Here is a 144,179-nt window from a genome sequence, read left to right as displayed (position 1 = left end):
ACTAACAACAAAGCTAGTGGAGATGACAGTATTCCAGCTGAGTTATTTAAAATACTAAAGGATGATGCTGTTAAAGTGCTGCACTCAATATGCCAGCAAGTTTGGAAAACGCAGTTTATTGGGTTTATTGGATTGGAAAAGGTCAGTTTACGTTCCAATTCCAAAGAAGGGCAATGCCAAAGAATGCTCAAACTATCGCACAATTGCACTCATTTCACATGCTAGCAAGGTTATGCTCAAAATCCTACAAGCTAAGCTTCAGCAGTATGTGAACCGAGAACTACCAGATGTACAAGCTGGGTTTTGAAGAGGCAGAGAAACTAGAGATCAAATTGCCAACATTTGATGGATCATGGAGAAAGCACGAGAGTTCCAGAAAAACATCTACTTCTGCTTCATTGACTATGCAAAAGCCTTCAATTGTGTGGATCACAACAAACTGGCAAATTCTTAAAGAGATGGGGGTACCAGACCACCTTACCTGTCTCCTGAGAAATCTGTATGCAGACCAAAAAGCAACAGTTAGAACCGGTCATGGAACAACCAATTGGTTCAAAATAGGGAAAGGAGTACGACAAGGCTGTATACTGTCACCCTGCTTATTTAACTTATATGCAGAGTACATCATGAGAAATGCCAGGCTGGAAGAATCACAAGCTGGAATTAAGATTGCAGGGAGAAACATCAACAACCTCAGATATGCAGATGATACCACCCTAATGGCAGAAAGTGAAGAAGAACTAAAGAACCTCTTGATGAGGGTGAAAGAGGAGAGTGCAAAAGCTGGATTGAAACTCAACATTAAAAAAACTAAGATCATGGCATCTGGACCCATCAGTTCCTGGCAAATAGAAGGGGTAGAAATGGAAGCAGTAACAGACTTCATTTATTTGGGCTCCAAGACCACCGCAGACGGAGACTGTAGCCATGAAATTAAAAGACGCTTGCTCCTTGGGGGGAAAGCTATGGCAAACCTAGACAGCATATTAAAAAGCAGAGACATCACCTTGCCAACAAAGATCCCCATAATCAAAGCTGTGGTTTTCCCAGTAGTAATATATGGCTGTGAGAGCTGGACCATAAAGAAGGCTGAGCGCCGAAGAATTGATGCCTTTGAACTGTGGTGCTGGGGAAGACTCTTAAGAGTCCCCTGGACTGCCAGGGGGTCAAACCAGTCAATCTTAAAGGAAATCAACCCTGACTGCTCATTGGAAGGATTGATAATGAAGCTCAAGCTCAGATACTTTGGTCACCTAATGCAAAGAGAGGACTGTTTGGAAAAGACCTTGATGCTGGGAAAGATTGAAGGCAAAAGGAGAAGGAGACGGCAGAGGATGAGATGGTTAGATAGCATCACTGAAGTAATGAGCATGAAACTGAGCAAACTCAGGGAGGCAGTGAAGGACAGGAAGGCCTGGCGCAATATGGTTCATGGGATCACGAAGAGTTGGACACGATTTAACGACTGAACAACAACAACAAAGGGAATAGGTGGCTGAAGGAAGGAAGCAAGACAGCATTGTCATTAAATAGTCCCTCACTGGTTCTCTGATACAGATCACTCTGCATCCACTCCACTCGTCTGAGGCCAACTGAAGTAGATAACCACCATCAGGCAATATCACACATAGCTGCAATGGCACAAATATCTTTGGCTTCACTGAGACAGAAAATGAATTGGTGGATCAAAAAAAAAATGGGTCCTTGCTACCCAGCTGATTGGTAGGATATTTCCCAACCCTTTACCAAAATGTTAACAATTTTAAGGACAATTACAGTGCTAGACATTTTTATCATTTACTGAAAAAATTAAGATACAATTCTAAACAAGAACATTTTACAGTAATAATAGATTATAGGATAACAAAGCTGTCTTGCTTTCTTCCCCTCCACTTGATAACTTACAAGTGAAAGAGGTTCTACAGTAGTGGGATTATTATTATGGAAGCAGCCAGTTCCACTGAGGAAAAAGTTTTTCTTATCAAAGAAGTTTTCTGGGGGGGAAAAACCCTAGTTGTTGACTTTAGTAATATATACATGCCTATAGAAGTAATGATCTGGTCTACTGATGCCAGCATATTTCTTGCTAGAGCATAACAATATTATTATTATTGAATTACATTCTTTTTGTGGTAGCAGTGTTGATTATCAAAACAGTGTAGCTGTTACGATTACTTTGTTTTTATACTCTTCAAGTATCTTTTTTCTTGTCTCTTCATTTGACTTGATTCAAATAACATTTAAGATGCCATTTAAAAATCTTGCATGTAGCTGGTTCCCCAAAGTCTAATGAATTTATGAAATTAATAATCAAGATATGTAACTGAGAAATTATGTAGGAAATGATATGATCCTGGGGCTGTAAGCTTAAATGCTACTGTTGTGCTCTGTCTTATCCACTTAACTTTAAATAGTACATTCAAACAAGGCGTAATAGAGGAGAGCTTCAGTTCAAAGCATACTTATGAGCATTCCAAACAGAATTTTTTTATACATATGTGGAGTAACTTAAGCTTCAAGTTCTAGCCAATGCACTGCTACAATTCATTGAGAAATAGTAAAACCTGTCAATGGCAAGCAATAAATATTTAGAATTTCATGCATGCTCACATTATATTTGCCATCTAAAATGTGTCTTCCTTCAGAAACATGTAACGTACAAATCATTTAAATTGGAACTCTTGTTATTAAACCTAATGTTGATTCATATATGGATATTTCACTTTGAAATCAGGGATTGAAAGTGATTTTTTTGTCCCTGATTAAAAGAAAACTTTGAGTGTTCATTAATTAAGATCAGTCCTAAATAATCTTTAATTTTAATTGTACGTTAGAAATAGCAGACATGAACAAAGCATATCTGGTAGTCATTTATTAGACAGTAACATTTCCTCTGAATGGTCTCTTAATTTTATTTGAAAATTGAAATAAAATTGATTTGTTCTTTAGACAAACCTTCTTGATAAAATTCTCAACTTTGGATAAGATTACTCTTCATCTTGACAGTTAAAAAGCTCTTCCATTGTTGACTAAATTTAAATATGTCTTCTTATTTTGGCAAGCACATACTGATTAATACTATAACTACATTCATACCTTTTTTGAGATCTCAGATTTATTTTATACATAACACAATAGACAGAGTATAGCCTTAAAATATGGATTATTTGTCTTGCTTAGAAAAAAAAGGTTGTTATTGCTATTTTCCTGTTTCCACAGATCAGTGAAGGTGCAGAGTGCATATTTATTCCCAAACGACTGTTTCTGGAGGAAGCAACTGCTAAATCCAGGCAGATAGCATTACAGATGCTCAGCAGTTACCCCACAGAGAGTATGATCCAGGAGAGTTACATTATACAGCAAGCATGGAGGAGATGCAAGACCAAACTTATTGGACAACACCTTAAATGGCACGCTAAGCATCAAAAGTAGTAATGACTGGTAAATATATTTTATATCCATTGCAAGCTGAACTGTTGTCCAGATAAGAAAATACCTATTTGTGAAAATGACTATAACTATTAAAAGAACATTTCAGTTTCTTTTCTATAGAGTAAAATGGTTTTATATTCAATGGTGCACTTATATCAGTTCCTGAGATGTTGGTCAAAATATCTTAAAAGAACACCAACACACAAATACCCAAGGAGATGCACTTTGGCATAAGATTTGCAATTACTAATTCATTTTAGAAATAAGAGTTATAAATATTTATAAGATAATGTAAAGAGAAACCTCCTGGAGTCCTTTGGGATTAGGGCAAGTCAGAAACATTGTAAAACACATACATACATACATACATACATACATACATACATACATACCAGTAATTTGTGTACTTGTATAATTTGTTCCCCACATCCTTTCCTCTATTATGGTTTTCTCAACCAGACTTAAAATTTCCATGAATGAGTGTCCTCTATAAAATAGGATACATGTCTGCCCAATATATTTTCAGTGCTATACAAAGAGTTGACCATTACTCAAATACAAGTGAGCTATTACTTAAGCAAAAATCTGGTTTAATCTGTCTAAATTAAGGAGGATAAAACAAATATTAAGGAAAGATAAAATATGTGATTTCTTGACTTATAAAGACAAAATACTTAAATTGTGGTATATACCATGCCATTCTTCTCTTTTGCCTTTGTGCAGACCAATTTCATTTAGAAATGTCCACTGATTAGTCAAATGTGCAAGTTCTGGATTATTCCTCTTGTGCAGAATTACTGAAAAATAAGTCATGATCTGTATTATTATTATTACTACTACTACTACTACTACTACTACTACTACTACTACTACTATTCTAGGACTCTCCTCCCCAGCCCAGAATTTGTTCTCCATTGATTATGATTCTAGTATGACCCATACTAAATTGTTGTAAATCTGTTTCCGTAATTGATGATACTTCCAGCACACATTGACCAACTGACTAATTATTTTCATCTGGAAAGTTACCATTCATAATTTCCCATCCAGGTTTTTTCCCTCTAAAGTAGCAATTTAATAAAAATACAAGTATAAATATAGTTATTGGCAAAATACCAATACCTTTTTTAAATAATACCAATTGGATGCTGTTTTTATTCAACTGGTAAATAAACTGCTATGTATTATAAACATGATTTCCTCTGAATTTATAAAACACATTCCATAATTATTAAGTGAGAAAAAAGGTTTTGCCAAATGAGAAATGTGTTACAAATGGCAAAAATATATTTAGTAAATTAAAAAGTTTATCCCATTTATGGTTTGAAAATTTGGAGAATGAGAAACTATCTATCAATAGAAGAGAATATGTGTAGCTCAGGGTTGAACTGTGGAGTCCCTGGAGTTCTCTGAGCTTGGCTGTTTCCTTGCAAATGTTTCATTACCCGGCTAGGTAACATCTTCAGTGCAACTGAAAACAGCCAAGCTCAGAGAACTCCAGGGACTCCACAAACCTGTCTATTTTCTTCAAGTTATAGACAAGCTCATTCGCCATACTATTGAACGTTTATACTTTATTGAAGATATTGTCAGCTGGAACAGATCCAGCAGCAGATACGGTAGGGTCTGGTAGGTGTGAAAAAAAACAAAGCTCTTGTATCACATTTGAAGCATTGTCTTAAATTCTCATTTGTTGTGTCCATATAATTTGGTCTGTGTCTGGCAGCCCCTCCAGTAGCTTCAGAAATGAAAGAAAAGTAGTTCTCACCAAAGGACCTTCTGTTGCATAATCAGCCATGCAGCAGTGACTTGAAGGGTAACACAATTAATTTCCTTGACTTTTGGCTGGGATTTCATATCATGCTAAATCATAATTTGGGAAGCAGGGTCTTGTCATTCACTATTTTGCTATTGTGCCAGACCTGAAAGGGCCATCGATTGAAAGCACTTGTAATACTGCTGACTGAGCAGTCTAAAACCACTGTGCAATTCTGGTAGAATCAGCATAGCCCTGCTATAGGTTCAAACCTTTAGGAAGACAATATCAGAATGACAGCAGATGAGGCTGATAAGTGGCTGGAGGGGAACAGGCTTGCCCAAAGCAGCTTGAATCAGCCAATAAGGACTACTATGAGCCCACCCACTATTGGTCACCTGACTTCGCCTTGGACATAATAGGTGATGAAGCATAACAGATTTTACACACCTTGTAGCTGCCACTGAATGCTTTTGGCTTCGGGGGAAAACTGTTTTAATGCCAATATAGGTAAGGACAAGTTGAAAGCAAAATTATAGGGACATGGCAGAAAAAATGTTGGGCATATTTGTATCATGGCTGGGTCCAAGTGGGAAAGGCCACAAGATAAACTTATGGAGTAGATATAACTTTTTAAAATTTCATAAGCCAAGTACAGCACAGAACCTTGAAATAAAAGGCGGGGGACAAGATATGAAGAAAAATAATTCTGCACCTGAATCATAACTTTAAAACAAAAAGCAATAAAAATATTATTAACTGTAGGCCTTTTTTTTTTTTTTTTTGGTTTTCCGAAAGTATTCAAGCCCAGTGGGATAGTTCTTGAGATGACCTGACTACGTAGACCAAGGGCAATATCCATGATTCAAACTAGTATCTTGACTGGAGGGTTTTGTTTTGTGTCAGCTGTTCTCTTTAGAGAGATACTCCCAAGTAAAAAATGAAGAACAGGCTTGAATTTGATCCAATATAGTTCTGCACAAGTAATGAGATTTAAACTGTTGGAAATCAATATAACTAAATCCATTTTAATGCAGCACTTCAGGCTAATTGGGTAGTGAGTTTGTATAAAAGTATCAATGGCTTATCACACAGGGGTTCTTATTTGGTAGGAGAACACAAAACATTCTGTTTTTCTGTTGAGTTCTTTAGCAAGATTGTATCAGATATACCCAATTTGTGACCAACCTCACTGAATGTACTGTAATTTGCAAACCAAATTTTCCCACCCACCTCACTCCTTGATTTTGCAGTTTTGTTACCAGCAACTGGTATTCATGAATATGCTTCCTCAGGAGATGGCGTGTAGCCATCATCTTTGTGGCTTTGACATTAGACACATGTTTTGCCTTCAGACTTTTGTTATGGTTAATTCTATAGCTTTTGAACATAGATTTAAGCTATTGCCAATTCTGTAGGCTAGGTTCAAGTCTTAGGAAATGTAAAATATCTTGAAATAACATTATAAATTTAAAAGTGGACCATCATGATTCTGGCACCTATCAGGCTCAGGGAAAATAAGATATCAACATCCATCAATGTTCTTTTTAGATACATTCACAGGAAGAATAAGTCAAATTCCTTTCCCAGTCAATATTGACCTCCAAACTGCCTAGGACCAGTATTTCCATTTTGAACCATGTTTCCAGAAAAGAAGCCATAGGTATTTAATTTATAAAATAATGCTTAAAATAGACTTTCCCAGCCAGGTGCTGTCCAGATACGTGATATGATTAATTCTCAGAATTGCCAACCCACATGCAGTTCCTGATCTTCCTTTTGGGGATCCCAGGATTTCCTCCAACAACTGCCAAAAAAATGGCAGGGTTTTCTACTGTTTTGTGGTGGAAGATGAGGTCCTAAAATAGGCTTTTGGGTGTGGGGGCTTCCTCAGTCTTAACTCCTAGCAGTTGCCTGGACAAGTCCCTGCAGTTTTCTTGGCAAGATTTCAGAAGTGGTTTGCCCTTGCCTTTTTCCTAGGACTGAGAGAGAACAACTGGCCCAAGATCACCCAGCTGATTTTGTACCTAAGGTGGAACTAGAACTCATGGTCTCTTCATTTGTAGCCTGGTGCCTTAACCACTACACCAAACTGGCTCTCAGGCTTAGCATATTTAAAATTCAGATCCAGAAACTAAAAAGAGAGCTGACTTTCTATCACCTCACCTTATTCTTCTTTTCTCCCTGCAAAATAGATTTGATAGGAGCCATTCAAGCTACTGAGTCCACTCTGCTTAGTGCAGAAATCCAAACTAAGCTTAGTTTAGCCATTGTTTGAACACATCCAATGAAGGGGAACTCAACATCTTTCAATGTAATTGCTCCTATCTTAGGTCTTCTTTACATTCAGTCAGAATCTTCTTTCTTTAAATCCATTGTTCTATGTTCCATGATCTGTAATGATGAAAAATAGGTCTTGGCTTATCTTCATGTGTCATCTTCTCAGGTTCTTCAAGAAAGCTATTATAGCCCCCCCCCAACTTCTCAAAGCTAAACATCCCCAGAGTTTTCACTGTTTTTTCATGGGATAGTCCCCTGATTATCCTCACTGCCTTCTCTGAATCTGTACCAATTCTTTTTCAAATGTGGTGCCTGGAAATATATACAATACTTGAGGTGAGTCTGCTCAATGCAACCTAAAGTTGCATTTGCCTTCTTTGTAGTCAAGTTACTGCTGACTTATATTCAGTTTGTAATCAATCACTATTTTGAAATCTTTTTTCACCAAGTATACCGCATCCTATAACTGTGCATTTGACTTCTGTTTCCTAAGAATCTGTCTTTGTTAACTTTTCTTTACTAGGATTGTTCCTTGTGGCATCTCACTTATAATTCTCCCCATTTCCTTTTCATTCAGTCCTCCCTTATTTTAACTCAGATGCCCTCTACAATACTAGCAAATTCATTTATTTGGATTTCTGAGCAGGTGTGGATATTTTTAACAGGATAACCCTTCCTTCCTTGCATTGCTTCTGTTCATTTTCAACAAATTATATCTTCTATTGCTATATTCAGATCACGAGAGTCATCCCACTGTCTCCTTCATACCTTTTACATAATTTTTGCCTTCCTGTGTTACAACTTCAAGATCATTTTGTTTATTTCCCATTCTCTGAGCATTAGACAAGAAAGCCATGAATTCAATGAGCCAGAATTCTTCTGATTTTTCTTCTTGTGATTTAAGAGGCCCCATTTCAGCAACACTTCTACTTTCTACAGGGCATAAGTAATTATCTTGCTCCTTTATTTGTTTTCCTTATGATGAGCTGCTTCCTCTGTCAACTCCTGTTACAGTGCTTCCTTTCTTTCATCTAGTGAGACTTCATCCTCTCTCATAAGCTGAATTGTGGCCACTCATGTCCAATCGGCTGACTCTTTCTTCAACCACTACTACTGTTTGCTCATACTGCAGATAGATGTCTCCAACAGCAGGCCAGTTCATCTTCAGTTTTGGTTTTTAAGGCACCACTGTCAGAAAGGCTGCTATTTCTTCCTGCTCCTTTCTCAGGTTCTCACATTAACCAAGTACACATTGTTAGCTTAGAGGGAACATTGGCTAGGGATTCACCCTTAATCCCCTCTACTAAAGTCCTCTGGCAAACTCCTGTTAGCTGTATCTGTCCATTTATACAGTGAATTGTAGAGGGAGATGTTAAGAACAGCTCCTAGCCCCAAAATGTTATACATCCCTGATCTTTGGAATGAATTTCCCTAATTTAATTACTCTTCAAATGTAATCCACAGAGGTCCACTAGGAAGTCTGCTAGTAGAACTAGCTAGACTTCCCACATTTACTAGCCAGAGATTCCCTGCCTCATCCCTACCTCCCTGCATTCAGTGACAATTGACTGCCAGTATATGTTGGGAAGCAGAGTTGGGGCAGCAGATCATCTGCTGATTGTTGGCACACCTGGGGAGGCAGTGCTGGGGAAGTGGGAGTTAAAGAGCTTTGTTGGCACATGGGCTGTCCTTGTGCTATTTGTGTCCATGGATGAAGCCATATCCCTCTTGCCACTTCAGCCCCAGCCTCCCCACATGCAGTAGCATTCAAGTTGTAAATAAATACTTAATTTTAGATTGCATTTTTGGTCCAACATTTAGTTTAAAAAGGCCTTCTAAAATGAAGAGGGTGGAAAATCATATACAGATGCAACAATAGTCATAGTTTTATTTACAAAAAATGTGAACTCCCATGCTTTTAAAGTCATAAACAAGAGGAAGGGGGTTATATTGTCCCTACATTTTCTTAACATGTATTTGTGGTCCATAACTGACCACTAATATCAGTGGAGTGAGGTGTTTTATACATTTTACAGATACATAAATAAGTATAGAAAGTTTGCCATAATCTCATAGCTCATCCCACTCACTTGGGATCAGCAGAAAAGACGTTGAGGAACAGATGTGTGAAAGCCACCAAGTTACATTCTGACAAGTGTTCTTTACAAATCTGAGTCATTGGACTCTTTCTTTTCCTTGATTTGTAAGCCATGGTCCACAAAATATCACATACTGGTAGCTAAAACTTTCCAAGTGAGACTTCACAATGAAGGTGTCTAGAATTTCTGTTCTTATTAATCATGATTAAGGCAACTTGTGAATAAGCAACTGGTGGCTGAAAGCACTATGCCAAGAAATGAACAATGTGAGTCTGCCACCTAACTGTCATGCAGTCTCTAAAATGCTTTACAATTGGTTAGTAAAAATGACAAAAAACAAGACACTGAACACCAGGGCTTCTGGTGCACAAAGAATCTAGCTTCACACAAACCCTTTATGAGTTTGACAGGGATTTCAAAGGTTAAAACAAACAGTACTTGAGAATTATTAGTTTACCAGCAAATTGCCATCAGACTGAATACTGTAGCATGAAGAAGACAGGGACTTGTATATTGCATTCAACTGTTAAAAGTATTGTTGATGGATGGTAATGTCAGAATAGATGGCACATCTTGCTGTAAGAAACTCACACTAACCTGATTCCACTCTTTTTTTCCTTCATCGGCAATGATCCTGGTAATAGATAGGGTTTTGAGAAGTGGGGAGATGGGTTGCTCTTCTTCCTTTCCATAACAAAGTCAATTATCAATAGTAGAATAAGGAATGAAGTCACGGTTATTAAAAAAGAAATCAAGCTCTGATTTATTTGACCCCACATTGAATGCAGACTGTAGATGGTCAGATTAAAGGTAAGGAATATGCCCCCCATCCTAACTTAGAAAAAGGGATTTCTTTTTTCCATTTGGAATCTGTCTTTTTGTGTAAGGATTGTTGGAGGTGACAGTTTGACATGTCCTCTAAAGTTCTGGAGATGGCTTCAGATCAGGAGAAGAGAGTTGGTCTTCTACTCTTCCACTGTGCTTGTGGGTCTGGATTATTCATATTCAATGCAATGGGCAAGTTCCATTGCAGCAGCTACTCTGTCTCAATATACAGTAATGTTCATTGTAGACATGAATTCTAAATATTATAGTGAGGGATAATAATTGTGATGGAATGGAATTATGAAGGCTAGGCTCAGGGAGAAAAACATTTTCTTTCATCTCCTGAGGCACGTGGGAAATATAAGAGGATGAGACTGACACCTCCCTGAGGAATTCACGATGTTGTGGCTAGCATTACTTGGGAGCTAGGGTTTCAGTCTGGGAAGATTCTTGCTAGAGGTTGTAGCTAATAAACATTGCTGGATTGAATTTACATGGTCTCTTGGAGTTCCTTGGGCTAGGCCTGACAATAATAAATCCTTGTTAACTGAAGCCCCATTGACTTGACTCTGCACCCAACCCATAAGTTTTATTTCTGCATATACGACATCAGCTATAGCTCTCCAAAGTGGCAAACTATGTTCCATGTGGTAATTTAACTGGAGAGACAAATTAATAATAACATTTTGTCCTGAGGTTGATCACTTATGGTGTGGAAAATTGATATTCAATCTCCCAGGAGGTTCTCTTACACAAAGCTCATTGATAAAAAAAAGAAATGGAGCAAGGGTACACTACTGCTCCCACTGAGGCTTACACAGGAATCTTCAATGTGCATTATGCTCAAGGAAAATGAGACTTTCCTAAAAAAGAGGAAAGACCAGCAAAAAAAACCCTCCCAACAAGCTCTGTTTTTCTTCATAATGAGTCAATAATGTGCTACCGCTCATGTAGAATTTTTACTTAAGAAAATAGTATTGCTGCCAAAAGCTATTCCTGCAAAACTATTTTAATGTATTGAAGTATGCATGATGACTAGTGGCCAAGGCAAATTTATTTATTTATTCCCCAAATATTCTCTTAGTGTGCAAAACTGATAACATTTTTATTCAAAGCTGTAAAGAGCTGGGGCAATAAGGAAAGTCAACTTCAAGTTAGTATAGTATTAGTCTCAAGATAAAAATGTCATAGAAGATATAACTATGTGAGCCAAATTATTATTTTCTCCCAAACCCACAAAAGAGTCTTTTGAAGATTGAGCTTACGGAGTTTAATACCTTTTTACATCCAGAAATGAAATATCCTTTGAGATTTCACATAGAATTAACATAAGCACTCCCATTTAATATGTCTGTATAATATGTCCAGAAAACCTTTCTTCTGACTTGCACTGAAAAGAGCAGTGTATTTTTAATGTACAGAATTATCTTTTGCTGTTGTTGTTGGATATATTTTAGTATGCATCATTACAATATGTTATTAACTATATTAAGTCTGTGTGTTAAGGAGCTTGAATATCCAGAGCAGTATGAAACAAACAGGATACCTCAGTACTGAGCCTCTTGTTCTTTAGTTAAATATTTGTTTACATATTCTACTTTTTATCATCTAGCGTACTTTATAACAAATCTAAAGCATAGAAGATGCAAAACAAGATTTCGTATGAGGTTATGCAGGAATAGATAATTCTGAACTGTTTCTCAGAGGTTTTGGCATGACTTAAGATGTCACTGAATTTCTGCAACAGGAACATAAGTAGACTCTTCTTAATGGTTAGACTTTGATAAATTTTTGAATGGAGTGTGTCCTTATTTGCTGTAATTTTGCTAGGCCAAAGGGAGAGAATTAGATCTGATGTAAGGACCTAATTTAACTTCCACTTGCCTGATTGTCAGGCATTGAGTATTAAGGAAAGGAGGTGCTACTCCTGCTTAAAGGCTCTCCTCTCTAGCATCATTCAGTACTTTGTGCAAGAAGAAGGCCAATCTGCAAGGCAAACCTGAGAACTAGCAATAAAATAAAACCCTCAGAAAGTTAGTGGAAAGTACACATAAAAATGCATATAGTCATGAAAATAAGATGCCAAAATATATTAACAGGGACCGTTGCTTGTAAAAATAGACATATACACCAACATTTTGTACAAAAAATGACTCTATTAGGAGAAACATGAATTTTCAGGCATTATTTGCTTTTACAAATACTGTTTGATTTGATGTTGAAATAGGATGGAAGAAAAAGGAAGAAGATCCAGAACTGACAGATTTTATGTTTATTAAAGCTTGACTTAATAGGTTGAGAGATTTTTTTTTAATATACTGGCCCATCATATTGTATTCTATCTGTCAGGATCTACACAAACCAGAATCTTCAATTATTTTAATCTGCTTTTATCACTAACCATACTTTTGCTTTTATTGCTAACCATAGATCAATAGTGAAATGTTGGGAATGTTATTCTAACCGTTTGTTTGACCTACCATAAAAAGGGGGGGAAAGAGGAGGCCAGGTGCCGTTATCTCTATCTTGAGCCAGACAACCAAGGCCAGGAGGTGTGAGAACCGGAGCAAGGCACGAAGAGCTGCAAGCGGGAATAGAAACCTAGAAGGGGGGGAAGTTGGGCTTAAAAAGACAAGGCTTTGCTATGTTGAATCAGACTCAACAAACAAGTCTCCAGAGGATTTACTGAATTTTGGGATTGAGTGTGCAGACTCTGACACTATCAGATTAAAAAGAATGACTCTATTTTGGATCTGTTAAAGGATCATTTTACATAAAAGTTGGGATGTAAGAAATTTTATAAATAAACCCTAGCTGACTTTGAGATCTTTGCATATAAAGTAAGTTTTCTTCTATAGGGTGGCTTAGGAGAAGGCAGTTTTGGACAAAACCTAAAATTTATGGTGTTGTATTCTGCTGTAGTATGTCAATGGGTCTCCAAAAGTAATCCGTCTCTAGGGATGCTTGCTGAAGAGGTTTGAAAAAATGGCCCAAGGCTAATAACAGACAATAGATTTTTCACATAAACATCATAAAACTATTTCCAGAATATATAACTTCAAGTTTAGGCAGGACTGATTGCTTCCTTCAGGGAAGGTGAATATGGCATATGGATATGTCTCTCCTCTGCCACTGGACGGATCATTGATCTGAGTGTTGTGCTGGTTTGGTATTTTATTATTTTGGACCAAACAGGGAAGCATTCAACTAATGAATGCTATGAATGTCCAAAATACCAAGTTTTTTTTTTTTTTAAGTATCCAATTCAAACACTGAATTCCAAGGGAAGCTAGTACCTCTTATTTGGAATAAATGGAGAATAAAGGGGCTGAGAATATTCTGTGCATTCTATGCATAATGTGAACACTTAGATAAATTACCTTGTTACTGATTAATTTTTAGTTTGTGCCACATTTACCAGTTTGCACTTAGTTGATACACAGGTGTATGTTCAGAGATGATTGAAAATAGTTTGATTTTTTTTTTAATTTACAGGATAATACTGGTTCCTAAGTCTAGACTGGAAAATGTGACATTTAAAATGTAATTCATTGTTCAGTCTGTTAGAGTTTGAGGTAAAGAGGGAGAAGAAGGAACCATGTCTGATTTCTTACAGGGAAACACTTTAAACAATTCATTAACTTGAAACAAAACAAAAATGATTATTTGCCTGTCATCATTATGAAAACTGGGCACATTTGTGAGAACAAGCTGCTACAGCTCTTTAGCATATAATAAGTGTAAAAATGTACACTTTCAGCCCTTTATAACTTTTTTACCATTTTTGTACTGCTAGAATATAACATTCAGTAGTATTAATGCTGTACATTATTTGTATTAGTTGCAGCACAGTTGTCCAAAAGTACCATGTAATTCATGGGTACTGTTATTGTCCAAGATTTCAGGGTAATTGGGTCAGAGGAGTAATGGTGGGCTATGTGGGAATAGCTTACAACACTCTTAGAAAAAAAGCCATAATTACTTCCATGCATTCAGCTACTCACATCATAGCACAGGCCACACAGATCTTCCCATCGCCACATCAATAATTTTTGCGCTCCAGCGTTTCTGCTGCCGTGGCATGCCTGTAGATCCATCCTCTGTGGAGATCTGTAAAAAGACAAAATATAAGTCAATAAAATTGGTCAATCCATTCATTGCTGATGGCTGGTACAATGAGTACTACCAATGGGAATCTATTCATTAATGTCTAACACTTCTGACCCTTCTTTGAAAATAAAATTCCTGACAAGATCTTTCCTTGAATTGTACACTAGTGCGCAAAATGAGCACAAATTAAGAAGGAAGGCTAAAAATACTGTATACTAATTCCATTTGCAGTATCTTATTTGTGTAAATCAAGGTTTTCTAGAGTTGCTACTTTAAAAAAGCAGATACTGATATTTAAAAAGTGGAACAAATATAAAACCCAGATTTCAATGAAAAAGTTAGCAAGCTCATCCTTCCCATTAAAATATACAATTTTAATTTTTATTGTTTTTATTTGCAATGGAATAACTTTATTTTATAAAATTATCAGAGTCCAGCATTCTTTTATTTTGGATATAATTGTAATTTATACATTTATTTCTTGCCTAACTTAAGCCCAATTGAGGGAAGGGGCTACATAAATCCATTTATAATTTTAGAGGAGTCATTGCAGAGTTTAAGAAATATTGACCTTGGGGACATTGAATGGGGCACTGTTATTCTATAGCAAAAAATCTGAAAAAAATCTGGTAACACTTTTCTGACTAAGAAATTTTATTAAAAGGCAGAAGCTTTCATGAGCTGTATAGAGTGGCTAGATTAATGCAGGATTTCTTGTTCCTGGGGAAGTCTGCTGGAGAAAGCACATTCAAGCAACCTTAACCCCAGAAAAATATTGCTACATTGGCAATGTGCCAATGTAGTAAATAATAAAATTCTGAATGAATTATAAAAATTACAGTGTCAGAAGATTGTCTCCTACAGTAGGGGTGGGCAACCTTTCAGCCTTGTATGACAAGATATACTTAGTAAGAAGTAGGATATAGACAAAAAGTGAGCATGCCCAAGTCAAAATTATTTGCATTGATTTTCTCAGTACATGGCTTGTTACTTTCCTAATCCCAGTCTTGATACATTAATTCTTAACTCATTGTAATACATTATTCATTGGTTTATACCATTCATTTGGTTAATCAATTCACTCAGTATATTTGGTTTCACTTAAATTGAATTTCAGTAAGATATTTCATATTTCTTTTCTAAATGTAGTCTTAGAAAAAATATAGCCACAGGATTTCTAATCTGAAGGGTAGTCTAGGAGTACATCCAGTTTGATTTGAAAGGATCCAGTTAACTGGAACTGTCAAACTATCATTCTCTGAAATAGAGATATTCAAATTTTGGTCATCCTTTTGAATCAATCCAAGTGGGACAAAATCTAGATAGTGGCTCTAATAAAACCAGATTGTAGAGCATCTGGGGGTATAAATATGAATCTCTCTTTTAAAGAGTGCAAACTGACTACAAGAAGCTCTCGTTCCAACATTTGGCAGTGAACTGTATTACCTCCACATGAAATACTAGTGTTGATTTTTGTTTGTAAAAGAAGAGAGAATTCCAGGGATCAGACCTAAACCTCTGTTTGGGGACAGGGAGGGAATGTTGCCTGCCAGTTCCCCTTCTATCCTGCTTTATAGGGGTATAGGCTGAGGTTTACATTTCACATGTGTGAAATTCAGCAGTATCTACTAGAAAAACTGGGCAGAATCAGGACAAAAACTAAATCAGAAGAACCTGTCCTCCTGTTTAAAAAGACTCCAACTTCAGAGGGCTGTCTATCTAACATTAAGGACTCCTTGGTAAAGATCATGCTTCATGTTGTCCTCTACATGTGAAATGACAGCATCTCCTTCTGCTTTATTCCCAGGCTATGAAATGCATTTCCATTACAATTGTGTTTAACCTTCATTTTTTCCTCTTCCAGGCTTTTTCAGCTAGACCTTTTAAAAGGCTTTGTTAATAACAATTTGAACTATTTTTATTTGGTTTATTTATATTTTATCTTAGTCTGTTAGCTGCCTTGAGTGTCCTGTGAGCAAAAGACAAAATATAAATCCAGATAATAAATATGCCAATAATAAAATTTGATTTAACTTAAATTAATTAAAAATAAATTGAGTTAATCAAATACAGTTAATATATAACTGGTTTTTTTTTTTTAATATGTTCAGTTGTGTCTGATTCCTGGAGACTGCCTGGACAAGTCTCTGCAGTTTTCTTGGCAAGGTTTTTCAGAAGTGGTTTGCCGTTGCCTCCTTCCTAGGGCTGAGAGAGAGTGACTGGCCCAAGGTCACCAGCTGGCTTTGTGCCTAGGCAGGACTAGAACTCATGGTCTTCCAGTTTCTAGCCTGATGCCTTAACCACTACACCAAACTGACTCTCTAATGTATAACTATCCTCCACGTATTTAGCAATTTTCCCCCTCAATCACAGTAAAAATTAAACTGAGCTGCAATTTTTTGATGGGCTTGGAGGGATGTATCCAAGGCTGAATAGGACATGTGTGCTCTTGAAGTCATAGACTATGTATCTCTGCCTTATACGATGTTACTTGAGGCTAATACCGAAAATGAACGAACTTAGATCTAGGTGTGAAAATCCAAGGCCAATCAAGGTAGTCACAGTAAGTCAGGAAAACATGGAAAATCCTGGGAGATGCTGTCATCTCACACACAGAGGACAACATGAAGCAAGATCTTCACCAATGAGTCCTGCTGGGTGATATTTTCCCCTTGTAGCAGAGGCCTCAACAAGATCCAATGCTTTTATCACAGTGATGAAAGCAATGACACAGCACAAGATCTGCCCTTTTCGTACTTATGTATAATATGGTATGCATACAAAAGGGGCAGGACTTACGTCACAACACTTTCATGATTCCTCCCACTCCCCTTCTTCCTGAATACAATCTGAATATGGTTCAGCTTGACACAAGGCACAAACAACATACCTTATTTGTTGGTCGATTGTATTGACCTGTATTCTGTAATACCTCTGACTGCAGTGCATAAATAAGAAGCATTCAAACTTCTGCAAGCTAAAAGAAAATAATATTCTCTCTGAAAAAAAGGAAGAAAAATATGGGGACCACTTGACAGGCAGATTAACTGATATTATTGATATAAATTGGCACAGAAATAGATGCTTCAAGTTGAAGAAGACAAAGCATTCTTTGTAGACTCATCCTTCCACTACTGGAATCTAAAATTAAATCTACGCAATATATTACTGTTTGCTGCCCACTTTCTACATAGGATGAGAGAATGACATCCCTTTCTTAGAGTACACTGTCTGGTATATATGTATGTTTGGGTTGCAGAAGCTTGGCCTACATGATACTCTTTTTGCTGTTTCAAAAATTTAATATAATTCTATATACCCCTTTTTTGCTTTAATTAATTAAGTCTGTTATGGCTGAAATAAAAAAATAATTTATTTTTAGGCCATCTCTCTGGGTCTCTGGATATGACAGCAACCAAGTCCAGTTTCTCCATTACATAATCCCATCATACCCAAGGAAGCTATTCTCTTCCCAAAAGAAAGCCTCCTAATCCATTCCATGCTGAAAAGAAAGGAATATTGTTCACCTTAACAAAGGCAGAATCACATTGGAGAGAGTTAGAAAGATGACCTTGATGGAGTATGCGGGAACGATTACATACAGTAAGCAAAATGGGCTGAAACATTTTTTAAATCCAAAATGAGATAACATTCAGAAGCGGCTCAGTCAGGAAGACCAGACCAGGAAATCAACTCCACAAGAAGCCTGAAATTAGTTTTATTGAGATTGATTATGATAACGAATCTTGCAAGTCTGATTGTATACCTTGATCTCCTACTTATACTTCAGTGTATTAGGGAGGCATCTGCCTGAGCCGCTTCCAAATGTTATCTCGTTCTGGACTTAAAAAATACTTCAGCCCTTGTCTAGGTTCCTGCATATCACAGTCAAGATCATCTTCTTTACCCTCTACAAGCAGTGGAGATACCTGTAATTGTCTGAGACAAATCTAATAAGAAACAAGTCAAAAATGTAACTTATGAAAACCTAGAGTTTCCAACAGATTTTACTTGGATGACCTACAGAATTCTCCCTTCCTATCCTTTCCTTCCAACAGAATCAACTGATTGGAAAACAGTCTGCCTAATGGTCAGCTGGGGGCTTCAGGGATATATTGGCCCTCATTTTGAGATGCTGCTGATCCCCCAGGTACGTGTGCCATCTCTTGGGCAGCCAAGACAAAACAATACTGCCCTGGGACTGGATGCAGAAGGGCTCTTCCCCATATCGGACTTAGGCACAACTAAGGACAGCTGTTGGTTGCCTCAGCACTGATTAGGAATGAAAAAGAAGAGACCTAATGAGGACATGTCCCTCAAAATTATGAATACATAAGATATCTTCCAGCTGCAGCAAGCAGGATGTGAGGATGAGCAGTGTTAATTCCCAATTTTGCCCATGATTTTTCTGCTCCCCTGTGGGGGGGTTTTCAATCCACATTTTACATGGAGTTTGTATCCTACATAGATTGACATTTCCTCCAGCTTTCTTATGTATCCCACATTAAGTAATAACAGCAACATGTTCAACTCGGTGGACTCCTTAATTATCCCTGGTTCCCTGGCTTGGCTTAACTCTAATGATCTATGATGGTGACCATGGTGAATAAAGCTTTAGTGTAAGGGGGAGGTAGGGGAACTTAGGATGTTCTGAACTACAAATTCCAGCAGCCCCAGCTAGCATAATCAGTTAACTGAACTGCATTAGTAGTTCAGCAACAACTGGAAGGCCAAACTTCTGCTTCAGTGGATTACTTCTGTTGTCTAACTATTATCTGTTTTAATTATATATGTCTGTAGAGGGATACAACAAAACCATATCAGAAGCATTACCACCACCACCCCAAAAAAACCCCTACAGATAATTTACAGATTTTTGTAGTTTTGTACACCATCTAACCTAGTGATGCTATTTATTTATATAATCTTGGTCTGCGTGAAGCAGTGGGGAAAGAAAAACAGCTTAAAATAAATCACGTCCATCATTTGCATACCAATCTTCATTTTAAATATCATGTTGTGTGGTTACAATAACAACATTTAAAACAAGAAGTACATCAGCATTAGGAAAACTGCAAAAGCTATTCTGAAGTATATAACAAAATCATTATTGCTTATTTTAGCATGCCAGAACTGATCCTTAAAACATAGAAAGGGCCGCCGGATGATAATTACTCTTATTTTAGAAATAATTTTCTAAAGCAAAATGAAGACTTTAAAAAGTTATATGGATTATTTGTAAATATATGTATGATAATTCTGGACATCCTTATGGCCTCTAAATTGAGAGACAATCAGTAATGCTTCGGAAGCAGCTTAAATGTTTAACCTTTTGTTCAGTCATTCTGATTTTACTCTGCCATGATAATCATGGGCTGCATGGTTTTGTTCATCTCATATTAATGATCTATGTCTTGGTTAACAAAACTGCTTCTATATTTTATTCACAAGGAGAGTTAATTATTTACTGTACTGGGATGCTACAAAAACTGGCATCCCACGTACTGATTTTCTTCCTTTCCCTAGAATGTACAGGATGTTGCCCCCAAGGATTATTTACTCTGGCTGAACTTTGGAGATATCTTCTGCATTGGTGTTAGTCATCCATGTTCAGTAAATTGGGCAACATATCCCTATTTAAAATTCTAATGAGTATTTCCACTTCTTCCCATTGTTGCTCTCTCAAATTCTATTATATTGGTGACACTCTAGAATAGTCAGCATAAACAACTTTCTGCTTCAGTGGATAATAAAAGCAGGAACCTGAACAGGATGTGCTGGAGATTCTACTCCTTCAAGTTTTTTCATTGCAATTGCAAATTATCAGACTTGGTATGGCCAAAGACATCACTGCCTTAGAGAGGACATGGCTTTCTCCTTCTCTCACTTTATGAAATATAAAAGAAGGTTTGCAAAGTGGAAGACATGAGTTCTGCACCTGAACAGCCAGTGGCCATTCACAACAGATAATTGACAGCTCATCAAGTAGGTATTATTTCTATGCAGACTGTATATTATAACAAACTTGGAAAAAGGTAACAACCAGAAGTGCAAGATCCTCATGTTTCTCCTGCCTGCCTCTTCTCCACTCTCACATTTTTATGTTCAAAAATTAGAGTATTTTCAAGAAGGCATATCGTATTCTGTACTTGTATCTGCTCTCCAATGGAAACCAGAAATTCAAAAAATGAAAATTTGTCAGAAGATGGTATTGAAATAGCCCATGTTTGCTTAATAATTTGATTATAAATAGATTGTCATGGGGAAACAGTTACAGAAATCAATAGGGATGATTTTGGAGTAAATGTTATTAGATGTGAGCAGTTTAGCTCATTTCCTGTTAATTTCATTAGATGCATTCTCCCCATACCCTTAATGTCCTATATCCTCCAATTATGGAAGAAGGGGCATTGTTTCTGGTAATACTGAGGGATATTCCTCTACCCCTCCTTAATGGGCTGCACTGAGAGATCTACACTGTTGTCAGTGAAGAATGCAAGCACATAGTGTGGTACATCAAGTTTACAAATAATGAGTTGGGTCTGTACAGACTCTGATATAAACAGACAGAATGTAATTAGTTGTTTTTCTTTTCAAAGTACACAGCTCACTACCCCTCTAGATGCCTCCTGTCTAAGGAAGGAAACAATGACCTTAGCAAAATGTCCATTAGCAATATTTGTCTTGCCAATCATGCAGAAAATATACCATTGCATTTTGTTTCTTGTCTGGGATTATTATTTTGCATATATATTCCTAACCAGTAGACAATCTTCACTGAGTCTCTAACAGTCCACTCATCCAATGGAAGTGATGTTTTATTCCACCAACTGAGTTTTGGTACAGTGCCATGATTTAAATGTATTTCTCTTTTGAATGTTTTGGCAAGACCTCTCAGAGAAAATTTCTGAAAGACTCACAAGTGGATAATTCTTTCTGCTCATCAATGACTGATTATTTTAAGGTCTATTTTTTTCTCATCAGGAGAGGACTTTTACTGTGTTCTGATTAGGATTGTTTAAAATATCTAATTTGGATTAAAGTGTACTTCTTAAAAGAATTCTTTAAATTAGATCACGTATTGAGGACTGTTTCACCTGTGATTTTTTCACATAGAAACTGACACTTTAATTTTGAATTAATTCTGTATCAAGTGTGTGGATCTGTGTGCGTACATGTGTATTGCAAACTTCCTGACTTAAACTCAGCAGAAAATACCCTATCTACTTTGCATGGCTAGTTAAGAAAATTTAAGACACTAAGCAGCAGACTGCTCTCCATCAAAGCAAGAGTGCAGTCCTGTCTTATAATGACTGCAGTTTAAATCTAGTGTTTCTCTTTCTTGTCCTTCCCACCACTTAACAGATCCTTTGTTTTACATTTCTCCAACTTGGTATTAGGTGGCAGCTGACGCTGACATAACCAGCACTCTAACTCCCAATATATACAATTTATAGAGATTCTGCTACTAAAATCCAGAGTTTTTCAGAAACAGAAAACTACCAGATAAAAAATAGTACATCGATTATTTTCTTACACTGGTTATATAGGCCTAAAAATGACTGACTGACTGACTGACTGACTGACTGTCTTTCTTTCTTTCTTTCTTTCTTTCTTTCTTTCTTTCTTTCTTTCTTTCTTTCTTTCTTTCTATCTTTCTTTCGTCTGTCTGTCTATCTATCTATCTATCTATCTATCTATCTATCTATCTATCTATCTATCTATCATTTATATGCTACCCATCTCACAAAATGTGACTCTGGGTGGTATACAATAAAAACCATAAACTAAATAATATTTAAAAACATTCTACAATTAAAAACATTAATATTGTTATTATTGAAAGACTAAAGGGCTAGAAGAGAGCATAGATGTTACAAATAATGTAGCCACCTCATTAAGTCACCATTTCCTTGAAACCCCCAAGCCTGTTGATACAACCAGGTTTTGAGGGACTTCTGGAAGGACATCAAGGATGGGGCCAGTCTCACCTTGGGGGGAATGATGTTCCACAGAGTGGGTGCCACAACAGAAAAGGCCCATCTCTTGGGTCTCACTAGGTGTAGTTCCTCAGCAGACAGGACCCACAACATACCTCTTCTGCCAAACCTGATGAGATGGGCAGAAGTAATCAGGAACAGACGCTCCCTCAAATAACCTGGCCCCATGCCATGAAGGGCTTTAAAGGTCAAAACCAGCACCTTGAATTGGACCTGGAAGCAAACTGGCAACCAATGCAGCTTGTGGAGCAAAGATGTAACATGGGCCATTCTAGGGGCACACACAACTGCCTGCACCTCCACATTTTCTACCAATTGAAGCTTCCAGATACTCTTAAGGGCAGCCCCATGTAGAGTGCATTACAGCAGTCCACTCAGGTGGTGACCAGAGCATGAGTGACCATGATATGATAGTAGACATTTGGCAACAAAAGTATAGTGATGATCTTGGGATGCCATTGCTCATCTTCTGAGTGATATATGGGACATCCAGAAGTGGTTGCCTGTCCACAACATTCCTTTATTTGAAACATAAATATGAAATGGTTACACAACATTATTGTTGCATAATTTGGTCATAATTCTGTTCTTTTTTAAAATACTCTATTTTCCTTATAGTACAATACCCATCATTTTTTTACAAAGCATATTAAGTGTGCAGAGCTGGGTCAGAAGAAACTATTTAATTTGATCATTGGATCCTCTAAAGCATTGGTTCTCAACGGGGGCGGTACCGCCCCCCGGGGGGCGGTGGGAGGATGCTGAGGGGCAGTGAACTTGTTTTGGGCGGTAGGGGGGCGGTGGGCATGTTTTGGGCAGTAGAGGGGCGATGAGCATGTTTTGGCATTCGAACTTAATTTTAAAACTCCCAAAAAATTTTATTAAATCAATTATCCAGTTTACACCATTTGTACCAGCAATAAAACAAACTTATGCGACGGCTGCCCTCACGCACTTCTAAGAATGGTGAGACGAATTTGTATTCTAGGTAGGATGACCTTGAAGAACTCGACACTACGATTCTTCTCCGATCCCAACCAGCAAAGCGCATGCGTCAGCTGTTTTCCCGTGCGATTAATCGCAGCGCGTGCGTCAGCTGTCTTCCCGTGCGATTAATCGCAGTGCATGCGTTGAGCGTCCTTTCAATATGAATGTTTGATTTGACCCGTGTTTCTTGAGTTGCTTTTCATTCGCTTCATTTTTTTTGCATTAGTCATTTTAATTTTAATAAAAGGAATGCAATTACCTTCCAGGGCAAAAGTATCAAGTTAAATCGAACAAATTTGGTGTGTAAGTCTACTGAAAAAAATTACTTAAAATTTTTGCCTTTTATAATTCAGTAACTCCCCCTCCCTTCCCCAAAGGGTGGCGTTGAAAAATTTTCCGCTCCTTAGGGGGGCAGCAGCTTCAAAAAGGTTGAGAATCACTGCTCTAAAGCAAAGTATTTCTTGAAAGATGAAATATCATTTGAGGCACTGCTGCCTATATATTAATAAAGACTTATGCGCAGTTTGGGACCCATAAGGTTGTTTTTGTTATCTTTGTAACTAGTTGCAGACTCAAAGTTCACATTATGCAAGTTGTTTGCAATATGTTTGGGACATTCATAAAAAAAAAAATATATCAAAAGGTTTAACCTTAAGGCTAATCAGATGTTATATACTTTTATGAATTATAGGCCATCTCAACTGCTTCAGACATTAAGAATTGTGTTATGGGGACAGGCTGAAATCCATCCATAGCAGTGGTGGATAATCTATGACCATTGGCTGCACATCTCCATCGAGCTTTTTTTTTGGTAGCTTCCATTGCTCTTGCTCAGAGGTGCAATTTCCTAACTTTTTGAGGTATAATAGAGGATCTGTTCTGTTAATACTAGCAAAATGTGGAACGGGAGAAAAAAAACAAGGGAAAACCTGCTCCAACTCTTGGTTTAGAGATACAGAGTGATATTTGATTTGTGGGCTATGTCTAACAAAGAATCCTTATAAACTCCTTTATTAAATGAATTTCTGCCGATATAAAGACATTCTTCTGTAAAGCATTAGACTTTATTTCTCTTAGTTTACTCCTATTACTATTTCCTCAGTTTAGGAGGTAAAACAAAAACCACTTTTTAATTCCAGAGTTGTCCTTATGAACTTGATAATCCAGGCAAATGTGCATAGAGTTAATTTCTTAGTTTCCATGTTGATAATAATAGTTTGAGGTTAATAATTCCACCACTTGTTACACTTTATGCATATCACATAAATGCCTTCAGCTGGAATTCAGACTAAGAATTCTGTGACTGTATAATGTTTTCTTTTCAGTATAGAAAAGGGAATACTGTCCAAAATTTAGTTAGAAGTGAAGTATTCAGTGGTTTCCCCAAACCTATCAATTTGTAGTATCTGCACTAGCACCCCTATCAAAATATATTCCCATGCTGAATAGTCTTTCTGTAGTTTTTCAAAAAATGGAAAAGCGTATTTGAGAATTTTCCTCATCCCATTCTCTTACACACCCTCCCCATTTTAGTGGCATTTTTTCGTTTCCTAGAAAAGGTCATGGCATTTCAAGGCTTCACTTCCCTGAGAACTACCATGAAACCCGAACTCTTGAAGTAATGAGTTGTGTCTGCCTTGTCAATGGATAGAAACAAATACTGTAGGGCAAAATCAAGGCCAAGAAGCATTTGCCCCCATCGGTGACAGTTCAGTGGGTACTAGAGTTCAGGAAATTAATACAAAGCATCTTTCAAAGGGCAGAGAAACATGATAAGCCAGATGCTGTTGTCATTCATGAAACATCCATGTGGCTTCCCACCTTCAACCTTTATGATTCAATTTTTTTTTAATCCTTATTTATTAAGTTGGAAAGCAAGGCATTGTGCTCTTCATCTAGTACTATGTGTTCATCCTTTAGACCAGTGTTTTTCAACCTTGGCAACTTTAAGATGTGTAGACTTCAACTCCCAGAATTCCCCACCCAGCAACAACAATATAGAGAGTTTTTTCTCCTGAAAAGTGGCCATGGTTTAGCAGTACTGAACACATATCCTTAATGACCTGAGAATCAATGTACAGTAATTAGGCCATGTTGATCATTTATTCTTGATTCAATCTTCTCAGTAATAAAAATATGTGGATGGAAATGCCACCAACTGGACTTTGTGTGGGTTCTACCAGTTCCTTACTCCAGTACCTGGAGTAACTTTATACAAATACAGGGCAAGTTATTATTTTATTTCAGACTATCTCCAGGTACCAGAAAGATTTAACTAACATAGGCAAGTTTAGCCATATGGGCTAGTAAATATTTTATAAACTAGTAAATTTAGGAACTATGTCATGTGAGGTAGGCACAGGGGTAGGGAATGAGAATCTTAGGTAAGTAGGAAATAGGAGTCTTGTAGAAGTATATATGCTTCTACATAAGCATCTACAGAGGGTAGCGTGGGAGGCAGATGCATCAAGAAATTGCCACATAATGTATGTCTGCTGGGTTGTTACATCTCAACTGGGACACAAGAAAAGCCAAGTCTATGTCACATCTTGCAATGTACTGTCTATATTTTGCTTCCCTTAAAGATGAAGCACAGAAAAGCTGCAGCAAACCCCAACCCTGTTGTGTGTCCCCCCGATCCCCCAAGATTATACTACCAATGTTCAGAAGGAAACATAGATCTGAAAACAAGATTAATGTCAGAATCTCCCATGATTATGTCTGTTTAAAGCCACAAAAGATCAGTATTCAAAATGAGCCATCTAAAACTGGAAATATCCTTTTAATAAGGATGTGTTTATTCCTGCAAGATCTGTAAATTAATTGCATGAAGCAATTAAACCCAGCCAGATACAAAAGCACATGCCTTTATCTCCCCCATGGAACGTTAGTGTGGCTGCTAAGCACCAGAGCCATGAACTTGATTGAAACTAGATCTCAAAGGCGAGCAGAGGCACACTGCCTTTACTGAAAAATGGTTGGTATGGGGAATAGGTCTGGTGGCAATAGTTGGAGAAAAGCAGAATATCAGAAATTTAGAAATGCACTTGATTCCAATGTTGTCAGGTTGAAGTTGATAATATGAAATAGCAGCAGAGCGTCAGGCCACAGCATGATTGTTACTTGTTAAGGCCGAGATGTTAACTTATGTTTAAGTGCAGCAAAGTAATTAATATTGGGAATGCATACAGGATGCATACTTGATCAGCACAGTGTTTTATCTTTCTCAGAAAATGATCAATACTGACTAACCAGGTGATGATAAATTGCAATGCCCAAATCTGAGTGAATCAGCCTAAGAACCATGAAGCAGACTGTGGAAACAGCAGAGCAGTATCTGGGCTCTTGAATGATGCAAGCTTGGTCCTGGCCATCTCAGCCTGGGGCTGGCTGTCTCATTCACTGGTCAGGTTCAGGCCCCGTGTTTCTTCAGCACCCCTGTCACCAAACCCTTTCTGCTTGTGTTTACATTGGACTTGGAAGCCATGACAATTCTGAAATGGTGAAATGATGTAATATTGATTCAAACTTTACCTATCTACTTGGAAGAGCTCAAGCAATGATCTTCCATTCTCTACCTTAACTCCTTATTTAGGTGAAATTTACTATGGAAACTGGAACTTTTCTTTTTCTATATGTGTTCTGTGACTAAATGATGGTACTTTCTGTTTTAAAATGATTTCCCTAATACTAGATCGGACATCATAAGATGATTCTTTAGGAGGTATAACAGCAACCATGAGATGGGTCACGAGGAAGCCCAGAATCCCAACATTTTCTCAAGTTACACTCTAGTCTCTTGCCTTCCCAAATATGTTCTTTGTCCCCTTCAGGAAAAATAACAGGCAGGTGAAACTCCATGTTCACTGTTTTTCCTTTCCCCCTCCTCCATTAACATCAGCAAGGGGAGGGTTGCTACATGGATATGGCAGCCTGTGAAGAGCCTCTTAATACTAATAGGAGCCAAGAATTCAGGATCTGTGGTGCCATGAAAAATCCATATACGTTGAATGTGTGAAGGTGCCCCTGACTTCATCCTGTTGATAATATTTTACAATGTCATGGACCAATGGACATATTGTTGCTCACCCTGTGGATGTGGGAATATGGCCAGGAAAATTCAGTCATCTGTTTTCCAATCGTCCCATTGTAGAGGCAATGTCCTTCAGATTATAGAAGACTAACACATTTTTGTGTACCTCATTAAAAAAAGCCATGCAAAGAAAAGAAGTGCATCGAGAAGAGGACCGCTTAGGCCCGTGTTTCTCAACCTTGGCAGCTTTAAGCTGTGTGGACTTCAACTCCCACAACTCCCCAGCCAGCATACTAGATGGCCTAGGATCTCTCTCGTAGAACACTCACTTTTCTGGAAAACCCTGAAGACATTTATCCCCCTCTGCTCAGCTTTTATGCTATGTTAGGGGTAATGTTGTGTTTTTATCTGCTGGAATTGCCTTATACAATTAAAGGTTTGACATGTGATTGCTTTGCTGTTTTCTATGGTATTGGCTATTATAACCCATTCTATGGAAGTGTGTGTAGGGCATGAAATTCACCCTACAGTAATGAATGAATAAATATGAGAGGAAATTACTACAGAGGAATATTCAGCCTGTATCTTACTATACAGTGGCCTGTTTTCTTACTATAATTCTCCCGCTGATCTACAGTTGCTGCAAAATCAGGCAATAACTTCCCGTAACATTGAAGAATGCTGTGAAAGGAAACGGAACATTTTAAACGCTCTCATACGAGAAAGACACCTCCCTGCAAGTAGAAAGCTAGCACAGAACAAAGAACTATTCTCCTTAAGCTTTTTTATTTTTTCTCCTTTCCACGATTTTTTTTTAAAAAATACGGGGAAATCATTACATAAAGGCGCACACTTTCCCTTTCCTAGTGTCACCTTCGGACTCTGCCACCTCTGCCTGTGGAGCAGGAAGATGGAGAAGGGAAGATCCACGGGGCGAGCCCCACGCGCGCGTTTGCACCCACGCCTCGCTCTTCCAAGGTGCCTCGGCAACACGTTCTGCTGGAAGGGTTGCCCTCTTGCGGGGCAACCTGCGGAGCAGCGACCGCCCGCCTCCCGGCCTTGGCTGCTCTCCGAGTCACCCCCAAAGGACGCACGTGGGCGGGCGGCGCAAGGAGGGCTGCGCGGGGCGGGGCGGGGGCTGATCTCGCTCCCCGGAGCCCTCCAGTCACCGCCTTCCCCAGATCCGGGAGATTTAAAAGTGGGAGCGCTCCTGGCCAGCAATTTCAAGCCATCGGAAGCGGCAGAGCGGCGCGGGGAAAGCGCGCGCGGAGGGAGCGAGAAGCCGGCCCGGCGTAAAGCAAGGCACCATGCGAAGGGCCCGCGTTTGCTGGACGCGGCCGCAACAGCGCCCGCCGCCGGCTACAGCATTTGCCCAGGGCGGCGGCGGCAGCAAAGCCTGTCGCCCCAGCCGGAGAAAGCCCGGGCCGGGAACGCCCTGGAGCTTGCTGCTCGCCCTCCTCGCCTTTGGGGTGAGCTCCTGCAAAGGTAAGGGGCAGATCGGGCTCTTTTTAGCCAGAGTCTGGGCGCCCCCCTCAATTTCTTCTCTTTGCATCCTACCTCACTGAGATTCCCCCCAGAACACTTTTGGGGGGGGATCCATGCATGGAAAGCAAAACCCCCAATAATCGGGAGTGTATGGAGAAACCAGAAATGCGCTTTTTTCTTATACTCTCCCGGAGTCGGGCGTTGCTGCTTTGAAGGAAAAACACCGATCATTTCAAATACTAAATTCTTACGTCGGGGTGGCCCACCCGGTGATTCCTCCTTTAAAAAGGCCATAATAAGGGGAAGAGTCTCCATCTTTCAACTATGTTGGAAGCTTCCTATCCAAGCACCTGTTCCTCTCAATCTTATTCAACATTTCCGTTTCTTGATTCAGACGTCTTGGCAATTGTAAAAGTTCGCGCTCTACCCGCCACCGGCACGTGCCAACTTCACCAGAATTTTAATACATGCAGTTTTACTTAGAATTTGGGTTGAGTATCATGCACCATATAATAAGGCAGATGTTGGGTGACTTATTACCTTTTTTCTTGATAGAGGGCTGTTAAGTTCACACACTGGAGTGAACTGCTTTTTTTTTACACTGTAACTTATGAAAAGTTAGGCAAAATTCAAAAGGTGTGTCATGTACATCAATCAAACCTGGTCTTGCTAAATGAAATACCTAAACAAAATATTTCATCTATTTCCAACTCTGTTCTATTTCTTAGGAGTTTCTCATCAGTTGTTAAAAGGTGTGTCCTGCCTTTCTTAGAAAAAGAACTCAGGACAAATCCTGCATATATACATACTGTAATTCCAGAGCTTAAGTCAAATCTGGCAGCTGCTGTCTGCCACAATTACAGTAGCAAGGATGTAATACGTTTTAAAACTCTGTCCCATTCTAATGTACTTCTAGCAACTAATGTCATTTCCAATACAAAGTTACTTATTATCTAAACATAAGCCCCACTAGAGCAATACCTTTTTTAGCCAACTAATAAATAGTCTGCAAAACATGGAATTTTCAAGAAAAAAAGGGTTGACATAATGAAGAATGTGATACCAATGAATACATTTATTCTTAAACAGAAGTCATAGCAGAAGTCTGTGCAGTAGCATAGAATATGATTTCTTCTTCACACCATGCAAACATTACAGCATTGAGATACCAAGTAGGTCAAGCAATTCATACTTAGCTTTTCTAAATATTTTCAGGTCTGTCTTTGCCCATTTAATGAAAAGTCTGAATTTAAAACATAAAGTTAAACTTACTAGTAGATCTTTCAAGCTTGCCACTATTTTACTAAAGTGAGTCACTCCTGGAGATAGTTTTGTAAGACAAGTAGGATAAGAATATTTTAAAAGATCCTGGTTATTTATTTACAAACCCTTCCATGGTTTACAGTCCTTATTACACTGGTAAGTGCCAGAGGAAGCTTCAGCTGATAGCATTAGTGGAAGCACGCAAATACGGAATGCTCATATGTAATGTGATCTAGCCTGATCTGTATGACTGACTTGCTTCATATTCCTAAATGAAATCATATTCATACTTACAACTTCAAAATATGAAAAACTATAATGAAGAGAACATGAATCATGACAGAGTCTTGGGTGTATCTTGTCTATGGCTTTATGCTTCTATGCAAAGCATACGCTTTGCCTCATTAGTAGAATTTTAACGTGGTGCTTAGCCCTGGTCCCACTCTCTGTGTAATACCCTTTCGTTTCTCTGTTGCTTCTTTTGCGACTTTCTTCCCACATTAAAAAAAAAAGAAAAGTGGAATAGCTGCAAAATACTTTTTAATTAGCAGTGCTAGGAGCCTTCCATACGGAAGCATCCGGAGTCCGACTGGCAAGCGTTGCTGCTGTGCATAATGATTTGCTTTACTAACAAGCTGTAAATGGGTATTTTCTTTCTGTCCTCATTTTACACTCATTTATGCCCAATATATAGTTATCTGGTAGTAAAGCCCACTGACTCCAATTTACTTCAAAATAGACTTGTGTAGGTTTATAAAAAATCAGAGCTGATAAATTACATCCTTTTGAGCTAAGTATGGTGTTATTTATTTGTTTTATTTAGGAACAATAATTGTCACATAATTAAACTTGCATATGTACATAACCCATCATGCAACTCCCTTTTGAGGTGAAGCGTGTGATGTAAAGCACAAAAAAGGAGGATAAAATAGTAAGCAAAGGAAATTGGTTGCATGAGATAAGAAAAGGAAATATATCTAAATCTGGTTTGCACTAACACTTTTCACTATATTCTCCATACCTTTATATTCTTGCAAATCATCCTTGCTGCTGTTACATCTGTAGATTATCTTCATATGCTTCAAAAACTCAGCACTCTCTTTCTGAGGATTTTATGAATCCAATTCACACTTCCTTCATATGTATACTTTGTAGTTTGATCCTAATTCATTTTATCCACATGACCAAACCCCCTCACTGTACTTATTTTATACTGGTTGCTCATTTTGTATTCAAATCACATTCCTTTAGGATCAATACATTTTTGACCTGATAACTTCTTTTTTTATCACAATTCGTAAGTGTCCCATTCCAGTGCAAATAATTTTGGTTCTTAGTCAGCAACACAACATCATCTGCATAGCCCAGTACAGGTGCATGTACGTCTCCAACCAACATAATTCAACATCACCATAAGCATTGACTGATAGATTGATTGATTATGTGCCATCAAGTCATTTTTGTCTCCTAGAAAATGCATAGATTTTCTCCATGATGGTCTGTCCCTAACCTGTTCTTTCAAGTCTCCCAATGGTGCACCCATTGCCACTGTAACTGAGTCCATCCACCTTGCTGTTGGTTGTCCTCTTCTCTTTCCTTCCACCTTTCCCACCATTAGAGCCTTTTCCAGAGAGCTGGATCTTCGCGTAATGTGTCTGAAATAGGATAATTCGAGCCTGGTCATGTGTGCCTTGAGTGAGAACTTTGGATTGATTTGTTTGATGATCCATTGGTTTGTTTTCTTGGCTGTCTATGGTATACTTAGGAGTCTTCTCCAACACTAAAGTTCAAAGGTGTCAATACTCTTTCTATCCTGCTTCTTTGAAGTCCAACTTTCGCTTCCATAGAGCATCACAGGGATACCATAGCTTGCATGACTCTGATCTTTATAGGTATAGACACATCATAGCATTTGAATATCTTTTCCAAAACCTTCATGGATGCTCTACCAAGTGCTAGTCTTCTGTGTATTTCGTGACTGCTTGTTCCATAAGTTGACTGCTTGTTCCATATGCTTATAATTCCTTATGAATAAGGAACCATAAGCATTCCTTATTCATAAATAGTTGAAATAATAAGGATATTACACATCTTTGTCTTACTCTGCTCAGTGCTGAACCCATTTGCTAAGAATATTTTTGATTCTCATGCATGTTTTAGTTCTATCATGTACCACATTTACCCCACTGAGCAACCAAACTTTATCTATATGTTTGTACAAAACTTCTCAATATCAAAGCCTATTCACTTTATCATACACTTTCTCTATATTACAATGATGATTGAAGTTTATTTAAAGTCAAAGATCAAAATACTTTCTTTACATCAGTGAATGCTCAATAGACTTTCTTACATTCATACATTTTTCATGCTGAATATTGGTCTGCCCGCCACCTGTGCATAAAGCCACATTGCATTTCCCAAATTTTGTCCATCGTTACGTCTGTATCCTTTCTGTCAGAATTATGCCAAATACTTAACAAACTAATCCCCCCATAGTTTTTGCATTAACTCTTGCTCTCTTTTCCTTTGTATATTGGAACAGTAGCAGCAGCAGCAGCTACAGAGGACATCTTCACAGGCATTAAGCAAGTAGCATAGCTATATCATAAGCAAACCATATTCCGATTTTAACATTTCTCCAGTCACACTCTCCAGACCTACGCTTATCATTTTTCAATGTACTCACAGCATTTATGACTTTTCACCAATTTATTTTTTTATAATAACTTCTATGGCATTTGTTTCAATTCCTCTATCACTCCAACAGAAATCTCTAAAATACTCATTGCAGCATCCCCTCACTTTAATTTCATCCCAAAATACCTTGTTTCTTATATCTGGAATTCCATGTATTCTGCTGGAATCACTTTTTATCCTGAGTGTGTTTTAATACACTACATGTACTAGGTGGAATGCAGGCAAGATGTTGGCTTGAAAGTTAATCTTAGATTAAAGGTCCTAGCTTGCACAAAACAGTGTGAACTCAATAACGTAAGCATGCTTTGTTTCTCTTTGAAGCATATGATCCCAAATGTGCCAAGACTGACATTTTATTAGTGTGTGGCTAATAAGGCTAATAACCTAGTCCGCACTTGTACTAAAATAATGTTTTGTGAATTAAACTTAGGTTTATATGTACAATGACAATAAGAGACCAGGTTGACAATTAAGTCTCAGCTATTTATATTCTGACATTTTTGTCTAAAATACTCTCCTTCTGGGAAGCACCAGGCCATCTTACTAAATATCCTATGCCATATTAACTTATACTGTTCATCAGTTACTTATAAGTATGTGCTATCTTCAGTGTGATTGGTCAGATTTTTTTTCCTTATGCTATATAGAGTTACTTTTATGTTGGCATACATAAACAAATATTCACTTGCATGTGGACAAGTATGCAATGTATTTCATTCAGTTATCTTAGAGAGGAGAAAAATGAACTGCCATTAGGAATCAAGTTTGGGATTCTTGCATTTTAAATTTCTGCATGATAAGTAAGCAAAAGTTGGTTTTTGGATTGAAATGGGGGGGGGGTGACTGAATGCAACTCATTCTGTGTTTTCTTGATGATGCTAATGGAGGGAAAAGGATTTCAGGGGATATTGTGGCCGGCGTGGGGCAATGGGGAGACTTGCTTAAATGTTGTCCCTGCAGTTCACCTCCTAATGCTTTTGTTTAGTTGGCCTCCCGCTGGAGAAAACTGTCCTCGGGAAGCGTTTGCTGGGCAGCGTTACCAATGAAACCCTTTCTGCAGATGCTCTTATTGGCCAGATTTGTATTAGCGAGTGTGCTCTGCCAACAGGCGTTTACTAAAACAACATCTAGTTTCATCTGTGGTTTTATCTGAGGAGATAGTTTTCCAAACGAGTCGGGCATCAGTGTTCTGTAAAGTAACAATTGTTGGCTAAATTTTGTCCTTAAGGAAAAATCCTTTGTATATTGTTGAACGAAAGCCTACATGACGGCAATTAAGTGGAAGTTTAAGTAACAGCCCTGCACTAGAGAAGATGTTCTTTTTAAAATTGTGTCAGACTTGCAGTACAGTCAAGATACATAGTCAGCGCTGGGACCATTTCTCCAATCCTCTGCTAAACATTGGTTTTATCTCTCTAGAATAAAGGTAATCGTCGCCCCATATGGCTTATAAGATCTCTGCTTAGTAGTGTTATAATTCTTAGCTTTCCAGATTTTTATAAATCCTTATAATTTCCTTCTAAAATCAAAACATCTATGGATTTGAATAACCTGATGCAAAAATGAATAGCACTTCTTCAGGTGGTTAGTTGTTGAATGTATTTCATTTTAAAGAAGATATGTTTGTCAGAGAGTGAAAGAGAGAGAAATATGTTTTATTTGGGCGTATTTCCCTAAGGTTTCTGACCATTATTAACATTTCAAAAAATACCTGAGTATGTAGCATTCAGATCTGGACAAATTGGGAACATTGTCTCATCTAGAAGAAAAATAAAGTTCTGCCTTCACATATACAGTATGTAGATAAACGTGGATTTGATGCAACAGTTTTATTTATGGGACAGATAATATTTCAAACTCAATATTGTCCTGTTAGGATCAGGGATCAAATAAAAAGTGTTTGAAAACATGTGTTTCATATAATCCAATGTGTACTGCTGTGTAGCTCGGAATCAGAAGTGCTAAAATTTCAATAAAATTAATCCATTCACTATTTTTTTTTTTTTTTTTTGCACATGCCCCACTGAAATGAATGGGAATCCTAAAAAAGTAATGACATAACCATGTAATGTTTCATTTCACTATATAATTCAGGCCTGTAGTAAACTCTTTTCAGGATCTGAATATCAGCTTCCTAAGTATATTCAATGTCTAGCCTGCTTTTTTGCTATCACGACCGTCACGCTATTTTCTGGTTAACAGTATTTGTTTATTCTCATTGACATATTCAGTCAATGATCTTTGCATAGGTAGTAATATCATAAACAGCAACATAGAATTTAAACACAGATAATTTCTTTTTATTTCCAGGTATACCAGTGGCATCTCATGTTCTCCAAGGAGAAAAAATGTGGAATGAGGTAGAGAGCAATTTTATCATTGCTTCTTTCAGAATTGTTTTATTTATGACATGGTTGTACCAATACCATTTGTACTATAGTTAAAAAAAAAACAGGTTTAATAATTAAGGATTCTAATAGAGAACTGATATACTTTATTTGTAATATACAACAAAAAAATCAGTTTCTTTCCTTTTTGTTCAGCTGAAAACCTTACTATATCTACCTTCTTATCAATCTTTATAGACAGATGATATATGTTCTGCTTACCTGGCCAGAGATACTCTGCCGCAGGTCAGTTGAGTTTAAAACTATTAATAATGCAAATATGTTAATTTTTTTCAAGGAGGATGCTTTCAGTTCATTAATCTAGCCTCTTTTCTTAGCTATCCAATGTACTTGGAGAATTCTGCTTTATGATTCTGGAGTTTCTACAGAAAGATAAGGTAATAGAAGTTATTATTGTACTGTATTTTTGAATATGGTAGCCAGATTCTTCTGTAATGTTTTATAATTACTTTTCAAGCAAATGATAAATGCTGATGGATTCTCAGCTTTGTGGCTCCCTGATATCAGTTGTTGCAAGGCTACTCACAGACTGGTAAATTTAAATTAGGAATATGCAAAACTGGATGGCCTGTTCTTCCTCTGAAGCATGTCACCCTGACTATTTCAGGAGTGACCTAGTGATTTTTCCAGAATGTAATCTTCCAGATTAGAAGTGGCTCACAGAATGTTCAGTTCTGTACATCCGCAGTTTAAATGGTAAGCACAGTCATTGCTCAAACTGTAAGTTAGATATTTTAAAAATCTTATTCTGGAAGTTTTGCAAACTAGCAAACCTGAATAAGCCATTCCTAATTTGCATGTACCTTGAAGTTTGGAATTAATTTAAATTCAGTATTTTCCATATTACATAGCAAGACAAGCTTTAGAAGGAAATTGGGCTATGTTCTTCATGTGATTGAAGGACTTCAACGTTGATAACTTTCTAACATTTTTATTTGAGAAAGTACTGACTTGGATGCAGAATTCAGAGAATCTCAGCCTGCATTATCATAAAATGAAAGTTTCTAGTGTTTAAGATTCTTTCTAGTCTTATTTTGCAATGATGACATTACTTGGAGAAATCCCACATTTTCTGTTGTATGTAGTAAGATTTTGAAGGGCAAGGCTTTAATATTCTTCTAACCTTTAAAGAAGGTGAGATTGGCCCCCTCACTCCTGTCCTTCTGGAGGGATTTGAAGACCTGGCTCTGCCGCTTGGCCCGGGGTGGGGAAGGACGACATTAAGCGTGGGGATGGCTAGCCCCTTAGAGGCCTGTTGTCTGCAGCTCTGGAAACCATCAGCCTCTTGGATTTTCCCTTTTTTCTTTTTTTAGTAATGTTTTCTACAGTTTTTATGTTTTATGTGATTGTATATATATTTATTGTTTTAATGGGTTATGTGAGCCGCCCAGAGTCCCCCATCAGGGGGAGATGGGCGGAGATAAATTTGATAGATAGATAGATAGATAGATAGATAGATAGATAGATAGATAGATAGATAGATAGATAGATAGATAGATAGATAGATAGATCTTTCATACTTGCAAGATTGATGTCAGCCTCGCAGGGTAAACCAGGTAGGAATCACCAGATAAGCTAATTCTACTTTATTGTAAAGCTACATTGACAGAATCTTGCAAGTATAAAAATACAATTCCCCCCCTCCCGTCTCCTTACAGCCCAAGAAACTAGGGAGGGTCTCTTCTGAGCCTTTTGCCTCTCCCACTCTCTATTGGACCCAGAAGCAAACTGGCAACCAGTGCAGCTCTCAGAGTAGAGATGTAACGTGTACCCTTCTAGAGGCACACATAACTGCCTGCACCGCTGCATTTTGCACCAGCTGAAGCTTCTGGGTACTCTTCAAGGGCAGCTCCACGTAGAGCATATTGCAGAAGTCCAAATGGGAGGTGACTAGGGCATGGGTAACTGAGCAGAGCCCCCTGAACCATGAATGGGTGCAACTGGCACACAACATAAAGCTGTGAAAAGGCCCTCCTAGCCATGACTGCCACCTGCTCTTCAAGCAGGAGTCATGAGTCCAGGAGGACCCCCAGATTGCGCACCAGGTCTGTCTAGGACAGTGCCATCCCATCCAGCATCAAAGATGGCATAGTCCTAGAACCAGAAGGCCCTAAAACCCAAAGCCACTCAGTTTTGCCAGGGTTCAGCTGAAGCCTGTTTTTCCCCATCCGGACCCTCACAGCCTCCAGGCACTGGGATAAGATGTTCACAGCATCAATTAATTTGCCAGGGGCAGAGATGTATAATTGGGTGTTATCAGCATACTGATGATACTTCACCCCATAGCGATGGATGAGATCACCAGCAGCTTCATGCAGATGTTAAATAGGAGAGGGAAGAGTACCAAACTCAGCAGCACCCCGCGTAATCAGAGCCAAGGGTGGGATCTCTCCTCCTCAACCACCACTGACTGGAATCAGCCCCAGAGAAAGGAGGTGATCCAACACAGCACTGTGCCACCCACCCCCAATCCCCTGAGCCAGTCCAGAAGGATACCATGGTCGATGGTATTGAAAGCCACAGAGAGGTTAAGTAGGGCAAGGGTGGATACACAACCCTGTCCCGCCCTCACCAGAGATCATCCAAAAGCATGACCAATCCTGTTTCCGTCCCTTACCCAGGCCTGAATCCTGACTGAAAGGGATCCAGATAATCTGCTTCATCCAAGGTCCTCTGAAGCTGCTGTGCAACCACCTTCTCAATCAACTTCCCCCAAAAGAAGAGGTTAGATACTGGATGAAAACTGTCCAGTATAGTGGGGTACAGTGATGGCTTCTTGAGGGGGTGAACCAAAGCCTCCTTAAGAGGCAAAGGAACAACCCCATCATTCAACAAAGAGTTAACCATCACTACAACCCACTCACATGACATCCCCAGGCCACTTCAACCAGCCAGGAGGGGCATGAATCTAAAGAGCAGGTGGCTGAACTCACAGCCCCAAGGATCCTGTCCACTTCCTTAGGTCCAACAGGTTCAAACCGTTCTCAGATAACAGGGCAAGACTCCTCCCTAGGCATCTCCCCCAGCCCTACAGCAAGACTGGTGTCCAACTGAGAACAAATCTGAGTGACTTTGACAGATACTGAGCAAATTCCTCCGCACACCCCTGCAAGAGGTTTTCTGAGCCCCCCTTACCCAGGAGGGCACATGTCACTCAAAACAGGGCTGCCGGGCAGCTATCTGTGGACACAGTAAGAGTGGGGAAGTAATCACAGTTCGCTGCCCTTACTGCCACAAGGTGAAAGCCTTAATAGCAGCTCTAACCCATGTTTAGTCGATTCAATCTCTCTGGGATCCATAAATTAACTTCAGGCAAACTTGGGTGGTAAAACACTCCCCCCACCTCTTTCATCTCGCCAAAATGATCCCTATGAAGAGCTCAGTTAAAGAGTTGGGGAAGAAAAAAAATTCTTCAGGGTCAACCCTCTCTTCCTTTTTAATCTAGCTTTTAAGACCTTGCTGTCTTGTCTTCTGTATATTCTCCTCCGTCTCCTCCTTTCTGGGCAATTTTGGGAATGAGTGGTAGAGAAATCATTGTAACAAAGAACTCAGCAAGCATAAACCTTGGGACCTGTATGTATGGAATCTTCCCTTGGTCTTAGATTCACCTTTCACCACTTGGTGCTTCGGGTCCCCAAGGGGACCAGAATGTACCCATCCAAGCAGCATGGGGGTACATGGACAGGCATGTGTGCAGTCTTGTACTACAACCAGGTGAGCTCATCCTTCTTACCAACCTTTCTTCATATGAAGTTGCCGAGGCTGTTTTTACCTCAGCTTAGTTGAGGAGACAGGAACCACATTTGCTGAAGGAACACACCCCACCTTCACAGGCAGAGAGGGCTGGTCCTGGCCAAAAGCTGAAGAAGGACAAAGTGCTCCTGAATCCCAGCTCTTTGACTTTTGGGGAAGGGACCTCATGACTTCCTTCTCTATCCCAGTGACCTGCTTAGAAGACTTGAGTGAAGTATGAGGTCTGATGGAGTGTAATGAACAAAAGCGGGCTACTCCTGAACGGTGTGGCCTTTGAGACTGAAAGTTTGGGGGTCTCTTGGGCTTTTGGGTGCTGCATGAAGAGCAGGAGGCAGCTGTGGCCAGGAGAGCTTTTGCATACATCCATTTGATATACCACTTGCAATTATTTCTGGATAAGAAGGCCCTGATCACACTCACTCATACCCTGGATACCTCTTATTTGAAATATTGCAATGTGCTCTATATGGAGGTGCTCTTAAAGACCATTGGAAGGTACAACTCGTCCAGAATGCAGTATCACAGATAGTCATGGGTGCATACCATAGTATAACCGTGTAACACCACTGCTTTGTGAGCTACATTGACTTCCAGGTACATTTTGAGGTTCTGGTTACCACCTATCAAACTTTTCATGGCACATGGCTGGGTTATTTGTGAGTTTGTCTATCCCACAAGATTATTTCTGCCTGTCCCACAAAATCCAACCATGTGGGCATCCTCTGGGTCCCCTCCATGAACAATGTCATCTGATTGGACCAGGAAGCCTGCCTGCTCTATGGAGCAGAATACTCCTGAGATTTAAACGACCCCAACATTGCTGGCCTTCCATAAGTCTTTGAAAATCTGGTTCTTCCCCTGTTCATTGTGGCAGAGTGTTAGAAGAGCCTGTTTTGTCATGGTTAAGATTAGGATTGTGGTTGGGGTTGATTGTACTGTATTTTTCTGTTTTGTTTGGTTATTTTCTGCCTTTTTGGTTTTAACCCTATGTTAGCTGCCCAGAGTCACAAATTGCAAGCTGAGTGGTTATATAAATTCATTGATTGACTGATTGACTGAATCAATGAAAATACAGGGAAATGCAGGAGTGAGTTATGGGCATCCACAGCATGACAAAAGAATGATACGTGCCCGGTGATGTCACAGTACGATCCCTTTCATATTTGCATCCCGATATCAGACACAAATATGTAAGTCATGGGTTCATTATGAAAAACATTCATAATGTTGGCATTATGAAATACTTCAGATCATTTATTCTTACTTTGGACATCCATAGAATAAGCCACAATAAGTGAAATTCCCTCAGTCTTCCCTCCCTTCTCCCAAAAAGCAGTGTTCTGAAACTTTTGCCTTCACTTTCCTTTAATATAGTTTTTTGTGTCACGTGTGGTTTCGATTAACTACAGTTACTTTGAATTAAGTTAATTTCAAGCCATGGTTTCCTAAAGTTGTCTTTAGGAACTCACCAAAGTTGATGTCAGCCATGGTTTCTGGTCTGTAAATGAGCACTGTAAACATTATATTAAATTGTAATGTAAGTTAGTATTTATTAAGGCCCCCTCTTTCCCTCTCCCAAAATGGTCCTTGAAACACTTGTTATATAAGTTATGTTATAGATATCTTCATTTCACGTTATCATTATTATGAAAAGTACTACAGCTCCCTCAAAAAAGTGTGACATCTCCCAGCAATTTACCTACCAAAATACAACAATAAATAGAAATTATGGAGAAATATTTATAAGGCAATAGGTAGATTTTTGTTTTCATAGGCATCCTTAAAGTTAACAGTCTGTCAGTCTTTTGCAAAACACGTGATTGAATTCCATTGCTTGACTATTGCCACAGTCTATGTAAATTCAAACTCCTCAACCAATTTTATGAACAACAAATTATTACAGAGTGTAATAAATATATATTTAATATGATGTGGTGACCCTGGAGGCAAAATGAAAGTAGCATAATCTCTATTATGGATATATATTAACAGTACAATTGTACAACAGTACAATTATTCAGAAATAAATCTTGTTCAGTATAATATAGACTATGTATATAATTACATATGTATCTGATTACAGCTGCCAGTCAACATTACAAGAAGTGTAAAATTTAGAGGAGCCCTTCTCTTGATTGACACTTCCTCTGAAATCCCACCCTGGTCCTAAAAATCTATTCTGGGGAGGGGGTCTGACAGCCACATAGAATAGATTTTGAAGGTGATAAGAGAAAGCTGCAAAGTAAACTGGATAGGCAGAAAGAATGCTTATGTGACCCTGGATTTCACTCACACTATTGAACCACGTGGTATAGGGAGGGTGCCAAAGGATAAAATGTCCGTTATTAAAATAATTATTATCATTCTTTTCATAGGAGTTAGTTGAAAGGGGTAATGCTAAAAAGGTAAGTTTTTTAAAAAAAATATCTGTTTGTTTGAATCACATGTTGTCAAGACATTCACCTCATTTCATTCTGTCTGAAAGTAAAATTCACTTTGAATTCTTTGTCCAGTCCTTATTTCATTATTTCAAGATTCATTATACAGAGAGTTCAAATGATCTAGTAAGTTGAACTGTCTTTTCCCTGTGAATAACAGATTCTTATTTCTTAAAAAAAAATACAACTATTAGTTGGATTTTATTCAGTTCCTACCAGGCAAAGGTCAAACGTATAATCCATGGCAGTATTTTCAATGCAGTTAGTAAATGGACAATTTTTGTTGAAGCCTAACTAAAGTAGATGGTACTTAAATCTGAAGGTGAAAAATTAGGAAAATGTGGGTGTGAATTATGAAATACACTAATCCATGTGTTGTAATTCATTGTATTAATACATTAATATACATTATTATAACACCTCTATTACTGACATAAAGTTACATCTGTATAATTTTAATATTTTAACATCAACACTAAGAGTGAATAGGATATCCACATAACACAAATTATTCCTCTTTGTAAGGTTATATTAATTTTTGGGATGGATTTCATCAACAACTATATATTTGATGTTTATACATAAACCTAGAGAGGCAAGAAACCTTTTTGCAGGCAGGAATTACACTTAAAAAACAAAAGTACAAGAACTGCAGAAGGTATGTGATTGTAACATCCCTGGAGGAGGTGGGTTCTCTTTTTTTTTTTTTTTTACTTTTAGTATAGTAGCTGTTTTTCAATTAAAAAGAAAGTTGTGTTAAGCTTATATAGACTTAATTCAGCTACTTACTTTGATTTTTTAAAAAAATGCATAATGAAAGTTCACTATTTTACTAGAAAAAAAAGTTTGGAACTGCATGAACCCTATTAGTCCAGTTGCCCAGCTCTGACCCAGCTATGCGTGATAGGTTTTAAGGAGACCTTGCTTTTAGCGTATTAAAATTGCTCCAAAGCACCATTATGTATTTTAAATAGACATCTACATCTGTCATTCATCAAAACTCTCATAGCAAATGTACTGATTTGTCATTCATTTTATAATATAATTAATGTTCCATATTTGTTGTCATATTGTCAGTCTTTGTAGCAGAAAGCCCTTTGGTCCAAATTTTGGGATAATATCAGAAAATATTACTATTTTGATTACTCTACAAATTATTCTAAAATTATTATCAATCTAGAAAGAAATTGTGTCCTGTTGCCCAATAACCAGTTTATTACAACTCATGCCATGTTGGTTTATCACTGGGAAACGCAAGGATATCAGAAAAGACTGCACCAGTAATACAATGATAGTTCTACAGTGGTATGTTTTGTGAACAGTGTTTATAAGACCTTACATGCTTTTGTTGCATGAATTTTTACAGGCACTGTAACCAAGTAAGAAATAAACTATAACAACAGGAAATGTATTCTGTATTGCAGCATAATTTCATTATGCCAAAAGTCCCAACCATCAACAGCACTGCAGGTGTGCAGAAATACTGGCAGAGAGGCTGTTTTGAGTAGCAGATGAATTCTGCAAGGCGAAATAGATTTAAACAGGAGGTGAACTAAGAAGAAAAGCGATCAAGCAGAATCCAAACAGTTAACAGTGGAGAAAGGAAGAAGTTGGGGAGTTAAAATGTAGAAATTTAGAAATGGATTGAGTCAATTATGGCCAGGAAACATCTGCTTTGCTTTACTCTTGGGTTTTTCCTTGCGGCTTGTATCTTGTACTATGCAGAGTTTGTAGAACGGGTCATACAAATCATCGATCGCTGAGTGGGATCAAGGGAGCCTTCTCCTTGGTGTAAGTGAGAGAGTGATGCCTGGATCTGAAGCTTTATGCCAATAATTCTTCCTGGCAGGGTTTCTGAAATTCTCCCATCTGGAGATCATGGGGTTTGCTATCATCCTGACATTTTCCCCTCTAGCACATGCCTGTGTAAAATGCCATGCCAGCCTACAGTCTGAGGCAGAACAGCAAATGTTGCTCCCGACTCATCTATCCACATGATGCACAGGATTAAAGGCTAAATATGTGAGGCAGAAGATCTCACAAGCATCTCATCCTATGCTTGGAAGAAAAAAATAGAACAATAACAAAGTAAATATGCTAATTTACTCCCATTTCTGACACCTAAAATTTGTGGTCAGCAGCAGTATCCTCAGTCTGCTTGGCAGTCTAGCCAGCCCTGACCTTGATAGACCATGATTTCTAGCCTGGGAGATATTTATTATGGGCATCTCTGCTGCATGCTGTGCTTATGAGTACGTGTCACAAGAGAGGGGATTCCTTCCCAGACTCAGGCTAGAATTTCACTGCCGTTCACGTGTCTGTGCTCCTGTTCTTTCAGCTATCGGTCATGCATCCTTTGCTGCGACTTATTCCCCAACTTCATGAAAGGAGACAGAAGAGATACAACGTGGACGTATGTAAATTCTAAATTATGCACAGTAGCATAACCTCATGGGTCTTATTCATTTCTTTAAGAAAAAAATCTATTTTGTTAGTTTTAATTATTTTATTGGGTTGAATTGTGCTTTGTAGTGCATGCCTATGCCTTTTTATTCAGAACTAAATCCTACATTCATTGGGGATTAGTACATTCATTTAGCACTACAGCCTAAATTAGTCATGATAGTCTTGTACCATTAGTTTCAGTGCGACACTAATGGGACTGCAAGCCATTGAATCTGTTATGATGTATCTTAAGCGTTTATGGATGACTTTTTTTTTCAAAAAAGTTGTGTATATGTTTATACGACACTTAAAAATATACATCAAGACATGAAATTGGTATGTATGACTTTTTATTCATAATGAACGGCATTGCTTTTCAGTGCAAAAGTCTAATCCTATCAGTCATTATCATGTCACCACAAAATCTGTAGCATTCTTCCTGTACCTGGTGCCCTCCAGGATTCTTGACCAACATGATCAATAATTGGTGCCCTTCAGTGCAATATCTATAGAGGTGAATATGTGTAGCTCAGGGTTGAACTGTGGAGTCCTTGAGGTTCTCTGAGCTTGGTTCTTTTCTTGTAAATGTTTCATTACCCGGCTAGGTAACATCTTCAGTGCTAAAATGGGATGGGGTTTGCTCTCTGTTTATGTGCTGTGGCCTGCCTTGCCAGTGCTGGTGGGGGTGGGGGTTTTGTTTTGCTCCTCCGGTAGTTCTTTGATTAGCATATGTTTGCTGCTTGACAAAACCAAAAGACCCAGTAGCCCAAGAAGAAAAAGCAGGAGTCACCTACAACATATAGTGTAAGGACTGTAACAAACACTACGTAGGACAGACAGGCAGAAGACTAGCAGAGCGTATCCACGAGCACCAACTTGCAGTCAGAAGACATGATGAAAATTCCTTAATCTCACAACACATGGACAGACTCAACCATAGTTTTAACTGGGAAACTGTCAGCATTTTAGACCAAGCTAAATCCAAAAATGCAAGAGAATTCTTGGAAGCTTGGTATTCAGACAAGGCAGCAATTAACAGACACATAGAGATTAACAGCATCTACATACTATTCAAAAGAGACAAAAGACCAGAAGATCGCCTCAGGAGCAATCAATTACCAGCAATCATCACCTAGATAAGTAAAGGTTACCACCAGGCACACAATCAAGCAGCAAACATATGCTAATCAAGGAACTACCAGAAGAGCAAAATAGAACCCCCACTCCCACCAGCACTGGCAAGGCAGGCCACAGCACATAAACAGAGAGCAAACCCCATCCCATTGTAGCACTGAAGATGTTACCTAGCCGGGTAATGAAACGTTTGCAAGAAAAGAACCAAGCTCAGAGAACCCCAAGGACTCCACAATCTTGTATCTGGATTCTTAGTCCAAGAGTAGCAGAATCTAAATCAACATTCTTGCACCTAGGAGTGGCACCTGAAAATATGGATAATGGGGAAAGCATTTTAAAGCAGGGTGTTGTGCAAATTCAGCCTGTGCAATTAATTTATAGTTCAGTGTATTGTGGGAAGGAAACTGCAATATGTTTATGAAAATTGGTTTGAATCAACCATAGTTCAATTAACCATTAAGTATTTGTGCCAATAGCCAAAGAGTAATCAAACACAAGGGCTTACTCTGTGTATAATTGAATACTCATTATAACAGTAATATATAACCCTAAAACTGAGTTTACACATAACACTAAGTTGGAGTTCTTTATCCATTTTTGTTGCCATAATGGGCTGATTCACACATAGCAATAAGCCATAATGAATGAGTTTATATCACACTAAGTCTGAAAGAAACAAACTACTTTGTTTAGTATGTGTGAACTATGCCTGAAAGTCCTTGTGCAAACTTTTTACTACTAAGGAAACAAAAAAAAAAATCAGTGAAACCACACCTACAATGCCCTTAACTAAGGTCTATTTAGCAGAATGTTCAGGATGTGGTTTTATAATCCACCTCTCAAGATATCCATAAGAAGTTGATGTAATGTTTCCCATTTATGGCAGGCAGACATATCCATTCATTAGGCTTGATTGTAAACAGTCTTGTGATGTGCAAAAGGATGAAAATATGTCTTTATTTGTCACTGTATTTGGAATTTTAAAATCTATTTTCTTCTTAGGAAGAACTTCGAATACCTGGAGGAGTTCAAAGTAGGGGGTACTTTATGTTCCGAGTACGTCAATTTCTGTTTGTTTCAGGCTCATTGCTATATTACAGGACAATAAATGACACCCATGTTGTGAACTGAAACTATTGGTTGGGAATAGTCTTTTGGCTGGTCCATAAAATAAAATCACCAATAGTGGGATAGTAGATGATGCAGCTGAGTTTATCACCTTCATGACTCTGCTTTAAATTTGTAATACAAACAACTTAAGAGACATAGGAAGCTCCTATTTTGTGACATGCAGCGACAAACCAGTTTAGAGAACAAAGCTGGAATATGGTTGCTCTCCTTCAACTGTGTTATTTCTCCTGCCTTCATTAAATTCTTGGTTGGGCACATTCCAGCTGCGTATATACGCACGAACACAAAATATACATGCAGCTGAGTAGGACAGGAGGATCTTAGTCAAGAAATCTCTTGGGGAAGATCAGCTGAGACATAGTAGAGCACTGATGCGTTTGCTGAAGAGACCAGCAAAAAGCCCTGAGAACGAAGATGTATACAGTAGATGTACCTGCTACGTGCCAACGGCTCAGTTTCTGACTATCTGTCAGAGAGTAATTCTGCAGTCCTCAACTAGAGATGATCACTTTTACCCTCCAGCACTATATGTTCTGCTGTATATATAAATGTAAATTCCCAGGAGGTAAATTAATGAGCTAGGCAGATTCATGGTTTATATAGTTCTGTAGGCCAATTTACAGTCTGAGGGCTAGTTTAAGTAAAACAGGTAAGGATGGCATTTTTGCTAATTTTTGCTGCTTTTCTTTTAGTAAGAAGAAAATCCCAAATCAGTTCTCTAGCATTCAGCTATAATTAAAACATACAAGCAATCTGCTAACATGTTAGGAATCTGCTTCAAATCATCTTTAAATTCTTACAGAGGCATTCCAAAAGATACTATTTATTCATCTTTTCCTTTTCTTTCCTAGCCACGGAATGGGAGGAGATCAGCTACTTTCTATTAAAAAGGTATTTATCTTATTTTTTGTTTCAAAGAAAGAATGCTTTATACAGCTAAAGTGCCTGGAAAAATTATAAACATTATATTTAACCAAATCTTAATCATAATTTTTATATTCTTTTAATACATTTTTTGGGCATTACAGCTGTGTGTGTGTGTGTGTGTACACACACACACACACACTCCTTCCTAACCATTCTATTGAAGAAGTTTAAATAAGTGGGTAAAGGTTAAATTTCAGTATTTTAAGGCAATCCTCCCCCCAGCAAGAAGCCAACAATAAAATATATACATATTCAGACTGAAATGGTTCTGATTTTGTTCTGAGGACAAAACTTAATCTTTTCTATCATGTCCTTCCTAACATACAGTGGAAGAATGTACCGCTTCTATACATTACTCCTTCCATATCTCCTAATTCTGTCTGTTTAGAATTGGGTAACCACCTGGTAATTCAAAAACTATAAATGTAATCTATTTTTATCTGAGCCACATGCAATTTTTTAAGATCTTTTTCGTGGCATCACTTTTGTTGATAGAGCCACTTAGTTCTTTTAAGGAGCTCTCCTTGGTCTTGATCGGTGAGTCTGTAGGCTTGTTCCTGTACCATCACCCCTTGACTTCAGAGCCTTTGGGCCTGCAGACAGACAGTTCCTTGCCTGAATGGGAGAAGTTAGGCAACAAAAGTTGTTAATTCTTTGAAAGACACCACATTGTGGAGAGAGAGAGAGCACTGCTAGGAGCAAACAGATTCTTAAAGAAAGTCCAGGTCAGGTTGAAGACTAAGTCTTGAAACTCTGGATTAGAGCAAACACAGATTTCAGTAATGTAATTTATCAATCAGTATCAGAAATATATTACTGTTCTGCCAGATTTGTAACAGTTTAAGCCATTTAAAAAGAGGTCTGTCATAAAAATGTGATGTAATTGTTTTATATATTATTGTAATTATTTTTTTTCTCTCTTCAGGATTGTTCCTTCTTGGACTAGTTATCATTTTTAGAGCTACAGAAAAAATGGACATCTTACGTGCTATTAAATGTCAAAGTTTTTTTTTTTAAGATATTCTATCCACAGTGCAAAATTCTTATAATTAAAAATGCGGATCTTCTGCATGTTTACTCACAAGAAAGCTATTGTTTAGTGGGGCTTACACTCACATAAGTGTCCACAGGTTTGCAACCTAAAGTGCATTTTTTTAAAAAGCATCTTAAGATAATTCTGTTCCCTCATGTTACAGTTTTTGAAATGGTGTGTAATTAAGCTATAAACAAAACAGTGTTGTAGTTGCATGCATAAGAACTTGTCAGTAGAGTGAATGCTATATATATAGTTTTTCCTCCTTTATGGTAAATAAAAACATTCAGTAGAGAGTTGTTTTTAATGAGAGTATTTTAATGAGAATGTTGCTGATTTTTAGTGTCATGCTTTTCATGCTTTGGGTGTTATGATTTGCAATTAGGCTTAAGTTTTTTGTAATACACATAATGCACTAATATCCAGCATACCTTTAAATGGGCCCTCCTTGCATATTGTGATGTTTCTGCTGTTGAAGCAGGAGAGCAATGGAAGTAGAGTTAACAAAATTGAGAAGAGGAATGTTCAAAATCTGGACTTCGTCTCTTTGTTTTACCATCCACATTTCTTAAATATCCCATCCCCATGGCATTCAACTTTCTTTTATGACCCCCTGCTCCATATACTTTAAACTTTTTTGAAAAAAAATCCTTTGCTGCAAAAGGTTACATCCTGCCCATTCACTATATTTGCAGTTCTTAACATTTTTTCTATCCATTTTCCCATCTATAGTAAACATTTGACTAAAGAACAAATTCATCTACTTGCTCTAATTTTTTGACATTTATATATAACTTGCAATGGTTCACTGCATTTTCCCTGTCAAAGACATCTAAACAAGCAGATTCAACAAACTCTTATGTTCACCTTCCATTCATTCTGTTGGACGGTGTTCTCATTTTTTTTTCATAAGAGATTCTTACATCTTTTTCTGAAGTTATCCTACTTCCACTCTCATTTCTATCACTTTCTTCCATATCCATTTCCCCCAAGATCCATTCTGATACTACCAAAAAATGCCCTACATTCAGAACTCTTGTAGCTGTCACTAATATTCTGTGTTTCATCATAAACAAATAATCATGTTTTTACTTTTAGTTTTGATATGTGTATATGTGAATAGACTTATGCTTAAACCATGTATTCAAACCAGATTTCTTGCTAAGCAGATACTCATCAGTCACCATTTTCCTTCATTTTTGGGTCTCCAGATGGACTGTTCTGGCTTATCTCATTCCTAACCATTCATGCATATTATCTAACAGAATAACTTTTCCCCTGGATTACATTTGTTCAGAATGTTGCAGGCTTTCTTTTCCAGAACTTATATCAGATTCTTCCATTATCACCATTTATTGGATCATAGCATGCAGTTATCACTAATTTATGGATTCCTACTTTCATACACCTCCACAACAACCTAGGTACACTGGTACACTGTCATACTTTCTGACATACCTTTAAATCCTTTTATTCATAATTATATCTATACCTTCACTTTCTTGCATATATTCATAATCTCCACAAGATCATGCTACCAAAATTCATATTTATTACATCCTTCCTCTTTCTCTTGGTTTTGCAGCTACAGGAACTATCTGTTTTTCTTTTATTTCATCTGTTAATTCATGCTCTTGACCATTTACTCCTCTCACATTCCAAGTCTCACTCTTCCATATGGCATGGTCAACATCAGATGGGCTTACAGATAATGATCTCCTTTGCCCATCATGGCTTTGGTATACTGAAGCTTTCACATAATGCTTTGTAGTAAGACAGAAAAGGTGTAGAGTGAGTTACCAGCCTTAATCATATTCATGCCACATTTAGCATTCCTTTGTAATGGTAAGAACAGTACTGGTCAGTCCTCGCATGTTTTGGTCAAAGTACAACTAAAGTCTAGTTTTGCCCAATGTATACCCAGACTATTCTGTGCAAGATATAACTGCTAATCTAGGGCTCCCTTTCAAGACAACATACTCTGGCCCACCTCGCATCATCAGCTAGGAGTTATGTGCAATGTACCGACACACTGAGGCTGCCTAGAACTGTAAAACCTTACAGAAAGTGGAATCGTGAACCATGAGTAAAAAAATACCTTTGGAAAATATAACTAACAATAGACAGTTTTGCAACAAATTAAATCTATTCATGTCAGAAGAGTAGCTGTATTAATTTATCCTTGGAGAAACATCCAAGCCTTTTATACCTTAAACATAACATTTATCATCAAGTAGCGCTTAGTTTGTGCTTGTGATCACCAGGTTAGCCTAGGAGGTTGGTGTCAGTGGGAGGACATAAATGTGGAATCCATGAACTTACAATAAAGTGCCTTTGCTCATGTGTTTTGTGTCTCTCTCACTACTGAGTTTCCATTCCGATTACATCTACCACTTGCAGAGAAGAGACTGATAGGACAGGCTGGAATATCAGCATGCTGAATTCATAAACTATCCATTATTACCCATTTCTTTCGTTGCTTATGCCTGTGCCTATGTCTATTACAGGTAGACATTTTTGATATCTGTGGAAAAAGGTCTTTCAGAATTCATAGAATCATGGAAAGGAAAGGCTGCAGTGGACCTTAGAGATCACGCCCAGTGCAGGAATCCACTGCTATGGCCCTTCTCCTGACTCCTCCCACATTCTGAAGCAGTTGGTGGTTATTCAGTTGAAAGCCCGAGTGGATGTAAGCAGGTGGCATCATTCCCAAACATTGGGCAGTGAGGTGGTAGGAGACCAACTGTGCAGCTCCTAAGCAGGGCACCATGCAGGTCAGCTAGAGCAATATAGTATATCTCCTATGTACTGGGTATATTCATTCCTACCTCTTCAGGTAGCAGTAGTTTACAACTGAAATTAAAATGGGAGTGGAAAAGTACTTTATTTCCAGGCTGTTCACAGTGCCAATTGAGTAGAACATGAAGTACTGATTTTCTTTGCTTTGTCCCAGATTGAGCTCAGAGGAACTTGTTATGAGAAGGTTATGATAGATGTTGTTTGGGAAAGGAAACTGCACTGGAATATTACTGCCTGGGAGAAGAGAACAGTGAGACCATACTAAACAGCAAAGTCTTCTCAGTTGTAATTTAAAATTGCACTACACAAGGGTAATTGCTCCCAGTGATGGAAGCATAGCCAGCAGTAGCTCCAGAAGTAAAATACCAAAGCAAACATTGTTTGGGTTCCTAAAGTGTATTGAATTATAATAGGCATACTATATATATGCTGCCTAAATCCAGACAACCACTAGATGGCAGCAGAAAGATACAGATATTGTATGTGTACTTAATATGGTTCATTTGGATTCAGCTTACAGTGATGCAGGAACTCAACCATGATGGGTTTGTTAACCATGCGTTACAACTTAGTGTACTGTATGAGCTGCACTAATTGTATTTGCGATCAAAGCCAAGATTAAGAAACCATAGCTTAGTCTGATGCAGGAACTCCTCAAAAGAAGCAGTAGGAAGGAAAAGGCTGGCTGGGGAATTCTGGGAGCTGAAGCCCACACATCTTAAGTTGACAAGGTTGAGAAACACTGCTTTAGATGGAGAAGGCAGGCAGAAAATATATATGAACAAGAAAGCAAACACTGTATCAAGCAATAACTAATATTTTAAAACACATCCAGGTTCAAGTTTTTCTGCAAGCCTTTCTCTTAACTCCAACAGATTAAATTCGGTGAGAAATGAAAAATAAAACACTACAGGCATCCTGTATTGAAAACGTTTCATACATTCTGCACCAACCATAACATAGATAAACACTTTCAGAACTGAGCGACACTAGAGTCCGTTGGACAATTGCATAATTCTTAAATGACAGTATATTTAGCTCCATAAACATTCCTGATGAGTCTTAAAACATCTAAACAGATTTAGAACATATAATTTATATTACAAAGCTATCATAGTTTTGTGCTACTGTAGCTCTCAAGGTTCCTGTACCTCAATGTTGGAGTTCCCACTTTAATGAGAATGTTGAAGATCCAGTTGGAGATCTTCCATCTTTCCAAAGAATTACAGATTTAGGATTCTTGAACGAGTGAGAGTTAACAAGATCTAGAATAAGTTTAAAGTTGTACTGCAGGCAAATGCACCTATTATTATAATTGTCCTTTACAAATAATGCGTTGTGATTTTTTCCTAGCCTTATTTATCTCTGTTTACAAAATTATAGTGTTGTAGAAAATTGCATACGTTTCAATATTTCAACAAAATTAAATGGATTATCAATGTTTCACTGTTGCTTTAAATACGGGTTGATACACACTCTGCTTTTATATACCGTATTAAAACCAAGTTCATTTTCCAACTGTTGATCCTCACAATGGCAACATCCGCTAGAGAGAGAGAGAGCGCCATCTGGAAAAACCCCAGGGTTTGCAAAATTAAAAAGAAATTTAAAATCCTCAGGACTGCATAACCTGAGTCAAAACAAAATGCTGAGTCACTCGAGGAGGAGCAATATAATATTGGGGGGGACCCAAAGAAGAATATTTCACATTGCAAGCTATTACAGATTCAGCTTGTATTTAAAATTATCCATACTACTTAAGTGCTCTCATCAGTCAATGAAACATTTAATTTGATAGTGCTAATTCTGTCTCATGTAGTTCTCTGTTGCCTAGTTTACAGTCCATGCTTAGCTGAAACTTATTAACAGTTTCAAAATCCTCTAAGAATCAAATCTTCAGTGACAGGTTTTTCTTTAAAGCCTGCTTCAGTTTGAGTTATGGATAGTCATATTTTTATTTCAAAGTAATCCAATTTCAGCATTCAAGAAAGGATTCATGAATCCTTATTTGAAGAAGGGAAAAACAGGCACTTGCTTCTGATTTAATTTATTGTCTACCTAGAGGTTCAAGAAGCAGAACAATTTCTGCAATCTATCAGAGGTTCGGAATAAGGGCATGGCATATAAACCATGCCTGCTGTTCATAATGGTTTTTAATGGCTTTTTTCACAAATATATTTCTCTGAAGCAGCCACTTGACTGAAATGGGATTACCACAGAAGGAAAGGTTTGTGAATTATATTGGCTCCAAACTTTTGTCTAGTTAAACTCTAAAAAAGAAACTTAAATACTTAATGTTTAAGCAAATCGATCTGGTACTTTGCTCTATTTTGTGCTTTTGCACTCTATAAACCAGCAAACCAAGCCATCATTCCTCCAGCCTGAAGCCCTTCAGATACGGGGGGCCAACTCCTGTGACCCCTAGCCATCACACCCAGTAGAGAACACCAGGCTGAGAAATCTTCTTTAGATGACTAGATATGTTTTAGTCAGGCTGATTTGGAAAGTCTAAGCAGGGCCTGCTTAATACTTGGGGAGACTGGCTAAATTGGGAAATTGGGGGGGGGATCAGAAGGAGGACATGGAAACCACTTCTCTTTTGTTGCTAAAAATGCTGCATGGATGTGTCCCTGAGGCCATGAGCTCCACTTAAGGGCATCTTTAGAGCTATTGAACAATAACACACCTTCAGTAATAACTCAGTAAAATTATGTTTTTCCCATAGAAGAAAATATACATAGCTCAGGGTTGAACTGTGGAGTTCTTGGCACTCTCTGAGCTTGGTTGTTTACTTGCAGATGTCTCATTACCCAACTAGGGTAAGTTGTTACCTAGTTGGGTAATGAAATGTCTGCAAGCAAACAACCAAGCTCAGAGAACGCCAAGAACTCTACAAAATTGTGTCTAGAACAAACCATTATTTTCTTAAATACTTCAAAAGCACTTTGCTGCTAGTATAATATCTATTACACCTGTTGTATCCCAGCCAGTTATTTCAAATTCATCTATCTATTGGGTATTTCTCCTAATGCTGGTTGAGGATTCGTGCCTGAAACTGTTCTTTGCAGTCCCTAATACACAGTTGTGTGATAGCGGTATTATTATTTACACAATCCTTTAAAGCAGAGGCACAGAATGACAATATGTATTTTCCCCAGCTCATTTTTTGCAGTTTCCACTACCCCAAAGTTGAAATTCAGAGGTGAACAAACTGCAGTCATCAACTGCAAATAAACTTCTAAATAACAGCACAATTCTCATACATACTGTACTTTTTTAAAAAGCTGGATCCCACAAATGGAAACAGAAGATCTGAAAAAAAAATCTAGATTTCCCCCCTTTCCATGATGCCCCTGTGTCACTGCTGTGCCACTGTGAGAAAAAGAAATGACAGCCCCATTTGCAACCCCCCCCCACCTGTATTATCATATACATCTAGCAAGATTCAACCAGTGAGAAATGTGGAAATTTTATCTTTTTCTGTGATACAGTATCACAAAAAGATGCAACTTTTTCCTACTCATTTTCTGAATTATTTCAAATTTATTTTAAATATATGTCTACTGCCTTTCTGTAAGAAGGCAATCAAACATAATGAAACCTGTCAGTATAAACTTATATTAGTGAAAATGTAACATCAGTCAAAACTAGAGACGAAAAAGGGGGAAAGCAAATCATTATAATCAACGTCAACCACTCCTGGAAAGCATTGCAGAATAAATATGTTATAATCCTCCTTTAATCATATGAAAACATTTGTGCCTCAATGTTCTATCACTGGAGCACTTCTGCTGAAAAGGTTTTCCTTTCTGGTCACCTATTCTCTGAACTTAATCTCTTGATGGCACAGAATCAATCTGTTAACCCAGGAGCACCTAGGCTCTACATCAAAGACCATACATTCTCTATAGTTAATTTGGCCAAAGATAATCCTTCAAGTACCCAAACCACTGAGGGCTTCAAAACAAAATATTTTGGACCTGCTATCTCTCGCCCAGCTTTAAATCTTTCTATAGTTTTCGAGAGCAGTAATGGTGCTTTGATATATACTGACCTGCTCAGTATTCTTTCAGTAGCAACTCAGATTTAGAATGCTACATCTTGAAAGTCTACTTCTGGATTATAAGTGATTTGTCTAAATAGTCCATGCATGGAATACTCTGAGAAATGAACAAAGAACGTTAAATAACTTACATTAAATGAATAACAGGACGAGCTAACCAAAGTTCAGTTCCCTTTTATTACACTTACAGTATTGTGAATCAAATATGTTTCCTTGGTCCCTCAGTGACTCAGCTATCCTTTGGGAGAAATATATTCTAGGATTCAGGAGTTGTAAGAGAACTGATATTAGAGACTAGAAAGCACCATAAGTAGTGTGTACCAGGACATTGATGTTGATAGACACCATATTGTCTTCTCCTGCTTTTGTAGGTTAAGAACAGTGCCTTGAAAGTTACCTAGAGAATACATGTAACCAATATCTAAGTATATGTAATTAAGTCAGAATGATCCAGTAATGATCAACAACTGAAGTTTCTAAACAAATTTCAAATCAAATTTAGATGTATAGATCAGTGCAGTAAATTAATTTCTGAAGGATAGAAGCAGAAAAGTGTCTAATGAAAGAATTAAAAAACCCAGTTTTTTGGAGCAAAATGCTGCTTTCATCTACTCACCACCTCATATCTGGGTTGCAGAAATCCAGTTGAAACTTTTCTCATCACTGCCTTTTCCCAGGAAAAGCTGTTCCTGTTGTTATCTTTTATAGGAAAGGTTATTTTGCAGTTAAATAGCCATCTTATTTGAAAAGAAAAAAAAAAGGTTAACTTCTTTCACTTTGAAATTCTCCAGAGGACCTCTAGGGAAAGGAGGTGGAGATGGGAAGCCAGGTCTGTCTGTTAAAAAAAATAATGTGGCAATTAATTTCTGACCTTTTGAGCTATGGGCCCTGGACCTTAGGGTAATTTTGCAAGGGTGCTGATGAAGAGGAAGAGGTAAAAAAAAAAAAGTTCTGTTGTACAAGCAGATTCCAAGCCAGATGACTGTATGGTGTAACCTGGTGATATCTGAGACTTCTGTTTCCAAAGGATCCAAATGAAGATACAGAATGGAATGACATATTAAGAGATTTTGGGATTCTGCCTCCAAAAGAAGAGGTGAAGGATGAAATTGAAGAAACTGTTTTACGTTTACAGAAAGAAGCAGAAGGTAAGGCCTGGCTTTTGTCAATTATTAAAATTAACCCCATCTCATCTCTGCAGCAAATTAGACATTTGAATATGGCATATAGATAATATAGACCAGTGTTTCTCAACCTTGGCAACTTTAAGATGTGTGGACTTCAACTCCCAGAATTCCCCAGCCATCACACAGGCTGGGGAATTCTGGGAGTTGAAGTCCACGCATCTTAACCTTGGCAAAGTTGAGAAACACGGACACAGACTCTCTTCAGAAAATAAGGGAAGACTGCTGCCTTGGGACCCACAAGCAAGGGGAGCATGGGGCTCTCCTATGCCACCTGTTCCTTGCCCCATGTCTTTTCAGAAACATGATCACCCTAGGTAGGGCTTCCATTATCTGAGCTGCAAAAACCCAAATGACTGCAACACGGTTCTTTTGTATTTCTTTCCTGCCAAATTTAGTGATCATTCAGATTTTTGGAGGCCAGACATGGTAACCCAGAGCTATTGACATGGCTCCTACCACCTCCTCTTCTACTGCACTCCAGAGTCAGTTGCTGTCTGAGCAGCAGCAGCAGCAGCAACAGCATGCATCTAGATCAGTGTTTCTCAGCCTTAGCAACTTTAAGATATGTGGACTTCAGCTCCTAGAATTCCCTAGCAGCATGGCTGGCTGGGGAATTCTGGGAGCTGAAGTCCACATATCTTAAAGTTGTCAAGGTTGAGAAACACTGATCTAGAAGAAGAGTTCTTGAAGGCTTTAGCCAGTTCCCCAGAAATATTTGGTAGCTGCTGTCTTCCTTTTCTCTCTCCCATCCACTTTCTTGCCTGCCTAGGAATGAAGGGAGAGAGAAAAGCCATAGCTGGGATGTACAGATCTGCACGGCCACTAGTTGGCAGCAAAGGGAACCTTCCAGCTCTTTGCTATCACCTAGTGGCTATCTAGACTCTGCAGTCCAGATACAGTATGCTTTTTCTTCTGCCCTTTCACCCAGCCTGAGAACTCAGCACCTGAGTTTTGCACCATTGAGAATTTTGCTTTGAGGCCCACAGGTTTCAACTTCATTTCCTGTTCCTTCCTGGATTTCAGTGAGAGTTGATCTCTACATTCAGAATAAGGGGGATAGCACAGAACTGAAATACTTGGAAGCCCAAAGGAAGGAACCTGCTCTTTGCATTCACCAATATTTTAAGCAAAGCCCATGAGAAGATTGTCTGCTCCTGAGAAGGTTCTGTGTCAATCTTCTCCTCTCCTGATGTCCTTGTTTCCTGCAAGTGGAGGGCAGGGGGAGTTTATTCCATTTGGGAATATTCAAATAGAAGACATTTTAACAACAATTAAGAGGCAGAAAGATGGAAACCCATTAGGATTTTCAAAAGGTGCTTCAGACCATGCAGGGGGATCTGCAACACCTTGTTGCAGTTGCAAGTGCATCCTGAGGAAGTAAAAAAACAAACAAAAACAAGATGGTGGTATGCCCATGCAATCAGAAGCCCACCCCTTTTTTAATGGGCAGGTGCGTTGTTTCCAAAATGCTGCTTCTTCTGGACTGGAAAGGGCTGAAAGTGTAAAAGCCATGGATGAAATTTCTGTAAATGCTGTGTTTCCATTGAAGGTTCAGTTAGAGATTCTACAGGGGGAAATGAATTGAGACTTGAGTCCTGTAAACAAGAAATCCATATACAAACATATAAATTGCCTAACTCTTACTAGGAAATTACATATATGCCTCTCATTTGCTTTTATTTGTATGCACATATAATCGATATCCTCTTCCAGTGCATTAAATTGTCTTCAGTAACATTAATCATGATTGTTTCAAAATGAATTGTAAATAAGAAGCATGGATCTTGGGCTTTTTATTTTGCCATATATTCAATAAATTTCTTTCTCAGACTTTCCCAAAGGAGCTCAAACAATGCTCTTTCCACCTGATGTTCATAACAACCCCATAGGTAAAGGAAACTTTGAGATGGAGAACATTTGAATCTGAAGCTTCATCTCAGGACTTTCTGCAACAGTTTCATAGAATTGGCTAGCATCTTCAAATTTCACAGAAGAGAGCTGAGATTTAAGACTGGAAAAATAGTAGTTTCACCTGAAGAGGCCATTTCATAAGTTGCTTCTGAAATGAGATTTAAAGGAGAGGTCCTTGGCATTAATTTATCCAATTTTCCTTTTGAATCTCAAGAAAGGAAGGCTTGATTTGTTATCTACTTCTTTCCCAGAAATATTCAAGTGGGGGACTTTCTTCTAGCCTTTGGTTAGATGAAAATTGCTGTTTCTCTCCATTTCTTTTTCTAGTGAAACCTTATGAGAGGATGAATCTCAAACAACTGAAAGAGGCTGAAGATGATTTTGATGAGGAAGACTTAAAAGCTGTTGAAAGGTACAGGTATGTCAAGTTCTAGAGATCAGATGCAAAGTCACCAGTAAGGAGAATGATTCCAAGCTGGGAATTAGATATTTCCCTGTCCATAAACAAATCGTCACCATCATCTCAATCTCTAAATGCATGGAAATAGTTACAGTTAAATACATGGTAACAGTTATTTCTTGGGCTAACAAATATCCATAGGCAAGGAGCGCCATCTACAGCTCCCACATTCAAAAGTTAATTTTCACTGCATTCCCATCATCTGAATAATGTATCTGTTTGTTCAAATTTAGTGAGTACTTCTGAGTACTCTTAACCTGAGTACTTCCTCTTTCTATACTGTTTGCATCACATCTTTTCACTTTTACAAACTTCTGTGATGTTATTCAGGGGAAGTTTTATTTATCTTTAGTATGATCGCTCTAGTAAGAAAAATCAAGTAACTGAAAAGCGTCCTAGCACAATCTGAATCTTGCATATGTCTATTTTGAAACAAGCCCTACACTGTTCTGTGCTTATATAGGGCTGCAGCCTAAGTAGATTTAAGTTATATTACTTTCCCTTTTACTTTAGGATGTAACTACAGAAATACTTATATATTTTATATCTGCTTGAAGTAATACAATAACCAAATACAGGAAGTTCTAATATGCAGACTTTCAAAAAGAAATAATCTCCTACATGAGAGATGAGCAATTTTCTGGATCACAGTTTCTTTTTTTCCAAATTGGCCTGAAAGGGCCACGGGATGTGTTCACTGACATGATGTTGTCATCAAAATGGACAAGCCAAAATGTTCAACTCATTCTGGAGCGCTGTAAGAAAGCTCAAAGGGAAAGATGAATGCAAACACTTAGGGCATTGGGTTTGCCCTAAAAACAGCCCCCCCCAATAAAAATTACCCTATTTTATCAGGAGCAGTTAAAGAGTGCTTTAAATCCCTGCAAAGTTTAATAGGTAGTTTATTCTTTAAAACTGGTTCCAAATGATACCACCCCCCCGCCTGAGTTGAAAGCTGGCTTTTCCCACTTGGTGGTGTTTCGGAGGCCTTGGGGGACATTAAGGACTGGAAAAGGAATGGACAGGCTACATGTGGCCCACTCGGTGGATACAGATTCCCCACCCCTGCCCTATGTGGTTCAATGCCACAGAAGGAATGCCCAAATCACTGCACTTTTGAGTTCTCTTGCATTCCCACCCTTAACTACCTTCATTTCTGAAAATCCCTCAGAAACAAGAGTGATACCTTACCCCCATATTTTCATGGTCTTTCTTCCCACTTTTATTAGCGGTTATGATATGAAAGATTTCCCTTAAATTAGGAAACAACGTTTAGAAGAATTAAAAGCTGTACAAAAGAGGCAAACATTTGGAGAACTGAAAGAAATTTCTGGGGATCAGTATGTGAAAGAAGTCACAAATGCTCCAAAAGATGTGTGGGTTGTCATCCATTTGTATAACTCAAGGTAAGAGATAAATGTGTGCCTTTAGAAAATTTATGCTGTAAATACATCAGGGTAAATTTCACATCCTGATGTCATTCTGCTAATAGAAAGGCATGCAGTGATGGGACACCCTCGTTCCCTGCTCCCCCAATTTCACTTTATGGTGCACCTCCAAATCTTACCTGGGAAGGTGGAAGAGCCTCAAGAGAAGATCTAGAGGCTGCATAGAGGAGATTATAAAGGAAAGAGAGAGATGGAAAATCCTGCGATGGAAAATCCTGCAGTAGGAATGGCTGTCACGGATGTAATATTCGATTAAACCTAATTAAAACAACCTAATACAAGTCACCTGAAAGAAAGAAAAAAGTGCCTGTGTGTCAGTCAAAAGTGGCTGAAGCCATTTCTAACTGGAGGAATAGTTTCTAGGGAAAACTATTTCTGTATATACCAGGTTCATGTGGATAACAGATATATCTGCAGTTCAGTTGGGCACATCAGCATTTCCTTAAACATGCTCCTTCTCCATACGCACAGACTTTTGTGCATAAATTAGGTTCTCGTCACCTAGTCAGTAAGCCCTGGTTCATATTCAGGTTATTACATATGGTGGGAGGACATAACCTAAAGTGTGTTTCCGGATCCTGTTATACCTAGCAGTCTACAGGGGGTGGCTGTGTTGCACAGCATGAAGAGGCCATTTAGATGATTAACGTGTGGCCTGGCTGTCAGGAAGGAGATCCACTGTGGCATCTATGGATATCTTTGCATGTGTGAGCTAGAACGATTGTGAACCAAATTAACTTCCCTTAGTAATAGATCATACATGTGCATGTACACACACTCAAGTATCAGGGAGGTTTGGTAACTGACACAGAAATACAGTGGGGCAAAAAAGTATTTAGTCAGCCACCAATTGTGCAAATTCTCCCACTTAAAAAGATGAGAGAGGCCTGTAATTGTCATCATAGGTATACCTCAACTATGAGAGACAAAATGGGGAAAAAAATCCAGAAAATCACATTGTCTGATTTTTAAAGAATTTATTTGCAAATCATGGTGGAAAATAAGTATTTGGTCACCTACAAACAAGCAAGATGTCTGGCTCTCACAGACCTGTAACTACTTCTTTAAGAGGCTCCTCTGTCCTCCACTCGTTACCTGTAGTAATGGCACCTGTTTGACCTTGTTATCAGTATAAAAGACACCTGTCCACAACCTCAAACAGTCACACTCCAAACTCCACTATGGCCAAGACCAAAGAGCTGTTGAAGGACACCAGAAACAAAATTGTAGACCTGCACCAGGCTGGGAAGACTGAATCTGCAATAGGCAAGCAGCTTGGTGTGAAGAAATCAACTGTGGGAGCAATAATTAGAAAAGGAATAATTCATTTTGTCTCTCATAGTTGAGGTATATCTATGATGAAAATTACAGGCCTCTCTCATCTTTTTAAGTGGGAGAACTTACACAATTGGTGGCTGACTAAATACTTTTTTGCCCCACTGTACATCAGTTCCACTTAGCCAGGGATGCATCCCGCAAGGGTACTTAAACACAGTACTATTTCCAGCAGATCCTGTCTGTGGGCCTGGATTTTGCTTTGGAATAATAAAATGGGATGAGCTTTTACTTGCATGAGACTGAGTCTGTTAAAGCACCGCATACTGTACCATAACTGGACAGAACCCCAGCCTAATGCAGTACAATCTGTTTTAAATGAAATGTAGCATACCTGTTAAAAAGGCGATTGGAACAAAAAAGAAACCTGAAATCAGACTTATAAATGTGACATATAAACTGCAGATATGGACTTATAGGCATTAATTGACAGACTTTCTAGTAATCTAGTATTTTCAGATTCACGCATAACAAAGATTTATTATGTATTTCTGTTGGAGATTAATAATCAAATGATGCTGATGCTGCTTCTTCCTCTCCTCCTCCTCCTCTAGCATTCCAATATGTGTCTTGGTTAATAGGCACCTCACCCTACTGGCCATAAAATTTCCAGAAGCCAAGTTTGTGAAAGCCGTTGCCAAGAGCTGTATTGAAAATTATCACGATAGTTGCTTACCTACAATATTTGTCTATAAGGATGGTAAAATTGAAGGCAAGTTAATTGGAGTTATGGAGTGTGGAGGAACAGCACTTACAGTAGAAGGTAATAGTTTTGTTTTTCTTTTTAATAAACTAGTGAATTAGAGGATTGTACAAAAGAGAGCCAATGTGGTGTAGTGGTTAAAGTGAGACCCAGGTTCAAGTCTACCCACAATCACAGAAGCTTACTGGGTGATCTGGGACCAGTCAGGCTCTCTCGGCTTCATCTACCTCACAGGGCTGCTATTGTGGGAATGAGCACGAAGAGAAATCTTCATGTAAGTTCTTTGAGTTTCTGGAGGAACAGTGGGATATAAATAGTGAGAGCCAGTTTGGTGTGGTGGTTAAGGTTTCCTGGGACAGAAACCAGGAGACTGTGAGTTCTAGGCCTCCCTTAGGCATGAAAGCCGGCTGGGTGACTTTGGGCCAGTCCCTCTCTCTCAGCTCAACCCACCTCGCAGGGTTGTTGTTGTGGGGAAAATAGGAGGCAGGAGTATTAGGTATGTTCATGGTTTGAGTTATATATAAAAAAAGGTGGGATAAAAATATAATAAGAAATCTCACAAACATAAAGTTCACTGAAACTTTTAGACCTGAGAATCTTATGTATTCCATCATGTGCATGAATAAATGTGTGTATAACCAGTGATAAAAGGTTATACTCATTAGTATTACTGTTATAGTTTCTCTTTCAGTTTCTTTGAATAGGCTTTGTTGTTTCAGATCTTGAATGGAAGCTGGCAGAATTTGGTGCTATAAAAACAGATTTAGAAGAAAACCCCAGAAAAGGTGTTATGGACATGATGATGTCTTCACTTAGAAAGGCTTCCATAGATGACAACTAGAGTACTAGCAGGGCTTGTGAAGAGACAAACGCTGCTAATAGAAATTGTTAACTTCTCTACATCTGTATGTAGACAAATTAGTTTGGACTCAAAACCACTTATAAAATAAATATTCATCCCAAATGGCAGTTGTACCCATTTGCTGTACCATCAGCACTCAAACATAAATGCTTTCTGCTCCAGCCCAAAACTTGGTGCCCATCCTCATTCTACTCTTGGATGAACAAAGGTCCCTGTGTTTGCATACGGATTCAGTGGGTCTTGCTCTAATAAGATTATTTAGCACTGTAACCTCATTCGCCAGCAGTGGCATTTCAAAGTCTTGAAAAATACAGGCAGTGTCTTATTTTAAAGTTTTGACGTGCTTTTTCCAAGATCTTTCTGAAAACAGAATGTTTAATTTGTTAAATATCCTGGAACAGGTATATGAAAACATCATAGAATGAATACAAAAACACACAATCAGATGGCTGAGTTATACTCAATGGCTTCAAGACCCTTTTGGAGGGAGGAAGTGCCTAGACTCCCTATTTAAAAGGAAATCCATCTGAAGTAAGGTTAATTATTTGAAATGTTCAGACAGATTGATCATTTTCATTCAAAGCAATACAACTAATTAGGTAAACTATACTACAGCTCATTATATGGAGTTTACTGGTCTCAATAGAGAAAAAAAATAATGGATAAAAATTAGATTGATATAGGATACAGTTTGGAGAAAGTGGGTGCATATATGTGGCTCCAATCTGTACTCCATTCCCTGGACTTCTTGGAGTATTGAAAAATCCCTGTAACTCAAAGTCACTTTCCCTACTTCTAGAGATGTATGATTTCTCATTGATTTCTTCCTTCTCTGCCTCTCCCTATAATTTAAAATAGTGTTTCAGAGGACCTTTTGATCCTCAGAAATGGTTCTTCAGGGATTAGAGCAAGAAAGAGTATATCACCAAAAGAAGTGGTGTTGGAGAATCCCCAAGGTCTAGTCTGTCTTTAGCCATGGAAGTCAGTCGGTGACTTTAAGATGGTCATTGTCTTTCAGTTCAACCTATCTCACTGGGTTATTAAGGGAAAAACAAGAAAAAAGTGTGGTATGTAAGCTGCTTTGGAATCCTGGAGGAAAGGTGGAATATAAATCTAACAAATAAAGAATAAACAAACCATAGCTTTTGTATTCCAAACCAGTAGGATTAAAACAGTTACCTAGAACAATCTACACTGAGAAAAATATTCTAGTAGTGTAAATACTAAGCCAGATGATTTGGCTAGTCTCGATTGTCCAAATTCTTATCCATTCAAATAGTTTCAAAAACTGGGAAAATGTAGGCCTGCTGAAAACATTTTTTCTGTATTTCCTTGCCTGTTAACATTGGAAACTTGATCATTATAGCCTATGCTGAACAAAATTCTGTTACACAGTGAAACACCCAACTAAATATGTATATGTCAAGAGAATGGTAGGTTATATAGTGACAACAGATCAATGAAGCAAGGCTGATGATGAATGCATGAGGTCTGGTCATTTTAAATGCTTTACAAACAGAGAAGAAGCAAAGGAGAAAAACACCAGTGAACAATTCTTCCACTTATTAAAAAATTAACTAAATACAAAAAACAAAGAAAAAGAATAAACAACATTATAAAGGGGGGGGGAAGCTAAAAAAGGAAACAAAAACACACAGGGCATATATTCACAGACATACTTACTTATATAAAGTTGTACAGTAAACATTTCACCAGAATAATTGAAGGAACGAATTAGATTCTTTTTTAACTCCTTATTTGATAGTGTAGTTCTTATATTACACTGTATTTGCTTTTTAATTATTTTAAGCAACCAATATAATTATATTACAACACACACACACACACACAAATGCGCGCACACATGGATTCACACATGATTTTTGTGCCTTTGACTCAGTCTTGACTCCTGGTGACTACATGGACAAGTCCATACAGTTGTTTTCTTGGCAACACTTTTCAGAGGTGGTTTGCCATTGTCTTTTTCCTAGGGTGAGAGAGAGTGACTGGCCCAAACACCCAGACAGCTATCCCACTCCTAGTCCAGTGTCTTAACTACTAAACCAAACTGGGTCTCACATTTCATGCCTGTGTTCAACTCATTGTAGCCAGCTGCATGGACTGAAGCAGAGTGTCAAGTCCACGATGTCCAACTCTCAGTTCTGAAGCATTCTCACGCAACCAGGCTTGGGTCAGATAAATACTTCTTTATTAAGAGGTACATGCAGCTTGTAAACAGAACATTGCTAAAACTAATGGCTTGGGTAAACCTCCCTCTATTTATCCCCCCTCCCCTTATTGCCTGGCGTCGTGACTCCTCTTCACCTGTTGTTGACCTCTCTCCTTCCTCCCCGAGCTTCTTCCTGGTTCTTTGGGCCCCAGCTGCCTGGCCGGCAATCAAACCAGTCTAAATTGCCCATATATGGTTAAGCTGCTTCCCAACTCCCCTTACAACCATTAACAGCCACACACACCCCCTTAGTTACAAGTGGCAGAAACAAATCAATCCAACTCCCAACGAATGCAATACAATGGAAAACAACAACGGTTGGGTGATGCAGGTTCTGACACAGAGAAGAAGTTTAAACAGATAGTAGAGATAGATAACTTGGATCCATACAATGATACACAGAACAAACCATTGCAACTTTCTTAATTTGCCAAGCCAAATTAAGTGTTGTATTAAATTTAGGAAAAACACAAGATAAATGGAATGCAGATAATCTTGTCCATTCACCTTCTTTGTCACAAAAGTCTTTGGAAGGAAATTCTCTTGAATTGTCCTCACAACCACTTAAATGAAGTTGGCCAAGCAGGAATGCCTTTTTTGGATTACTATCATCTGAGCTGTATGACTAGTTCCCCCTCTTGTGATGATGACAGTTTAACGTCAATTTCACATTCAACTGGTGTTCTTCCTAGAAATAACCTCAAATTTCAGAGGAATAGCCATATTAATTTGTTGATGTAAAAATAATCAAGAATCACGGCAATCTGCAATTTATTTAACACCAGAGGCATTTATACACTATCTGGAACAGTATTCTATAGGGCATGGTGAAGAACTTGTGATCCTTCCAGTGCTACTGAATCTCAGTTCCCAACAGCCTTAGTCAGCACTGTCAATCGTGAAGAATGCAAGGATTTATCATTCAGCAACAATTTTACCAATTTAAAGTTGCTTACCCCTTAGAAAAGTTATGATTTTTTTTTATAGCCAAGCTTTCCCCACTTTAGAAATTCTCAGCTTAGGCCATGTTGTCTGAGGAATTCTGGGAGGTTCATACATCACATTAACTTTTAACGTTCCATGTTTGGTTTGAGCTTATATGTATGAACCAAACTATTATGGTAATTACCTCTACCTTATAAATATCATGGGTGAACCCAGCCACTGAATTATGCTGTGCACATATCCAAGAGAATTTATGACCAGGTTATCTTAAATTCTAAGATAGGTTTTTGAAGGAATATGTTTCTGGGAACAGTTCTCTCAATTACTAAACCCATTGGCTCAGTTCACACATTGCACTGATGAACTGTTGAATAATCAAATGGACTTAGCTCAGTAAGGGGATTTCTCTACTTTTAGAGTGTTTATTTTGTGTGGTGAAATTATCTCACTAGTGATTTCTTTGCACTAGAAAGAGAATCTTTCATTCATCCTCAAGACATGTGAATTTGCCTGAATCAGCTAGAGGTGAGTTAAGTTCCTTTATTACATTATAGCAGAGGATTTGAGTCAGCCTTAAACAAGCTGATTTTCTTTGTGTGGGTGATGAATGAAATTGGTATGAAGGATCACTTCTAATGCCTATTTGCAAAAGAAGCAATTAACAATTTTATTCAGCAGAGACCTTATTTAAGATTGAAGCCATTATAGCTGAAGCTATTAATAAGGATGTTTGCTGATGGCAGGAAGTGCTGGGATTATGATGAAAGTCATAGGGATGAATTAATACTGAATTCAACCCCAAGACTACATTGGGTTTCCTCTGTAGATACTTGTTTCAGCTTCTTTTCTCCAAGGAAACGAAACCATCTCCAATAAGCAATCCAAACTCACAACATGGGGACACACGTTTGGTAAGGAAGCAACATTTCACGAACACTTGAAAAGGGGGAAGTTAAGTGTTGGGAAAGTATTGATGGGCTCCCGCATAATCCTATGCATGGAGTAAGTCCCATTGAGTTCATAACTGAAGGCTGAACAGCACTGTAGTCTCAGTAAAGATAAACAGAAACGATTGTGGCTCTGCTTCTTTTGAATAGGACTCTGTTTGAAATGCAGACTTACCCTCCTAAATAGATAAATTAAAACAAGAGCTAAGAATTGGAGCTAGGGCAAGCCATAAAAGGAACAAGCTCTAATTAAGAATGCCACATGCAAATAAAATTAAGTTCTTGGGTGGTTCGTTAAATGTTTCCAGTTAACTATGAGTTCATTTAGAACAAACATTTAAATTGTCCCTTAACTCCGCTGTATAAACCCACAAGCCAACCTATTTCTTTTGGTAAAAAAACAAACCAAAAACTTCCCTGAACCTTCCTTGGCAAAGGGATCTTGCTGAAGGAAACCATACCTTTTCCCCAAAGCTACAAATATTTTCTTTTCATGTTTCCAGAAAGAGCATTGCCTCCAGGTTCTTTAGTTTCTCATGCTTGAATCAGCCTATCAAAACAGACATTTGCAGTTTTTCCTGAAAACAGCACAACCACATTTGGCATTTACTCACAGTGAGAACTTATTTCACTTGCTATTTTTGGCCTATCATCCAGACAAAAGAACTTCACTGGAGAACACTTAAATGTTATGTTTCCCTATTTGGTCCTTTAAGGGTATTGTAACAATGCTCTCTCTTACCTGAAATATACTGGGTCTCTACATTCCTTCACTTCCTTTGGGACTGATCTTTAGATTTCTAAATGGCATTTGTTTCAGTTACTAAAGTTTTTTTTTAATTCTTTTAATTCTTAAGTTTGGTATTTCTCTTTCCCAAAATATATAAAGAGATCCCTCTAGATTAAATGCAGCCACCAGAAATGTCTGATTCACTAGTAGTTATTTTTCTTCTATCTTTATGTATTTGCAAAATTTTTATAGCACCCCAATTAATCTACTTTGGGTGGTTCACAAAAAGCAGAGAATAAACAAACTATACCTCAATCCCCTTGAACCAGCATGATACAACATATAGGTGATTAGGGTCAGAACTTTCCAGAATGGCAAGGATAAAGGGAATCAGCTTTATTTTTAAATTTGGGACATGTGTTTATACAGTTTATGTATTTGAAAAATTATGTGGGAAGCCAAGACTGTTAAGTGTTAATTTGGTTAAAGTTGCTTAGCAACCTTGGGGAAAATATTAGTTATGAACAAACAACATAAAAGGAATACACCAAGCTTTAATGATACCAAGCAATGCTTGTGGTAATAGTGACAAGTTCTGCAAGGCGTAAATTCTAACCATGCATTTCCAAACTATAAACAAATCCTAATGTTTGAAGAAGCAGGATAGAAAGGGTATTGACCCTTGCAAACTTCAGTGTTGGGGAAGACTCCTGAGAAGACCATAGATAGCCAAGAAAACAAACCAGTGGAACGTCAAACAATTCAACCGAGTTCTCACTCAAAGCACACATGACCAGGCTCAAATTAAGATACTTCAGACACATTATGCGAAGACCCAGCTTCCAGGAGAAGGCTCTAATGCTGGGAAAAGTGGAGGGAAAGTGAAAAAGAGAATGACCAGCAACAAGGTGGATGGACTCCGTTGGAATGGCGATGAGTGCACCATTGGAAGACCTGAAAGACCAGGCTAGGGACAGATCATCCCGGAGAAAATCTACCTATGTTGTCACTAAGGGTCGGCATCAACTTAATGGCATCTATCATCTTATATCTTAATGGCATAATCTATCAAATGTTTGAACAAGGTGCTTCATTTCTTAGTTGGTGTTAATCATTCTCAAAGGGAAAATTCAAAGAATAAAAAATGTTCTAGAGCAGGATTTTCCAAACAGTGAGGTGTTACCTCCCTTGGGGAGGTGCAGAGAAACTTTTAGTTGTACATTGTTACAATTAATCCACCTTTCCCAAAGTTTTGTTCATTTGTGCTCATTTTCAGGGGAGGACTTTTTAGCGGAGGTGTGTACATTAAGATTACACTAAAAGGAGGTGTGATGGCAAAAAGTTTAGGAACCTCTGTTCTAGAGCAAGGATTTTCAGTTTTTTTCAGGAAACTATTAAAAAAAAAACAAGCCTGGAACCCCTGATCAAGAAGTAAACGTTTAAGGACAGAAAACTGGCTGGTGTTGAGTGAGCTTTTTATTTTTGGCCGCAGCCTCTGCCGGAAGCTCCCTCGTGCTCCCAGATGCCTCCCTCGGGGCTCCACATCGTCTTCAAGGTGCCACGACCGTCTTGTCGCCTTCTTTTTTAAGTGGCCCCATTGTAAAGCAGCCCCCTTAGCTTTGTCCTCAGGCGGAAGTTCCCCTGCTTTTAACCGACCTTGCACGCCGGCACCAACGCCGGGCACCGACAATCCCCACGTCTAAACCGACTCCTCCACGGAAAGAATTCAACCCAACTTTCTTCTCGCTCAATCACGCGCATGCGCACCGGCGCCTTCTCGCAGCGCCCTTCTTTTCACGTAGCTCCAGTTCCTCCCTCGCCGCCTAGCTCGAACGAGGTAATCTGAGGTCAGGCGAGCCGGACTAGGGCGCCTGCGCAAGAGACCCATTCCCGTAACGTTTCGGCGGCGCACGCGCAGAGCACCCCTTGTCCTTACTCGGCTCTTGACGAAGGGGAATCACCCTCGGCAGCCTGAGCTGGAGTATGAGCCTATCGCGCATGCTTAGTAGCCACCAGGGACATAGAGGGAGAGGGGGGGCTCGCTGGATCGGGCTCCGCTCTCGCTCCCGCTGCGGGTTGCTAGGAGCGCACGCGCAGAAGGGGAAACTTTCCCCAGGCGCGGCGGCGGCTACTGTTTTGCCGGTAAGCGCTAGGGTGGCGCATGCGCGGTAGTTGGAAGGTTGCTGCTGAGGCCTGGGACGCTGCCGCCGTCGCTCCTGCTGCTGAGGAAACGAGGGCAAGTCGCCTCGTGGATGGTGGGGGGGCTGGACTCCGCAGCCCCCTGCCTGAGGAACGAGGGGCAGAGTGAGGAGACCCGCGCGGGGGCGGGGGCGGGGGCGAGGGAGATAGTTGCTGCCGCTGCCGCCGCCACCCCTCTAGACCAGCAGCATCCTCATCCTCCACGGCGAGGGCGGGAGGACAGGTTTCCGCGGCAAGCGGGCTGAGGTAAACTTTGACAAGCGGGTTGGCGCAGGGCTATGATATCAGGCGCCCCCCCCCCGCGAAGGCCTCAGATGACCCGCAGTGGACGCCGCTCAGGCCCTCTGGGGGGAGCCCTTCCCTTCCCTTCCCTACCCAGCCCGGCCACTCCCGTCCTCGCCGCTTGGGCTCCATAGCGAGGCGGGGACGGGGGAGCCCCGTGGTTTCATAACGGAGACCCAAGCCGGCGGCAGCCTTCCCTTCCCTTCCCTGGGGCTGCGGAGGTGCCCGGTTGCCGCCGCCGCCGCCGCCGGGCTTCCCGGCGTGGGCACGCGCGCGCGAGGGGGATCCCGGCCGCTTCCCTTCTCTCGCCCTCCCTCTTCGCCCGTCCGCCGTGTGGCGTGGTGGGGTTGCCCCGACACGCCCTCCAAGTCCGTTCGCCCTTTTTTTGTCCTTTAACGGCGTCCCAGGGATGCGGGCGGGGAGGGGTTTCCTCGTCCTCCCGCTTGTGGAGGGGCGGCTGAATTCTCCAGGGGTGGCCTGAGGACCCCACGCCCTCAGGGGCTCCGCGGAGTCAAATAAATGCATACTTTGAAATTTCAGTTTTAATTTCTAACACAGTAAATAGCGATGGGTATAACCCACATAAACCAAAGCTCTTGGGGGTCCTGGATCATTTTTAAGAAGGTAAAACGGTCCCGAGACCAAATGCTTGAGAACCACCGATCTAGGGCATTGGATCAGCCTGCAGGAGGCACCCATTCCTTAGTTTATTTTCCACAGTTAGGACCAGTCCCTGCCCTCTCTTCTGCAGAGGGGTCAGTTTGATATGGGTACTGTCAGCAATAATAAGTCCTGACTTCTTGGTGCCATTGCATTCTTTTAACGACCGGGTCCTATCTCTGCTCCTCTAATCTTGCTGTGCTTTTATGTGTATGTGTCCAAATTTGCCTACAGTGGAAAATCTGTGTAGAATAACTGACTCCTCTCCATGGTGAATGGATAGGAGGCTGGGAACACCTTAAGTAAATGCTGTGGAATTCAGCCACACATTGTTTGCCTGTACAATGTATGGGTTCACAGAGCACCAGCTGTCACACGATGCTGTGTCCTTTGCTTAAAAATGTCTTTTAAGTGCTCCTGTTTAAGTGAGAACCTATGAGTGTGCAGTTTTGATTGTCTCGAATCTTCAGTTGTAGTTCTGTGTATGCTTTCAAAAATCCTTAAAATGAGAATAGCTTGAAGGTTAATAAGATGTCAGTTGTATGGTTTTGCTGTCCTGGGTACTACAGAGCTAAGGCCTTGTCCCACTTTTCTGTCACCAAGCTCAGTAAAGTTCATATGTATGTTCCAGTGATCTCCCATCTGGGTACGACCAGGTTTATAGAAGACTAGTTGCAAACTTTCAAGGGCATGATAACACCATTGTCCGTATATATTAAAATGTCTTCATATCTCATAAAGCAAAACAGAACACTTTGCCTTGTTTCATAGGGATAAGGAAGGCTTTTTGAATTCCAGTGCCAAGTACTTTGAGTTATAAGACATAATAGTCAGGATTAAAAGCAGTTTTCAAGCAAGTAAGAACAAGCAGAGAAATACTCTATTTCTCTCAGCTTCATTAGGTCTGATGCCATCATTTCTCTTCTGGGTGCGATGTTTTAAGCCTTGGTGAAATTGCAAAGTTGGTCACATGGCAAATCTTCATATTGTTTTGAACAGACAATATTGTTTAAAGGGGATTAAAAGTTGGGTGCCCAGTTTTTCCTGCACCAAGGGCCATGTTTGCTATTTGCCATGTTGGAGGCCACATTTCAAAAAATTGTGTATAAGACCAAGACAAAAAGTAAAATTAATTCCTTTTTATTTATGTTTAAATTTAAGTAATGTAATACAGTACTTAAATTCAGTGTTTAATATTTTTTTCCTTTCTATCATATTAAAAATTAGAACTTAGTAACTATTTATGGAAATTTGTGGGGCTGCAGGTTATGCACATCTAAATGTAGTTTATTACAGCATTCATTGAAATAAAGTAGAAGATGCTAGGAACTTTTAGCTGTGTAACATGACTTGTTTATTTACTGTGGCCATTTTATTTATCATGAGTGTGTTTGCATAAGGGGGGGGATAGGAAGAATTCTGAACATACTGTATTGCGTTCAAAGTTCCTAGAGAGGGTTGAGAATTTATGTCAAGCTTTTATTTAACAGCATTGCTACCATGTATCATTACAACTGCTCACATTTTTCTGTCAAAATTTTGGAAATTATTTTTTATATCTTTTTAATGATATCTGAATCCTTAAAAAGGAATATCACTTTCTATTATCTTATGTTTAGCACAGTTGCTAAACTGTACTGTACTTAACACTGTGAATTTTAAAGCATATTTTTTGTTGAAGATTGGGCAGCAGAATGCTTGGATGCTGGATGTCATTCTCAAGGATAATTAATACTCTGACAATGTAATGAATATAATAATGTGGTTATTCAAGGAATTATAAAAAAATAAGCATTAGGCTGTGCCAGAACAATGGTTCAATTAGATCAGAATTGTTTGTTCTGTTACTAGTTGATCATATATTGTATGTATGTATATAATTTATACATCCCATCAGGTTCTGTGGTTTTCTTCATAACAATGAAAAAAAGCAAAACAAATCCCCCATATTGAATTGGTTTGTTCTGCACAATGTTAGCTTTATTGGACCATTTTGAGTTGGTTCTGATCTAATTGAATCATTATCTGGAATTATTTTTAATATTCTAATACAAATAATCATTTAATGGAATATTGGGGGGGGGGTTGGTGCACTATCTAAAGCATCTTGGTTTTATCTGCAAAGTGGCCAGTATATATTAATTTTATGAGATTATATATCATTTTAATAATATGTATTTTGAGAACATCATAAATATAGCATTGTGAAGGGATGTTATCTGTAGGTGACTGGGACAAAGCTTCCATCGCTGAACTATTAGTCTTTGTACTGCGTGATGATTTATGTCTGGCTCCCTTTATTTTACTGTAGTTTCTCCCCCTTTCTGATTAGATTCTGTATCCCTATCTGGAATACAAGATTTGAGTATCTTTTTCATACTCAGTATAGGAAGCCAGCCTGCTCCTTGGTGCATGCCCTTACAGATAGGTTGCAGGATCATGCAGGTGGGCAAAATATGTTAAGAACAACAGGATTGTAATTAGGTTTATGTATTCATTTAAAGAGTAGAAGTGAAGAGTATGTATGCTTTTCAATTAAATTTTGATGACTTTCAAATAAAAAAAAAGAAAGCCTTGTCTTCCATGATCAAATTAGAACTCCAAAGAAACTCAAAGTATTATGGAGGATGGAAGAATAATTGGCAGGTGGTCAGTGTATGTGCCCATGAGCTGTTTCTGCAGGCATTCATGACATTTCATAGGTTTGTATAATTTGACTTCTTCATTTCTCTGAATGCTTAAAATATATGAGCAGCTTCTGACCAGACTATCTCTCCCTTTACAAGAATTCAGTAAGTTCTTTCTTAGATCTAGCAAATTAGTTTGTTGCTATGGTCACATCAATTTGTGAAATTCCTCTCTATTCTTACCAAACAGAAACTTGAGAACTAAAGCTACTGGCAAACACATAGAAAAGCTGCAAATCTCTGAAGAAGCTGAATAGATCTCATGCTTGGGAGATTAGATTAATGTTTTAACTTTTATTTTTTATTGAAATACAAGGAAGAAATGCATATTTAGTGCAGTATTATACAGTATATGAAAACCAAAGCTTCCTTCTTCATTTCATGTCTGATACCAATGTAATTATCCATTCCTCTATTACATACTGTCCATTAAGTCATATCTACTTTGAGCAATTATCATCTCTTTGTCCATTCAATTTTATAGTTGAAAGTGGCAATGAAACATCAAATTTGATCCCCATTTTTAAATCAGAGGTGTTAGATTATATTTAAAGAACAAGCAGCATAATAAAATCCATCTATTTCTCCAAGTGTTTACAACAGGGATTATCAATGTTTTGGTGACCACTGGTCACCTTTAATATTATAGGGGTCCTGAAACTTGCAGTTTATGGCGTGATGATGTAAATGTGGATGGAGCAATGATGCAAAATGGTTTGAGAAATATGTTTTTTTTTTATAAATACAGCATATTTACTGTACTGTCCACCTGTAAACTCAGACTATCAGTTAGTTTCTGGTAACTCTACTACCAAAATTTAGCAGAATAATTGGAGGCAGATACTTGGTTGCAGCTTGCCTTTCTTTGATTGAAAGCCATTTTTACATTATAAATTCTTCTAGTAGTCCTATGCGTCTTTACACATTTAAAAGCACAGTCAAAAACATGTTGTACTAAGCCATAATATGATTTATCTGGTTTTACCCTAGAGTAATGTGTGAATACAGCTATGATATAATCTCTATTTCCATCTGTACTGTTTTTCCCCCCTGAAAATCATTCTGCCAAAGTCAGGCCATTTTGGCTGCATGATTTTGGCTGTTTTGGGGGAGAAGGTTAAGGGTGTGCATGGGGGTGGTTTACGTCCCAGGGACCTTCTTCTAGTCCCTCCTGCTCTTTTTTATTTAGAAGGAGAAACCTTGTCAATAAAAGGTGTCGTTGAGCATTGTTGCTGGTGTGATCTCAGGAGGCTGGGAGGAGACATCTCTGGCTCATATATTTCACAGCCAGTAGGATTCCTGCAAAGTATTTGTAGTGAAAAAAATGGTGTTAGGTAAAGCAAGTAAATTACCTCCTCTCAAAACCACTTTCCCAGGGAAATATCTCAGCCATAAAGCACTTAGAAAGGCAAGGAATGTTGATAGAGCTAGAAGATACTAATAGGTGAGCAAAGGCCCTGGGAAGCAAGGTCAGTTTAAGATAAACCTATAAAAGTAACTCTCTAGAAAGAAACTGTGCTCATGAAATACTGCCTCTGTTCTTTCAAATACACCATTGTCCGTATAGAAAAGCCCTCATTAGCTCATAGTATTTGCCCTAACTACCTCACTGACCTCACTAAACACATGATGAACTGCTATATCCAGTCAAATACTTTGCTGCTGTATCCAGTCATATGTATTTTCTAATTTCCATAACTCTATATAGAGAGGTTGCATTCCTGTCTCTTTTTAGGTTAGCCTCTGCTTTCTCCACTATTTAATAAACAATTTGTATTCAGTAGAGGAGTATTGAAGAGTCTGATCCCCATTAGAAAATTATCAGGAGAAATTTCTCCTACACATGCATATACATTTGGTTTTTTTAACTATACAGTGGGGCAAAAAAGTATTTAGTCAGCCACCAATTGTGCAAGTTCTCCCACTTAAAAAGATGAGAGAGGCCTGTAATTTTCATCATAGGTATACCTCAACTATGAGAGACAAAATGGGGAAAAAAATCCAGAAAATCACATTGTCTGATTTTTAAAGAATTTATTTGCAAATCATGGTGGAAAATAAGTATTTGGTCAATATCAAAAGTTCATCTCAATACTTTGTTATATATCCTTTGTTGGGAATGACAGAGGTCAAACGTTTTCTGTAAGTCTTCACAAGGTTTTCACACACTGTTGCTGGTATTTTGGCCCATTCCTCCATGCAGATCTCCTCTAGAGCAGTGATGTTTTGGGGCTGTCGCTGGGCAACACGGACTTTCAACTCCCTCCAAAGGTTTTCCATGGGGTTGAGATCTGGAGACTGGCTAGGTCACTCCAGGACCTTGAAATGCTTCTTACGAAGCCACTCCTTCGTTGCCCGGGTGGTGTGTTTGGGATCATTGTCATGCTGAAAGACCCAGCCACGTTTCATCTTCAATGCCCTTGCTGATGGAAGGAGGTGTTCACTCAAAATCTCACGATACATGGCCCCATTCATTCTTTCCTTTACACGGATCAGTCGTCCTGGTCCCTTTGCAGACAAACAGCCCCAAAGCATGATGTTTCCACCCCCATGCTTCACAGTAAGTATGGTGTTCTTTGGATGCAACTCAGCATTCTCTCTCCTCCAAACACGACAAGTTGAGTTTAGACCAAAACATTCTACTTTGGTTTCATCTGACCATATGACATTCTCCCAATCCTCTTCTGGATCATCCAAATGCTCACTAGCAAACTTCAGACAGGCCCGGACATGTACTGGCTTAAGCAGGGGGACACATCTGGCACTGCAGGATTTGAGTCTCTGGCAGCGTAGTGTGTTACTGATGGTAGCCTTTGTTACTTTGATCCCAGCTCTCTGCAGGTCATTCACTAGGTCCCCCCGTGTGGTTCTGGGATTTTTGCTCACCGTTCTTGTGATCATTTTGACCCCACAGGGTGAGATCTTGCATGGAGCCCCAGATCGAGGGAGATTATCAGTGGTCTTGTATGTCTTCCATTTTCTAATTATTGCTCCCACAGTTGATTTCTTCACACCAAGCTGCTTGCCTATTGCAGATTCAGTCTTCCCAGCCTGGTACAGGTCTACAATTTTGTTTCTGGTGTCCTTCAACAGCTCTTTGTTCTTGGCCATAGTGGAGCTTGGAGTGTGACTGTTTGAGGTTGTGGACAGGTGTCTTTTATACTGATAACAAGGTCAAACAGGTGCCATTACTACAGGTAAGGAGTGGAGGACAGAGGAGCCTCTTAAAGAAGTAGTTACAGGTCTGTGAGAGCCAGACATCTTGCTTGTTTGTAGGTGACCAAATACTTATTTTCCACCATGATTTGCAAATAAATTCTTTAAAAATCAGACAATGTGATTTTCTGGATTTTTTTTCTCATTTTGTCTCTCATAGTTGAGGTATACCTGTGATGAAAATTATAGGCCTCCCTCATCTTTTTAAGTGGGAGAACTCGCACAATTGGTGGCTGACTAAATACTTTTTTGCCCCACTGTATATGTCTATTCAGAATTGAATATACTCAGTTCGAGAGTACTTCCATGTAAATGTAAATTGGGTTATATTCTTTTCTATCAAAATATGGAATATGTACATAGAAGTAGAAGCATTTTAATTAACCATGCACACTTCATGGAATTTCATGCATCTTCTTATAGAATTGCAGTTCTCTAAGAAGATGCATGAAATTCCATGAAGTATGTATTAACTATACCGGCATTTCTTGTCCTTGTGCCTTCCTGACTTTTTGAGCTATAAATCCTACTGTAGTAAATGATCTAGAATGAAGTTTATAAGCTAAAGCATCTATAGGGAACTGCTTTGGAGACCACAACGTCAAAATGAAACAGCAAAACTAATGGTGAAATACCCACAAATTTGAAATATTTTTTTGAGACTGAACTTTATTTGCAAAGAAAAATGGTTGTATTCTCCAGATTCATAAATGGTGTTCTCCGTATTTTTTAAGGATATGTAAATTGGCAAATGATACTACAAATGCTTTTGACAGCTGATTGTACTGTATAGAATCTTTAGAACCAATATCAGTACCTCTAGTCTGTAAGCACTGGTTTTAGTTTTCAATTTTTTCACATGTTACTGTTTTTCCTACACCTGAATCTGGAACTTGAGCTGAAGAATACTAATCTATCCAGGAACAAGCTGTCAGTTTTGCCACACATGCATGTTTTGGGTTCCTTTGTCTGATCTGAAAAAAGCTAAGCAGGATGAGACCTGGTTAAGTGAGAAACAACCAGGAAACCTGTGAAGTTGAAAAAATATCCTAGAAGAAGGTAATAGCAAATCACTTCCAAATTTTTGGAATTTTTGCTAGCAGAACTGCATAGTTAACTTCATGGTATAACAGGTATCAAGTTTGACTAACAGGAGTCTTTATCTATGCTAAGACTCATAAAACAAACAAGCAAATACATGGAAGTATTGCTTCACATAATCATAATTAATATATGTTATTCAGTGTTAAAAGGTATTATGCAAAATGCATTTGCTTCTGGTAGGGAACAGATCAAATGTATGTTGTTACTTTGTTCTGTTAGTGGACATCTTTTCAGAGAACAGTCCCTTCAGTTTTATAACAATAAAGCTGGTTTTGTGAATTGAGGACCCTGTGGGTTGAAAATAAGCAAGGATATATTGCTAATCAAGTTCAGTAATATGTGCCACTGTGAGTTAGCTAATGGATTGCTTTTCCTATCTTAATGGGTTAGTATTTGAGTAGGAATCCTGTGCTATTCATAAGTGCATGAAGATCAATTCTAATGAGACTGTAGTGGTTACAAGAGTTGAAATTCTTTATTTTTAAATAGCTGCTAAATTCCTGAAAAATAAGATATTGACTTGCTCTTTTGAGGCTGCATTGGTGAAAATAAATAAAAATAAAACATTTTAAAAGTAATTGTACCATATATGAATAATATGGTAAATCTAAAGTGCTCAAGGAATTTATTAGGAATTGAATACAAATGTTCAAAAATAAAATAAAGACTTCCCATCATTACATATTTGTAAGAAATGGAATAATTCTTCATTTGTATTTTTGACAAGGAATCATTGACACATGTTTTTAATTATAGTGTTATGTTAAATTTATCACTACAGACTTAAAATTTTATGGATTTTAATTTTTAAAGATTATATTTTGTTTTTTAGTTTTATTACACTTTAATTTTAAATTATAAAATAAATGTGCAGGTTGAACACAAAAATAGATTTGGAACCAGTTCAAGGTTTAGTTCAGATCTTCCATTATTTCTTGAAAGCAATAGGAAAAAATGGTAATAGTATTCATAGAGCTTTTTCTGGAATGATCCTGTTTGATTTTGGAAGCATTGTTTAGAATTAATGGCTTTAAAATTATGAATTGTGAAAAAAATGAATGGCTTTGGGTTTAGATGTACAGATTAGTGGAAATGAAAGTAGATTTCTGATATCCTACAATAAGTAAGCTTAGTCTTTAAAAATAATTTGCCTAGTTAATGAGTCTTTTAAAATATCACCAGACATACAGTATAGTGTCTGATAAAGGCTGTAGATTTGTTTATTAATACCATCATATATGTAAAGATACTGTAGTAGGTTCAAGTAGAATTGTGAATCTTGTTACTTGTAGTTTGATTTATATTAATTAGAATAAGGATGTGTTAACTATCACCTCTCTAGCTGGCCATTGTTTTAAGATACATTCTTCTAGCCTGAAGAAAACATTAATAATTTCATTTCATTCTCTTTTTATTTAGAATATTTGATTGATTGATTGATTATGTGCCATCAAGTCAGCATTGACTCTTAATAATTAAAAAGATAGATTTTCTTCAGCTTTGATCTGTCCCTAACCTGGTCCTTTAGGTCTTCCAACAGTGTATCCATTGTCACTGTAACTGAGTCCATCCACCTTGCTGCTGGATGTCCTCTTTTTCACTTTCCTTCCACTTTTCCCAGCATTAGAGCCTTCTCCAAAGAGTTAGGTCTTTGCATAATGTGTCCAAAGTATCTTTGAGCATGGCCATGTGTGCCTTGAGTGAGAACTCTGGGTTGATTTATTTAATGATCTATTTGTCTGTTCTTTTGGCCATCCATGGTATGCTCAGGAGTCTTCTGAAACACTCAAGTTCAAAAGCATCAATATTCTTTCTGTCCTGCTCCTTTAAGGACCAACTTTTGCTTCCATAGAGTGCCACAGGGAATACCATTGCTTGGATTTTGCTGATCTTGTTAGAATATTTGCATGCTGTCATTTAGTTTCACCCTTTCTGAGACAGCTTACAAAGTTCATAAGAATAATGCCAACAGAAAACTTAACTTCAGAACAAAAAAATTAAATTAAACTTTGAAACTAGGTTTTTCAAAACTAAAAAAGCAAAAAAAAAAATTAACAAAAGTAGAAAAACATTCTAGGGCAGATTAATAGCATATCTTGAAATCCTGGAAAAATAATTTTTTTAGCTGAAATTAGAGATAGCCAAAGTGAACATCCCTCAGGAAGCCGTTCAGAATGCAAGACCCTCCGTCAAAATGGCCTTTCCCTGGTCAACAGTCTCCTTTTAAGAAAGAGACATTCTAGATCATTTTAGTTATGATTTATAGATTTATATCCCATTGAATCCATGTCATATCAAACATTGAAACCAAGTTTAGAGAAATATGAAGAAATAAAGACAAATATTTGGATAGTAGAGATAAAGTTTAAGCAAACACAGATGTTTAAAATTGTTTATCATATTATGCCATTTCATTACCCTAAGCTTATTTGCAGGCAATAAAATAATAATAATAATTTGTAATTTTCAGTGTTGTATGTATAATTCAGTTGCTGTGAGCATTTATTATCCATTTTTAACTTCATTCTTTAATCAATCAAATCTTTATTATGATCATAGACCGGCATAACATTCTTTAATAAATTGTCACGGATGACAGTTTTTAAAATATATGCATATATATATTGAAGAAAATATATGGATAAAATTTTAAAAAATAAATTGTTTAAAACTACAGACTATGTAGGATATAATTGTGGCCTCAGAATTGATTTAAATTCTGTATTGAGATAGCACATATGTGAGGTTTGCAGGATTTTTCTAGGTGGCAAAGCATTTTATGCACAATATACATTTATGTTGCTTGGAATATTGCAGTGAAATTTTGCATTCCTGTAGAATTGTTTCAGTCCCAAAGAACTTCATACTCTTCTGTCTTGGTTTGGGAACTTTGACTTTGTTCTAAGCATGTCATATGATTGTTTCCTCAAGTTGCTTGGCAAATGATTTTTAAATCATAGTTACTATCCAAAAATAGTCTGTCATATGGCATGAGAGCATGATGTAAAAAAGTAAACAAAATCACATTCCAAAATAAACAAAATCCTAATGGTTTAAAGCAGTTCCTGTGGTTATGCACTGACAGATTGCAAATACAGTTTTATCTCTTTATTTAGAGGAAAGCTTCACTGTGCTTATTGGAGTTTATTACCAAAGTGTTTTTCACTTGTGTTTTCTGGTAGGTAAGAATTTGGTTTGCAAGGGCAAATCCAGGAATATTTATTCTGGCTTTGTAGTAGTAACATTTCTTGAGAGACAATTGTGTGGTTTCCTGGTAGCAGCTCTTGTTCCTGGAAGAAATCAAATCACTCACCAAGACAGAGAAGAGAGAGTTACCATGCTAGCCCCTACACAATGATATCATAGAATAAAATCTTCCTTTAAAACAGGGATGTACAACTTTTTCATGGGAAGGAGTACATTTCATCTAAGAGTGGTGTGCCAAGGCTGGTGATTGAGGCTAGAAAATACACAGACAAAATGATAAATTTGTGCATGAATAAAACTAAATAAATAAATAATGATTGGCAGATGGTTTTTACAGATTGTTAGACCCACTCATTATCTTTCAAAACTCATTCTGGGCTTTGTTTGCTGCTCTGTCTGCACAAGTCTGCTGCAAGCTTGCCCAGGCAAAGCAAGAGGGAGTTTTTACAGCACTTCCACTTTGCCTATACAAATGAAGAGTAGGAATCCATCCTCTGGTTGTCCTAGGAAAGCTGAGAACGGGTTTCTGCCTTAGGCCACTGGGTTGCTCAGGAGATGAGGAGATCCCAACTTTGGGTTTCCCAGGACTCCTTCCTTTCACAGCCTCTCCCACTCCTCTTGTCCCCATTTTACTTCAATAGTATGATATCCCCCCAGAGATCTGTATTGCTCTCGCCCTTTTGATTTTTTGCAATTGTTTAAAGACCTGGCTGTCCTTTAGTTGAGCCCCTTTTGTGTTTTTGGGTTTTGGTCCTGTCTTCTGGTCAGCTGTATTCTCTTTCTTTGATATGTGTTGTTTTCTCTTAATTTTTTAATTGTAATCTAGAATCACTCTGGAGTTGTGCAGCCTCAAAACAGAAATAATACATAAATAAATAATAAATAGGTCCTGCTCACTGGAAACCCCTGGCTAAAACAGACATGCCCATGCTTTTTTAAAAAGAGTTTTCACTCTTTGCTTTACAGTCTAAATAAATGCTGTCCTTCAATTTACCCCTGGAAATTTACCCCTTCCAACAAATGGTGCTATAGCTTAAAGTCCTCCCATTCTGGCAAGAAGAGATGTTCTTATGAGGTTGTGAGTGAGAAAGAGGGATAATAATGTTAGGATGGGAGAGCACAAAGTTTGGATGATTTTTACTACAACAGTCATGAGCTGCATGGGAAGAGGAGGGGAAAAAGTAAAATGAGGGCATAGAGATTGGGCTTGTGGCATGAGTGGTGTGAATGAGCAAAGAAGAAAATGAACTAGGGATTGAGAACTTCTGCAGCCTCTGAGTGTTAAGGAGCAAAGAGAATAAACACAATGAGTAAACAAGCAGGGTGGAGAGTGATGTTGGTGAGAGCAGAGAGGAGACATTAGGTCCATAGGCAGCAGGAAGTTAATCTCAACTTTAAAAAAAATCAAGAAACAGTATAGATTATTTTCCTATTTAAAATTAAGCAAACCGATAAAAGAGAAGGCTGCTGACAGATCAAAGGAAAACGTCTCCCCAGGCAAGTAACAGAATGCTGTCCCACTGGGAATTGTACTCAGTTGCTCCCCTATCCCCGCTTCTAGGAAAGGAGGCAAGACCTTCTTTAGCTTGATCTTTTCAGTTTGAATTATTTAGTAGTGATTTTAATTGTTTATATCAGATTGTAGCTGTTTCATTTTTTATTGCCTCGACTATCCTCTGGGCAGAAAGGAAAATATAACCTGTATGAATAATAACAACTGTCACCACAATTCAATTATATATTTTCCGTTTTAAGGAGGCCCATACAGTGCCTCTACTGCTATCCTTAGTTGCAGTTACTGAATCAGATTAATGTTTTACTTTTCGTCAGTAGTATGATAATTGAATTCACTATCACAATCTGATTACTTCCTATCTATATTTTATTTTATGTTTAAAAAATGTGCAGTTGTAAAACAGGACTAGGAACGCTCATCATATAAGAATGCTGCTTAAGAAAGCAGCAACCAAGTTTGCCAAGCAGCAAGTCTGTAGTATACTGCCACAGCTATATTTCTTGTTTCTTACTCCTCTCTGTATTTACACATTTCCATACTATTCAGTTGTTAATTTTAATGCACGAGTCTCATTCCGCTGTTAGTGATACCTATAGTACCATATTTGTTATTCCTTTGAGTTCAGAGGCCAGGAGTCAAAGTAGCTTTGGATTTGTATTTCCCAAATATCTGCTTCTCCTCAATCTTAAAGCTTTTTAGAAAACCTCTTTTTAAACTGTTGAGAGTCAAGAGGCATCTGCTATTATGTAGTGGAAAGAGTAAAAGTTGCTTATGGGATAGCACAAGCTATTAGGCATACCTGTGGTAATAGTCTATTCTAAGCATGATATTTCTGCCACAATTCAAAATGTGGGTAGATTGAATAGAACAAAGACGTGGACAGTTAATGTGATTACTTCCCATAACTTTCCATCTTCTGTCACATTTAAAATGACAATTTGGTGGCAAAGTTTGAAAGAGTTTGAAAGCTGCATCCAGGTGTGGAGTCAAATGTTTTTCAATCTTGCTGTAAAGACTGATGCTAGATGTAATACTTATATTGTGCATATTTTTTCTAAAACTGTATCGTATTTGACAAAATAGTCATACTGTATTTTCAAAGCTTTAAAAAACAAGTTTCATGTCTGATTCAAAGTGCTAGTTGTCATCTTTAAAATCCTACATAGCATAGGACTGGGTTACTTGAGGGACTGCCTTCTCCCAAGAACATTTGCCCACCCCACATGCTCCAGGTTTATTCTTTTAAATGTTTAAATGTTCACTCTTAGCATACAGCTTGATGTCATCCATGTAGAGGAGGTGGCTGATGGTACTTCCACTCTTGAACTTGTATCCATATCCAGTCCTTGTGATTATCTGGCTGAGGGGGTTCAAGCCTATGCAGAACAGCAGCGGGGACAGTGCATCACCTTGGTATATGCTGCACTTGATGGTCACTTGTGTGAGCTATCTTGAGTTGACTTTCAGGGACAGCATACTCCAGGTTTATTCTTTTAAATGTTATCAACTTGTGAGACCTAAGAAGTGTGCCTTTTCTGTGGTTGCCCCTGTTCTCTGGAACAGTCCTCTCCCAAATGTATGACAAACCCCAGCTCTGTTTGTCTTTGGGAAAGCCGTTAAGGCCTGTCTCTTCCCCCAGGTATTAGGGGTCATTTCAGTGAGAGTCCCCTTTTGGTTCTGTTATGTTGTTTGGTCATCATTTTATATTTTGAATTTTATATTTGTATATTGTATATGTTTAATATTACATGGTTTGGGGGTAGGTTGGTTTATTGTTTGTTTTTTATGCTGTATGCTGCCCAGAGTCACACTGCTTGAGTTGGGCAGCCTTATATACCTTTTTAAATAAATAAATAAATAATAAATAAATGTAACAATGACTGTATTCTAGATTTCATAATATTTCTTTGTGCATATTTGTAGATACATTGATTGACCAAAAGAAATAATTCTATTCAAACAGGCAATAATGGCTTAATTCCTATAACAAAAAAAAAAAAGTCAATAGTACAGTAAACTACTGAGCCAGAAAGACATCAGCATCCCTGCCCACTCCCCAGCAGATTGTTTAATTGTCCTGTGTTTAATTTATACCAATTTACTTTTTTTTTTTTTTTAATACTGTTGTTTGACTACTGCTGCTGGTAGAATGATACAGTAAATGAAAGTTAAACATTTTCCTGTTTTGTTTCTTAGAAGGGAGCTCAAAATACAGTTTAGTGTCTGAACAGCAGTAGTAATGAAAAGGCTTTCATTTTAAAAATAATCAGAGCTATGAGGAATAAGGTAGCTGAATAAAATAGAACAGTTATTAAAGAGGAAACTGGCAAGGTGGGAAGAAGGATGTCTAGGAATAGAGACAGCTATTTTGTAAACAAGTTCATCATTATTAGGATAATTGTATCTGTGATACGCTTTACTGTTCTATCCACACCTTGTCCCATAAAAGCTCCATAGTGGGGATTTATTCAGTAGTCTCTGCTGCCTTGCTAAGTATAATCAACTGGGAATAAAAGGAGCAATGTAATTTCCCTGCCTCTAACTTTTTTAGGTGTTTTATGTGCTGATGGCAGCCAAATATTCAGTCTCCAGAAGTTTTCCTGTCAGGTGTGACTGTGAAATATAGAAAGTAGAACCCTGTTCATTTCAGTTTATGTGTTAAGTAATGTTGGGGGGATGCATTCTTTGAGTCCAGTATGGAAATAAATCATCCTGCATATTTTTAAAAGAGTGAATGATATGTCAGGATAACATGAAGTTACTAGTACCAGAAGTACATATTGATAAAGTGAAATTCACATGTTGTATCTCAGCATGTATAGTGGGGCAAAAAAGTATTTAGTCAGCCACCAATTGTGCAAGTTCTCCCACTTAAAAAGATGAGAGAGGCCTGTAATTTTCATCATAGGTATACCTCAACTATGAGAGACAAAATGGGGAAAAAAATCCAGAAAATCACATTGTCTGATTTTTAAAGAATTTATTTGCAAATCATGGTGGAAAATAAGTATTTGGTCAATATCAAAAGTTCATCTCAATACTTTGTTATATATCCTTTGTTGGCAATGACAGAGGTCAAACGTTTTCTGTAAGTCTTCACAAGGTTTTCACACACTGTTGCTGGTATTTTGGCCCATTCCTCCATGCAGATCTCCTCTAGAGCAGTGATGTTTTGGGGCTGTCACTGGGCAACACGGACTTTCAACTCCCTCCAGAGGTTTTCCATGGGGTTGAGATCTGGAGACTGGCTAGGCCACTCCGGGACCTTGAAATGCTTCTTATGAAGCCACTCCTTCGTTGCCCGGGTGGTATGTTTGGGATCATTGTCATGCTGAAAGACCCAGCCATGTTTCATCTTCAATGCCCTTGCTGATGGAAGGAGGTGTTCACTCAAAATCTCACGATACATGGCTCCATTCATTCTTTCCTTTACACGGATCAGTCGTCCTGGTCCCTTTGCAGACAAACAGCCCCAAAGCATGATGTTTCCACCCCCATGCTTCACAGTAAGTATGGTGTTCTTTGGATGCAACTCAGCATTCTTTCTCCTCCAAACACGAGTTGAGTTTAGACCAAAACGTTCTACTTTGGTTTCATCTGACCATATGACATTTTCCCAATCCTCTTCTGGATCATCCAAATGCTCTCTAGCAAACTTCAGACAGGCCCGGACATGTACTGGCTTAAGCAGGGGGACACATCTGGCACTGCAGGATTTGAGTCCCTGGCAGCGTAGTGTGTTACTGATGGTAGCCTTTGTTACTTTGGTCCCAGCTCTCTGCAGGTCATTCACTAGGTCCCCCCGTGTGGTTCTGGGATTTTTGCTCACCGTTCTTGTGATCATTTTGACCCCACGGGGTGAGATCTTGCATGGAGCCCCAGATCAAGGGAGATTATCCGTGGTATTGTATGTCTTCCATTTTCTAATTATTGCTCCCACAGTTGATTTCTTCACACCAAGCTGCTTGCCTATTGCAGATTCAGTCTTCCCAGCCTGGTGCAGGTCTACAATTTTGTTTCTGGTGTCCTTCAACAGCTCTTTGGTCTTGGCCATAGTGGAGCTTGGAGTGTGAGTGTTTGAGGTTGTGGACAGGTGTCTTTTATACTGATAACAAGGTCAAACAGGTGCCATTACTACAGGTAAGGAGTGGAGGACAGAGGAGCCTCTTAAAGAAGTAGTTACAGGTCTGTGAGAGCCAGACATCTTGCTTGTTTGTAGGTGACCAAATACTTATTTTCCACCATGATTTGCAAATAAATTCTTTAAAAATCAGACAATGTGATTTTCTGGATTTTTTTCCCCATTTTGTCTCTCGTAGTTGAGGTATACCTATGATGAAAATTACAGGCCTCTCTCATCTTTTTAAGTGGGAGAACTTGCACAATTGGTGGCTGACTAAATACCTTTTTGCCCCACTGTATCCAATATTAGTACAGAATTTGTATTCCTGAAGTTACTGTCTAAAGATGTATACATATGGGAACCATATTCAAATATAACCTGATGGATCAGTACAACTAGATGAAGTATATCATAACTAGATCAGTATATACTAGATGAAGCAAAGAGATATTGATTTGTTGCCATGTAGTGAGCATCTAGCCTTTTGCAAGCCAAAAATGGTGGGCCTAGTGCAGATAGCATAAAAAAATACATTTACAGATATGCAGAGTTATATAACATGTATAATTATAGATGAAGAATTCATATTATTGAACATTAATAAATCAGCTCAAAAGGCTGCAGCTTTTTGAGGTTGTAGCCTTGCTAAATAGCCTTAAGTGTATTAGAAAGAACTATTCAAGATCAAAAGGAAAAGCCTTGTTTATTTTAATTGAAAATATTTATAGTCCATCCCCTTCACAAGTGTACAACAATTGGAGAAAACCAAATAGCAAATGTTACAACAGAACAAAAAATATATACCAAGATAGAATGCCCACAATCAGTCAATTAGAGCCAACGTTGCAGTGGAACAAAAATGTTTTAACCACCTTGTAGAATGCAAGCTAAGAGGATGGTACATATATCTTTACAGAAGCCTATTCCAGAGCATGGCTCTTCTTTACAAGAAGACATGCCCACTCCACCAAGCCTTGTGTACTTCCTGACAGAATCAATTTTGGCAAGGCAGTACCTGATGTAACCAGTTGCTGTGCTATGTGGGGCTTTGAAGGTAATAATGAGTATTTTGAATTAGGCAGCAACCTCAAGATCAGTATTATTGTACAGTGGTGGGGCTGCCCTGCTAGCAGTCTGGCCTCTGCATTGTGGACCAGTTGCAGCTTCCAAGTGATCACCAAAGACTGCTCTGCATAGAATGCATTGTACTCATCCAACCATATGATAATTAGATAATTAAAACCTTCACAAGGTTTAGTTATGGTCATGAGTTACCACTTTCTGGACATTGTGGGCCAAGTAGGGTCACAGTTGCCATACTGGCCAATGCTGGGCAAAAGCATCATGGGCCACAGCCTCCTCCTTCTGCTTGTTTAAATAGAAGCCTTGGGTCCAGGAGGACTCCTAGATTGCACCCTATTTAGTGTAACTACCAGGACTGGTGGTATTAGACTACCTCAGTGTTTATGGATGAAAAGCAAGTCAGTATTGGTTGAGTTTAATTTTAGTTTGTTTCATCCCATCCAGACTCTGACAGCTTCCAGACACCGGTTCAGGCTTTCTACAGCATGTCTGACTCAGTCCAAGGTGATAGCATATGGGTATCATCAGCCTACTGATGACACTTCACCCCAAGGCGATAGATGATCTCTCCCACCGGGCTCAAATAGATGTTAAATAACATAAGAGAGAGCCTTGAGCCCTGTGGCATCCCACACAGGAGCAACCAAGGATTCAAGTTCTGCTCCTCTGTGATTACTGACTGGAACCGCTGATTCAGGTAGGAATGGAGCCACTGTAAAATGGTGCCCCTGAGTCCCAATCTTTGTAGCCAGTCCAGCAAGATATCATGATCAATGGCACTCAATGGTGCCAAGAGGTCCAACAGGACCAAGAAGGCACTCACTAATTAATTAGAGCTAAACTATAGCATCTACCTGGGCACCATATTAAAAACAATTGTATAGATAGTAATACAGTTAGCCAATATATAGGAACTTATATTGCAACTTCAAAGTGAACCTTCTCAAGAAATTTCATATCGTTGGGTGAGCTTTTCTGTCCATTAGTTTAAGAAAAAGAATAAATCAAAATGGTCATGAAATTGCTATGATTTCTCTGTGAAGGGGAATATTTCAGACTTTTATATGTAGAAGAAAAATAAATGGGATGGGTGTGTATAAAATTGTGTATGTGGTATAAGATTCTTCATGGTGTGGAAAAAGTAGATAAAAAAAGAATTTCTCTCCATTTTAGAATATGAGATCAAATGAGGAAATTTAGAGGCAAAGGAAAACATTCTACGTAGACTACACAGTTAAGCTGTGCAATTCTCCTTCACAAGGTTTAGTTATGGTCATGAACTTTGGTGACTTTTACATTTTTAAAGTGATGTTAAGATTGAAAGTGAACACCAGTTGCTGGGGGAATATAAGTGGTGCTTTTGCATCTGATTGATCGCTGTAGGGACAAAATGCTGGATTAAATAGTCCATTGGTCTGATCCAACAGGCTTTTCTTATGTTATTAAATATATTGTTCTGTTACTAATATTATTACCACTGCTGTAAGTAATATTGTGTGTTCCTCCTTTGGATTAAAAAAATAACTTTTTTTCTTTTTCTTTTTAATAGTAATAAGCTAGAACTTAAAAGAACGTCTATGGGCAATATATTCTGAAGACACCTTTATCTCAAAAATTGGCCCTTCTGAAATCAGTCTTTCTAGAATCTCACCATTTGTCATCCAGAAAGGAATACACGGTAAAATAATGCAAGTTTAAATTTGGATAATTGTTATATGGATCTATAAATGAGAGCCTGCTAGAGACTGGGTACACAAATCTAGGTCAGGTATGCTAAGACATCATTAATGGGATTTTTGAGTGTTTTTTAAATAGTAGACTTTGATATCTTGTAAGAAATTGCTTTATTCTTTGTTTTTATGGCAGCACATCATCTGGCATTGTGAGGAAGGGAGCTGTATTGAAGATACTGAAGCCAAAAGGCTCTTGACTATTGGAGCTAGTTGCATGACTTGTTGGAATGCATCAGAAAATAGTATAAGTAATAATTGCATATTCTATTTCCTTTTATTTCCATTTATCTACAGATCAGAATTACAAATGTCTACCACAAGACTAAAGAGTGATATGTTATGTTCTTTACCATAAGCACCCATAAAATGAGCTCCATTGCAGACAGGTAAGTTATTTCCTAGTTTTATTAATTTTAAGTTCAACATTTATATTCTTAATAGTTATCCATGTTCTAAATCAGAATTTCATAGCAGGGCAGGTGAAAGATTTATCTTCAATTTGTTACAAATTAGAATTTAGGTTACATGTCCCAAGACATTATTGAGACATGGGTGTGGACTACGGAAGAAGCTTGGTAGGGATGTGGAAAATGGATCTCTTTTTAAATTGTTAAAGCAGCTGCATCATTTGCAAGACTCGTGTAGCTACTTCTCAAGCAGCTATCTCTGCATGAACAGCACCATTCTGTGCAGGGCTACTGTTCTCTAAAACATGCTGTTTGTTTGTTTTGCAGAGATGATGGCAGCATTTTTGATGGTCTTATGGAAGAAGATGACAAGGATAAAGCAAAGAGGTATGTTTTGTGAAATAGCTAGTATGAAACCTATTTATTTGTGATCAGGGTGTGCATTTATGTTTTGAAATTCCATTCTGTACTATACAGAATGCTATAGCTTCTTGATGTAGTCTTTTACAAGGTGGGGACATGTATTGCTGAAGATTGCATGGGGATATGGAAAATAAATGAAGGATTGACTTGAAATATTACCTTATCATCTTCCCCGCCCATTGTGTGACAATGTGGAAGTGGTAGTATCTGTCTTTCCAGAAAGATTTACATTGGTAGTAATTGATTTTTGAAAAATTACTGTAAGATAAATGTTGAGCAAATAACATTTTTTCATTTTGCACTTTCAAGGAGATTCCAAGCTTCTTCTACTCCTCTTCCTCCTCCTCTTCCTCCTCCTCCTCCTCCTCCTTTTTACTCTAGTGTTTCTATACTGCACAACTATTTGGAAAGAAACCAATTTTTTTTAAAAAAAATCAAAGTGGACATATCAAAGCAATTGGTGCATCTAAAGCAAATATTTCAGTTCTAATTAAAAAAAAAATACACTGCTACGGTTATTTTATTTTTCAAAACCCATTATACTCTGCCTTTCAGTCTGAAAAGCTCCCAAAGCAGCTTACATAGATCACAACTAAGATCACAGGCCCTAGTTACAGATTTTTAAGTGAGCATACATGGAAAGATGGATGGAGAGGACAAAAGAAAAGAAAGTAGCGAGTGCACCAATTCTTAGGCTATAGTGGAAGTAGGCTGCTCAGAGATGACATCATCACGTCAATTGTTAACCCTCAACAACAACTGGATCTTGTCCAGCTGGCTTTTATTTAGAGGGAGGAAGCTAACTTCCTGGGAGGAAGTTCTGAGTTCAGCAAAGATCTTGGATTCCCACTGAATGCTCTCACTACAGGATAGTGGTCCTGATGATGCCTTTGAGAAAGGAGAGGAATCCCCAGCCCAGTTGGTCATAGCAACAGTGAAGGAAGATGACAATTCCTTGCAGTTTATGTCTTCTTGATTCCAAAATACCATGTCCTGATGAATGGTCCTAGAATATTTTTTCCTAGAGTTTGTATGTGTGTGTGTGTATGATTAATTAATTGATATTATTAAAAAAATTAGAGGAGAAAATGGATTTGCTGAATCCAGGCTTAGTCACTTTTGTTTGTTTATCAACTTGTATGTACAGTATGTTCTCATGAAATCAGTAGGAGGATCTTTTTGGTGGTGAGGGTGGTGGGGGTAGAATGCTTTGTGATTACTTCTGAAATGGGAGATGCAGGATTTTCCAGTGGAAATTTCTTACTAACTAATGGTTGGGAAAAGAACTATGTCAGGTTGTGGCTAATGTACTTTGGAACATGTGTAGATAGGTAAAGGGACTAAGGGGGCTTCAGAACGCATAGACTCATGACGGCCTTGACGTTTCCCCCTGAAATAGTCAATTTCAGGTCCTGTTGCTGATAGGATTGATCCCATTTATTGTGGGATATGGCCAGCATAGCTCTGCTCCATTATATCCAGCGTTCATCTAGCCTTTGGCAAGATCTTGGATTCTTCTGTTAGTCATGATAGAGTTAAATTTTACTGACTTCAGTGTGGCTATAATATGTCTTCATCAGGCTCCAATGCAATTAGCCATCAAGGATTTGTATAACCCCCTTCTCTCTTATGGTAGCTATAATTATTTTTTTTTAAATAGAGTATCAAGAAACAAGTCTGAAAAGAAACGCAGAGATCAATTTAATGTACTCATCAAAGAGCTGGGATCCATGCTTCCAGGCAATGCTCGAAAGATGGATAAATCCACTGTATTGCAGAAGAGCATTGACTTTTTAAGGAAGCACAAAGGTAATTTTTAGATGTTACATGAAAGCTATGAAATTATTTTTTTTCAATCTACAAAAATATTAAATTTCCATTGTCCTTTAAGCTTCTGTGCAGCTCCAAGGGAAATTTCTATGAAACAATGGTACTACAGAATATATAAATATGTGTTAGATTCTCCCTCTCCCCCAGTATATAATATTTTAGACACCCTGGAAGATGAGTTATTGAGAAGCCACTGAAATTCATGCTTTAAATGGGTAGACCATAAGCAACCACCACCACCACAAAATATAATATTTCAAACATGAAAAATAATAGGACTGTGCAAATCCTTTGAAAGAGGTGCTTCACAAGGTGCAATAATATATGAAGAGCACTCCTCTTTGAATTTTTAAAGCAGCCACATCTTTTTTCCAAGCTTGCATAGTTGTTTTGTAAGTAGCTTCTGGCTATCTCCACATACATGTGTATGCATATCCTCTTTGCTTCACTTTTTTCTAGACAAAATGATTGTGTATGTACATGTGTGGAGAGATAGCCAGGAGCAGCTTACAAAGCAGGTGGGTAAATATGGAAGAAGATATGGCTGTTTTAATGACTGAAAGAAAGGTACTTTGTAGGTATTTCCATGCCTTGTAAAACGCCTCTTTTCAAGGGATTTCACAACCCTAGAAAATAACACCAAAGTTCTCTGAAAGTTATAATGCTACTGATGGTAACTGGTCATATTGTAGCAAACAAGAAATATTTGGTAATAAATTCAACTTTTCTTCACAAGGAATTATTTCTAAAAATAATAAATCTTTATGTTTAGTGAAATGAGTACTGAATTTATTAGTATTACATAAAACTTGTCCACAATAAATTCAGCTTATTTTTTTTTTTAAAAAATTGAAGTTTTCAGTTACAGCTTTCAAATTTAGATCAAAGAAACCCAAATGTATAATTCACTTTGGACTGGAGTCCAATGTTGATATCAATGTATATTAGGAAAGAACAGTTGTGTTATTGTAAATGACTTTTGAGGGTTTGTAAAACTTTCATTTAAACTTTTCATTTCATAATTTTATATTATGTTTTCCTACTATTTACATATTTTGGGGGAAATGGATATAATTCATATTTAATCTTGAAGTGTTTGTGTAAAAATACTCAACTAATCATTTTGATATCTGTCTGTCTATACCCACTGCTCATAAATTCCAGAGCAGCTATTTTTCTGCACGGAACTTTCTAATACTAGTCATAGCTTCATCTATAGGGATCATTTTAATCCCTTTTTCAATCAATTATGTAATTGTAATGAGGCATGGACTTGCACAGATGCACACAGGGATATGATGAATTGGCCCCTGGATTCTCATGAGGGATTCTCTAGATGTGTAATCCTTCTGCCCCTCCTTGCGAAAGCCTAGATGGTAAATGTTGCTATTGTCCACTTCATTCCAGAGAAAGTCCCTCTCTGTGGGTTTTTACTTGAGGGGAGTCAAAAGACAAAGCTCCTATCCATTTCCTTAGTAGCTTAGCCCAGTGAGGAGTGTGTGCTACAGTTGAAGTTCTTCCAGAATGAGTGGACTGATCTCATAAAAAAGTGTGTGTGTGTGTGTGTGTGTGTGTGTATATATATATATATATATATATATATATATATATATTCACTTAGGTGACAGTGGTAGGTGTGAAAGACAAATATAGAAAGGATTTAAGAAAAGGGGCTGCTTTTCAAGCCCAGAATAAGCATGTATATAGAACCAAGTCAGAAAAAAATGAAGGCTAACAAAGGTGTCTTCATGAAAATCAATTTCTAATAAATTTAAGAGAGTGTTTTGTAATAAACAAAGTGAAGATTCTAATTCACGTCTACTCCCACTAGTTCCTAAATTGCTTAATATTTCCTGCATCTCCAGTTTCTAGCTCCCTGAGAATTAGAGGTTTGCTTACCTGGTTTTATGCCCACTGGAAAAGAGCTGCTCCACTCCTTCCCATAAGAAAGAAGTTATACCAAAGGCAAAATGGAGTTTCCCTGTCCTCTTTTTAAAGCCCACCTTTTCCTGCTTCTGACTGGTTCTTCTGCTTACCATGTGGGTTGATAGGTTTAGGTTTGATTGACAGATCAGATGTAAGCTTTCCCTTACCCCTTTCCTACCTGAGCCTCTTTGGATGAGATTTCTCCCCATTCACTACAGCAGTTCTATCTCATACAAATTGCTTCAGTTAATTTTTAAGTTTATCTTATGTTTGGGTGCTTTATTGGTTTATAGAATAGTACTGATAAAAATAAGAGTTGTTGGCTGCAGCCAGAATTTAGAAGTCAACTTTAGTTATCTTTTGGTAGCCTGAAATAATATTCTTGATCTAAAGAACAATTTAAGGTCATATAAGATATTGCATTAGCTAGATGGAATTTAGGACCTTAAAAAAGGATTAACAACTGACGTGACTCTCATGGAGAATGGACATTGGAAAATGTCTTGTAGGATCCTGGCCAGACACTTGAAGCAAAATGCAAGCTGAGCAATTTTGCAATAATGAGAAATGAACCTTTTTTTCATCTGTTTGACTTCACATTTTTAGTGTTTACATATAGTTTATTGCTTCTCCCCATCTAGAATGACTGTATTGTTAAAATCAACATACAGAGGTGGATATGTGGAGTAGATCATCTTTATAGACAGAACATTTATATTCTTTTGTAGAAATCACTGCCCAGTCAGATGCCAGTGAGATTCGACAGGACTGGAAACCCACATTCCTTAGTAATGAAGAATTCACTCAGTTAATGTTAGAGGTAATTTGTTTTAATCTTAAAATATGTGATTAGTCTCTTATTGTAGTTACTTCTTTATATTATATTGGCATAGTTGAATATAACTTTTTAGCTTTACATTATACTTAAAATGCATTTATATTAATAGTATGTTAAAATATGTTCCGAAGGAATGTCACTTATGCAGAATGCTATGGAGGGAGGGTGGGGGTGCCCTGATTATTACTTGGAATATAATATTTGTATGTTTGCAAGATTAAATTGTCTCTTGGACTAATTTTGGACTCCTGTTTTAAAGTGTCCTGTCACTTTTCAAAGCCCAGAAGATTGGGTCTAGGATATAGAAAATGCTGTCTGTTTTTCAATGATATGCCTGACTCTTGAAAACTTTGAAAGACCTTTATTTTGTTGTTCCACCATTGTCTGAGAAGGCATGCAGAATTAGCCACTTTTTGCTGTGGTGTCTAAACTCTGGTATTCAGTTAGGAGTCAGTTCCAAAAGGCAGCAAAGGCTTTTTTTTTTTTCTGGGAATTCATGGCATTGTAATGTATTACTGCAGTTCCTGATTTCCTATTTCTACTGTTTTAGTTTCTTCTGGTGTTTTGAAACAATATATTTATTTGTTTGTATTTTATTTAAGTTATTTGAATTTCAGCCTTCTTAATTTTTATCTAAAATAAACTCTACCCCTGTTGAGAGTATTTTAGACAAAAAATAACATAAAAATAAACTCAGCATAATACAGTGTTCATTTTCCCAACCTGATCCAGGATCTTCTATTTAGTTCAACATTGCCAACTATATATTCACTGTGGAAAGCAGGTTTACTTTTGTGTTCAATTAAGTTATTTTCCTTTTTCTGAATGTTAACTAAATTAACAGTTAGAGACCAGTTTATCTCTAACTGTTTCTTTTGTTTAATTTCAGGCTCTTGATGGTTTTTTTCTAGCAATCATGACAGATGGAAGTATAATATATGTATCAGAAAGTGTAACCCCCTTACTTGAACATTTGCCAGTAAGTACACACTTTCAGAGAGATACCAAACTTATAAAATCATTAGATGGACAATTTACCATCTGCCATTTAAGAATCTGGAATTTAAACAGCATTCACATCTTTTTAAAGATTCTCTTGTTTTTCTCAATGGAACTTCTACCGTCTTACTCTGTCTCAGCTTTCCACAACCCTGGTGCCCTCTAGGTGTGTTGGACTTCCTCTCAAAGGCCATGCTTCCTGTGAATTATGTGAATTGAAATCCTTTGCATCAGGAGGGCATCAGCTTAGGAAAGTCTGCTCTGTGTTGTACTATACCTTCTCTGAGGTCAGTGCTGTGAAAGTATGACAGGAAGGTTTCTGGAGATCTCAGAAAGTGATATACCCCAACTCTGTCAGGCATAAAATCATGGCCTGCTCCATTCAGCAGTGTTTGTCCAGCACTTTTGTATATTAACCAACTGTGGCAGTTGTAGCGTTAGTGTTTTGAGGTCACCATAGGGTAGGTAGGTATATAACCTTACAGGCTTGGTCTCCTTTAAACAACTAGGGAGGGCTTGTTAAAGGTCCTCATAGGAGGCCTGACATGGGCATTCTCTGTAGTAGCTCCCCTCTGTTTGAATGGTAAGGATGGCCCCCACCCTCATGGCCTTCCAAAATCAGGTGAAAACATAGCTTTTCCAGAAGTACTTAGGGATGAATTATAACCAGTGATGCCATATTAAACAATTTCAGCTTGGCACTTTTAGTTTTCATTTGGCAAATTTGTTTATGTATTTTATTATTTTAAGTAATTATAATCTTGATTTTGTACTGTACATATTATGAGCTACCTAGAGTCCATTACATTTCAAGTGGCAGACAAGCCACATTAATAAATAAATAGGAAAAAGACAATGAAAGTTTTAAACCTGTAATTACTGCATATATGCAAACTGCATATATGCTGTCAAGTAGCATGTAGGAATGTCTGTAAATCCAGCAAGTTCTTCATGTTCCTGAAATGGTCTCTGGGTATAGAAAGTAATATATTATTTACAATGGCCAACAGAATATTAATAAATTATTGAAGGAGCAGGTGGAGTATGATGGCAATCCATGGTGTATGTAGCCTCCCATAAAGACTACTATTAATATTTCTGATTGAGACCATGAAAGGAAGATACACAGTTGAAGATCTTTAACCTACCATCCCAGTATACCCCTAGTTAGGCTGGCCATTTTCAAAACTTGCAGTATGCTCACTTTTTGGATATCGATGAATAAGATGCAGTGTATATAAACATGTATTCCCTTTAAATGCTCACTTATATCTGTATTTATGGCTAGAACCAAATAACTATTTTAAGATATGCCTTCTAGTTTTTAAATTTTTTTTCTTTATACAGAATCTCATGCAATAGCACAAACTGGCTTCAAAAGAAGGCTTCAAAATATGACATATTAAAAGATGGAAAGTTATTTGGCAAAAATAAATCCAAAGTATAAAATTCATTGCAGTTTTTTATATGTTAAAATTTAGAAGAGTGGAAATACAACTGATAATAAGAGAATGGAAGGATAGATGCTTGCATGCGTGAGTTGAAATATGCAGGCAAATACATACTTCTTTATATTTACTGATCCAGGTCCAAAGTATTGTACCAGTAGTTTCATCTATCCGGTGGGGCAGTCTTGAGTGGTTGTCCTACATTCATTGGTATAAACTGTTTTGGAAGCTGAAACTATTTGTACTGTGGCATGAGGATTTGCTGCTGAAAGGAAACAAGTACACAATCCTACTGACTGTACATTAATTTTTCAGAGCACTTGAAAATGAGCACTCTGAACCAAATATTTCATTACTTGAATTTGCAGAAGTCAAGGGAGGTTCTTCTATGCTATATATTTATATAGAATTTACACAATAAAGGTTTTATAGTAAAGCAGACAGATGCAGTTGAAAACTTTTTTTTAAGTCAGTCTTGACTCCTTGTGACTACATGGACAAGTCTATGCAGTTGACAAGGCAAAACTTTGGAAGTGGTTTGCCCTGTTCTTCTTCATGGGACCGAGGGAGTGTGGCCCAAAGTCATGCATCCGACAGAAAGGGAGCTGCCTCATTAGAGGTTTCAGAACAGCTACTTTAAAGCTGGATAATATAATTCCTCCAGTGAAGAGTTCAACGCTCTTTATACTTACGGGACCAAATCTATAAGTCTCCTAATCTTTCAGAAAGGGCAAAAGAATCTAAGACAGAACAAATATTGGGAATATAGTAACCTTTATTAGCTACTTCTGAATTAAGAATGATGTAGCATACCTGATCATGTGCTACAGGAGATATACTTTAATTTTTTTCTCTTTGACAGCTTGATTTTATATTAAAAAGTAAGATTTATTAATGCTACATTTAGTTTTCACTTCATTTTTTTTTCTCCTTTAGTCTGACCTTGTGGATCAGAGTATATTTAATTTTGTACCTGAGGGGGAACATTCAGAAGTTTATAAAATACTATCCACACATCTGTTGGAAAGTGATTCATTGACCCCAGAATATTTAAAATGTAAGTTGAATTTTTGAATTAGTTACAAGGAATCATTATAAAAACTGCACATTTACAAATATACAACTTGCTGAAAAGATAATGATTTATTTATTTGTTGGGGTAACAATTCACTGAAGTAATTCACATGCCAAATAAATGAAAAGGATAGCATGACACCTACAACAACTAAAGTGTTGTTGTTTAGAGTGTCTTTGTTTAGTATTCCTGTCAGTCCGGTACTATTTCCTTACAGTTCTTTATTCCCCTGACATCTAGTTTTCCTTTTCCCTACACCAGATTTTTCTGGCTCCTGAGCTGAGTCCCATTGCCTTTGGTACTTTTGTGCTTCTCCAAATAGTAGGGTTCCCTCAATCCTGATAGTATCTTCTCATTGTGCATAGATGGTGCTGTTTTTGCTATATAAAGATTACGCACTCTGAATTTCAGAAATACAGGGAATGACTGGGAACTGTATTTATTCACTGCATCTTCTAAGTTCTTGAATATTAAGAGCTGTGACATTCTCCGAACTTCCTGTTGGATTGTCTGAAGCTGGGGTATTGGTAGAGATTAGAAATACAGTACATATTAGGTTTAACCAAATATGAGATGGTAAGGTGAAGCAGAATGATTTGGAAAGAATTTTGTTTTCCTAACAGAGTGAATGAGTCTGGATCTGCTCCATTCCAGTTCTAGACCTCAACTGGGTTTCAGTCCCAATCTTTTTAAGACTCAGTTGATTGTCCCAATCACTGGTTTTTTGGGGGGCCGGGGGAGGGGATCCTTTTATAATTTCTTTCCTGTGGCTTTATTTCTCCAGTATTGCATTTTGGGAGTTTTTATGGCAATAATTTCTGAGCTGTATTAATTACCAGACTGAAATATTTTGTGGAAAATATCAGTCAGTTAATTCCTTGCAATTCTTTCTCAACCCCCATAGCCACTTCCTTGAGGAAAAAGCATAATTCTTTATATGCGTGCTCTTCCCTTGGCACAAAAACATTTCAAAAACATTCATCCATGTTTGATATGTCTATATGTATTCTATGTAGAATAAATTATTGCTGCAAATTTTACATTTTTTTTCAAAAGCAACATAGCTACCTGATTTTTTAAAATCAGGTTTTAAAGAGATACAGGTTGAAAGCCCCTGCTCCAATTTCTATATTTGGCACACATCATAAAACTTTAGCTGGAAAAAACCCTATAGTGGTGGTATGCTGGTAAATATTTAACAACCAGCTCTGCCAGCTCCATTACTGATACCTTGCCAAACAGTGGACTGTCACACTAGATGTCGGGGCTCAACTCTGTTCTCAACCGGTTTTCAAAATTCCAGAAAATTTAACAATCGGCTCTCATGTACCAATACGTGCCAGCTCCAGCACACCGCTGCCTACAGCTCTTTTTGTTTTTCCTATTCTATATCAGTGGACTACAGAGCTCTATTAAAAATCCCACTTTGAACATGAATATTGGATGATATTACCTTTGGAAAAACTCAAAGAAGATTGGGCTATTGGTATATTTTTATAATAGTCCATGGACTGGAATGAGTGGTCTTTGCATATTTCTATCAGTGATTTATCTGAGTTTCATAAAAGCTGGTCATTCACAATTTAGTCCATAAGGAAATGACCATTATACATAATTGTATTTTACAGTGCTGATAGTTCTATAGATAAAAGAAGTCATAATTTGGGCTGAGAAAATATGTAAAAACTGCAGTTAAATCGATATTAGCCTGGGCATAAACCTGTGTGAATCTGGTGGGACATATGGTAGATTTGCACAGGCATTATTTTATAAATGTGAAAGATCTAGGCATTGTGAAAAGATTTTGAAAATAAACAGTGAGATGGCTAAGATAACATTATGCCATAGGAAAAGCAGCTTCTTCCATTGGTTCTCATTTCATGGAAAATTTTACTCAGCTTCTAATTTACTCTTGGTATTTCATTATGTGTGAAGGTGCTTTATTTTACTGTTGCAGCAAAAAATCAACTGGAGTTCTGTTGCCATATGCTCCGAGGGACAATAGATCCTAAAGAGCCACCTACATATGAATATGTAAAATGCATAGGAAACTTCAAATCCCTGAGTAACAGTAAGTTAATTAAAGCCCATACTATGTTTTTCACAACTTTGATAATCTATGAAACAATAAAACAAATATGAAAAATTATTTGCTTTTTTTACAATGAATAGGCATAATACTGAATTACTAATAATGGTGATAGTAATAACAATGCTATTAATAATACACTGAAATGAGGTGTGATACAATGTATATGAACATGAAACTTCCATTTTATAAAATACCAGGTAATGAAAGATTGATACCAATAATTTAGATTTTAAAAAATGAGTTTCCGGAAATGCTGATTACTTTGGAGGCTCTGCGTTATACTGTTCATATTATTAATTTTCACTGAGCTGGAAATTAGAGTGTACAATGAGGATGAAGAAAGCTGTACTTTAAGTTAATTTTTCTCTGATTTCAAGCGTGCAATCTTATATCCCTTTATGTGGGAGTAGAATTATAGTGTGGTGGCACTGTCTGGTAAATATAATTGTAGTATCTTATATGGACCTTAGAGCAGAAGGTTGGAAACAAAAGTACCTTTAGTCCAGTAAAGAAAGAGTCTTCCTATTAGAAGTAAGTAAGAAGTGCCTGAAGATTGCCAACATTAGAATAGCAAATGCAGCTACCACCATAGTTTTTGCAAATCAAGATGCAAAGTTACTTGTTTGAGGCAGCAAATCTCCAAAGTACCTATCCCAAAAGCACAATTAAGTAAGAAGTTCAAAATGAACAATCTGCTGCTCTTTTAAGGTTCTCCAGATCACCTGCCTGAGATGACTGCCTTACTCTACCTATTTATAGGTTCGGTCATACTGTAGCCTAGTAAGCCAGTTACCTTTTGTAATTAGTTCTTGCTTCTTCTTGCACTCCTGTAACTGCTGACGTGCTTACTCCACACTGTTTTGCAAATAGCTTTGAATTTGTGTGGTGGTTCAGTTTCATACAGTGGAAATGATTTGTAACATCTTAGTTTACATGTATCTCCATCCATTTCCCAATAGTTGCGTAATACAGTGAAAATGTAGCTATCTCTCATGTTCATGCATATCTTTTTGTCTGAATGGACAGGAGACCTCAATAACCCTTTGAATAAATACAGTTTTATCCATATTTGGAACATAGGAGCAAAAAAAGTAGACTTGGCACTTGTAATATGACCCTTATTTTGCTTTGTGCTTGGATATATTATACATGTACATGTAAAACATGCTGTTTATTTATTTTCCTCTATTTTGCATGCTGGGAGATACTCTGTAGCAATATCTGCCGAAGTCCTATTTATAGCTCATTTTGATCACATTCTTCTCTGTTTTGGCGCTGTCCTTTAGCACAGTCATTCTTCCCAGTTGTTTCTTGCTGTTTGCTGTTAGTGATTGGATGTGTAAATAGAAAAGGCAGATAGCAGTTTCAAGTCACCAGCCAGGTTTTTTTTCTTCAGAGAAAGGCAACAGGTAAGTAATGGGCAGGTTGCAGCTGATAGTAACAGTAGTGGACAATTAGCAGCACCAACAATACTGTGAACTGTGGTAATGAGAACTGCTGAGAAGAAGACGCTTAAGCAGAGTAAATGGCAAGCAGCAACTGGTTTTCCCTGTGTGTAATAATAGTAAATGATGGCACTCCTGGGCCAAGTGGCTGTGGTTGGTTAGGAAGAAGAATTGAGGGTGCTTTCATCAAATGGAGGAAGCCATTGACATGATCCATCACACCTCTGCAGCCTGAGACCTTTCCTTCAGTCTGCATCATGGATGGCCAAGATTAGAGAACGGAAACTTTTTAATTATAAGGGCCAGTTTCTCTTTGTGAATGAACAAACTCTATATTTATTAGATTTCTCTTTTACATGTTCTATTTCTGCCACACAGCGGTGAACTGAAGTGCTGTAGAATATTTTAGATTTTAACCTGAAGTCTCTGGGAAATTAAAATTTGCTGTCAATTGAAATCAAGTAGCCATTCTGTCTAATGAAGTAGTTTCACTAACTAAGCAAAGGACTTCACTTATCACTTTAATTGCATGATTAAATTCTCATTTAAAAACTGCATATATTCTTTCAGGTGGTGGTGTATATTTCAAACTATTGTTTATTTATATGTATTTGTGCTGGTGCTTTGAAACTATTGTAGTTTTAATCTGTTTCCCTTCTGCATAGTGCCTAACTCTGCACATAATGGTTATGAAGAAACCATCCAACGACCTCATAGGCCTTCTTATGAAGACCGGATTTGCTTTGTAGCTACAGTTAGGTTAGCTACACCTCAATTTATCAAGGTTTGTTAAAATTATCTTGTCAAAATCTGTGTTTCCTTATTCTTTGTATTTAACTTAATCTGAATTATTCTTATTTAATAGTTATTAAAATAAGTGTTCCAAACTAGAGAGGGTGTTTTGTTCTAGAAGAAGAGCTTTTATGAGGAACTGGAGATGTGAATCCTAAAACATCTATATCCTGCCTCTATTTGCTGTGTTTTGGTAATGTGTGTGGATCATGTCCCTAAAACATATATGTCCCAACTATTGGGTATTAGAACCAAAGTAGATATATCATTCCTGTAGAAATGTTGAAATCTGTGTAGCTGGACTTTCATCCTGCAAAATTAAATTGCTGGAAGTTAATTGTAAAGACTGTCCTCTTTAAAGAAGAATACAGCACATGAATTATCAATTGAAAATGGTACAGTGACCATCCACATCAACAGGCTCATTCCCAGCTCTGAAGAAAAGTAGGTGGAATGCTGGGGATGTCTGTGGTTCCTTTATTGGTCCCATGCACAGAGTCCCTGCAGTGATGAGATGTTCATCCTATAGAATAGGCAGTAGCACACGGGCAGCAAGTCCCATTAAACCAATCAGTTTCATTGTCTGGACGACTGTATTTCAAAAGAGCCTTTAGATTAGATCAGAACAATTCTGAAAAAAACTTCATGTTTTTTTTCCCAACTTTTTTAGGAAATGAGCACGGTGGAAGAACCTAATGAAGAGTTCACCTCTAGACATAGCTTAGAATGGAAGTTCCTTTTCTTGGATCACAGGTGCCATTTCTTAGAAATATAATACTAAATGGTAGCATTTTATTATCAGTGGCCATTATTTGGCATTAGCTGTGTATAGCAAGCAAAGAATATTGCTGTTGTTATTGATGAATATTTTTATTCGATTCTAACCACACATTAAACAAAATTATATGGCTTGTTTCTTCTCTTTCTGAAAACCAAGGAAATAATCCTTGTGTCATTATACAGGGCACCACCAATAATAGGCTATTTACCGTTTGAAGTGTTGGGGACATCAGGCTATGATTATTATCATGTGGATGACCTAGAAAATTTGGCAAAATGTCATGAACATTGTAAGTAATAACATAATCAACATAATCATACTACATTATCATAGAATGTAAGAGTTGAAAGGGATCTTGCAGATAATCCAGTTTAACCCCTGTCCAGGGTAGGAATCCAGTACTACATTATTAAATATGTTAAATTTATTTATTTATTTATCTATCAAATTTATCACCGCCCATCTCATTGAAGCGACTCTGGGCGGTTTACAGCAGAGATAAATGGTAAACATATTCCTATTTCTTCCCTGTATTTAAACCTCAGGAAATTCAACTTGCTTAGAAAGAATGTACCAATGATGCAATCATTATAAATAAAATTGTTTGTAGTACTATTTTTCCATATTTTTAAATGAGGATTCCTTATTTATTTATTTATTTCTAGGTCATTCCTGATTTGGCATATCTTTACTATTACATTTTAAAATTTGTGTTAAAATGCCATTTTTGCCTACTCTTTTTAAACCAACATGTGAATTTATACAATTTTTTAAATTAATCCAAATGTTTTAAAAGGTTCGTAAAATAATTCATAGCAGCACCTAAATTAGAAAAACCTTACTTCAAGCAAATCAAACTATTGGTTTTTTAAAAAATTGTCTGTCCAGAACTGATCCTTTCCTGCCACGTGGTTAGGCTGCTCCGTGTATAATAAGTTCCAGCACATTTGAACATTTTGTATCTAGGCACTTAGATTGCTATCCAGAAAATTTAAGCAAACGTCGTAAACTATTTTAGACTACATCCCAGAGTTGGCATACCGTGGAGCACACCTTTGTTGTTCCATCTTGCAGTGATGCAGTGCGGGAAAGGGAAATCCTGCTATTACAGATTCCTCACAAAGGGTCAGCAGTGGATTTGGTTGCAGACTCATTACTATATCACTTACCATCAGTGGAATTCTAGGCCGGAATTCATCGTCTGCACGCACACAGTAGTCAGGTAATGTACTTCCGCACAACCTCTCCTTCAAGCGTGTAGAACCATTTTCTACTTCTGTTTTTTGTTATTCAGCAAAAAATGTTTGCTTCAAGAAAATGGCTAGTGAAAAATGTTTGAGTTAGTCAGACAAAAAGTAGATCATTACATTAAGAATCCTAATTATTTCTTTGTTTTAGTATACAACTCCACAGTACTAAAGCATAATGTCTTAAATGATGCTAATGCTTCTGTACTTTGATAATATCCTGATATTTTCATTCATTTATCTGTAGTTATGCTGAAGTTCGAGCAGAAAGGCGGCGTGAACTCGGCATAGAAGAATCTCTGCCGGAGATAATAGCAGAGAAAGTAGGTTTTCTGCTCTTTCCCTATATTTGTTCTTTTCATTGATGTATTGTTCTTTTCACTGGCGTATATAAATGGTTTTAAATTAATTTGCATTTATAAAATGAACTGGATCTCCAAAAAATGCATTCACACAAAAGTCATATATGAGTGATACACACACACACCCACACACACACTTATTTCTATTTATTATGTTCATAAGACCAGCAATAAATAAATAACTAAACAAATAAACATTCAGTGTTCCAATAACATTTTATTAGGTTAGGTTCAGAGAAATGGAGAAAGAATAAATTACAACTTCGTGCAAGTGCTGGTGGAAAAATATGTACAGTGCTATTAAATGCCATTTCTACAATTCTCATGCTCCCACTAATATCTTCCAGCTTTAGTGCACAATGCTTCTAAGGGTCTCCCGCATTTTTGGTCCTGAGGACGCCCACAAAATTTTTAAAAAGTTACATGGGTAGAACAACAAAATGATTGCCTTGTGCTCATGGTCATTTCCAAAATGACTGTACTTTCCTCTCTCAGAATGCTTCCATCCCTGAAGAACTGATTATTCCTTTCTCTCTCTGACTCAGTTCCCCAAACATCTATCTTCTCTTTCTCTGACTCATGTTCACATACATGTACATTCCCTTTACACTTTTAATTTTCCATTTATACTCATAGTTTTTCCATTTATTACAGTTACATACTTTACACATTTTTTTTACTGAATTGTAAGAAAGCAAGTGGAAACAGACACAGATTGTAAGACATGGCTGGGACAGAAAGGTATTTGAATTACTTTGTGGCATGCAAAACTGGAATAATTTAGAACAGATGAAGTATATGAATGCCATTTGAACGTTGTTGCCCTTATGAAGGTCTGTATCTGCATAATTTAAAGACAAAACCTGATTTTGCAACTGTATTGTTTTGGATGAGTTAGCAAAAGCGTATTTTTTTCCAGAGTCAGGATTCTGGTTCTGACAATCATATAAACACAGTGAGTCTCAAAGAAGCATTGGAGAGATTTGATCACAGCCCCACACCTTCTGCCTCCTCTAGGAGTTCCAGAAAATCTTCTCACACTGCAGTTTCAGATCCTTCATGTGAGTGTCGAGAATTGAAATCTTTTTCCTATGGTTGACTATTTATGTCTGTTTGAATGTCAGGTTGACTATTTATGTTCAGTTCCGTTTGAAGATAAGAGACTTGAAAACCAGAGGACAATTGATTATACTTGGAGCCTATTTTCAGTTTAAAAAGCTTTATAATTTTCCAGTTAAAGACTAAGCATTTGTCTAAGCATATATGTTTTAAGTTGATGGTTAATAAAATTATCTTTCAATTTTAACATTGGCTACTACTTTAGCAACCCCAACGAAGATGACTCTGGATACTAGCACTCCTCCAAGGCAAAATTTATCTGCACATGAAAAGTCTGCACAAAGGAGAGCATCACTTGGTAATCAGGTAATTCTTTAGAAACAGCAATTCTTCTCCAAAGTTAAGAAATGTTACTTTCATTCTTTGTGAAGAAAAGCAAAAACTAGAAGGTTACTTCATCATCCAGTTTGCATTTAATCATTTTTGAACCTTTCAGATATCTGGGGATTTTGCCTTGTGCTCTCTATATACATCTTTATAGTTTTGTTGTTGTTGCTGTTGTTAATGTCACCCAATATTTCTGGCTGTTTAAACATGTATATTTGAATGGATATTAGATTTAAATACATTTCAGTTTGCTGTGCTGAAGATGATGTCTTTCAGTTTAACAATTTGGTTATAAATGTTGTGATGTTCATGTCCTTTAGAATTACAGTGGTACCTCTACTTACGAACACCCCTACTTACGAAATTTTCAAGATACGATCAGCTCTGGCCCCAAAAATGTATCTCTACTTACGAATTCGCCTCGACTTACGAGCCATTTTCTGCCTGTTCCACGTGGTCCGCGGCCATTTTTCCGCCCATTCCACGTGGTCCGCGGCCATTTTCCGCCCGTTCCACGTGGTCCGCGGCCATTTTTTTCGCCCTGCCGCGTGGTCAGCGGCCATTTTTCCGCCCCTGACACGTGGTCCGCGGATGCTGGAATGGATTAACGGTAATTACATTGAACCTTATGGGAAAATTTACTTCGACTTGCGACCAACTCGACTTGCGATCAGAGTCACGGAACGGATTAAGTTCATAAGTAGAGGTACCACTGTACTCTTCTGTTTGTACCTCTTTCATGTAAGATAACCATTAGCTGGGTGCAGGGACTTGAAGATGTTTATAGAAAGTTGTTATATTCCCTGAGGGCAAGAGAATATAGGGTAGAAATCTTTGAGGTTTCTTCTTTGAGTGTTCTCTGTTGGCCTCTGCAAGTTATACATCCTTTACGTTTGACATTTTATTTATGAGTATTTATGCTAAGGCAAATCAGAGGCAGCAAACTGAGAACATTAAATGATTTTACATGGTCCAAATTCATTCTTGTTATTACATGATAGGAGGATTTGTTTCTTTTCAGTTACATCGGTAGAAACAAAAAATTAGGCATGGGTTTTTAAAGTATTTCCCTATCTCATTGCCATTAAAATAAATTTTGAAACTAAATTTTATGCTTTATTTTGCATTTTAACAAGTAATTAGATGTCACAGAAATGTAACTGAATAATTATATTTGTATATATTTTCAATTTTAGTCTTTAAATTCACAATCTATTGGACAACCTCTGGCACAACCAATGATGACCCCGCCTGCAACTTTACAGCTTCAGCAAGGCATGTCTCAGGTAGCAGCGAAATATGAATCCCTGTTAAAGCAAATAGTGATACTTTGTGCAGGTTACCAAAAATATAATACAAACTTTATTTAATACAGAATTTAAAAAGTCTCATTTGAATCAGACTCAATCTTCATAGACACATGCATGTAATTTTTTTGGCAATTGAACACTGAAATGCTCTACTAGATTTTTTTTTTTTTAAGTGCCCAGTGTGACCTACAGACTTGGTATTCCTGAGAGGTCTCCCATCCAACTACTAACCATGCCTGATCCTACTTAGCTCCCCAGTCCAGATAGGGTCTGTCAGGTGCTGTCAGCTGCCAAGGCCATGTAGAATTTAAGTACTTACTATGGGTGTTTCCTTACTTTTTTCCTCTTAAAACTTTTATCAGAACTTGATTAATATTTGAGTGACTCATTAACTGATTTGGGGATTTGAGCAGCATGATTCAGGTAGTACTATTGGTTTCATTTGCAACACTGAATTGTCCAGATTGTGTGAATTCATTGTCTAAACATCATCCAGGCTTGTGTGAGCTAGTTGTGAATATATTACAGCAGTCCAAATGGTAATTCTGCTTTTCAGTCTTGCTGTTCAATAGTGCCCAGTAGCCCAATTTAAGAACTGCAAAGAGCAAACAACTTAAAAAGTATTTAGACCACTTTTAAACAATCATTTGGGCATAGAAGATTATTGAGATTCTATCCATTTGGTAGAGGTCATTTCAGTAGCAAATCTGTAATAGTTTTCTTTGTTGCAGTCATATCCTAAATCCATAAGCTTATCTTCCTAGTTCGATCGGCGTTCCATAAATAACAGATGGCTATATTGCACACTAGAAGTTTTTTTCTGTTCTGTCACATAAATAAATCTTGCACTGGAGCTTTTGTTTGAAACCTATTAGTAGCTCCTATTTATCTGATTTCTTTTCCCTTGGTTCAGCTGGTCTCCTTTTCTCTTAGTTTACTTTTAAGGTTTCTCTACAAGATCAATGTTCTCTATTGTAACGAGGTGCCACCTGTTGATCCCAAATGCAGTAACTTTCCTTGCAACCAATATTGATTCAAAAGAAAGTTCATTTATTGAAAATAAGTGTACAGTTCCAAAGCATTGCTAAGACTGAGCATAAGCGCGCCAAAAGTTGTTTTTCTTACTTAATGCCCTTAATTCTTGGTCTTCTGATTCCCTCGTTGGTACAACCTTGCACAGTCCAGTGCCTGTGATAAGGAGCCATCTGCTTTTAACAGTTTCTCATTTCTTCTCCCCCCCCCCTTTTACAATGGCAGAACTGCAGCATGTAAAAAGCAATTTCTAAACTAGTCATAAAACAATCTACTATAAAATCTTGCAAGGATTCTGACATCTATGTTGGATTTTATTTTGTTTTAGTCAGGGTTTATTGATAAATATTTTAGCTGACTAAATTGATTTCAGTGTATAAAGAGCTAACAGTAGGATGCTTATGTAATATGCATCCTACTTTTCTCTTATATGTCCTGTATGTCATAAGAAAAGTACATAATTATTATTGATTACTGATTCAGATCTTTCTTCTTTTAAATTCTGCTTTGTAGCCAATGCTTCAGTTTTCTGCTCAGTTAGGAGCTATGCAACACTTAAAGGACCAATTGGAGCAAAGAACACGAATGATAGAAGCAAACATTCATCGTCAGCAAGAAGAACTGCGAAAAATTCAGGAACAACTCCAGATGGTTCATGGACAAGGACTCCAGGTTAGTTCAAACTAATGAGATATTAAGTTGTACATGTGTAAAAATGACATTTGATTTCAACAAATGAAAATTGTGGTTATATTTCTATTAGTTAGAATAAATTACAGTATTATATGTATAAAGATTCATGATAAAATCCAGCTATTTATATTTTGATAATTCATTAATTTAGAAAAGTTTTCACAAACATATTTGTGAAAAACACAAGAATTAATAAAACATAGTAGTTGTACTTTAGCTAGTTCTTTAGTGTTGCAAAATAATGGCTTTTCTGGGGAAAAATCCATGTATGTTATCAATTCTATTAATATTAATCATATGGAGAATTGGATACAAATACAGGTAGTCCTCATTTAGTGACCACAATTGGGACCGGCAACTTGGTCATTAAGCAAAGCAGTCACTGAGTGAAACATCATGATTTTACAATTTTATTTCAGCTTTCCTTTTTTTCAAGAAATTATTAAAGATTATAATTGCAATAATAAAAACTAATAAAAAACTAAAAGAAAGAAAAAAGTAGAAAGAAAGTAAAAAGTGCAGAGGAAAAGAAGGAAGGAAGGAAGGAAGGAAGGAAGGAAGGAAGGAAGGAAGGAAGGAAGGAAGGAAGGAAGGAAGGAAGGAAGGAAGGAAGGAAGGAAGGAAGGAGAAAAATATATGAAGAAGTGACTTCCAGTTTTCATTACAAGTATAAACAATTTTAGTAACTTTCACCTCCTCTTAATTTACAACCAATGATCTCTTCATCCAGCGTCCCATCTCGATTTTACTTCAGCTTTCCTTTGCTTTACAGACCTGCAAAGGTCATAAATGCAAGGACTGGTCTCAAAGTTACTTTTTCATCACTGGCGTAATGGTCTCTAAATGAGTCAGTCGCTAAACACAGACTACCTGTAGGCGTTACTAACAAATATTGACTTCCTTAAAAGTTATATTATTGCATGTTCTGCTATTAATTACCGTAGCCTTCTTCAGTCATTGCTCTCAAAATGTACTGGATACATTTGTTGACTAAAAGTACCAGATATAGAATATATCTGGAGGATACTAGTTTAGACAAATTGAAAGGAAGTAGAAAGGCATGCTGATTTAGAATATATGCCATTAGGGACTTTATCAAATCAACAGTGTAATCCTATATGTGTTTGCTTAGAAGTAAACCCCATTGAACTGAGTGGCACTTATTTCCAAGTGTATTGGTTGGATACACTTAATTTCTCATAAACGATGTTATTATACAAAATAATCATAAAAAAAAATCTGTGACACCAGATAAGCTGAACAAAAATAATGTGTGTGTTTTGAGTGCTTGGTAGTGCTTGGTAGTATTTTAAGCATTGACATGAATTATGTTTCTTCCAAAAGATGTTCTTGCAGCAGTCAACTCCTGGGTTAAACTTTGGTTCTGTACAGCTAGCTTCTGGAAACACATCAACTATTCAGCAGATCACACCAATAAGCATGCAAGGCCAAGTTGTTCAGACTAACCAGATCCAAGGTGGCATGAACACTGGACATATTGGTTCTCAGCACATGATGCAGCAACAGTCTTTGCAAAGTACCACAGCACAGGTAGTAGATAGGATTCAACCATATGTTCATGATTTGTAGAGTTGTGTAATGCTTCAGATTCAATTCCAAAATAGTGCTTTGGAGCACAAGGGTGAAGTGAATTTGGCATGTCTGTGCAACTCTTTTAAACAACCCCGTTTTTCCTGAAATCTGCTATTACAGGATTTGATCCTCTTTGGGCCTCTGTGTGTTCTGAAGCACCTTTCTAGAAATGAAGTCAAAACACTGCATGCCCTAATATATAATTATGTCTCTCATACATCTCTTGTGTGTATGTGATGCCACCAGAGAGTGCTTCTTTAGCAGCACTTACTTTATTAGCACTTAACTTCAAGAAGCAAACTCATTTCTTTGCACAGGGAAATGCTTAGAAGGCAGGAAAGTGTAACTCAAAAGCCAAAGCCAACTGCAGGAGGATTGCATGGGAAACATGCAATAATGTGAATTGCTCCCTCAGATAAATATCGTACATTGACCCTTTGATGTTCAATAAACATTCTCTTCCATTCTTTTGATTAAAGCTGCAGAAATAGTTAAATATCATAAGCTTTCATCTTTTTAAAATTCCTATTCTTTCCCAAATCAGACTCCTAGCTAGTTAGCAATTTCATCATAAGACTTGTGTTTCTAGTGCTATAAAGTTTATAATCACAGCGAAGCTCAGCAAAGGATAATGCATAAGTACTATATCATAATTAGCATTTTTATTTAATCTAGACTACTGTTCCTTACCATTGGGATAGTTGTAGTTTAACTGTATTGAATGAAGCCAAATAATTATCCTGACAAAATACTTTATGTCTGCAGCATAATCAACAAAGCATTCTCGGTGGGCATAATCAACAGACATCTCTAGCTACCCAAGGCCAGAACACGCTGCCAGCCCCATTATATAACACTATGGTAATTTCCCAGCCGGCTGCAGGAAATGTAGTCCAGCTTCCTTCTACTTTACAGCAGACTAATAACCAGAATGCTGCCATTACCACATTTGCCCAGGATAGGCAAATCAGGTGAGTGTCAAGTGACATGAGGGGGCCTGGCAATAGAATTTTGCCATATGAAATATTTCTGCACCAGCCAACCATGCCTTTTCTCATTCTTCATGCAATATAATTATCTGATGTCTTCTCCCTTCCCAAATCTTCTGTGTGTACTGAGCATGCTCAGATGGTTTCCAGATCTTTCTCTGTCTTGTTTTTAAGGAGCCCCAGTTTGACACTACAGCTATTGTAATTCCGCACACAGCTTTGCTTTTTAATATAGCATCTCTCTGTGTAAGGCCATCTATTTATGATAGGATTGTGCTGCCTGAGAATTCTAGACAGCAGAATTGGAAGGTTGAGGAGGCTGGTATATATATAATGGTTTATGCTACTCTTTGATTGTAATAAAGATTTGATTGATATGATGGTTCCCTTTAAAGGAACTTTGGAGAAGTTTTCTTTATTGTAAAGAGAGATCTAGAAAGATTAAACTAGGAAACTAGTTTAACAAACTAGGAAACAAAGAAAGATCAGCTTAATAGTGATACAGTATTTTGATAGGTTGTCTAGTATGGGTATGGGCAACATTCTGGTGGCTGGTACAACACTTACTATTTTTGGGGAAAGTGAGAGCCACTATGGGTGGAGTAATGTTGCACCCTAGCCAATTAACTGGGTGTCATTTGTTGAATATATCTGGTGATGATAACATATTACCTTCATGCCTGATGTTGAATTTCTTAAAATTATCTAGTTATCAAATTGGGGGAGAGGCCTTTTTGGTCAGCTATCTACGTCTATGTCTCTTAACCATTGAATATGCTGACTTGTAGTTCTGCCAGTATATATTTTCAGTGTTTAAGGCTTTTAAAATTTAGTTAGCTAAATGAAATTGTATTTATGCGAAACTAATTATATTGAAAGGTTGCTGATAAAGTATAAACCTATCTGGCTGGATATAGCCCATGATATTGGATTTGATAGACTTTTGTTCTCTCCCAACATGGCTCCCATTTGTTTGAATCATACTGACAGGACAAGCCAACATTGTGCAAATTAAGTCTATTTAGAGTACCTGGGAGGGGCAACTGACATTTATTTGCTTTCACAGATTTTCCCAAGGTCAACAGCTTGTGACAAAATTAGTGACTGCACCTGTAGCATGTGGAACAGTAATGGTACCGAGTACCATGTTTATGGGGCAGGTGGTGACTGCTTATCCGACTTTTGCTGCACAACAACAGCAGCCGCAGACATTATCAATACAGCAGCAGCAGCAGCAAGGGCAGCCCCAGCAGCAACAAAGCCAGCAGGAGCAGCCCCAGCAGCAACTTGCTACAGTTCAACCACCAGCTCAGACTCAGCTGACCCAGCATCCCCAGCAGTTCTTACAGGTGAAGCCGGAAGATTGTCCCAGAGAACCAGCTCTTTGAATATTCAGTTCAATTAAACTAGAGATAACTTCAAAGAACTTTGCAGAACCAGATAAAGTCTTACAACTGTGCTGCTTTTGTGTGTGTGTGTGTGTGTGTTTGTGTATAGCGCATACCTTTCAAAGTATATAATGCAGGGCAGACATTATGAATTGCCAAAAATGTCAGGTTCTGTTCTTGAAAGAGTGGATTTTTAAATGGTTTAGGTTCAGATATTCAGACAAGGGATGTACAGTGGGGCAAAAAAGTATTTAGTCAGCCACCAATTGTGCAGGTTCTCCCACTTAAAAAGATGAGAGAGGCCTGTAATTTTCATCATAGGTATACCTCAACTATGAGAGACAAAATGAGAAAAAAAAATCCAGAAAATCACATTGTCTGATTTTTAAAGAATTTATTTGCAAATCATGGTGGAAAATAAGTATTTGGTCACCTACAAACAAGCAAGATGTCTGGCTCTCACAGACCTGTAACTACTTCTTTAAGAGGCTCCTCTGTCCTCCACTTGTTACCTGTAGTAATGGCACCTGTTTGACCTTGTTATCAGTATAAAAGACACCTGTCCACAGCCTCAAACAGTCACACTCCAAACTCCACTATGGCCAAGAGCAAAGAGCTGTTGAAGGACACCAGAAACAAAATTGTAGACCTGCACCAGGCTGGGAAGACTGAATCTGCAATAGGCAAGCAGCTTGGTGTGAAGAAATCAACTGTGGGAGCAATAATTAGAAAATGGAAGACATACAAGACCACTGATAATCTCCCTTGATCTGGGGCTCCATGCAAGATCTCACCCTGTGGGGTCAAAATGATCACAAGAACGGTGAGCAAAAATCCCAGAACCACATGGGGGGACCTAGTGAATGACCTGCAGAGAGCTGGGACCAAAGTAACAAAGGCTACCATCAGTAACACACTATGCTGCCAGGGACTCAAATCCTGCAGTGCCAGATGTGTCCCCCTGCTTAAGCCAGTACATGTCCGGGCCTGTCTGAAGTTTGCTAGAGAGCATTTGGATGATCCAGAAGAGGATTGGGAAAATGTCATATGGTCAGATGAAACCAAAGTAGAATGTTTTGGTCTAAACTCAACTTGTGTTTGGAGGAGAGAGAATGCTGAGTTGCATCCAAAGAACACCATACCTACTGTGAAGCATGGGGGTGGAAACATCATGCTTTGGGGCTGTTTTTCTGCAAAGGGACCAGGATGACTGATCCGTATAAAGGAAAGAATGAATGGGGCCATGTATCGTGAGATTTTGAGTGAACACCTCCTTCCATCAGCAAGGGCATTGAAGATGAAACATGGCTGGGTCTTTCAGCATGACAATGATCCCAAACACACCGCCCGGGCAACGAAGGAGTGGCTTCGTAAGAAGCATTTCAAGGTCCTGGAGTGGCCTAGCCAGTCTCCAGATCTCAACCCCATGGAAAACCTTTGGAGGGAGTTGAAAGTCCGTGTTGCCCAGCAACAGCCCCAAAACATCACTGCTCTAGAGGAGATCTGCATGGAGGAATGGGCCAAAATACCAGCAACGGTGTGTGAAAACCTTGTGAAGACTTACAGAAAACGTTTGACCTCTGTCATTGCCAACAAAGGATATATAACAAAGTATTGAGATGAACTTTTGATATTGACCAAATACTTATTTTCCACCATGATTTGCAAATAAATTCTTTAAAAATCAGACAATGTGATTTTTCTGGATTTTGTTCCCCCATTTTGTCTCTCATAGTTGAGGTATACCTATGATGAAAATTACAGGCCTCTCTCATCTTTTTAAGTGGGAGAACTTGCACAATTGGTGGCTGACTAAATACTTTTTTGCCCCACTGTAGCTGGGCTTATGTATTGCTTTTCTCCACTAAAAGCAAATGCCTTCAGTGAGCACCTCTCAGGCATTCTTCTGATTTAAAGTTAGAACTGTTGGTTTTAAAAAATTCTTTTTGGTTTTTACCACATGAAACTATTTGTATATGTCTACATAGCAGCTGGGCTTTGCTAGTAAGAGGCAGGAGTTAATATTTATTTATGGTCCAAAATACAACATAAAGAAGCAAGGAAAATACAGAATTGTGTACCTACTTATTAATAGCAGTAGGAAGAAAGGAAAAAAAATAAAGTTGCAGGAAAATATAACCCTGCTTTTGAAGCTAAAAACTATTTTAAAAAGAGTTTGTGATATGGCATAGAAGTCATCTGTTTAGTGCTCTGAATTGTACGTTTTGTTCTGCTGAGAGTGGATGCAACCCCGAGTGTTGAAAGCCAAAGACGTTAGGAGAAATGAATGTGCAATGGTTAAAAAAATGAGGAAGAATTTTATAGGGTAGATATTCTGGGATGTACCCCAGTGTGGACCAATAAGAAAAAGGGATGCATCCACACAGTCCCCTTTTTCTGTCATTGTGATAAAATAGGTTGTAGTTGTAATAATGGATCATAAAGTGAAGTTGTTAGGCAACATGCTAGTGTACTGACAGAACAGAAATGCTTAACTCCCTCTCATTTGTACATTTGTAGACATCCAGATTGCTTCATGGAAATCAGTCCGCGCAACTTATTCTCTCTGCTGCTTTCCCACTACAACAAAGCACTTTTGCCCAGTCACATCACCAGCAGCATCAATCTCAGTCACAGCCACAGCAGATGCCACGCCACAGAACTGACAGCATGACGGAGACTTCTAAAGTTCCACCCCAGTAGTGTGGGGGCTTTGCCATGGGGAGCAAAACTGGCAGAAGAACTGCTCCATTTGTAATTGCACTGGAGATGGTGAGAAAGAAGTCAACAGACTTTGCAATGCACAGTATTGAATATTCTTTTAACTGTCTGGAATGTATCTGCTGAGGAAAGTTGTGCAAAGTGCTGCTGGAATTTCAGTAGGTATAAAGCTGGAAAAGATGATGGGGACAGGGACATGCCGACTTTTGCCAGGGATTTAATTGCTCTGGTTTCTGTGTTTCACTTTTCTTCAAAGGCCATGAGTTAATTTGTCCAGATCAAATCCAAAATGTTTAGTGGACTAAACAAGATACTTATAATTAAGTTTGCTCGGATTAAGTGTTATGATGGACATGCTGTTGCTACAGCTGCTTTTTTTAAAAGTATGCCTGCAATTATGCTCCAAAACAAAGTTAATTTTTTTCATATTACAGGACAGTAAATATTTTCAAAATATTGTATGGAATCTATCTTCATTGTACAGATACTGTAAAATACTGTGTATATGTCTGGTAAAAAGCGAGAGAGCAGGATATTTTATATGATGCATGAAACTTGGTTTGAATATGTTTTTCCCCAAAATTTCACCAAATGTTCAAACTACTGTTTTCATCTGTTTATACCTGTTTATCTTCTCCATTGTAGAATCTGTAACCTGCACGATCATTTATTCTCACTGTAACGTGGGCACAATCTCCTGTTTGTAGTTTAGGCGTAATGTCCAGTTTGTTCCATGAGGTGATATTGTGTGCTGGTTTGTGGAATTTTTGCAAGATAAATTATTGATGAAACTCTTTGAACTGTGGGGGTTCAAGGCATTCAGTTTCATAAATACCATTTGTCATGTATCATTTCATAAATATTTTTTTTTCTTTGAAAAAAATAGGAATTTGCACTGCTCTGTTTTTGATGGTTTGGAATTTTGATTCCCCTAAGCTGTCTTTTGATATAATACGTAGTTGCAAATATTTATGTAAAACATATGGTTTAAAATATGAACATAATTTTCACAAATGACTCAAATATAGGAATAATTTGCACAAAAATATATTTAAATTTAATAATTGTAGGCACTTTTTAACTTCTCTGCAGTGGGAAATGTGATTTCGGAATTTGTTGGAATCTTTTTATTCTCCTGTGAAATGTTAACCTGCTTTTAATCAGAGATGATTCAGGGTCATTTGAAGCAGAACAAATAATAAAGCCTCCACAGTGCCTTGATTTTGATTCAGGTAATAGTGCTAAACTTACTGAATTACATTATCTTGAATTTATTACCATATTTGAAGTTTTAGTTCAATGACAAAACATGCTTCCTAGCTAAGTCTCTACTGTTTTTGTACATATAGGTATTTTAAAAACTGTACAAATTGAGAATTGAAGTGTTGTTAAAATGTGGCACTCCCCTTCTCAACCATTCAGTAAGGGGATAGTTGTAATGTACTCACATTTCACAATTTGAAATGATGCATCTAATTGTTTTCTAAATTTATGCCAAAACATGTATGTGAGTAACAACATGACCAACTTGTAAAACAGTTTAAATTGAGTTATGCTGAAACTAGGTGGAAAATATAATAAATAAGAGATAAAGGGATAATATTTCATTAAGACTTCAGATGACAAATTCACTTCATAAAGATAATAAAAAGATCCAACTGAAATTCTGTACAGATTTAAAAATAAATGTTTAATATATTTTATGGTACTAGTTTTAAAATCCATGTCTGCAGAGCAAAATGAGTTTGAAAACACTTATAGATTGGGTATCTAAAAGAAAAAAAGTATTGGAATGTCTGATTCAAAAGTGATTGGGTAATAAAGAGGAGCTTTATTAATGTAACCAAAGTTATGGTGAGAGGCGTGAAGAATGTAGTGCTGGTTAGACAAAGCAACATCTTGGTAGCAAATTATACCAGTTGTTATCCTAAGGTTAATTTGGATGCTGTTCATATGTCATGCTAAACTATCAGCTTAGCTTAGTCATAAATGTGCCCATGTGCATCTACTGACTATAAGACAAACTTATAACATTCAAATGCAAGATTCTACTTTCATCTGCCTTGAAATAACCAGAGAATGAAACCATGGCTTGTTTTAATGTCATTAATGGCTTCATTTCCTGGTTCTTATGGGCAACATGCTAGGCTTGTCCACAACTTGGTTACCTATAGCTGCACTTCTCATGACAGCACCAGTGGATATGCCTGAACATGTTTGCTACTAAGCCAGGCATATGGTTTAATGTGATACATGAATGGCTCCTTCAAGTTCTTTTCATTGCTATAGTCTTACATGGTTTCAAGCCTCCCCCCACATGCATCACTCAACAGTTTAATAGCTTGTACCATAATGAAAATAATCAAAGTTTTAATATTTTTTTTTAAGAATCAAAGAACCAAAGAATTGGATTAATCCTATTCCCTCTTGACAAATACTGGAACCAGTAGGTAACTTACCTAGGAAACTTTGTAGCTTTATTATTTACATACATAAGAAATGTGGAAATAGTTCTGTGAATTTAATTGCAAATAACTTTGTTCTGCCATAACTTGTTTGTTGTAATCCCAAACCTGGCTGTGTTGAACAAAGATCTTTGGATGTATTATACGGTTTTAGTAAATGATTGCCTAGTTGGGCTTGAAGCTATTTAGAATATTATAGCATTAAATAAGAAAATTGGGAGGGCTTTGAAATTGCTTATAGATCAGGGCTTTAGTCTAAGAATGCAGAGCAACAGTCAAGGACAGGTTATGTAGTATAGATTTTCTTTGCAACTTTTCTTCAGAAAGAACACAACTATCAGTGGCTGTGACATTTTAATAATGATTTTCTGGGAGGTTGTATAAGGTAGCTAATGGAAAAAAAGTAGTAAGAAAGTAAAAAAATACTTACTAAAGATTTTTTTTGTCTACTGCACTCCAGACATACTTCAATGAAACAAAAATATTTTGTAGAAGATATGTTGGCATTTATGTTCATTTTCTGGCTGATGATTTTTGTCTGAAGATGGTCTTTTGCTTCTGAGTAGGGTCAGTGTCCCCTAAATAGCAAGAAGGTTCAGCTTTTGCTCAATGATAATTCTGATGTTTCTGCAAGGCTAATGTTTAATCTCAGAAGTTGTTTGTAAGCATGATTATTCCACCATCTGGAATTTAATATGGCCAATGTCTCTGCTGGGGGAGGCAGGGTGGGTGGAGTGGGCATGGTGAGTTATGAGTTCATGTTGTGGGTCATGCACTTAACCTAAGGCAGGGGTGGGCAACTTGTAGAGGGTCAAGAGCCACAGTACAGCTTCCTGACCTGCTGGAGAGCTGCAGGAGGCCTTCCATTGACATGGAGGAATTTTTTGGCCTTTGTAGAGGGAGTGTTTGAATGAGAAATGGGAACAGGAGGCCTCTGGGAGGCAAACTACCCTCATTCCCACCAAACTTTGAGACTGAGCCAAAATCCATTCATTTTGCTGTCAAATTTTGGCAGTGCAATTTTGGCCCATTTCTCAGGGTGGTTGGTTAGTGTCATGGGTGGGAATGGGAACAATTTTCTTCCTCCACTGCTCCCATTCCCATTCTTATTTCTTTGAAAAAAGAAAGGAGAACTTGTTTTGGCAAAATTCAGACATTTTGCCACTGAATTTCAGCAGTGCAATCACAGGGTGCTGGGAGGTTTCAAATGAGATACTGGGAGTGAGGGTGCAGCGGCCTGCAGAATGCCAACCTCTGTGCTAAAGCAACAGTTGAACAACCAGCAGGAAGTCTGACAAAGTGCTGCTGAAAAGGAGAACAGTAGTTTAGGTTTGCTTATATTTTTTGTGGGGGTGGGGGGAGGAAGACTCCAAGATGAGCTTCTGGGAATACTAGAGGGAATTGTATAAATATTTTTATATGATATTATATTTAATATATATACATATATATTATATTTCTACACATATTAAAAGAATATAGTCAGAGCTCTCCGTATGCCTTCCATTATTTTTATGTAGAAGTTTACTTGCTGGTGCAATGAATGATTCCATTCTGTCACAATCTTCTGTAGGCTTCCTGCCTGCTGCCAGCTGACAAAAAGAAAAATGATTGAACATCCATACAAAGCTGTCAGTTAAAATTTCACTAGTTGCTTAAGAACCTGTTGAAAAGGTAATCCTATTAACCACTGTGGCTAGAGTCACTGGGATTACAAAGAGGTGGGGTAACCATGTTTAGGTTGGGGTATGAAATAAAAAAAATTGTTTTAAATGGAAAGGGTCTGGCCGAGAGACTGGCACTTAAACATGCATGTTGATGCACCTGGACAGATTGGCAAGTCAAAATTGCTTGCATCTCTGAAATGCCGCGCTCTTGTTTCTGCAAGTGGTGATCACTCTCCTGTAATACTTGAGTATCATGTTGAATTAGGTAGACTAAAATGTGTGCAAATGTAAGCACTTTATTGGGGGAAAAAAATCTCATTTTGAAATACAATTTATTATTTTAGGCAATGGGACTGTTCACAAAATAAGGGGGTGGGGGTCCAAAGGAGTCAGAATGTAGACTATTGTCAAAAAGAGGCATTGCTGGAAAATGTTTCTTAACGTTTAGACTAAGTCTAAATACATGATTATGCAGACATGTAATATTGGTTGGCTTTGTAAGGATATGGATAAATACCTAAGCTTTTTCAGAACTGATTTTTTAAAATAAATGTTGCACAATTGCCAGAGAATTATCAACAGGAGGCTTTCATATAATTCTAAGTGGTCCTTAGGATTAAATGTGTAGAGGGTTTACAGATGTGGCCTTTAGTAGACTGCTTCAGTCACAAGTATAGTTTGTATTTTTAGCGAACACCCATTTTTGTTATGTATGTATGTATGTGTGTGTGGGTGGTTTTTAAAAAATGTTACAGTGTCATATGATGTCAGCATGCATGTCAAATTCATAAATCGATTGTTGGAAATGTATTGTTGAGATATGTATGTGGTGGGAAAAGGAGGCCTAGAGGGAGCAGATTTCATTTGGAAGAGAACGGTTTCTTCTTCTTCCCTAGCCCCCAAATTAAAAAAAAAAAAAATGGAGACGTTTTCAAATGTTGTATTGTTTGAAGTTGAATGTTGAACAGTCATAGTGAGTGAAACAAGCTTTGAGAGACATTTTTAAAAATATAATTTGGTTTATGAAACTGAGTAGTTTATTGATATATATTTTTTTAACACTACATTCCTCTGTCTTTAATAAACAAGTACTTTACAGTCTATGTTGCTATGCTTCATGCTTTCTCATCCGCATGGGTATTGCCAGCAGCATGAGAGGCCATATTGCTTAAAGATATCGTACCTGCCAGTAATACAAAAAAGCAAAATGAAACACTGTGTATGAACAAAATACTGTGTTGCCTGATATACAGATCCCAGCTCTAACTGAGGTGCTGCACTAGTAGACAATCAAAATCTATGGAAGACTTTGGGGTGGGGGTGGGGGGATGTTCTTAAAGATACAGCTGCTTTGAAAGTGTTTTTTATTCTTAAAAGTATTTATTTTTTAAATTGTCTAATTGGATACTTTTCAGTGTTGATTTCACATTGTCTTGGTTTTGCATTTTTAAAATTTGGCATTAGATTTGTATATGTAGGAAACCTGTGTGATTTTCATGATCTGACATCAGGAAACTGTAGATATGGATCCCTAGTGTTCATGTGACCATTACCAAGTGTCGGTTTTTAACTGAATAAACATAACATTTGAAATTTCTGCTTGTAGCGTTAAGGTCTTGATAATGTTTCTGGCTTGAATACTTCTTACTGACTTGGTATGTGCACTGTCACTTTTCTTTAACAGCAGTACCACCAATCAAAAAGAATTGATTGGGGGGAGGGAGATGAAGAAATTGCTAATGCAAGTGGCACCAGGATTTGGCTGGTGCTAGTTGTGGTTCTTTTGCATTACAGTGATTGTGCTAATGAATTTGAACTAGGAAAACAGTTGTCTCCAGCCTAGATTCCTATTGCTCACAAACACTGAAGTCCCTTGTGTTTCCAGACTGGTGGAATGAAGGTGGGAAAGGAGCAACATTCACTACTCTTCTTCAGTGCTCAGGCTTCTGACAAAAAAAAAATCCACTACACGCAGTTGGAAGGAAAATAATTAGGCTAACTGCCAGCTATTTTCTATTTTCAAGGATGACAGGGAAGACTGGAAAAGCTGAGGATTGCCACACAATTCTTTTGGCCTGGATTTCCAGCCCTTCAAAATCATAGCCCTCCCTCCTGGCGTTGATGAGGGAAACAAATCACTGGGATATGGAGTCTGCTGTGCTGCCTCAATGGCCATAGGATTGCAGTCTGTGTGGTTTCTTTCCTGCATTAAATAAAATCACATCTGATAGGTTTCACAGATGTGATTTTGTTTTTTAAAACTGTAACTTGAATGTAAGAGCCAGTTGCCTTTTAATAAAATCATAATGGTTCAGGAATTTACCTGAATAATAGTTGAACAAGTGTCTTTCAAGCATTTATCTTATGTTGCATCTATCTTTTGTCATATCCTGGATTTTTTTCACTCACCTCAAGAACTGTACCATAATGCTAGAATGTAATACTAAAGACATGTTCTAGCACTGCTGGTCACAGAAATCTATCTTTATTCAAGTCTTTCCCAATGCTTACTAGCATCCAGGGGTCAGGGGGTGGGGGCCAAATAGCCACACTTTCGTTCCATACATATCCCATTAGCCGTCTCCATATCCTTATCTGTGAACTACAATATTCTAAGGACAGTTCATCGCACACAGCTGTGAATTTATTTAAAGGCTTTCATGTGAAAGAACTCCGAGGGGTTTTCTAATTCATGAAAATGACATACTGATCTCTAAAAACAGCCTTTCCTTATTGCCACTTTCATTGGACATGTCACTGTTAAGATAAAGTCAGGTCATGGGCACCAGTGGTAAAATGGGTCTCATACCATGAAAATAAATCTATGTACCATGTTCTTCTAGCTGACAATTTGCAATGAAGGATGAACCTATCTTCAAGGGAAACCTATCTTCTATAAATTCTCATTATAGTCACAGATCAAACTACCCATCTAAATAAATAGCATTTGCTAACAATGCAGTAAGAATGTCAGCTTCTGTGTGTTGGATTTAAAATTGCATCTTCCCCCTCAATTTAGCATCAAAGTAAAATGATTTTGAAGTATTTGTATACAAAAAAATCTTATAAACAAATCTTACTGCTCTGGTAATATCCATCCTTTTCTGATGTTCATACTGAGGGTTAGGTAGACATGAGACCCAGCAGTAACAGGCTTGGAGAAACTCCAAAAATCAGCTGATGATTGCGTGGAATCGCTAACCACGGATCATTGCAGAAAAAAGGAGCAGCAGATGGAAGGGAAGAGACCATCATGAAAGAAGGGTTGACCAAAAAAAAAAAGTGCTGCAACATTAAATTAGTATCTCAACAATGTATAAGAATATATTCATGACAGTGCAGCGATACTCCATTTTTTTAAAAGTTCTTCTTTGCATAACCTGTATTTATAGATTTATATACTTTTCATTTTTAACCTTTGTCCATTTGCTGAGCTGTCCTGAGAAAGAGGACAGAAAGTACCTCCTTCTGCAGCTGCATATTGTGTGGGAATGAGGATCAGCGATGACGATTTCAGAAGGGAAGGACAGGAATAAGGTTGAGACCAAAGTGGATCATGAAAACACATGCCCTCTATGCAGGGGCAGGGGAGGCATGCAATCCAGCCCCGTGCAGCAGGTGCCGAGCAGTCTGCTGACCCTGTGCTGTCACCACCAGCAGAGGCACCAGATAGTCAGCAAAGGAGCCCCGGTTAGTACTTTTCCTCCCATCTGATTTCAACTAGTGTAGGCTTCACTCTCCCACCTGCCAAGGCCGTGGCACCTGGAGGGCTTGACCCCATTCCATCCAGGTCATCTGAATTCAGAATCAGTGGAGTGGGCATCAGGTTTTACACACTTTGCAACTCTTAGATGCTGTCGACTTGAGGGAAATACTAAGGCTGAAGAGACTCTGGAAGGGATGATCTAAAAATAATATCATGTAGATGCAGAAGAAAATACATTGCCAGGGCATATTTGCACTATAGATGCAGTAGGAACTGCCATTAGACAGCAGAAGGGGCTTTTAAAATCCCACTGGAGTAAAAAAAAAAAAAAAAATACAAGATTAAACTCCTGAAAAAAGGGGGTTTTTTTTTCCTTTCAGGAATAGCATCTATACTTAAAAATACAGTGATAACTCAGCTTATCAAAGGTATAAGGTATTATAAGGTATATACCTTATCAAAGGTATTATACAAAGGTAAACCCCTCCTCAGAATCACCCTCAAGAAATAGCTGCACACATTAAGCATTACTAGAGGACTCTCATTCTTAGGAAAGATTAGAATAAAAGCAGTAAAACATCACCTTTACAAAAGAATTTATTTTTAAGCAATCTTTCCAGCTTGATACCCATCTTTTACAGCCTAGATTCCTTTTTTTGCTACAAGTGGAGCAACTTTATTGCTCAGAGACAGCAATTGGCAAATCCAGAATCCTGCTGGTAGCAGATCAAAAATAAGAACAGCATTAATTGTTCTCATTACCTTCAAGAAATTAATTCAATCCCAAGCAATGGAAGGATATTTAGACCAGCAAAATAGCTGATCTAAATTCTTCCCTATGTCAGGCACATGACATAAGCAAGGGGAACCCTTTGAACCCAAAGCCATTCCCTTATACTTAACCCCAGCCCCCTTTCGATGGTTTCTGCTGTTAGAACTATGGAAAATGCCAACATTGTAGGGCAAAAAGGAGATCATGTTTGGAACTCTCCAATAAATCTTATTATCTCAGTCTTCATATTGCAATATTAATTTGGTTAGGAGCTATAAAGCTTTAATTTGGGGAAGGTGTTTCCCCATATTGCTGCAGTTCCATACTTTATGTAAAACATCTTTAGCAGCAGAATCTGGTGCCTCAGATACTATGGCTAGATCCACAAATTACATTAAGCCAGGACTTGTTAAATGTTATGCCTGACTGGGTTTGCATGTAACGCTAAGTTATAGACCAGAGTTTATGTACCAAATGGCTGAGTCCACACAACATGCTAAAGCAAAATCATGGCACAGCTTAGAACAATGCAGGTGAAGCGAATCAATGTCAAATTATAATAATTTTTCCATAACTGACAAGTAGCATGACTTAAATTAAAAACAATAGCAATCATGAGAAATCACAGAAATATTTGTCCATCAAAGGTACTGGAGTCAAAAGAAATGGCTACAACCAATAAAAATATAAAATATTGAACAGTACACATTTTCCTCTGAATGAAGCCAGAACTCATATTAATCACATTTCTGTAATAGGAGATAGTTTTATCCATGTTCTCCCATATTATAGTTACTAAAAAGAAAACAGTGACCACTTTAAGAATATTTTAATCTGAAAACGTTCAGTATAAATACAAAAAAATTGATCTGTAAATATCTAGATGGATTCTGTATTTTGAGACCATTTCTGAATTAGTACATTCTATATCAAAGTATCCTGATTCTTCCAAAGTCCACCACATTCAATGTCTTGAGTAGATGAGTTAGTCATTAGAATAGCTCTTCATTTCTGATTGTGGAACCATGTGCTTGAGCAACAAAATCAGAGGGGATTTTCCAGCAGTGGTTTTTGGGCATCTGTAGATAAAATAACTCCACAAAATTTCAGGAGGTGGACCTCAGTTTATCTGAGCCAGTACAGTAAGCAAATGTACATTATTCATGTCCCAAATATATAGATCATGTAAGTGTCCAGAAGAGACTATCTACAAAATATATGAAACTAATTGTTACTATAAAAGTTACAGCATCCCATCTTCAGTGCTTGTTTGACTAAGTAGCTGTACATTATATACAGGAAGCCAAAGGCAGAGTCACTGGTTCTAATTCCTGTATTTCAAGGAAAAGAAAAAACGTCTTGCTAAAATCCAACATCTGGGCTTATAAATAGTGCAGAGAATGCAAATGCTAAGAAAACAATGCCTCCTATGATTGTCACTGTAAAAGAAAAAAAAGGGGGGGGGAGAGAAGGACCATGTGGTTAGAAACTATATAAAAGACAAAATTTCACAAGGCTTTTTTGTACTCTGGAAATTACTTTCATGCCTTTCTTGTTAGCAGCTTTTGGTGCTTGCAGCATCTTTACAAAGCTGTTCTCAATGAAGACACCCCAAAACAACCTTCATCCCATATATTTCCAACACTTTCAGAGTCAAGAAATTATAAATGGCAAACTTATTCAGTGTTTAAATACTGTAGGAAATAACCTACATCAAATGATTTTTGTATAGTTCAGCAAAATCTGAACTACAAAGACCTCATCTCTCTGGATGACTTTCATGGGAAACATGCACTCTCCCATACCACAGATGATTTTTTTAAATGGTTTTAATAGGTTTTATGGTTTTAAAGTTTTAATTGTCTTTTGCTACGATTTTGGTCATGTATTGGGTTTTTTTTGTGTTTTGAACCCTGTAAGCCACCCAGAGTCATGTATGTGAGATGGGCGGCTGTATAAATTGAACAAATAAAATAAATGAGAAAAAAAAAGATTTTTAACAGAGTTCTTTCAATAACATCTTTTGCCTCCCCTCTCCCCAAGAAAGACTAAACAACAAAATACTTTCAGTAAGTGGTTAACTTGAGAGAAATCTGGGAAGGTGATCTTGAACCAAGTGGAAAATTAGTATAGGAAGTAGCATGACAGATTAGGAGTCTCTTATCTGTTCAATCCTGTTCACACTGACTGGCAATGGATTAAAAACAGATTCCACCCCCCCCCCGAAACTCCCATCCTAAATAATGAGCATGAACTTAACAGAATATAGTAGATGGAGAGATTTGACCCATTTTAGTTTTACTGAACCAATTATCAACTAATTTAACAAAATAGTAAGCACATGGCTTTATTTTCATGCATTAGCCACTTTGGACATGCCTAAAACTGAAGCATGTGAGCAGGTGTTTAACACAATATATCTCATGGATCACTTTCCAAAATCTACAGAATTGCTAGTGATGACATTAGTCTTTGCATGCCTTTCCAGGGGGAAGAGGGAGACTGAAACTGTATTATTACAGGTAGTCCTCAACTTACGACAATTGGGACTGGAACTTCCGTTGCTAAGCAATGCAGTCATAAAATGCGACCGCATCACTTAGCGATGGCAATCCCTGCAGTCCCGGTTGCCATCGTTAACTGAATCCCATGGTCATTAGGTGAGGCAACTTCCTGCCAGCTTCCCACAAAGTCAGTGGGGAAGCTGGCAGCAAGTTGCAAGTCTCAGGCTGTCAGGCAGGTAAGTAGCTGCTGCCGGGTAGGGGAGGGAGTGGCTGCACGAGGGTGCAAAGGGGTGTGTGAGAGGCACAGCATGGGTTGGGGAGGGTGTGATGGGTGTGCAAGAGGTGTGGGTCAGGGAGAGTGCATGAGGGGCGCGGGTCAGAGACGGTGTGCAAGAGGCACGGAGTGGGTCAGGGAGCATGTGCAAGGATGTGAAGGGGTGCATGAGTAGCCAGCATGGTGTAAATGCAGAGGGGCTGGGGATGGGGGAAACTTATCCCAGCAACTTGTGACCTTCCCTGCCAGCTTCCCCATTGACTTTCTGGGGAAGTCAGCAGGGAAGGCTGCAAATGGTGATAATGTGATTGTGGGGTGCTGCAACCAGTGATAAGTGCGAACCAGTTGCCAAATGCCCAAATTGTGATCATGTGGCCCCAGGAGTGTTGGGACAGCCAGTACTCAGAGAGCCGGTAACCACCATTGGTTCAGCGCTGTCATAACTTTGAATGGTTGCTGAACAAATAGTAATAGGTCAAGGACTAACAGCGTGCAAGCTATATATTATTCTCCTGTGACATTTTTGAGTACCGACACATGCATTTCTAAATAGTTTTCGTGCTCATGCAAGAGATGTTTATGAAGATTCTCAGTCATCCAGGTGGAATTGTCTGGAGGTTGAGTCATGGCAACTGGACTTCTTTTCTTTTTGGTAGAGACGTTTCACTACTTGTTCAAGCAGCTTCTTGAGAAGCTGCTTGAACAAGTAGTGAAATGTCTCTACCAAAAAGAAAAGAAGTCCAGTTGCCATGACTCAACCTCCAGACTCATGCAAGAGAGTTACAAGCACTCTTAATATTTCACCTACAGAACTGAACTGAAAACATATCCAAAGCAATTATATAGAGATTCACTTTAGTTTTAATCTCTTGGTTAGAAAATAACTCATCTTCCCTTTCAGTTTGCAAAGAATAGATAAATTTTGTTTTCCTGCCAAGAACTTACCAGTTCGAACTGAGATTTTTTGTGCTATCATTCTTCCTCCAATCACTGCTAGGCCAGTACACAAGCTATGCCCAACTGTTCCACCCACTGCCACACCATAGGGGTCCTGTGTCAAAGACGTAAGAAGAACTTTCAGTGCAGTTTAAAAGCTACAGATTTCAGTGCAGTTTAAAAGCTGCTGATACTGCAGTTGCTCAGGAAGGATGCACTGATACTTCCAAAGGCCACAAACAGATAAAACACACAGAGAATGTACTGTCAGCCACATCCACCCTTAGTTAATACCCAGAGAGATTTCACTAGAGTGTCATTCCTGGAATAACAGAAAATAGCACGATCATTTAAAGGAGAAAACTAGAAACAAAAAGTGCTGTTCCAACTCAGTTTAAATGCTCACCTCAGCAGCAGGAGGAGAACCATATTTCTTTTCTGATATAGCTTAAATCAATTGGACACAATAAAAATGCAATTAAAATGTATTAATTTTAAACCAAAAAACTTGACTAGTTACATAACAGCACTTGTACATAGCAGCACTTGCACTTCCAGGTCTTCACAGAGGTCACTGTGAATTGCCCTTGTGTCTGACTCATCGTCATTGCTATGCCTGGTAACTTCCATGGAAGCAACAATTTAACATACAGAATATAAAATCAAAAACTCCTGGGTCTCAAAAGCAGTCCCATGACTGCAGGTCCCATCAGTCTTCTGTGTAGACGTAAGCAAGTTCATGTCCTTTTTCAGATATTTCAAATCTACTGACTGCACTCCACAGGGCATGCATTATAACTGTCCCTTTAAAAACTGACCAGAAACCTGAGCACTGCAAGCAAGAACCCAAGAGAAAAAGATTTACTATGCTGCTTAAGGCTCGAATCATAATATTAATCTATCAATACCAATTAGATCCTGAGCATTTTGTTCTGTAACCTTTGATCACGTACATTTCTTATACAGTTGACTCACCTCTCTTGCTGCCAGAACAATGGTGGTCAACTGAGAGCGGTCACCCCATTCAGCTAAGAAGGTTAAAGTAAATGCTTGCACAAAAATTGGAGAAATAAAATGCAGACATTTCTTCTGAGGTATTGCAGGGCCTGTACCCGTTTCTACATCTCCAGGCCCATTTAACAGTTTCATTCTCTGGAGCTAGGAAAAGAAGCAGCTGTCAGAAAACTTGGGAAACTACAGTCAGATCCAAGGAGTGAATACTATAGATATACAGATTTACAATGTGCAGACTATCAATTAAGTAATTAATACTTTATCATAACAGTGATGAGTGCAGGACTTAGAAAGTTGCTATAACTAATCTAGGCTTGCAACTGTGGTTAAATCCTGAAGTTTATGCTGTATATAAATATTTCTCCTTTTACAATTCTTGTAAACAGAAACAGAATATCAAAAGAGTATAAAGGAATGGGTAATCTGATTTGAAAACAGAGCTAAAGTGAAATGCCAATTCTAGTCTACAATTTGGATTCCAGAAATAATCACAAATGGAAGCAATTCTGAAAACAAGTGTTACAGCATTATACTGACAATATAAATACTAACAAAAATATCCAGAAATGGGTGAGAAGATGTCTTAATGAAATAAGACTGATCCACTGCTAATTTCAGACATCCATCCAGGTAATCCAATGATGAGCAATGTGTGGCTCTCCAGAAATTATCTAACTATAGGATCCAACAGCCCCTATCACTAGTCATGATACCTAGGGTGGCTTTGAGTTGTAACTCCGTGACATCTGGTCACTCATTCCCCATCCCTGATTTAGTGATCCTAAATACTGATTAAGGCTGTGGAGCAATCTGGATTCAAGGGTGAAAAGGTGACTCCAACTGTTTAAGGAAACAAGGGTTGTACCTGTTGGCAGGAAGCTGCTTCTTTTCCTGGACCAACATGGCAAAGACACATTTCATTTAAGGAAGTAGTGATGGGGGCACTTTGAATCACCTTTTCTCCTTCAGTCTGGATCTCTGTATAGCCCTAACATCATTAAGAAGTACTAAATGCAAGATAATGGTCCAATAACTGTTTTTTAAAAAAACAGCCTAATGTGATTTTTATCTTCTGTCTAGGAGGATCCTTCAACCAAAACTAAAGTTGGAATCTATTACCTAGCATTTGCTACAATAGCTCAGTGGTAACTGTTAAGCTTCCTCTGCATTTCTGAATTTTAATTAGAAAAATCAATTTTTAAAAGGCCATCCCTTTTAAAATCCCTTTACAATTTTGCAGCATGAGTTAGTTTTTGCCAGTTATTAATATATTTCGCTATGCAGTCACTATGCAAGGGCTGATTCTTAGAAATCAATAACATCTAATTTGGCTAAATTCTAAGAAGAAACAAAGATAACTAAGAATTTTCCCTTGGCTTCCTGCTTTCACCTAGGTATTCTATAGTTGCATTCATTCACATTATAAATTTTAACTTACTTCCTCATCTTTCTTTTTGAGTTCTGCTTGAACTTCCTCTAATTCTTCCTGACCTTCATCTGGGCTCATCTTCAAGCCTTCTCGAAGCATTCGGATGCCAAAAATTGCGAAGAGTGCTGTTGACACGTAGTAGGTATATATCCTGGGAATTACTGTGGTAGCATAACCAAATAAAACTAAGAACAGAAAAGCAAACAGTTCAGGTTTTCCATGAAGCAGACTTGGTTTATTTCTACTGCCTAACCACTTTTTGTTAATTCAGGAAGTCCTGTATAAAATAACTTCTTCATACCATGGACTTAATGTACACAAAATGTTATTTCCCACATTTCTACCCCACTGAAATCCAGAGAAATTGGTCCAAGAAAAAGTCAGTTTATAAAAATTAACACTTATACAGCTCTTTAGAATAGCCAAAATATTTCATTCATGATATTTTGCACTAATCCTAACTTACAATAACCATATGAAGTAGCAATTGTCCCCATATCACAAATAGGGGATAGAGAGAGTAGTTTTTTATTACATAAAATTTTTAGACTGCTCGAATGATATAGACTTTAGGTGATTTACAAGTAAAAAGAAAACAATTAAAACTAATAGAACAACACAAGCCAAATGGCCACTCTTCATCCCAGGCCAAAGGGCCATTGGGAAAGAATGGTCGCTGGTGCCTTCCAAATGTCAGAAGGGCTCCTCTAGTGGAGTGCAAAATATTTCAAATTCCAATGCTTTTCCCATCATTCTGGAAGTGTTCAGAATTCAGAATGGCTCTGTTTTGTGCTGGCAACAGTTCCCATAATGTCAGAATGGCACTGGACCATTTCTGATAAAATGGAACAACTTAGTTTAAACTGAAAATTTTCACATTGAAATGTTTCACATATATCAACATTCTGGATTTCACCTTTAGGCCATATGTTCCAGGATACAAAAGACAAAGCACTAACCGGATAGACATGTCATGAGCCCTAAGGCCAGCATAGCACCAGCCAGGACCGTTAAGCGATTATAACGCATTGCCATAATAGCAGCAATAAAGAAGGTTTTATCGCCCAGTTCTGAAACAATGATGACAGATATAGCAGCCACAAATGCATGGATGAATCCTAGGTTAGTTTTATCCAAAGAATCTTCACTAACGGAATGGATGGGAACAACCAGGGTAGGTCCTTTCTGAAAAGAAAAATAACATGTTTTTCATTCGAAGTTTTAAGGAAATCAATTCCTTATCATGCCAACAGTTAAAAATAAAAGAAAAATGCAATCCACTGGATAGTGTGCTAGCAGCTCTAAAACCCTTTACTTACCGTACATACTTGTGAATAAGCCAAGAATTTTAGGCGCCAAAATACACCCAAAAAATCGGGTTCAGCTTATCTGTGGATGGGCTTATCTGTGAGTATATACAGTAATACTTCTTTAAAATACAGGTAGTCCATGGGTTAAGAACGCCCAGGTTAAAGATGACCCATAGTTAAGAACGGAGCCCACTGCAGAAAAATTAAGTACACAATGCTTTGAGTTCATTATACAATACTATTTATACAGTATTACTATTATTCCGCTTACATACAAATTTGACTTAAGGACAGACCTTGGGAACAGAACTCGTTCTTAAACTGGGGACTACCTGTACCCATATTTCTTGTATACACTCACATATAAGCCCATCTGCAGATAAGCAGACTTTCAAATTTTTAACTAAAATACCATGAAAGATGTGGGTTGGCTTTTCTACAGGTGGCCCATTTTTCATGGTACTTTCATTAAAAATTGGAGGGTCAGCTTATCCGCAGATGGGCTTATACGTGAGTATATATGGTATTTGCTTTAAATTTAGGAGTTTATTATATGCCTCAAATTGCTGTCAACTCTTAGCAACTACAAATTTAAGAGTACTTCTTGCAATATTTTTTTGTATTCAAGACTTCTTTGAGCATAAACTTGTATGTCGTCCAAAGTCATTGAGAGTCAGGTGGCATACAATTGAATATAGTATAAAATCATCATCATCATCTCCTGATCACATATTCTCCTTGATATTTAATGTGAACTATTTCATCAAGGTTTTTATTTATCAAAGCTGAAACAAAAATATGGAAATAATTTACACTTCAGATGTTGATTCATTGGCATTCTATTTTTCACATTACCGTATTTTTCCGACTATAAGACGATACTTTTTTTCTAAAATCCTTACCCTAAAAATTGAAGGGCGTCTTATTCAAGGAAATCAGCTGAGAATCGCGTGGTTGCAAAACTGCCCATACTTTGTTTCTGCAGAGAGGCTTCCTCCTATTGCTAGCCTCCAATCACGAGTGAAATAGCTTGTCTCCCAAACAGATTTCCTCCAATCACAAGCCTGATGTAACTGACGTCAGCTGATGCTGAACAAACCAATTAGAGGAAGGCTGTTTGCAGAGACAAGCTATCGGCAGTTTCACTCGTGATTGAATGTAATCAGTTATGCAAAAGAGCATGGAAATAGAGCTGCAGAGAGACGGTTTGGACCTCCTCCCACCGAGTGTATCAGGTAAATGTTAACTAATTACTAAATAAAAATGTGTTCTGCACTATCTTTAAAATATTGATTTCTTAATTTGGGGTTGGAAAAGTGGGGGTCGTCTTGTACATGGGGGCGTCTTATTGTCAGAAAAATACGGTATATTGTTATGGCACTTTACCCTTAACTGTCATCCAGCTGCATTTCTTCAAAGATAAATAGTCACTCCAACAAATTTCTACTTATCTTTCACTCATCATACTAACAATTATTTAGGAGGAGTGCCTGAAGCAATTAACTATGTGTAGTCTTGAGAAAAAAACTACTGAAAGCACATACAATAGTTGTTTCAAGTACTTGAATGTATGTCACACAGAAGGTCATCAAAATCTATTGCCCCAAAATACAGGACTTAGAGTAACAGAAAAGAAATACTATTAAATATCAAGAAAAAATTTCCTAGCAGTAAGAGTAGTTCAGCAGTGGAACTATATGTCATGATTGACTTTAATTCCAGTACTGTACTGACCAGGGAATTATTCATCTTAAATGGCCCCTTCTAGCTCTTATAATATTATGATCACCTAGGCAATCCCTGAATTTGTGACTACATACAATATAAACATCCATAACAACTAATATTATATTTCACAAATGAGTAACATGTAATATAAAATTTCACAAATGGATATAGCAAAGACAGTAAAGGTTTCATAAAAAATAGCTTGATAAAGTAAAATGATTAACGTGTTGTTTTTTTAAAATGATTGTGTAGTCGCAAGATAGTTTTGTCTTCAAAAACAAATGTGAATTGCAGTTTTATGCACTCTTTCATCTACAAGTTGGTATTTCATAATATTCCAAATCTTCACCTTTAGTGATTGTTGAGTCGTAACTGACAAAGAGCAGACAAGGTAAAACATGTTGGATATATTTGCACACCATGTGTCATGTATTTGCATGATAAAATCAGCCTTTATTTCTGAAGAAATGCAGCACCTGATCGGAAATATTTGAGACATACAGGAACTAGCTTTCTTTGTGATCTAGGACAATATATATACCTATTTTTTTTAATAAAAGAAAATACTTAGGATGTACAGTATAACTGCTAAAACTTATTTCACACATTAAAAATAAAACTTGCAGCTCTCTATTTAGAGAGATTAAAGCCAGAGGGATTAGACGTGTCTCCTTAAAGGAGTTTCACAGTCAAACTCCCAATCAAAACCATACTCTTTCCAGACACTACTTCGAAAGGAGCAATGGCAGACCACACCAATGAGTGAACACTGACATTTGGGTTTCAAGCCAGGCACTCTTTTCAGATACCTGGGATTCTAATGCAAAGTCTTTTCTAAATTGTCACCAGAATTGAGATCAATATTCTACTATTCTTCATCTAAATTGCTGACCTGCTGAATCCAAGAGTCATTTTATTATCTCATTGTTCAAAGGTATGTTCTTTTTGAACATATCTGCTGAACGCACATCCTAACACAGAGATAAAAATACCAAGAGAATTCTAAGAAAAGTAATACAGCTGCAAGTTTTATTTTTAATGTGTGAAATAAGTTTTAGCAGTTATACTGTACATCCTAAGTATTTTCTTTTATTAAAAAAAATAGGTATATATATTGTCCTAGATCACAAAGAAAGCTAGTTCCTGTATGTCTCAAATATTTCTGATCAGGTGCTGCATTTCTTCAGAAATAAAGGCTGATTTTATCATGCAAATACATGACACATGGTGTGCAAATATATCCAACATGTTTTACCTTGTCTGCTCTTTGTCAGTTATGACTCAACAATCACTAAAGGTGAAGATTTGGAATATTATGAAATACCAACTTGTAGATGAAAGAGTGCATAAAACTGCAATTCACATTTGTTTTTGAAGACAAAACTATCTTGGGACTACACAATCATTTTTTTAAAAAAACACACTCTCCCTGCTATTTGATAATCAATATTAAAATTTAAGTTGGTCATTCTTTTTTGTTTAAGCAATGTTAAGCCTCAACTTATGATTTAAAAAGTGTTTAATATGAAGGTGGTCACTTTTTTTATATAGTTTAGAACTTGTAATGAAACCTCTGATTAAAGAATGTATGAATGCAATAGAAATGTTTTTCCATCTGACTATGAACACAAAATTGTGTTCCAAGAGCTGCTGAACAGTCAACACTACACAGGTATTGTGGCAAGATGCTTAATTCAGCACAACTGAAATTAAGAAATTTATACAAATCAGTAAATTTATATTATCTCTATTTAGAAAAACATTCAGGTATATGGGTTAAACTAATGAGCCGGTGTATTCATAAAATGACAAATTATGGTCATTGTACACTCTGAAACAAGCTATCATGCATGTTCAGAACTTTCTAACAGAAACTTGAAAAAAATAACATTGTTGTAACAGAATTTGAACTACTGTCATTTATCTTGCAACAATCAAATCAAATCACTGAAATATATCCACTTTTCAAGGTTGCTGAAAGGTCACAATGGTCTGGAATATGTGAGCTAACTTGATTGTATAATTTGGCAACATCACTATTTCCAAATCAACCTAACTAAATAGTAAATTATGTGGTAGACAGTATTGTACCTGGTGAGGCAATACCACTTTCTTCCAATATACAAAGTGTAAAACAAATCTTTAAACAGCCATTTTGGGAAGATATGAACCATAAATTACAAATACTGCTTCCCTATAGCACACTGGTAAGATGCATATAAATAGCAAAGCAATCTAAGCATGTGTCATATAGCACTCTACACCTCTAACGAAGTGAGCTGCTGATCAGGAAAGCTGATGCCTTTTAATAAACTGCTGTTAGTTGGATACACTATCAGACTCCCGGTTTTTTCCTACCACAGACCAACAGGCCTCTCCTCCTCGCAGTGCCTACAATTTCCATAAGGTGAGGCGTTTAAGACTAAGAAACGTAAAAATTACAACCAAAGGGAGCACAGAACTGGGCAGAGTAACTTAGGGGGCGGGAATAAGTATGTATGTATGTATGTATGTATGTATGTATGCATGCATGCATTTATCAATCAAATTTCGTGTGGGCTGTAACTCCAAAAGGCTTCTCTCACCCCACGCCTCAGCGCCTACCGGCCACGTTTCGCCCCACCGCGGAGCAGGCAACGGAGCGGGAGGGCCACAATCCGCCGTTTGGGCAGGAAGGAGGAGCGATGAGCAGAATCCGGTCCTTCCGCCCCCAACGTCGGCCGAGGCTTCCCCTTGGGCCTTCGGGGATGATGGGAGTTGTAGTCCAGCCCTCAGGGGGCACCGCGTTCCAAGGCGGCCGCTCGGCATCGCCTCCCGCCCACCCCGCTCTTCGCCACCCTCAGCTCACCTCAGCCCGAGCGAGCTCCGGCCCCTGCACGACCGGTTGCGGCTGCTGGGGCGGCGGCGGCGGCTTCTGCTGCTCCTGTTGAGGCGGAAGGTCTCGCTCGCGGCCGGCCTCTTGCTCGGAGGCGGCGAAGGCCACGGCCACCAGCAGCCAGAGTAGCGGCCGCAGCCGCGGGGCCCCCGCCATTCCCGTCCCTGAGCCCGGCCGGCTTCTCTCGCTATCAGAAAGAGCGGCCGCGGGAGGTGGAAGTGGACGGACGATGCCCCGCCGCCATGGCCTCTTCCACCGCGCCGATCGTGCAACCAAACCCAGCCGCTCATCTCGGGTCGTATTTCCGCCACGCAACCGAAGCCTTGGCGACGTCCCGCCCCTGCCCCGATTCCCTTCCGTGATTGGGAGATTCCCCGCTCGGTCTCGGATTTGCGTCAGGGAATCCAAACCAGCAAGTTCGATTGCCCCACCTTCGAAGAGGAAGTTGCTGAGCTGACGCGGCCGGGGAGGGAAGAACGAGCCAGCCAATCACATGCGTCACGTGACGCTCTTCTGGCAGGACGGAGCCTCACGTGGTTTTCTGGCAGGGAGGGGCGGAAGAGCTGGAAAGTTGCGAAATCTGCCCTAATCGCCAACTACAGTACTGCAACTGGGGTCCGAAGCGACGGTCCTTGAGGGTCGCCTGTCCCACGCAGATCTGTGCAGACTCCTCCAGGCAGTGCTCAACTGCTAATTTGAAGAGCGGCTCCTGGCAACAATGCAAGATGGTTTGCCCTTCCTCCCTTCTGGACTTGTTCCTGGCTACAGTTGCCCTGGCATGTCCTCTGGCCTTCCACCGGAGCACGAACTACTTCGCTTTTTCAAGATCAGCTAAAATAAGCAAATCAGCAACTGAGGGCAAATAATCTTGAGTCTAGTGCTTCCAAATTATTGCTCGAGCTTTAATAATTTGATCATTTGATTATAACACATAAGTGCAATCTATCAGTATTTGCAACAGGTCTGTTGGATTACCTTTCAAGCTTTTAACGATTAAAAGATGGAATCTTATCAATAATTGGTTCAATTTGAAAACCTGAAGCTTTTTGAAACGTTGAAGTTGTGAGAAATATGCTCATTTTGAGCAGTCTTGGAAAACGTTTAGAGCCAAGTAAATTCCTGCCACAGATCTTCAAGGAAAAATGCTAGTACAGTATTTGTACAGAGTTAAGAGTGCCTTCAGGAAGTTTCATAACTTGCATATTTGAATCACCCTCTAGGCCACACTGAGAAATATGAAAATAGAGGAGGAATCTGTTTTGCCAACAATTTTAGCAAATACGTAATAGTTATCTGACGATTGGACAATACTGGATACCAACAATTTCTCATTTACTGGGATTTCAAATTAGGAGCCTCATTCAGCTTTCCTTTCAGACACGCTTCTGAATGCCCTGTGGTCTCTCACTATGGCTAGATCAGAATGGAGATTGCAGCATGCTGTCAAATATGCCCCTCCATCCACAAGCATAAGAGATACAGAATTCAGATAATTAGGTACACATTTAGCTACTTGTGCCTCAAACTAAGGCTCATGTCTCAAACTAAAGGCCACAAGACTCTCCAAATAGCTTAGGGCTGGGCAAAAAGCATAGCTATACAGCATGCAAAACTTTTCCATGTTCATTTTGGGGAAGAGCAGTTATCTAGCCCAACTGCAGATCTTATTTCCCTTATTCTACAGAAGCTCCCCCATCTTCAGGTAGCATAGTCTTTTTGTAAGTCTGACCAAGCAAACAGCCTTGACATTCTGAATGCAGGTGCAAAGAGTCTGCCCAATTCAGCAAGTTCTTGAAACCATGCTGGAGATCTACTTGCTTTTGATTTCATGTGCAGCTGACAGGAAGTTGTCCCACACCAAAGTCTCCTTTCTTTGTCAGAGCCAAACTTTTCACATCATTTGATGAGAGGACAGCTGAGCATAACAGCAGTGATATGATAATCACTGAACATGTATTTAGCTTGGAGAGTGAGGCAAATCTTTGTGTGAGTTTTGGAATGCATATCTGCATGCTGCAATACGAATCAGGATGTATTGCTGCCAGCTACCTGCATGTAGAAAACAGGACAAGGGGCAGATAGTTAAAGTCTCTCCACTTCTCTACTTGCTAATTTTTGCCAAATAATTTAACAGGCTGTCATTTTATTTTGCTGGAAGTCTGTTGACTGCATCCAGAACACTGCCAGTGCTAAAAGCGCCTTAAGATCCAGGGTTTGCTCAGAATTCAAATGCAGCTCCTATTATTGGGTGCACTATTTAGAAAAATATTAAAACAAAGACTCCCACAAAGATTTACCTCAGCCACCAAGTTAGATAATAATATAAAAATCATTGCTATTCCTGTAGCAGCCAAAGTGACTGTACATGAGCAAAGGTTTCAGACCTTTGACTGGGCCATTGCAACACCTTTTCTTTTTCAGCCGTTCTGTTGTAGATTTGCTGGTGTGCTTGGGATCATTGTCTTGTTGCATGACCCAATGTCGGCCAAGTTTTAGCTGTCGGACAGATGGCCTCACATTTGACTCTAGAATACTTTGGTATACAGAGTTCATGGTTGACTCAATGACTGCAAGGTGCCCAGGTCCTGTGGCTGCAAAACAAGCCCAAATCATCACCCCTCCACCACTGTGCTTGACGGTTGGTATGAGATGTTTGTGCTGATATGCTGTTTGGTTTTCACCAAATGTGGCGCTGTGCATTATGGCCAGACATCTCCACTTGGTCTCGTCTGTCCAAAGGAGTGTTCCAGAAGTCTTGTGATTTGTTCAGATGCAACTTTGCAAACCTAAGCCATGCTGCCATGTTCTTTTTAGAGAGAAGAGGCTTTCTCCTGGCAACCCTCCCAAACAAACCATACTTGTTCACTCTTTTTCTAATTGTACTGTCATGAACTTGAACATTTAACATGCTGAGGCTTGTAGAGACTGAGATGTAACTCTTGGATTTTTTTGCAATTTCTCTGAGCATTGCATAGTCTGACCTTGGGGTGAATTGGCTGGGACATCCACTCCTGGGAAGACTGGCAACTGTCTTGAATGTTTTCCACATTTGAATGATGGACTTTAAGTTGTTTGGAAATGGCCTTATAACCCTTCCCAGATTGATGGGCAGCAACAATTGTTTCTCTAAGATCATTGCTGATATCTTTATTCTTTGGCATTGTGTTAACACACACCTCAATGCTCAAGACCAGCAAACTCCTAAAATTTCGGCTTTTATAGAGGTAGTCACACTTGCTGATGATCAACTGATCAAGGGCATTTGATAGCAGCACCTGGCTGCTACTTAGCCTCTTCATACCTATGGAAGCAGTAAGGGCGTACTTAGTTTTTCACACATGGCTTCATTTTGGCTTTCTTTTTGTAAAATAAATGATGACATGGTGTAGTATGTCATGTGGTGTTGTTCACCTGAGGTTATATTTACCTACTTTTGAGAACTGCTAAGGACTAGATGATTTTTATTATGTCCTGATACATAAAACCAGAGAACTCAAAGAGGGTGTACTTTCTTTTTCACACGACTGTATTTTTTCTTTTAAAAAAATAAAGAACAAAAGGCTGCTTCCATATCTATTCATGAGAACTGCTTGTTTCCCATATCCAATACTCATAGGCATCTTTGGGAGGGGGGGTCCAGAGGGTGCAAATAATGAAATATGCATTGTGCTTCACAATGTTGTGATATAAACCACAGGCCTGGCATACTTGTGTCATCAGGATGCAAGTATGAAAGACCAAGGTTAGTGTCATGACATCATAATATAATAGGGATCTTGAAGGTCTCTAGGCTAACTCCATGCCCAGGGCAGGACTCCTTAGACCATCCCAATCAGTTGTCCAACCTCTGCTTGTAAACCTCCGGTGATGGCGCATCCGTGACCATTCCACTGCGTAATGGCTCTCATGGCCATAAAATTATGCATTTTCATTTTGTCTCTCTCTCTCTGTAAAGCTTCCACCCATTGGTTCTTGACCTACCCTTAGGCATTACTAAGAACAAATCTGTATAAACCCTTTTCCCTGTGATGGATACAGAACAGGAATTAAACAGTTCAGCTTTCTCCAAGGTCCGTTGTCATCTTGACATCTTCTCCAACCAGCAGATGATGCACATTGTGTCATTTTTGCTCAGTTGAGATTTGTACGGGATGACTATGTGTACCATAACCATTTGTATCACGTCTATATACTTTATAAATCATTTATTTATCAATCATATTTATATAGCTGCCCATCTCACATCGAAGTGACTCTGAGCTGAAATCCTGAATAAGGATAAGACTTTTTCCCAAGTATTTTAGAATGGAAATAAATGACAGCATTAAACAACAGCATATCTTTTAAGGCTCCTATACAGTGGTACCTCGGGATACGAACACCTCTACTAACGAACTTTTCGGGTTACAACCAGCTCCGGCCGCAAAAATTTACCTCGATGTGTGAACTCCGCCTCGGGGTACATTCATTTTTCCGCCCTGACACGTGGTCCGCGGCCATTTTTCCGCCCCTGACACGTGGTCCACGGCCGTTTTCCTGCCGCGCCGCATGGCACCCGGCCGTTTTCTGGCCACGCCGCGCCCGGCCGTTCTCGCGCCGCGCCCGGCCGTTCTCCCACCGCACCCAGCCGTTCTCGTGCCACGCCCGGCCATTCTCGTGCCGCACCCGGCCGTTCTCCCGCCGCCCGGCCGTTCTCCCATCCCTGACGCGTGGTCCGCGGATGCCAGAACGGATTAACAGTAATTACACTGAACCTTATGGGAAAATTTGCTTCGGGGTGCGACCAGATTTGGAGGGCGGAACGGATTAACTGGATTTACATTGAACCCTATGGGGAAATTTGTGTCGGGTTATGACCAACTCGGGATATGCCCAGAGTCACGGAACGCATTAAGTTCGTATCCCGAGGTGCCACTGTACTTTGGATGCCTGGGGGGACAGGAGTCCAATACAATAATATTCCGATAACAATAATATGTACCAACATGTAAATGAGGTTTATTTATAAAACACTTGCACATTAATCAGTTATCAACTGTAAAATCATTTTTCATCTCCAGGTATTTTAGGTCCATGCAGAGGAACACCTGTTTCATATTGTACTTGGGAAAGATAGACTGTATTGATAACTTCCCCCAAATCTTCCCTCCAGATGTGTTAGATGATGCTCCCATTATTCCCAGCTAGCTAACAAATTTGGTGGGCTTTTGTCTGGGGAAGCCTGGCACTGCTACAGAGAGACAGAAATATTGCAATTGTATCCTTTATAAAGTTGCATTTTATGCCCTAGGACTTATTTGAAAGTAATTTGCCATTTCCTTCTTCTAGGATATTACGTATAATCTTACCTATAATCCTGGAATTATCTGGTAGTTTCCTATGCAAATACTAGTCAGGTTCAGCCCTGAATTTTCTGAGGTCATCTGAGGTTAGTATTTGCATATTCTGAGCACACACAGTATAACACATGGCAACTGCCAGTCAAGTTTTAATTTTTATTTCAGCATTCAGGTGGAGCTCATGTGAATCAAACCGAAGGTACAGCAGCTTCTTTCGTTCTGTTCTGTACTGATCCAGAACAAGAAAATTGCACAAAGGGGGGGGGGAACCCCTTCCATCAGCATCTGTTAATTAAAAGTACAGTCCTCTGCCTGCTTACTCAGAAGTAAGCCCCATGATTAGTGAGGCATTTTGTCAAACAAGCATATACAGTGTAATTGCCTACAGTTATGATCTTATTTCAGGGAGAATTCTCTTGGGGATAAGCCATATTAAACTCAAATGAACTTTCTTCTATGTAGATTACATAAAATTGCTCTGGTTATCTCAGTAGAACCAGGGTATGTTTTCATACACACAGCTGTGCCTATTAAAATAACATACTTGATGATCAGCAACAGTTCAATTTCAGCAAAATCTTTTGTTGGTAACAATCACTTCATCCCAGAAGATTTCAAGATCTGTAATTGCTTCAAAAGTAGAGTCATACTCCATTTAAAATAAATAAATTAAAAAATAAAGGGTATATATGCTTTCCGGCATTTTGGATAGTGCTTAAATTTGTTTAAGTAATATTCGTGGCACAAAACAGCACTTAGTGCCTGGTTAAAAAAGACATATGTCACCACTAGCCACCAAGTTAAATTGTAAAATCCAAACGTGACAGCCATTGAGATATATATGAGAAATTCTGCAAAATAATGAGGACAGGACACCATTTCAAACCAGTCATCAAAGGGAATGCTGTGATCCATGGTGAAAACTTTTCCTAAAACAAACAAAAAAAGAAAAGTAGCTGTTGACTTCAGCTAAGTGAGCAAATCTAGCAGTGTGATTAGATAGTGACTGGAAAGAAAGCAGCGAGGCTATGGCTTTAATAAATCCCTTGGCTCTATTTGGCTCTTTTCCCAATTACATCCTTGCCTCATTTAGTGACCACAATCCAGTCCAGCAACTTTGTCGTTAAGTGAAATGATCACTTAGTGAACATGTGACTGAGAAAGCAAGAGAGAGATGCCGTGAAGATCACTGGTTGCTGCTGTCTCATTCAAAGTTATCTTGGATGGTGTCATGTGCCTGACCTGTTTTTTTTTCCTTTTTTTTGCCCCCTCACAGGGTGGAGAGATTGCTTAAACAAGCTATTTCTTCCTGAGCAACTTTTCTCCACCGTGCAGTGCATCCCTAAAAAGTGCTAACTGAAAGTTAACAAGCTCAGCTCTGTGACCTTCATTAGTTGATTAGAACCCTCCAGGAGCTTGCTCTGCTGCCTGAAACTGATCAGATCTTAATCAGCTTCACACTGAAGGCTTTTGTTGTCAGGTGCAGGAAATTTGGTCATAAATGTATACATTGGTTGGAAAATGAATTTTTTATTACATTCATATTCGTGAATGGTTGCTAAATGAGGTAGTTGCTAACCAAGGAGTGACTATTTATTTTCCAAGACAAAACTAAGGGCTTATTTTGGTCAATTCAGCAGAACCCTCCTCTTCA

The 144,179-nt window shown here is 38.1% G+C and overlaps 5 protein-coding genes across 12 annotated transcripts in view; 3 read left to right on the top strand and 2 right to left on the bottom strand.

Annotated features, from left to right (window-relative positions):
* Positions 1-28,674: 28,674 nt before the first annotated feature.
* On the top strand, positions 28,675-51,204 carry NMU (neuromedin U). 2 transcript variants are annotated; one of them, XM_025174887.2, is made up of 9 exons: positions 28,678-29,007; positions 35,281-35,330; positions 35,556-35,603; positions 35,696-35,755; positions 41,507-41,536; positions 43,908-43,982; positions 46,151-46,204; positions 47,131-47,170; positions 48,132-51,202. In XM_025174887.2, exons 1-8 carry the CDS (start codon positions 28,830-28,832, stop codon positions 47,164-47,166), a joined length of 531 nt encoding a protein of 176 aa, XP_025030655.1. In that variant the 5' UTR covers positions 28,678-28,829; the 3' UTR covers positions 47,167-47,170; positions 48,132-51,202. The 2 variants fall into 2 exon arrangements, with proteins under 2 accessions (XP_025030656.1, XP_025030655.1); XM_025174888.2 differs by lacking the exon at positions 41,507-41,536 and having other exon boundaries at positions 28,675-29,007; positions 48,132-51,204.
* Positions 51,205-55,918: 4,714 nt separating this feature from the next.
* Positions 55,919-62,986, top strand: PDCL2 (phosducin like 2). The gene is made up of 6 exons (XM_007441007.4): positions 55,919-55,930; positions 56,129-56,249; positions 58,527-58,617; positions 59,922-60,065; positions 61,997-62,205; positions 62,865-62,986. The coding sequence occupies exons 1-6, from the start codon at positions 55,919-55,921 to the stop codon at positions 62,984-62,986; spliced, it is 699 nt and encodes a 232-aa protein (XP_007441069.4).
* A 6,904-nt stretch (positions 62,987-69,890) lies between these two features.
* On the top strand, positions 69,891-122,313 carry CLOCK (clock circadian regulator). 6 transcript variants are annotated; one of them, XM_088130874.1, is made up of 24 exons: positions 70,011-70,304; positions 87,770-87,907; positions 88,381-88,633; positions 89,486-89,614; positions 89,964-90,055; positions 90,404-90,463; positions 92,160-92,308; positions 94,984-95,075; positions 95,983-96,072; positions 98,477-98,597; positions 100,573-100,686; positions 102,818-102,936; positions 103,615-103,697; positions 103,908-104,014; positions 104,800-104,947; positions 105,220-105,295; positions 106,254-106,395; positions 106,659-106,759; positions 107,977-108,066; positions 109,636-109,794; positions 111,160-111,366; positions 112,174-112,379; positions 113,464-113,746; positions 116,306-122,313. In XM_088130874.1, exons 5-24 carry the CDS (start codon positions 90,009-90,011, stop codon positions 116,486-116,488), a joined length of 2,577 nt encoding a protein of 858 aa, XP_087987000.1. In that variant the 5' UTR covers positions 70,011-70,304; positions 87,770-87,907; positions 88,381-88,633; positions 89,486-89,614; positions 89,964-90,008; the 3' UTR covers positions 116,489-122,313. The 6 variants fall into 6 exon arrangements, with proteins under 6 accessions (XP_087987005.1, XP_087987001.1, XP_087987000.1 ...); XM_088130879.1 differs by lacking the exons at positions 70,011-70,304; positions 87,770-87,907 and adding an exon at positions 69,891-70,001; XM_088130875.1 differs by lacking the exon at positions 87,770-87,907 and having other exon boundaries at positions 70,008-70,095.
* A 2,610-nt stretch (positions 122,314-124,923) lies between these two features.
* TMEM165 (transmembrane protein 165) lies at positions 124,924-137,485 on the bottom strand. Its single transcript, XM_088130866.1, has 6 exons — positions 137,160-137,485; positions 132,233-132,458; positions 131,283-131,458; positions 129,806-129,988; positions 128,840-128,945; positions 124,924-126,555 (listed from the first exon to the last, which is right to left on the bottom strand). Exons 1-6 carry the CDS (start codon positions 137,340-137,342, stop codon positions 126,479-126,481), a joined length of 951 nt encoding a protein of 316 aa, XP_087986992.1. The 5' UTR covers positions 137,343-137,485; the 3' UTR covers positions 124,924-126,478.
* A 3,940-nt stretch (positions 137,486-141,425) lies between these two features.
* Positions 141,426-144,179, bottom strand: part of SRD5A3 (steroid 5 alpha-reductase 3) — a 12,231-nt gene continuing 9,477 nt past the window's right edge. The window contains exon 4 of one of the 2 annotated variants that reach the window (XM_088130862.1): positions 141,426-143,454. In XM_088130862.1, the coding sequence (XP_087986988.1) occupies positions 143,195-143,454 (260 nt within the window). In that variant the 3' untranslated portion in view covers positions 141,426-143,194. The remainder of the gene's footprint in view (positions 143,455-144,179) is intronic. The other variant, XM_007425328.4, reaches the window with a different exon arrangement.

The sequence above is a fragment of the Python bivittatus genome, unplaced genomic scaffold (assembly GCF_059951505.1).
Source record: "Python bivittatus isolate LINGU-HERP-01145 unplaced genomic scaffold, Pbiv_v1 ctg000070_np1212, whole genome shotgun sequence".
Taxonomy (NCBI): domain Eukaryota; kingdom Metazoa; phylum Chordata; class Lepidosauria; order Squamata; family Pythonidae; genus Python; species Python bivittatus.
This window is presented reverse-complemented; position numbering and strand designations above follow the sequence as displayed.

What these genes read in the sequence shown, in the direction of transcription:
- PDCL2 (XM_007441007.4), top strand. An exon ending in AAAGCTGTTGAAAGGTACAG is followed by an intron (nt 58,618 to 59,921) that starts GTATGTCAAGTT and finishes CCCTTAAATTAG; the next exon opens with GAAACAACGTTTAGAAGAAT. An exon ending in ATCCATTTGTATAACTCAAG is followed by an intron (nt 60,066 to 61,996) that starts GTAAGAGATAAA and finishes CTCCTCCTCTAG; the next exon opens with CATTCCAATATGTGTCTTGG.
- CLOCK (XM_088130879.1), top strand. Translation starts at nt 90,009, where the DNA reads ATGTTCTTTACCATAAGCACCCATAAAATGAGCTCCATTGCAGACAG. An exon ending in CTTTTTAAGGAAGCACAAAG is followed by an intron (nt 92,309 to 94,983) that starts GTAATTTTTAGA and finishes ATTCTTTTGTAG; the next exon opens with AAATCACTGCCCAGTCAGAT. An exon ending in TCACTCAGTTAATGTTAGAG is followed by an intron (nt 95,076 to 95,982) that starts GTAATTTGTTTT and finishes GTTTAATTTCAG; the next exon opens with GCTCTTGATGGTTTTTTTCT.
- TMEM165 (XM_088130866.1), bottom strand. Translation starts at nt 137,342, where the DNA reads ATGGCGGGGGCCCCGCGGCTGCGGCCGCTACTCTGGCTGCTGGTGGCC. An exon ending in GCTCATGACATGTCTATCCG is followed by an intron (nt 131,459 to 132,232) that starts GTTAGTGCTTTG and finishes TTCTGTTCTTAG; the next exon opens with TTTTATTTGGTTATGCTACC. An exon ending in TTGTTCTGGCAGCAAGAGAG is followed by an intron (nt 128,946 to 129,805) that starts GTGAGTCAACTG and finishes TCTTTGACACAG; the next exon opens with GACCCCTATGGTGTGGCAGT.
- NMU (XM_025174887.2), top strand. Translation starts at nt 28,830, where the DNA reads ATGCGAAGGGCCCGCGTTTGCTGGACGCGGCCGCAACAGCGCCCGCCG. An exon ending in AGAAGAGATACAACGTGGAC is followed by an intron (nt 43,983 to 46,150) that starts GTATGTAAATTC and finishes TTTTCTTCTTAG; the next exon opens with GAAGAACTTCGAATACCTGG. An exon ending in GGGGGTACTTTATGTTCCGA is followed by an intron (nt 46,205 to 47,130) that starts GTACGTCAATTT and finishes TTTCTTTCCTAG; the next exon opens with CCACGGAATGGGAGGAGATC.